The 115,517-nt window shown below is 40.1% G+C and overlaps 1 protein-coding gene across 1 annotated transcript; it reads right to left on the bottom strand.

Annotated features, from left to right (window-relative positions):
* Positions 1-727: 727 nt before the first annotated feature.
* On the bottom strand, positions 728-80,920 carry LOC308347027 (uncharacterized protein C3orf20 homolog; the record flags this gene model as incomplete). The annotated part of the gene is made up of 7 exons (XM_080810203.1): positions 728-1,807; positions 24,983-25,099; positions 31,128-31,425; positions 38,477-38,702; positions 40,849-41,008; positions 66,384-66,504; positions 80,631-80,920. 7 exons carry the CDS (start codon positions 80,918-80,920, stop codon positions 1,661-1,663), a joined length of 1,359 nt encoding a protein of 452 aa, XP_080666329.1. The 3' UTR covers positions 728-1,660.
* Between the last annotated feature and the right edge of the window lie 34,597 nt (positions 80,921-115,517).

The raw sequence follows: 115,517 nt of genomic DNA, 5'->3' as shown, positions 1-115,517 counted from the left end.
GCCTTTAATGTCACATGATTTAAATGCATTTACTGTCCTGTAAATTCACTCTTAATTTATGCTTCATTTCTTTGGATTTGTTTTTTTCTAATGAACTATATTAGAATTAAATAGGTGAGCCTTATATTGGTGTCTTCCAAAATTTATGACATTTTGCATTCAGCCTGAAATGTATGAATCCATCTTATGTTTATGTACAGTAAGTGTTCTCAGTATTGGGGGGGAGGGCGTGTGCATTCTCTTTTAACACTGTATGAACACTGAAAACAGGAATGTGTGAACTGTCTTAACAGGGTTCAGGCTTGTTTACATAGTAAGTTTCTGTAGTCAGTCTTCCTTCTTCATTTAACACTGGAGTGTTAAGCTCTATTTTTTAAAAAATATCATTTAAGAATATTCTTTCAGAGATATTTTAATTTTTACTTTCTGACTACTTATATTTTATGTAGAACTGTACTTTTCCTACCCTACCTGAAGACTTGAGATTATAGCCTTTCTCACTTGATGTATTTTATCATATGAAATCTTTAAAGGATTTTTACAAGAATGAACAGGTTTGTATATGTCTACATTACTGTTGTTCCTTCTAAGCTTAACAAGTCTCTAATAAAATCTGTACTTCTTTGTGTCTTCTGTGTGTGTGTGTGTGCTTTTTTTTATTCTGGTGCTTCCGACATGAATTAGCCCAAAGGTAAAAATTCTTTTTCTTCCTTTTATCTCTATTTTTCCTCTATTACAGTATTTTCCAGAATTTGTAAATATACCGACAAACGACGGCAATTTTCTAGGAAAGCTGTGGGTTCATTAGTCTTAAGTTAGTTTGGTCGTTAAAGTGGCTCACATGATAATTTATGAGAGTGAAAACAGGAGATGAGTTTTAAAAGCTCCATTTTCACCCTTCTCGGTGATTGTCAGCGATTGGATACATTCTAATCATGTTGTATTTGTTGACTTGTATGACCTCCCTGACAGAAAAGACATACTGAATTAAGAAGAACGTTAAAATGATCTAGTGGATCATATTTTGGTCTACATAATTGAATGAATGATTGGTTTGAACCTTATATGCTGGTTAAAGAAAAAGTGGCCTTCCTTGAACTGAACTTTTACTTGTTTGTTTTACTACTACAAAAATGTATTTAACAAAAAAGTTCAATATGAAAATGTCCATGACCTGATTTTTATATAGTAGAAAAACAGGTGCTGTGTAGAGGGAACATGTGGAAGCAGTTGATATCTTCCAGTGAACATGCCCATTGTTTATTTTCCTTTTTATTTATTTCCATTTCCCATTGTTTATTGTTTAATATCATTCTGTTGCCTACTGCTTGCCGTCTCCTTACATTCATCTATCACCAGATTCATAAAGGGACTGAATCCCTGCAGTATTCCTAGGACCTGTCCACCACCATTCAATTTCAGTGATAATTTCTTGTCCATAAATTTTTTCAACCCTTGAAGGTAAGCTTTGCTCATGGTGTCTTATTGGCAAGCTCAGTGATGCCTCCAAATGGACTTGAACAGAAATGGATAAATTACCTCTTCCCAGAAAAGATTTGAAGCAAGGAACAAACATTCATAAAGGCAATTCTTGACATTTGGCCCTTTTCTGGGATTTACTAATGAAAAGTACGAGGTAAAGTAGAGATTGTGTATCACTCTACCGGATCCTGAAGTCATTGGGTAGGAAATATCCCGTATGGTAATCACTCTTTGTCTTCACAATTTGCTTTTGAAGGTCTTTAGCAGATGTGCTATAACCATTGAAAATAAAGTTGGCAAATACTAATCTTCCACGAACATACATCTGTAAAAGTGAATAGAACATTTTCACAATCTGTTCATACAAAAATCAGTACTACTTATTTTTTTTGAACTTTTTTTTTTTTTTTAATTGTAAGTAAGCTCTATGCCCAACATGGGGCTTGAACTCAAGACCCCGGGTCAAGAACCACTCTACTGACAGCCAGCCAGGCACCCTAGTCCTACTTATTTGCAGAAAGATCTTAAATGAGTCCCAATGAGAAAATGTTTGCATTTATATACAAAATAATATTAGACATCAAATATGTTCCTAGAACCTGAATATACTGTTTGAAGGTAAGGAAACAGTCTCGGTAGTTTTCTCAAAGTTACACACATGGAATGTCAGAACCAGTGTCCTCCCCAGCTGTAAAGGACATCTTTATCATCAGCCACCTACAGATGCATTTCATTTTACAGCTCAACTCTAGAACAGAGTACAGAGTCCTTGAATTTGGAAGTCAGTAGACTTGGATTATGGATAAAACTACTCTAAAACTTAGGCAAATCATTAAACCATTTCAAGATACAGTTTCCTCTGTTTAAAAAAAAAAAAAAAAAAAGGCACTAGGGCACCTGGGTAGCTCAGTCATTAAGCGTCTGCCCCTGGCTCAGGTCATGATCCTGGGGTCCTGGGATCAATCCCCGAATGGCTCCCTGCTCGGTGGGGAGTCTGCTTCTCCCTCTTCCACTCCCCCTGCTTGTGTTCCCTCTCTAGCTGTGTTTCTCTCTGTCAAATAAATAAAATCCTTTTTAAAAAAAAGCATTAATTATGAATTGGACTGGACCTCTAAAATTCTCTACCAGGGCTAAAATTTTTAGATTCTCTATTTCTTAATGAAGAAAACAACTGAACTATGTAAAGCCAAGTTTGTCATTCTATTCCAGGGTGAAAAAGTGCTTATATTTATGACACAGGTGAGCAGCCTAAGAAATATTCAACCTTGACATTAAGAGGATAAAAAGAGGTAGTGAGGGGGGCGCCTGGGTGGCTCATTTAGTTAAGTGCCTGCCTTCAGCTCAGGCCATGATCTCTGGATCCTGGAATCAACTCTCGTGTCTCCAATTGTGTGTGTGCTCTCTCAAATAAAACCTTTAAAAAAAAAAAAAAAGTGGTAGGGGTGGATGATGGTAGTTTAAAAAATTGTAGCTGGTTCTGGCTAAGAATTAAGCATATTTTACATCTTAAAGCAAATACTAGTACTTACAAGGGGGGGGGGTGTAAGAATTTAAAAGGAACAACAGTTCCCTATGATTGCATGTTACTCCTTTCCTCTTAGATGGCATAATCTTTTCATTACAAAGGAATGTCCTATTGCAAGGTTTCCTCTATAGGAATAGAATTTTCTGCTTTATCTTCATTTCAGCAACAAAAGAATCTTTTTTGTTGTTGTTACAGATTTTATTTATTTGAGGAAAAGAGAACATGAGTGGATGAGAGGGAGGAAAAGCAGACTGCAGTCCTAAGGCGGACTCCTTCCAGGGACCCTGGAATCATGACCTGAGCAGAAGGCAGATGCTTAATGACTGAGCCACCCAGGCACCCCTCAGCAACAAAAGTATCAATCTTTTGTTTCATATCTTGTTTCTTGATCTAAAATACTCTATTCTTCAACACACTTGCCTGGCTATCAGCCATGAAGCCACTTATCTTATCTTACCTGAACTTAGAAGATGAAGCTGTGATACATTGGTAATGATAGCTAATGACAAGATTATAGTATACAAAATATATGATACACTAAGATCTGAAGAATTTAATAGTGATAATCCCATAAACAGTGACATAGGGTAACGGGTTTTTTTCACCACAATAAATGTGAAATACTGGTATAATAGGGAAAAAATGTAATTTAAGAAATTGGTTGGGTACCTGGGTGGCTCAGTTAGTTAAGTGACTGCCTTCAGCTCAGGTCATGATCCTGGAGTCCCAGGATTGAGTACCTCTTTGGGCTCCCTGCTCGGCAGGGAGTCTGCTGCTCCCTCTGACCCTCCCCTCTCTCGTGCTCTCTCACTCCCTCTCTCTCTCTCTCTCAAATAAATAAAATCTTAAAAAAAAAGAAAGAAAGAAAGAAAAAAATTTGGAGTTGAGGATCTGTAGGATTTCATTGCTATTTTGGGCTTATATTCACATATAAGAAGAAAGCTTATCATTCTGTTTGTGTTCAAGCCGTCACCTCTTAGGCTAACCCTGAGGCGGGGCCTAGAGAAAAGGAGAAAGGCTACAGTGTTCAGTTCTTATAGAAACAACCTGATCAAAATACAGAAAAATACTGGACTAGAAAAAACCTTGTTTGTATATGTCCAGACGACAGTAGGACCAGACCCAGTACCAAAATTCAAAATTTTTTCTTGCTGAAATAGTATGAGTCAAAGTTCAGTTGAAATTCAAAACCTGGAATAACCTAATACAGAGGTGCCCAGCATTTTATCAACTAAGGACCCCTGATACTATTTTCCCCCTGGGTACCAGGTTTTGAAGAATTCTTTTATCTATCACATAGTCTATCTTAATTAAAACTCTATAAGGTACACCCTCTCCCTTAATACTTGAACTAACCAAGGCTATCATGGCCAATCAGTTTGAGGGTGTGCTCCATGCCAGGCGCTGTGCTCAATGCTTAGGACAGAGCAATGAACAAGAAGGTTTCTGCCCTCACTGAATACTAGAGGAAGAGCCAGACAAGATACTGGGAGCTAGGAGGTGGTCAACACTCTACAGAAAACAAAGCCAAGGAAGAGGGATATGGAGGATGGAGAGTACTTTTTTGTACAATGCGATCATATAGGAAGGGGGTGAGGGAAGCCAGTGAGATCTGGGTAGAAATGGAGCTGGTTTGGGATAGGTTAAGTATAAAACACTTACTAACCATTAGGTGGAAATGCTGGGTAGGCGTTTGGATATATGTTGGATATATGAGTCTAAGTTCAAGAGAAAGATCCAGAGTGGGAGATGTCAGCGTTTGGGGTTGTTTTTTTAAAGTCATCAACATAAGTCAGAGGGAGTTGGAACACTCATGACCAATCTCATCTCTTTAGATACTTCCCCGCCAGACCACTGTCCTAGTGTCCATTATTACTCATCAGACTGGTGTGAGAATCTTTTTGCAAAAGCCCTTTATAAACTGAAAAGATATTCTTATTATCTAGTGGGATCCAGTCAGTCCCACTTAGCCTGTTCAGCTGCAGTGAGAGCTTAAACATTTAAACCACACCGGTTATACCATTGTTCCGGCAATTGAACAGAATGGAATGGAAAGACTTGTCCAAACAACTCAAACCAAGCAAACAGTCCCTGACTTGGCTCTCTCAAACTAAACGTGTTAGCCTTGTGGTGACCCAATATTGACTTAATGACTAAACGAAAGCAGAAATCCTAACTACCCTCTAAACACTCACCACTTACTGTTAATGAACCCTCCCACGATGCTTCCAGACGGCAACCCTTTCATTTAAGTAGAGACCAGAAAAGGGATACATGTTAGTAGAATAAGGAGACCTCCAAAACATTCTCTCTCAAGAATCCTAAAAGTCTCATTTACAGAAAAACAAAGAGGAGGCCATTTCCCACTCTACCTGCCCCTGTACTATATCCTGATTCTACCAACAGACTCTTCTGTTCCCCCATTTTGGACCCTGAGTCAGGATATCTGGGTTCAAATCTCAGCTCCACCTCTTAGCTGTGTAAATGCCTTGAGGTCTCAGTTTTCTTATCTATTGAACAGAAACAGCATCATCACCTCATAGGATTATTGCCAGGATTTAGGGAATTAGTTTGTGAAAAGGTAGGATTCACAGCAGATACTCCTTTCCTTTGGGTCTCCAGTACCTGTCTTTTTGCTGGGGAATTCCTGCCTTGTAGTAATGCCTGGGGCCTTGCCAAAAGGTGGGGCAAAGACCTGGTTGATAAATGAAAGGGGTAAAGCAAAGTAAAAATGGGTTTGGCATTCCTGACAGCAGGAACAGTGAGTGTCCATTTGCTCAAAGAGTATTCATTGAAAATCTACTTGGGGCCCCTGGCTGGTTTGGTTGGTAGAGCATGCGAATCTTGATCTCAGGGTTGTAAATTTGAGCCCCATGTTGCATATAGGGATTACTTAAAATAAAACCTTGGGGCACCTGGAAGGCTCAATCAGTTGATTGTCCAACTCCTGACTTCAGCTCAGGTTGTGATCTCAGGGTCCTGCCATCGAGCCCCCACATCAAACTCTGCATTCAGGGCAGAATCTCTTTGTCCCTCTCCCTCTGCTCCTCCCCACCCCCTGCCACCCCACTCACTCTCTCTAAAATAAATAGATAAAATCTTTACAAATAAACACATAAAACCTTTAAAATATCTATTTTTCTGGGCACTTTTCTAGGCACCAAGATGCAGGAATGAACAAAACAGACAAAACCTCTTCCCTCACTGGGGGGATCAGATCATAAACCAGTGGACGGATAAGACGTCAAGTACTGATGAGTGCTATGAACCAAATAGAGTAAGGGATGGAGAGTGAAAGGGGCTCCTTTAAACAGAACAGAGAGGAGAGGCCACTGAGGGCATACCTGCTGCCTCAGACCCGAGGATGTGAGAGACTAGAGCGAGCGTGCATCTCACTGGAAGACAGTCAGCAGAGAGAGCACCACGTGTAAAGGCTCCGAGGAGGAAACAGCAAGGAGGCCAGGGCAGCGGAGCAGGTGGGGGAGTGGAAGAGAGGAAGGGCCTGAGTACATGAAGTCTTGTGGCCCCTAGAAGAGATCTGGGATTTTACTTCAGGGGTGAGGAGTGCCTAGCCGAGGGCTCTGAGCAGAGAAGGGCTGTGATCTGAGCCAGGCTTTGTATCGATTACTGCTGGCGCTACAGAGGACAGACAGTGGCGGTGGCAAGGGCAGACACAGAGACAGATCAGGGGCTCTTAGGAAAGACGATACTGCCTGGAAGTGGCGTGAATTGTCAGACTGGATATATTAGGAAGGTAGAGGCTTCAAGATTGGCACACAGATTATAGGTGGGGTATGAAAAAAGAGGAGTCCAGATTTATCTCAATATTTTTGGTCTGAGTAAACTGGGCAAGGGTCATTTCCTGAAATGAGGAAGAAATGGGGAGGGGCAGGTTTTGGAGAAAGAGGAAAAGAGCTTGATTTGGGAAAGTTAAGTCAAGATGCCTGTGAAATGTTCCAGCAAGATACTGAAATAGAGCGTTGGAATCAGGAGGGACATGGAGTTCCGGGGAGACGCTGTATGTGGGGATGCTAATGTGGGAGTCATCAAGAGATGGAGGGTTTCTAAAGCCACAGGACTGGGGGAGAGGTTCTAGAGCAAGGGTCAACGGAGACATGAGCAGACATGAAGATGAGCTACTGAACCATGAGATGAGCTACTCTCCTCTCTTCCTAGAGGCCAAGTGAAATGCCTGCTCTTAACCCTGGTCACATATAAAAATCACTCTAGGGTCTATTAAGAAAATAGATGCTTGGGCTCCACCCAGATCTACTAAATGAGACTCCCCAAGGGGTGAGGCCTATATTTCTTTCTTTCTTTTTTTTTTTTTTTAAGATTTTATGTATTTATTTGACAGAGAGAGAAAGAGCACAAGTAGGCACAGCAGCAGGCAGAGGGAGAAGCAGACTCCCCCTGAGCAGGGAGCCAGATGTGGGCCTCAATCCCAGGACCATGAGATCAAGACCTGAGCCGAAGGCAGAGACTTAACCCACTGAGCCACCCAGGTGCCTGTGAGGTCTGTATTTCTTTCTTTCTTTCTTTTCTTTCTTTCTTTCTCTCTTCCTTCCTTCCTTCCTTCCTTTTTAAAAATTATTTATTTATTTATTCATTTGACAGACAGAGATCACAAGTAGGCAGAGAGGCAGGCAGAGAGAGAGGAGGAAGCAGGCGCCCCACCAAGCAGAGAGCCCATTCGGGGCCCAATCCCAGGACCGTGAGATCATGATCTGAGCCGAAGGCAGAGGCTTAACCCAGTGAGCCACCCAGGCACCCCAAGGTCTGTATTTCTTAAAGAGCTCCGCAGATAAGAGGACTGTTGCCCTTAGAAAAAGTAAAGAGGGAAGGAGAGGTTATGACTTAGGGAGTACTAAATAACTAGAGCAGGGACTCAACATAGCTAAGGAACATATTAAACCCCTTACTTCTACACACACACACACACACCCCACCACCACTACCACTAATCAAAAGCTTCAAAGACAGCTCCATACCCATGTCTGAGTGTAACTTCCTTTCCTCAAAATAATGTCATATTTTTCATTTTCCAATAGTTTTTAAATAATTTTCTCATTTAAACATACATTATCATTTGAACATAACATCTCCCTCTTGAACAATTAGCCTCGCATCAACCCTGTGAGTGACAGGTGCAGATTGCACATACTTAAATCTAGCCATTAAGTCCAGGCCCTGTTGGTATGCTGTGGTACGGTATGCTAACTCATCCCATCCTCACAACATCCATCGGTGATTTTCTCCCCAATTTACGGACAAGGAAACTGAGGTAAACCACAGGAAGAAGTCACAGACCTAGGACTCAAACTCACGTTTCTGACCCCACAAGCTTATGGTCTCACTTCATCAAAAATTTGATCACTGCTCTTTTTTTTTTTTTTAATGGCTACTAAACTGGGTTAGGTTTTAAAACATGGAATTATTATAGTCTTTCCAGAAAGGATACGGTTTTCCTGATTTTGAAATAACTGTTGTGATATCAGACTGAACCAGAGCTTCACATTTCTTTGGTAGATACTGGTTTTACTCCCATGGTCTTTTATAAGAAAAACTGCTTCTTAGGGTTGTAGATAGAAAATATATAAGCTCCTGATCAAATATGCCCCTAAAATCAGACAATAGGGTGATCGGTTGTCCCTACAACCAATTTGGCTGATAGGATTTGGTGAGAAAAGTTATAAATTAATCCACACTAAGTAGTTTCACTTCCCTTCTGTGGTTAGTCATCCTCTTTACCATTGTGACTTTTCCCTTTTTCCCCTACAACATCCATGTATCTTACCAGGAAGTGTGATCAATAATTCTTAAACTAATTTTGATAACCACATGCCCTTCTGACTTGCCATATACTCATAGGAGAATTTCTGCATGCAACTTTTATAAAATAGTAAACTGTAGGGGCGCCTGGGTGGCTCAGTCGGTTAAGTGTCTGCCTTCAGCTCAGGTCATGATCCCTGGGATCGAGTCCCACAATGGGGGACTCAGGGGGGAGCCTGCCTCTCTCTCTGGCTGCTGCTTCCCCTGCTTGTGCACACTCTCTGACAAATTAAATAAAATCTTTAAAAAAAAAAAAAAAGTGGGGCACCTGGGTGGCTCAGTGGGTTAAAGCCTCTGCCTTCGGCTCGGGTCATGATCCCAGGGTCCTGGGATCGAGCCCCGCATCGGGCTCTCTGCTCTGCAGGGAGCCTGCTCCCTCCCCCCCCCCCTCTCTCTCTCTCTCTCTGCCTGCCGCTCTGACTACTTGTGATCTCTGTCTGTCAAATAAATAAATAAATAAAATCTAAAAAAAAAAAAAAAAAAGTAAACTCTACCTCCAACGTGGGGCTTGAACTCACAAACCGGAGATCAAGAGTTGCCCACTCTAGGGGCACCTGGGTGGTATAGTCCATTAAGTGTCTGACTCCTGGTTTGGGCTCAGTTCATGATCTCAGGTTTGTGAGATGGAGCCCCATGAGCTCCATGTTCAGCAGGGGGTCTGCTTAAGACTCTCGCTCCCCCTGTATCCCACTCTCTCTCTCTCTCAAATAAATCAATCAATCTAAAAAAAAAAAAAAAAAAAAAAGTCCCCAGTTTCACCAACTGGGCCAGCCAGGCGTCCCAAGCATGCAGTGTGATAGGATAAGCCTCCTAGCCAAAAGAACCTGCATTCTAATTCCTCAGAGTCAAACCAGACACACCTAAACCAGCTGTTTCTAGATATTTTTCTTTGTTTTCACACACTTAAAGTTAAGTTCAAAGGTTTCAAAGCCATGTCTTAAGGAGGTGCTAGATTTGTAAAGAAAACAGAATGAAAATTTCAGTTATTTATAACTGCATAATTAGTTGGTTTTCTTCAGGTTAATTCTTTTCTTAAACCTTACACAGTTTGTTTGTTTGTTTTCCTTAGAGGAGAAATAGGAGCCCATAAGAGCCGTAAGTAGTTACATCTCCGCGGCCCACCTTCTATGGCTCCTCCTGGGGTAAATATTAAGATTGAAGCTGTTTGCATCACCTCTCCCTGTGCTAAGCCTCATCTCCTCAATTCTCCTTACCAGTCTCTATGTTACCGGGCAGGGAAATGTGGTGACCATGTAATTTACTTAGAAGCATAAAGAGCAATTTCATTCTCAATACTTTACCCAGTAAGAGCCCTGATGGAAGGGTCACAGGGCTTTCCCAACTGGAAACATGATACACAGGAAGCAATGTTCAAAATCATTGAACTCACAATAGCTATGCTTCTCTGTTCATATCACACTTTGGAATCTGGATATGCACACATGAAGACATTCCCAAAACTAAAGTTCATGGCTACACACATGATCTCGGAGCGTATTTTGCATATGATTGGGCATGTGATTGAAGTTAGGCCAATCAGACCTGATCTCTCCTGGACTGTGTGGGGAGGACAGACTGAGGTGGATGCCACTGAGAGCTGCCTGCCGCTGAGGACTGTTGGGCTGCCCTGGCTAGGGCGACCGGCTGTGGTCTTAGGAAAGGACCTAATAAAGTCTGTCTTTGATTCTGTGGCTTACCCTAAATCCTTCCAAAACCACCCCCCTTATACTTTATATTAGCCAGAATTCGTTTCTGTTGCTTGCGACCAAAGATCCTTAATTAAGAAACAAAATATATGCCTTCATGCCCATAAAATACAGCAGGGGATAAAACCAGAAAACCATCAGTTTCTTTCACTGATCACTACCTTCTGTTATTCAGTGTATTTATGATTAGAAGGTACATTCAGACATTCAGGAAGGAAGGAAGCCTTGGAGAGTTGGTGCAGAATAATTTACGCAGGAATGTGAGCTGGCTGAATCCAAGACTTTTCCAGTTTGTGTGCTTTTAGTATAGCTCTACATGAAACCCAAGTCATTTCTACAGCAGGAATAATTTTTATGACCCTTAACCTTGATCTCTCACTACATTCTATCCTTCTTGGTATTTTTTTCGAGGGTGGCATGGAGAAGAGGTCCTTTAAAAAAAAAAGCTGTATGAACATTATATCTCCATTTTAAATTGTACAATTCAGTGGTTTTTAGTATATTTACAAGGTGGTACAACCCTCACCACCATCTAATTCCAGAACATACTCAGCCCCCTCAAAGAAAGCCCAGGCCCACAAGAAGTCACTGCTCATTTCCTCTCCATCTACCTCTGGAAATAGCTAATCTACTTTCTCTCTCAAGGATCTGCCTATTCTGGACATTTCACACACATGAAACATACAAGATGTGGTCACTTGTGTTTGGCTTCTTTCACTTAGCGTGTCTTCATGGTTCATCCAAGAGGTCTTTTTAAAACACTTAATCAGGACTTCATCAAATGCAAAAATACATCTCAACAAAAATACACTTGCCATATATAGGGACACACTGGGATCCTTTAAGATCTTATGAGGGTTTATAACAACTTTGTACTCTGGTGATTTGTTGGGGGGCAGGGGAGTGGAGAGAGGAGGGAAGGAAGAGGAAAGGTAGGGAAGGAAGGAAGGGAGGGAGGGAAGGAGGGACTGAATGAGTGAATTCTTACAGGAAACAGTCTCCCTAATTAAAACAAAACCCAGAACCTTTTAAGCAGCATGCTGGGGCCATCCCTTGCCCCTGTTCCTCTGTCTTGTCATCACTCTTTTCCTTCACTTACTTTATAGTGTTTGGCGCATAGTAGGCACTCAATATTTTGCATAAGGAAGGAATGAAGGAGGTTTGGTGTGAAATGAGACTCTTTAGGTGGACAGCAGGCAGGTGACCAGGACACAGTGGTTCTCTTCCCTAGAGTTTTCCTAGGACTATAGGCAACCTCACTGGTATCACTTTGATGGCCACTGAGGCACACAATTCCGCTCCAACATTCGGGCCCAAGCAGAGTCCCCACTCTGGATCCACTGCCTCCTTCCTCTCTCGCAAAAGCTCCCTCAAAGTTCTCCCAGCCCAGAGTTTCGTCTCCCTCCAATTCATTATCTAGATTCGACTGATAGTGATCTTTCTAAAGCATGGATATATACTCATGGTCCTCCCTATTTACAATACTTCAGTGTTCCTCATTCCTCTTAGGATCAAGTTCATGCTTCTCCTACTCTGTATCCCTCCTCCTTCCCCTCTACTTTTTTCTCCTCCTTCCCGTCCTTCTCACCCTCTTATCCTCCTTTCTCTCCTCTTCTTCTCCTTCCTCCCTGCCTCCTCTCCCCTTTTCTCTCCCTCCCCTTCCTCCATTTCTTATCTTTCCCATCATAACTCAGGAGACCTAGCATGATCTGGCCTAGTCTCATCTTTTGCAACTGTCCTCATGATTTCTCCACCTTACCCTTTATGATCTAGGTGGATTTCATCTTGGATATGTTAACTCTGAACTCCCTAAAACACCTCTAAGTGGGGCGGTCCAGGAGGCATATCAGTACATGGGTCCAAGGCTCAGGTGAGAAACTGGGACTAGGGTTAGAGATGGGGGTGTCACTAGCATACAGAGATAGTCGCTGAGTCTGTGGAAAAGAATGTTGGGAGTCTGCAAGGTACTCATGGCAGAACATTGAGGGATGCGAGCATTCCCAGAGGTGACCTCAACCAGGAATGCTCTGTGATTTGACTCCTTCATGATCCAGATCGAAAGAGCTGGTTTTCCTGTTTGCAGTTCATCCTTCCCCACTGGTAAGGAGACAAATTCTGAGCCCTGTGTCCTTTAATTCAACAACAACTCCACATTATTATGGAAGCAAGCCCCAACAGTTCAACAACAAACCAGAGTATTTGACGAGACAGACACTCAGAATGACAGTACATCTCAGGTTTGAGTGATAAGATTCGGCACCACAGTTACTCTGACCAAGTGGCAGCACAGATCCTCAAGTGATCCCCATCTGTATCTCCCACCTGAGCCTCATCCCTGACAGATCACAGCTCATCGCCTGCTTGGCCCCTATTTGTTCTAATCACTGCTTGGGGTGCTCTAATATTGTCACTTTCATTCTTCTTTTATTGAAGTAATATGACATAAAATGTTATCTTAGGGGCACCTGGGTGGCTCAGTTAAGTGTCTGCCTTTGGCTCGTGTCATGATCCCAAGTCCTGGGATCAAGTCCCACATCGGGTTCCCTGCTCAGTGGGGAGCCTGCTTCTCCCTCTGCCTGCTGCTCTCCCCTGCTTGTGTGCACCCTCTCTTTCCCTCTCTCTCTCTGACAAATAAATGAATAAAATCTTTTAAAAAATAAAATCTTTTTCTGGAGAAATAAAATAACTAAAATCTAACCAAGCTGAAATCGAAAAAGCTATTAATGGGGGGGCAATAAAAAATGGAGGCTCTTATTGCTAGCATAAATGAGGCAGAAGAGAGAATTAGTGATATAGAAGACCAAATGATGGAGAATAAAGAAGCTGAGAAAAAGAGAGACAAACAACTTTTGGACCACAAGGGGAGAATTTGAGAGATAAGTGATACCATAAGATGAAACAATATTAGAGTAATTGGTATCCCAGAAGAAGAAAGAGAGAGGAGGGCAGAAGGTATATTGGAGGAAATTATAGCAGAGAATTTCCCTAATTTGGCAAAGGGAACAAGCATCAAAATCCAGCAGGCACAGAGAACCCCCCTCAAAATGAACAAAAATAGGTCCACACCCCATCATCTAATAGTAAAATGTACAGGTCTCAGTGACAAAGAGAAAACCTTGAAAGCAGCTCTAGACTAGAGGTCTGTAACATACAATGGTAGAAATATTAGACTGGCAGCAGACCTATCCACAGAGACCTGGAAGGCCAGAAAGAACTGGCATGCTATATTCAGACCACTAAATGAGAAAAATATATAGCCAAGAATACTATATCCAGCTAGGTTGTCACTGAAAATAGAAGGAGAGATAAAAATCTTCCAGGACAGGGACGCCTGGGTGGCTCAGTTGGTTAAGCAGCTGCCTTTGGCTCAGGTCATGATCCCAGGGTCCTGGGACTGAGTCCCATATCGGGCTCCTTGCTCAGCAGGGAGCCTGCTTCTCCCTCTGCCTCTGCCTGCCTCTCTGTCTGCCTATGCTCACTCTCTCCGACAAATAAATAAATAAAATCTTTAAAAAAAAAAAAATCTTCCAGGACAGACAAAAACTAAAAGAATCTGCAAACACCAAACTAGCCCTACAGGAAATGTTTAAAGGGATCTTCTAAGCAAAGAAAGAGCCTAAAAGTAATAGACCAGAAAGTAACAGAGACAATATACAGTAACAGTCACCTGTAGGGGCAATACAATGGCACTAAGTTCATATCTTTCAATAGATACCCTGAATGTATATGGGCTAAATGCTCCAGTCAAAAGACACAGGGTATCAGAATGGATAAAAAAACAAGACCATCAATATGCTGTCTGCAAGAAACTCATTTTAGACCCAAAGACACCTCCAGATTTAAAGTGAGGGGGTGGAAAACTATTTACCATGCTAAAGGATATCAAAAGAAAGCTGGGCTGGCAATCCTTATATCAGGTAAATTAGATTTTAAGCCAAAGACTATAATAAGAGATGAGGACACTCTATCATACTTAAGGACACTATATCATACTTAAAGGGTCTGTCCAACAAGAAGATCTAACAATTTTAAATATCTATGCCCCTAACATGGGAGCAGCCAACTATATAAACCAATTAATAACAAATAAAACAAAACAAATTAATAACAAAATCAAAGAAACACATCAATAATAATACAACAATAGTAGGGGACTTTAACACCCTCCTCACTGAAATAGATCATCTAAGCAAAAGATCAACAAGGAAATAAATGCTTTAAGTGACACACTGGACCAGATGGACATCACAGGTATATTTAAAAATTCCATCCCAAAGCAACAGAATACACATTCTGCTCTAGTGCACATAGAACATTCTCCAGAATAGATCACATCCTGGGTCACAAATCAGGTCTCACCCAGTACCAAAAGATTGGGATCATTCCCTGCATATTTTCAGGCCACAATGTCTTGAAACTAGAACTCAACCACAAGAGGAAAGTTGGAAAGAACTCAAATACATGAGGCTAAATAGCATCATACTAGAGAATGAATGGGTCAACCAGGAAATTAAAGAAGAATTTTTAAAAATCATGGAAACAAATGAAAATGTTCAAAATCTTTGGGATGCATCAAAGGTGGTCCTGAGAGGAAAATGTATAGCGATACAAGCCTTTCTCAAGAAACAAGAAAGGTCTCAAATACACAAGCTAAAGGAGCTGGAGAAAGAACAGCAAAGAAAGCCTAAACCCAGCAGGAGAAGAGAAATAATAAAGATCAGGGCAGAATTCAATGAAATAGAAACTAAAAGAACAGTAGAAGAAATCAATGAAACTTGGAGCTGGTTCTTTGGAAGAATAAATAAGATTGATAAACCCCTGGCCAGACTTATCAAAAAGAAAAGAGAAAGGACCCAAACTAATAAAATCATGAATGAAAGAGGAGATATCACAACCAACACCAAAGAAATACAAACAATTATAAGAACATATTAAGAGCAACTATATGCCAGCAAATTTGACAATCTGGAAGAAATGAGACATATAAACTACCAAAACTGAACCAGAAAGAAATAGAAAACCTGAACAGACCCATAACCAGTAAGGAAATTGAAGCAGTCATCAAAAATCTCCCAACAAACAAGAGCCCAGAGCCAGACGGCTTCCCAGGGGAATTCAACCAAACAGTTAAAGAAGAATTAATACCTGTTCTCCTGAAACTGTTCCAAAAAATAGAAATGGAAGGAAAACTTGCAAACTCATTTTATGAGGCCAGCATTATCTTGATCCCAAAACCAGACAAAGACCCCATCAAAAAGGAGAATTACAGACCAATATCCTTGATGAACACAGATGCAAAAATTCTCACTAAAATACTAACCAGTAGGATGCAACAGTACATTAAAAGGATTATTCACCACAACCAAGTGGGATTTATTCCTAGGCTGCAAGTTTGGTTCAACATCCGCAAATCAATCAATGTGATACAATACATTAATAAAAGAAATAACAAGAACCATATGATACTCTCAGTAGATGCTAAAAAAGCATTTGACAAAGTACAGCATCCTTTCTTGATCAAAACTCTTCACAGAGTAGGCATAGAGCGTACATACCTCAATATCATCAAAGCCATCTATGAAAAACCCACAGCGAATATCATTCTCAATGGGGAAAAACTGAGAGCTTTTCTCCTAAGGTCATCAACACGGCAGGGCTGTCCACTATCACCACTGCTATTCGACATAGTACTAGAGGTCCTAGCCTCAGCAATCAGACAACAAAAAGAAATAAAAGGCATCCGAATCAGCAAAGAAGTCAAACTCTCACTCTTTGCAGATGATATAATACTTTATGTGGAAAACCCAGTTTTCTGATGACTGTTGGAATTAGGAGGATGCCTGGAAATTATCTAATCCCATCCCCCAATACCGAGATTAAGAAATTAAGGACTAGGGGCACCTGGGTGGCTCAGTGGGTTAAAGCCTCTGCCTTCGGCTCGAGTCATGATCCCAGGGTCCTGGGATCGAGCCCTGCATCGGGCTCTCTGCTCAGCAGGGAGCCTGCTTCCTCCTCTCTCTGCCTGTCTCTCTGCCTACTTGTGATCTCTGTCTGTCAAATAAATAAATAAAAGTCTTTACCAAAAAAAAAAAAGAAAAAAGAAAAAAGAAATTGAGGACTAGAGAGGTAAATTACCTGTGGTCACTTAACAAGTCAGGGGCAGAACCAAGGGTATAATCAAAGGTTTGCTATTTTTCCTACACACCACCTCTCTTTTTTTTTTTTTTTCTCTTTATTGTGGGAGAATATATGTAACAAAATTTACTGTGTTAGCTGTTTTTAAGCATACAGTTCAGTGCTATTAAGGACATTCACATCTTTGTGCAACCATTACCACCATCCTCTCCTGAACGTTCCATTATCCCAAACAAACTCTGTACCCATTAAGCAACGACTCCCCTTTCTCCTCTCTGCCAAGCCCCAGGAACCACGGTTCTTTCTGTCTCTCTGTATTTGACTAGTCTAGGGACCTCATACAAGTGGAATCATCAAGTATCTGTCTTTTTGTTTCTGACTTACTTCACTTGGTGTAATGTCTTCAAGGTGCATCCATGTTATGGTCTATATCAGATCATTCCTTTTTAAGGCTGAACAACATTTCACTGTAGTTCTATACCACATTTGGTTTGTCCTTTCATCTGTCAATGGACGTTTGGAATTTTCCATCTTTTGGCCATTGCGTATAATGCTCCCCTAAAACAAATATTTGTTGAAGTCCTTGCTTCCAATTATTTTGGTTAATTATCAAATTATCATATGATAATATCATTGCTTCCAATTATTTTGGCTAATTATCAAATTATCATATGATAATTTTCTGTTTAATTTTCTGAGAAACCACAGTACTGTTTCCCACAGCAGCTGCGTCAATTTACACTTCCTCTCTTTATTCTTTTGTGTATAGTAGACAGAGTATTGGATTGAAAGTTGCTAACCCAACCCCAGGATTGATGAGCTGTGTAATACTGGATAAGCCCCTCTGCCACTCAAGCTTCACTTCCCCGGTCAGGAAGAGAGAAAATGTCCTGTGGCATGCCAGCTTCACAGAATTGTTATAAGAATTGAGCCAAATGAGATATACAGAATGCTTTATAAATGAAAATATTATTTAATAAGAGTTGCCATGAGTCATTTGTACTAAATTTGAGCCCAATCCAATGTCGAAGGAGAAAACCATACGCTATTAGGAAGGAAGGGGCTCGCTAAAGAAATTTAATATTCAGCAAAGACTCCAATTCAAAAGTCTTTTTTCTAAAACCCAGGTGTTCTACCCTAAACAGAGAGCACTGTGGCGGGGGTGCAAGGAAGCAGTCACAGCCAGCTTGGGAAAAGCTGAGGAAAGGACACATCAGCGTGTCACAAAGCAGCCATGGGTCCATCAACTGGTTCAGTTTGAAGTTCTGCCACTCACTGTTTCATTAGAGGCGTTTAGAATTGTGTTTATAACTTTCTATAAACACATCATTCCTAGGACAATGTGGCTTATTCCCTTTGGTAATAAGAGTTGCTGAAATACATCCAACAAATTTTTTTTGTCTGAAGTTAAATCACTGGCTTCATCTTACACAGATTACACAATGGGCTCCCAAGTAGAGAATGAAAACTGCCTACTGGCTTTTGGAAATAGGGATACCCTTTAGATTTTTGGATTCTAAATGTTAAATTTACTCTCTTATTGTAAATTGACTGTACAAACACTGATTTTGTAACCACTATAAAGGATGCAACAAAAATCAGAAGAGTAGACTCCTACCCCAAATGAGATCAAAGCAGAATTGAAGATCTCAAGGGACTGATACAATGTTGCTAGACTTTATAACTAATGACAGAATTATTTTCACTCTTTATGTACACATACTGATGCTACTGTACATAGAGGGCATCTCCTTGAAAGGTTTTTTCTTATTTTAGACACACTTAAAATTTCTTCTGTCAACTCTTTTTCGTGCCCATCTTAAATAGTATCTCATTTGTTTAAAATAGTATCCCGTTTTTAAAGAACATTACAGGCCTGGTATAATTTTATGATGTGATGCTAAGCTATTCGAGTATTAAACAGAAACGCTTATTGGGCCTAGAGCGTACCTGGTCATTTTGGCCAGAAAAGGGACTCTCCTCTTTGGCTCCAAAGCCTATGGTAGGGACAGATATGCAGTCAGTTATTTCTGAATTTGGTACTAAGGAGGAGGAAAGAGACAGTCGGAATCAAGATTAAAATGGGACTGAAGCACAGAGGAGGAGGGTGAAACCTGGGCAGAAAAATAATTGCCAAGAAAAATGGGGCAAGAAAATAGAAAGAAGGCATCCACTCACGGTAGCAATTCCTTCTGAGATATCCCTCCAAAACTTATACTCTAGCCTCTGAAAAGAAGAGCTCATTGCTTTGCAAAGCTCTGCATTCCCACATTAGACAGCTCTAGTTATTTTATTTTAATCATGGTAAGTATGCTCTTTAATCCCCATCACCTCTTTCACCCATTCTCCCACCCACCTCCCCTCTGCTAACCACCAGCTTGTTCTCTCTAGGTTAGAGTCTGTTTCTTGATTTGTTCTCTTTTTTGTCCCCTTTGCTCATTTGTTTTGTTTCTTAAATTCCACATGAGTGGAATTCCATGAGTGAAATCATATGGTATTTTTCTCTCTGACTGACTTATCTTGCTTAGCATTATACTCTCTAGTTCTATCCATGTTGTTGGGAGACAGCTCTATTTTTTAAAATGTTCTTCTTTGAAATAATTTGGTGCCCAGCAACAAAAGAGATAGTAAATAATAAATCATGGTCCAGCCTTATACTGGAACATTATTCAGCCAACATAAATGATGCTGCTATAAAAGAATATAGAAATGATACTTGATGATTTAGGGAAATGCTTATAATATATTGTTATATGTGCCTCAAGCCTCTAGTTTGGGGTGTGTGTGTGTATGTGTAGACATTGGGAAGACAGACAGTGAACAATTAACAGTGTTTATTTCTGGGTAGCAGGAAGCATGGATGCTTTTTATCTTCTCCTTTATGCTTTTTTTTTTTTTTAATTTAAAAAAATCGGATTTTACCATGAGGTCACTCTTCTCAAATTATCTGTGGTGCTGGCTTCTCACAGAGCGGCCACATAAGCCTCCAAAGACCTTCACTAGAGAATGAAGTAGATAAAGAAATTGGAGGAAGAACACATCTTGTGCTCGTGTTTGCAGAGATCAACAGAGAGCATGTTCTGGAGCTCCTGTGGGTGTACATGCCTCTACCCAATTCTCTGTTTGCTTTTGTTGAGCCTCGCTGGGGAAGCAGGCAGACACGTTGGGACATGCTGCCCATTGGCTTTGCTTCCCGAGAGAATCCATTCTGCTCTGGTGAGTCCCAGAAAGTGCTCATCTTCCTCTGCTGTGAGCCACCTCTCCTAAATCCTTTCATTCTGAGGATGAAATGGTAGACCCCTGCTGGGTAGAGAATACTAAAACTCTGCTCAAATGTCCTTAATGTGCACCAAAGAGAATATCATAATGTTTGTGGCGACAGTTTGCCCGAAATAGGCCCATGCTGCCTGGGTGTGGTCGATGAGGCCCAGAGAGGCCTTGAAATGTCCAAAGAGCAGAGACGGGGGTCGCTCACAGCTCACCTTTGTCCTGTGTTGCTCAGTGTCTGTGTGAGCCCTAGAATGAGAGCGCCATCTTCACACAGCCAGACAACCTGTTTGGATTTCTAACCCAGACTTGAAGTTCTCAGAACTCCAGCAGAACTCCCTAAGAAAATACTACTGCAGTTTTACTATATTTTTAAGTATGTGTGTGTGTGTGTGTGTGTGTATATATATATATATATGTATGTATATTATATATATATATTTACTCTCATCATAAATTGACTGTACAAACACTGATTTTGTAAACATTTTTATATATATATATATCTCCCCAAAGTTTTGTTAAGTGTAATAAAATATAAATGTGCTAACGTATCCCACAAATAGATTAGACCAAACAATATCATGTAAAGCAAAGGAGGAAAAAAAAAAACTTTTTAGGTGCTAAAAAGGTTCTGTGGTATAATTTCTCAAACTGCTAATTCTATTTTAATCTTTCAAACTGATTTTAAAAGTTTGGAAGCAGAGTATGACATTAACATTGCTGTACTGCTCACTTAAGAGTTCCATTATTTTAAATCATTGTCCTTTCCATCTTGGGGAGGAGAAGTGGAAGAGAACAGTTGCCCAAACCAACCCTCTTAGCATCTTGAAGCAAACACTCAACTCACTATCTGGCCTTCTCCTTTTAAAGTGGGAATGTGGATGGTTCCATCATTCCCTCTCCTCTCTTACATTAACTCCATCATTTCTACTGATCACATCAAGTCTTACTTGACTTACAGTATTTGCTCTAGCTTATCTATTTCTCTCTCCTCCTGAAGACAGGGATCACGTTGGAATAGGTGGAACAATGCACAAACCGTGCCCCGGCAAATTGGAATCAGTACTCCACAGACAACCTTGCCCCTTGTCAGAGCCCTGGGAAATACTCTTCCCAGACACCAGCCCATTTGTGTAAGAGTGAACACCTTGGGTAAAGAATCGATCCATCCCATGGCATCTAGGTGAACAGCTGAAGTGCATTTTCAGCTGAGTTTTCACAATGCTTTTTGCAGCTTTTTGCCTTCTTACATTATGAAGAAAATACAGGTTTACTTATTAGGGACAATCACATCCGTTCTCTGTACCACTTTGCACAGAAACCCAGCCCAACATGGTAACTGGAACAATTCTACACCTCACATTTTCCCTTGAAAAATAAAGAAAAACAAGGATTCTGCCATACTTGGAGAAGAAAGACAGAGCCATTCCCCAAGGCCCTCAGAAAGCCATCTGGTTGCAATCTTTCCTGGAGTTTTCTGGCCCAGAGACAAAGCACATTTGTGTCAGACGGATCAACACTGTCACCCAGTGGACAGACACTACGCGGGCTGAGGCTGAGCCTTGATCTTGGCTTGGCTTGGCAAGCCAGCATTTAAATAGGAACCTGTTTGTTTTAAGTGATCATGTATTCTCTTACAGGGAGCTGGGAGGATCTCAGCTGACAAGATTTGGGATGAGTGCAGATATAAGGAGGACATATATTTTCATTGTGCCTATGCTGCTTTTTTTTTTTAACCACTAGGAAATTTATAGGAAGCATAGACTATAACCAACCAAGCAAGTCTGCCAAGACACAGGATCAACCAGGCTTGCAGAAGGAGGGAGGTATATGATCACCTGCCAGTATGTGGGAAGATTTCCCTACCACAGAATAAGACTTATTGTTCATTGTTCAGAGAGACAGTGGATGTGTATTTTGAAAACTAAAGTTTTTTTTTTTTTTGGTGATCTGAGGTTATTCACTTTACTAGAATGATATCAGTAGACGAACCATCTATCTCTATTTTGTATATATATCAAATGATATGCATGGTTGCAGCCTCTGACCCATCTCATTCCCCCAAGTCTCTTTAGTCTGTATTATTATTATATATTTGAGAGAGAGAGAATTGGCAGGGGCAGGCGGAAAGGGACAGGGAGAGGGAGACAGAGTCTCAAGCAGACTCCCCACTGAGCATGGAACCCGAGGAAGGAATCCATCTCACGATCCCAAGACCACAACCTGAGCTGAAATAAAGAGTTGGACACTTAACTAACTGTGCTGCCCAGGCGCCCCTAAGTCTCTTTAGTCTTATCTGCCATTTGACACTCTCAACCAACTGGCTTACTTTTCACATTAAGGTGAGAGGTTCTTTGCCTTAAGCCTTTCTTGCTAAATGTACCTTTAAATTAGTTTCTTCTCCCAGCTGGAATGCATCAACAAACTGAAAGCATTCATCTGGTATCACTTTACACTTCTGCAGTCCTGGACGCTGAAACTTTACCTGGTGGGAGATTTTCTAGCGTCTTGATTAAAAGCAGTCTGTTTATTGGAGGGAAATCTGGGTTTGAATCCTAACCGCACCACTCGCTAGCTAGCTCCTTGCCTTGGACAGGTCACTCAGTTTCCTTAAGCTTTAGTTTCCATCTCTGTTATCAGGGATAATACTAGCACCTACCGCCCCGGCGGTTAATCCCTGCTGTGGGGATTTAGGTAGGAAAATACAGATGAACAACAACAGCACAGGGCCTGGACGCATCGTAAAAGCTCTATGAACATTAGGGTTGGCATTGTCATAATTATTACAATGACGGCAGTCACTCTTATTACTCCTAAAATGCAATTCTTATAAAGTACCTCAGGCACGCAGATGAAACTGTGATTTTTTTTAGCTAGAAGGACCCTGAGAGAGCATCAAGTCCTTTGTTCTTCATTAAAATAATCTGGGGAAGTATGTATGTATGTATGTACGTATGTATATTTTTAAAAATTATTTAGTTTAATTGAGAGAGAGAGAGAGAAGGCATGAGTGAGCGAGGGTGGAGAGGGGCAGAGAGAAACTTTTGCAGACTTTCCACTAAGTGTGGATCCCAATGCAGGGCTTAAGCTCATGACTCTGAGATCACCACCTGAGCCAAAACCAAGAGTTGGACACTTGACAGACTGAGCCACCCAGGGGTCCCTCCAAGGAACCTTTTAAGGAACACTGACATTCCCAATAGCCCAATGAAAGAATGCTTATTATATGAATCCTTTTAGATGAATTCTAGAAAAGGCAAACCTAATCTATAGCGACAGAAAGCAGATCAGCAATTGTCTGGGGATGAAGGCAGAAGGAAAGAACTGAAGGAAACTTTCTGGGGTGGTGGCAATGTTTTCTGTCTTGATTATGGAGGCAGAGTATGCACATTTGTCAAAAAGTTTCTGAAACTGTACAGTAAAGTGAGTGCTTTGTATTGTATGTAGAATATATCATAATAAAGTTGATGTAAAAAGCTGATGCTGAGTCTCCTCCCCAGGAATTCTGATTTGACTGTTCCAGGGTGAGGCTCATGCAGCTAAGGCAGGAGCCAGCGGTGAGAGCCACTGATCTAATCTAGTCTCCTCCACCTCCAGACGAGCTCAACCCAAGTATATACCGCTGGTTATAGTGGAAGGTGCAGGACTAAAAACCAGGTCTTCAGGCAAACCTTAGGGGCCAAGTCAGTTAAGCACTGGACTCTTGATTTTGGCTTAGCTCTTGATCTCAGAGTTGTGAGACCAAGCCCTGCATCAGGCTCCATTCCGGGCATAGAGCCTGCTTGAAAATCTCTCTCCCTCTGCTCCCTATCCCCCCGCCACATGCATGCTCACTTGTTCTCTCTCTCTCCAGATTTCTTGTGTTCTCAGCCTTTCCTTTTTACCTGTACTAGTAACACTGCATCTTCCTGGAAATTCCCTCTCCTTTTTACCTCTCTGTATGAAACCGCCTTCAGGGTTCAGCTCACATCTCATGACTCTCAGGAAGCCACAGTCTGCACCGCCCTGCCCTTGACCTAGGAGTTCCTTGGCAGGAGGGACTAAGGCTTTTTTTAAAAATTTGTATCCTCAGAACCAATATTGTGCTTGGCATAGGACAGGCATTCCATACACATTTGTTGAACTGAAAAATTGGTGGAAGGGAATTACCATTTAATAAGTACCCACGATATGCCAGGAATTGAAATGAGCACTTTATGCACATAATCTCATTGAATTTTTACAATTTTATGAGTTGGTTATCATTTTCCCTTTTCGTAAGGGAGGAAACAGGCTCAGAGAGGCTTAGTAATTTGCCCCAGGACACAGAGCAGGCAAATAGTAGAACCAAGGTCTGGACTCAGGTTTGTTGATTTTCCAAGTTCCTGCTTTTTCTACCATACTAGGCTGCCTCAGTCACAGTAGTTATTCTGTTTAGCCATAAGGTATGGATATTATGTATCCTATCTCCTCAGTTAGGCTATAAGCTTCTTAAATGCAAGAATTAAAGTTTAGCATTTATAATCCCATATCAACTCATGAGGTAGAGGATTTGATCACCTCAGTGTTAAGAGAGTATTCAATTTTTAACCACATTAGAGCAATTGCAATGATAATCCAACATTTAGAAGAATATCCACTTGCACTTCTAAGAAAACCTGTAGTCAGGGGGGAAGCACAGAAGGCTGTGATTCGAGCTTATCTATTTCTTCACTCTCTCCTTTTTTTTCCTTCTTCTTTTTTTTTTTTTTTTTTAATTTGACAGAGATCACAAGTACGCAGAGAGGCAGACCAGACAGAGAGAGAGAGAGAGAGAGAGAGGAGGAAGCAAGCTCCCTGCTGAGCAGAGAGCCCGATTTGGGGCTCGATCCCAGGACCCTGGGATCATGACCTGAGCCGAAGGCAGAGGCTTTAACCCACTGAGCCACCCAGGCACCCCCTCCTTTCTTTCTTATGAATAATCTCTAAGTCACACAAGCATCATACACAACATCATTGACATATAACAACATAGTAGGTTGGTTAAAACAGTCATATATCTCAAAGCACGTACCAAAAATATTCCTGGAATGACATTGTGCCTTTGAACCAGAAGTGGACAACTGCCCCCAGTAAATTTACATGCAGAGGTGATGTTGTATTTGAGCAATCGAAAGGGATCTGAACAACTCTAAAAAAAAAAAAAAAAAGATGTAAAGATATTAAATCCCAAGTAACAAATCCTTTGTTCCATTCAGCAGTATTTGCATCTTTGAGCCAACAATTCTAGACTCTCTTCCTATCACTCCATTAGGAATGCCTTCTTCCTAAACTTATCAAAGAACCTCTGTATTGCCAAGGCCAGTGGACATTTTCATGTTTCTTCTATTTCTTGAACTCTTTGAGGGATTTGAAATTACTAAACAGTCCTCCTTCTCAAACTCTCTCCTGGGCCTCTGTGGTCCCACCCTTCTGTTTTCTTTCTATTTCTCTGTGTCTTCCATCCCAGTCTTGATCAAGCACAATTTTTCCTTTACTTGACCTCTAAATACCTAAAATCTAAATATCTGGGGCACCTGGGTGGCTCAGTGGGTTGGAGCCTCTGCCTTAGGCTTGAGTCATGATCCCAGGGTCCTGGGATCAAGCTCTGCAGGAGCCTGCTTCCCCTTCTTCCCTCTGCCTGCCTCTTTGCCTGCTTGTAATCTCTGCCTGTCAAATAAATAAACAAAATCTTAAAAAAAAAATCTAAATATCTAAAATAGATTCCTGCTCCTCACTCTCTCTTCACATACCCCTTGGGTAACCCATAATTTTTGCTACTATTTCTGTGCACCAAATGTTTTCCAAAGCTAGTGCTCTCCTCTGAGTATCAGACTTGTGGGTTGAATTGTCTACTTCCTGATGTATCCATTTTGATGACACTCTAGTACCTCCAACTCCACATGCCCATCTGAATTTTTCATCTCTCTCTCTCTCTTTGTGTGTGTGTGTGTGTGTGTGTGTGTGTGTGTGTGTTTGTTGAGTAAGATCTATGCCCCATGTGGGGCTTAAACTCATGACCCTAGATCAAGAGATCCATGCTCTAGTGACTGAGCCATCCAGGCATCCCTCTTCGAACATTCTTATGTGGATTAAAGATGTCTATAAATTTTTTGCCACTCTACCTATCAGGAGATGGAGGTCTACTTCCACTCCCCTTGAATCTGGGCTGGCCCTGTGATAGGCTATGACCAAGAATATACTGTATAACTTTTGAGACCAGGCCTTAAGAGGTCTCCAGGTTCCATCTTCACCTCTTGGAACATTCCTTCTCAAAACATGGACATCATAGTGTGAGGAAACCTGAATAACTCTTAGAAAGGCGGCTCTCATGAGGAGAACAGAGGTCCCTGGCCAACAGCCATTGCTGAGCTCCTAATACCAGCAGTTCTACCTGCCAGCCATATGAAGCTCTTCTTGAATCCTCCAGCTGTACTCAAACTGGCCCAGCCAATGCTGTGTCAGATCATCCCTGCTAGTTCTGAGCAGGTCATGAGCAAATATGCGGTTGCTGTACTAGGACTGTAAGTTTTGGGGGTGATTTGTTATGTAGTAATAGGTAATAGGTAACAGACATTTCTTATCCTCATCCTTCTGAATTTCCTGCCTCAACAAATGGTACTGTTCTTCTTCTAATTGTGCAAGCAAGAAGCTGGGAGGCATCTTAAATTCTTCCCTCACCCAACATATCAAATCTTACAGAGTCTTGCTTCTAACTACAACTCAGACTTAGCATCCTTTTCCACTCCCATGGCTGCCACTGCCTGACCATTTCTCACCTGAGGTAAATGTGATACTAGGTCTCTCTGTCATTCCAATTTTTTCTGGAACATTCTGTCAAAATTATTCTTCTAAAATACAAAATCTCTTCACGTTACTTCTTTGCTTAAAATCCTTTAATGGCTCCTCTTCCTTTTCAAGGAGAGTTGGGGTTCCTTATTGAACCTCAGAGTTAGACCTCTGCTACCTTCATTAGCTGCTAACTCCCTCAAAGTGCACCCCCCAATACTGATGTCTTTCCCACCTCCCAGGTTCATCCTGCAACTTGCTATCTTCTTGCGTTCCAATGTGTAGTTTTCCAACATGCCTTCAAAAATGTAGTTTGTGGGAAATATTCACTCCGTTAATTCTTTCTAGTCTTACAAGTCTTACTAGTCCTACAAGCCACTTCTTGCCTAAATGTTCTGTTGATACTTCTGACCCAGCACTCATGTCACCATGTCACCTGTTGTGACTGTTCTCTGGATTGTCTTTTCCTTGAGGACACAATCAGGCTCTAATTCATTTTTCTGTATCAAGTTGCTATCCCACTCCCAGCATATTGTAGGAGCTCAGTGAATGTTTATCACCTGAATGAATAAATATACAGAATTGTGCTATCAAAAAAGCTTCATCCTCAAGTAGATATTACTTGTATCTACTTAGTTCCTCATTGTTGAAAGGGGTCAGCCAGGCATGGCTCCTTTTATCAGCTGTACTGGCCCTCACAATTCCTGCTGAGCACACACACGAGGCCCCTGCCATGCCTTCTGCCTCCGCATGCCCAAGCTCACACTTCTGAGGTGCGGGATATGCACCATTCCTCCCAATCCATTCATCTCATTTGATTCCACTCTTGCCCCCCTTAGCCACTGCTCTTCCTGCTCCACAAGGCTACATGGCAGAGCATGGTGCTAAAGAGCATGGGTCCTGGAGTAAGACTGCCTGGTGTAACTCTCACCCCCACCCCTACCTGACTGAGGAACCTTGGACAAGTGATCTATCTGTCCTGTCTCAGGTATCGACCTGCACTCAATGGACACAAATGCAGAGAGCCAGCCATTTATGGCTCTTTTGAGAATTAAATGGTATTTCAGGTAAATAGTGGTTGCAACACAGTAAGTGCTCAATAAATTTCGGCTCTCTTGATCTTATTCTGACTTTGCTATCTCAGATCAGTTCAGCGAACATTTACTGAATGTCCATTGGATGCCAGGTATGGGGTTGGGGGGATGGCAGGTACTGTCTGCACCAAGTATATCAGAGCCCTTGGGATTTAATGGACATTATTGTCCTCCTGAGGACTTGAACTCTTCCTGACTATGGTCCTGCTCTCTCATCCATTCAGCTTGTCTGCCTCTTCAGGGGAGACCTAGTTCCTTTCACAAGCCATGGTCCCAGAGGTACTTCCTATGAAACCAAGAAAGAATTAGCAGTGACCAGATACCCTCATATTTGGCCTTCAGACTAAAGAAACATTCAATCATTTGTTGGTTCATTTATTCACTTGACAAATACATTGTAGATGTTAACCATGTATTCGGCCCAGGACAGGCACTAGGGCTACGATGGTGAGCAAAACAGGGCCCTGCTATCAAGAAGCTTCCAGCTCGGGATGCCTGGGTGGCTCAGTTGGTTAAGCGGCTGCCTTCGGCTCAGGTCATGATCCCAGCGTCCTGGGATCGAGTCCCACATCGGGCTCCTTGCTCCGCAGGGAGCCTGCTTCTCCCTCTGCCACTCTGTCTGCCTGTGCTCGCTCTCTCTCTGACAAATAAATAAATAAAATCTTTAAAAAAAAAAAAAAAAAAGAAGCTTCCAGCTCTGGGCAGGAGAATCTGGTTTCAGGGCAGGCTGGAACGGTGAGGGTGCCACTCCCAGAACCAGTGCTCCCTGTGCTCCCAGAACCCATCCCATATCCCCTGTGGCTCAGGCTACCCTTCTAGGAGCTTTGTCTACAGCCTTGATGCTTCCACCAGAGTATCCCGTGAATTCTTATTGCTGGCCAGCTTCCAAGTGCAGCTTAACAATTTCAGCATCACACAGGCCTCCCAGTTCCCTGGTTAGGTGGAATGAAAGAAAAGGAAGTGGGAGCCAAGACCCTGGTCTGACCAGGCCACCCTTTTGATGAAGACTGGAGTTCTCAGGTGAATGTTAACATGTTGTACGATCTTCCCCATTCTTATTTGTATTCCCTTTAGGGTCTCTGGTATGGGAACATTCCCTTCATTTTTATGATCTAAAAAAGAATCTAGGGTACCCTGTGGTACCCAGCCAATTAAGTCTGTATTCTCTTTCTTCACCATTCAGAGTTACAAAATGACATGTCACTTTCCTACAAGGTTGCTATCAATTCTGCTGGATGAAATAATATTTCCCTCATCAAAACTTACATTTTAGATTTGTTTATATTCTGCTTTTTTAAAAAAATATTTTATTTATTTATTTGACAGACAGAGATCACAAGTAGGCAGAGTGCAGGCAGAGAGAGAGGAGGAAGCAGGCTCCCTGTTGAGCAGAGAGCCCGATGCGGGACTCGATCCCAGGACCCCGGGATCATGACCTGAGCCGAAAGCAGAGGCTTTAACCCACTGAGCCACCCAGGTTCCCTATATTCTGCTTTTTTAGCAAAAGACTGGAGGTGGTTTATAGGAAGTAAGAATAGAATCAGAGAAACAATGAATCTTGGAACAACACTGCATTAAAAAAAGAAAGAAAGAAAAAGAAAAGAAAAGAGAAAAAATAGTATCAGAGAAAATTATAAATTAAAAAAATTTTTTTTGATGGGAAAATTTCAGTATAAACAGAAGCTCTGGATCCAAAAGAGGAAATGGATTTCAGATAAGTGGTCCACAAGTTCTTACTCTATTTTTATAATTCAGTTTAAAACTTTGCTCTGTACTTCCAGGTAAAGTGAAAAGAGAAACCCAGTTGGGCACCAAAAATCTCATCACTGGGGAAGGGGAAACATACCAGATTCTTTATTTTTTTAATTTTTTAAAAGATTTTATTTATTTATTTGACAGAGAGAGATCACAAGTAGGCAGAGAGGCAGACAGAGAGAAAGGGGGAAGTAGTCTCCCCGCTGAGCTGAGAGCCCGATGCGGGGCTCGATCCCAGGATCCTGAGATCATGACCTGAGCCGAAGGCAGAGGCTTTAACCCACTGAACCACCCAGGCTTCCCAATATACCAGATTCTTATGGGAAGTAAAGCTTCTCATTCAGAAAGACAATTTTCACTTTGGGCTTCAAATAGGGGACACTAGGCTGGAAAATATATTGTAACATCCCTCAAAAGAAGCTCAGGGCTACTTAGGGCAACATCTTAAAAGGCCACTCAGTGGCAGCATGTCTGCAAGGGGCGACGTGGCCTAAGCCCTTAGCTCCCACCAGCTTCAGACCTGGATTCTGCAAAGGTTCTTTAATATATCCCCCGGGGCTATCACTAGGGTTGGGACAGGGAACTGAGCAGTCAGGGTGGGAAGAGCCCCACTAGGAGGGGGACCTCAATGTAATCCTAAATTGGATTTGGCCTGAAGGGAAGTCCTTAGAAGACTGTCAGCAGGAGAATGATGCCCTTGTGTCCGTATATTAAAAAGAACACCCAGCAACATATAACAAATACCAGGGGCGCCAAGACCAAAGGCAGGAAAACTTGTCAGAGAGGCCACTGGAGAGAATCAGATGGGAGGTGACGAAAGCCTGAAATAGGCAGATACAGTGGAATTGGAAAAAAAGGCTCAAATGTGAAAAAATGTCACAGTGATAGAATCAACTAGGCTTAGAGGATACTCATTAAATGTGTTGAGAGTAAAGGCTCTCGTGGGGAAAAGGCTTCACGAGTTACTACTCGGGTCAGCTGGTAGAGGCTGCTTGCAGTGCAGTCAGGGAAAGGAGTTTAGGGCCCGGTCTAGGCTCGGCTGAAAAGGATGCTGGGTTAGTAGTGTCCATCATGGGGGCAAGATGGGAAGATGCTGGCATGCCTGGTATTGACCTTCCGAGCCTCTGGCAAAAGAAGCACAACAACGTACTGTGTGTTTCAAAATGTGTACACTGTGATTCCATGAATATGAAGATCTAAAACAGACAAAACTGATTTATGGTGATGGAAGTCAGAAAAGTGGTTCCCAGGGGCAGGGGTAGGTGGGTTACTGACTGAAAAGGGCAAAAGGGAGCTTTTTTGGGCCTGGGAGTACTCTGTATCTTGATCTGGGTGGTTATTATACAGGCGTACACATACAAAAACATTAATTAAGCTATATGCCCTTAAGATGTTTGACCTCTATTATATGAAGGTCATACCTCAATTGAAAAAGTGGGGAGAAATTCCTCCATAGCCCTTTGTGTGGCTGAGGAAATGTCTTAAGATGTAACACGCAAGTAAACATTAGTCACAATATGTCTTAATAAACATGACACTCACCTGAAGGCAAGGCATGCTTTTACATCTGTTCAGTTTCCTATACACTTTGGCCATTTCTTTTGTAGTCTTGTCCGTGTTGCTAGCTGAGAACACGTGGACTATAATGAGCTGATCTGTGGAGGACAGCTGGTGGCTTATAAGGTGATCATACTCCAGGTCTGTCACTTCAGGGACGCTGTAAGTGCTACACTGGCATGTGCCCCCTTCCTGCCCACACAATGTCCTCCTGAGGACCACAGGACAGAGCAGCTGAGGATCAAACCATGCATCCTTGTTCTTAATGGGAGGAGGAGGAAGCCTAGAAATGTAATGGTAAGAAATCATGTTCAAAGAAGTAAAAGGACAGAGGCACCTGGGTGGCTCAGTCAGTTAAGCAACGACCCTTGATTTCAGCTCAGGTCAGGATCTTGGGGTCCTGGGTATTCAGCCCCATGTTGCACTCTGCTCAGCCAGGAATCTGCTTGTCTCCCTCTCCCTGTCTCTCTCCCTGCTTGTGCTCCTGCTCTCTCTCTCTCTCTCAAATAAATAAATCTAAAAAAAAAGAACTGAGAGGACAGAAAGAATATCACTTTAGAAGAAACCAAAGTGGCTACTTTGGTAAAGCATTTAAGTTTAATTCTGGATAGAACTTTATGTGCCAATGTGCTAAAACACTTTTCAATACACTGAAAGAATTGAATGTAAACCTTTTCAGTTACATATGCACCTGTGGCTCTGAAACAAATATAAGCCTTATGTTCAGAGGACTTAATTAATTTAAATGATTGCAAGTAATTGACCAGTAAGAATGAGACTTAGAGTCTTAATTGCAGTTTGACAAATGCAAGAAGAATGCATCAAGGTTGGTCTGTAAGATACTCACTTTATTCCAGTCTCATAAATGGGGAAAACTAATGCTCAGAAAATTCAATAATTTGACTAAAGCACCCAAGTAGTAACTGACAAAGCCGGAATTTGAACGCGCGTGTATTTTTTTTTTCTATTACAATGGCCCACTGACTGGAGATGAAACACCGACAGCATACTTTTGAGCTGATTGGTGCCTATTAATAGACCAGATAAACCATGTAACCCAATAGCAAGAAGGCAAATCAGAAAGCTAAATTTGGATCTGTCTTCTATCCACTAACTCTCAACATGACTATAAATCTTCTGATTTCTTTATACCTCAGTATTAACATCTGTAATGTAGGGATAAGTTTATGTTTCCACAAAACTTCTAGGGAGGTTATGAGGCTTATAAAACCAAATCTTATGAGTTTTAATTATGCTTAAAGAATTTTTATGTGATACTGAAATTTGTTAAATATAATATTTTAATTAAGTTATTTAAAACTGGCATTCCTGGGGATGCCTGGGTGGCTCAGTTGGTTGAGCCACTGCCTTCGGCTCAGGTCATGATCCCAGGATCCTGGGACTGAGTCCCGCATCTGGCTCCTTGCTCGGCGGGGAGCCTGCTTCTCTCTCTGCCTCTGCCTGCTTGTGCTCTCTCTGACAAATAAATAAATAAATAAAATCTAAAAAACAAAAACAAAAAAAAAAAAAACCCAAATCTGGCTTTCCTGGGTAACTAGAAGAGTCTTTCTTAAAAATTATCATTAGAATATTCAATATTGGCTTCATTTACTTTATGCTGAACCCAAGGAACTTAGTAAATGGGATAAATGCCCAGTTATGTTTGTTGAAGTTGTGCTTTTCGAAAAGTCTTGATGCCTCCCCTTGGTAGAAGCACATTTCTGAGAAAAGATAATTATATATTTCCTTGTGATAAGAAAATCCACACATGTAAATATAATGTTATTTCAGTTCTCACCTTCATGCCCTACTAGATCTATTTTCAAAATATTTTTTTCCCCTTTCTTGTCATAATGTGTATAAGTGAATTTAAATACAGACCCACTCAGAAATGGATCTTCTTTTTTGGAAAGAGAGGCAAATTTCAATAGAATACTGTTGCTCTGAAACCTTCATATTCTTAGTAGTTCTGCATTCATAATAATAAAAGTTTATACATGTGTGTATCAGTGTGTTCATGTGCTAGCTTACATACGAAAAAGTGAAAAAGAAAAAATAGCTTTGTACATACCACTCTGCTTTATCAAATCTTAGTATTTTACTACACTTGCTATATATATTTTTTTTCATTTTTTAAATTTCAGATGCAACTTACAGCCCCAAGGACTTCTGATTTCACCCAATTTTTGCCCTGATTTTGATGTATGCATTCTCATGTATGTTACACAATATGTCATAATCCATAATCTATCAGGGTTAAGGTTTTTAGCTGACAGCAACAGAAACAAACTGGTTAACTGAAGCAAACAAACAAAAACAAAGGAATGTATTAAAAAACTCAGAAAATCTTTGGAAAGGTGGAAGAATCAGGCTTGCAGGGTCCACTGACCCACGGGAAATGTCCCAAATTGTGCTGTAAAACTTGCCCACTAGGGGCACCACAGCCATAGCTGATGGTCCTGCTGACCCAGAACATGGTGGTGAGAACCACTGCCACCACAGCCTCTGGGAGCCCTGTGCCCCTGACACCCCTCCCTGCCTAGAGGGTTGGGCAGCCCTTACAGCTGCATGAAAATCTGGGGCAGGCTTATCGTACTAGCGGTACCTGGGTCATGTGCCTGGGCCCTAGCTTCAGAGGGGACCGAGAAAGCAACAATCTGGCGTTTTTGTCATCTATAGTGAAAGTACACTCTGCCTTGGCAAGCAGGGAGTCCCTAGGCATAAAGTAGGTTCAGATGCTGGATGGTCAAAACAAATGGCAGATGTCCACAATAAAAAAATTCATACATCCTCTTGGTTATGGAAATATGGGTAGTTTCTTTCCTTTATTTCTTCCTTTTTTTTTTTTTCAGATTATTTACTTTAGAGAGAAAGAAAGGGAGTAAGGAATGAGTGGGGAGTGGCAAAGGGAGAAGGAAAGAGAAAGAATCCCAAGCAGACTCCTTGCTGAGTATGGACCCCCCCCCCGCCCCCGCCAACACCAATGCAGGGCTCAATCCCACCACCTATGAGACCATGATCTGAGCTGAAATCACAAGTCAGATGCTCGACCAACTGTTTTTAACTATTGCAAACTGCTGCAATGAAATTTTTGTACTTTCCTTCTTTTGTATATGGGGCTTTTATTTTAATGTAGTTAAACTTAATCAACACTCTCCCTTATGTTTCTGTTTTTTGGTGTGTGTTTGGTTTAAGAATTTATTTTCTACCACAAGGAGATGAAAATATTCTCCTTCTTTTTCTTCTAAATATTTTATTATTTGGCTTTTTATATTTAGCTCTTTAGTCTTCCTGCAGTTTATGATGGGAAGTAGGAATCTTCCTACTTAGAAGGAAGATAGATAGGTAGGTAGATAGTAACCAGTTGTCCCACCACCACTGACTGAATAATCCATTCTTTCCTAACTGGTTTGTATTGCTATTTAATTTCCATATTGTCTGGGTCTGATTGGGGCTCTCTAATCTGTTCAATTGATCTAAATAGCCTGGTACCAATATCACACTATCTTAGTTACTATTACTTCCTAAAAAGTCTTTTTTTTTTTTTTCTCAAAGATTTTATTTATTTGACAGAGAGAGATCACAAGTAAGGCAGAGAGGCAGGTGGGAGGCGGGGAAGAAGGCTCTCTGCTGAGCAGAGAGCCTGATGCGGGGCTCGATCCCAGGACCCTGAGATCATGACCTGAGCCAAAGGAGGCTTAACCCACTGAGCCACCCAGGCACCCCCATCTCCCCACAAAAGGTCTTGAAATCTGGTAGGGCAAATCCTCCCACTTTGTTTTTCCTCTTCAAATATATTAATGTTATTTCTAGAGTTAGTTATCTTATACCCCAAAGAACACATGATTTTTAAAAAAACACAACTTTTAGCATGCATGATTTGGTACACAATATGAGTGATAAGGGGACAAGAGACCTAAGAATACCACCTTTGCCAGTGCCTGCACAGTAGCAGAGAGCTCTGAGAGCAGGATGAAATTACCATCAAATAAACCAGGAGTGTTTGGAATGAAGGTTCTGATCTCCATACTGTAAAGAATAGGCTACTAGAGGTCCCAACCCCAGTAACACCTTCTTGTTTTCCCATGACCACTTACTCTTCATCCCCACCTTTGTCTACGAAGCCTCTCACAGGTAAATATGGAGCACACCAACATCGGGGCCTCTGAAGAGGCATTCTGAGCATCCCTGAGTAATTCCAATGGATCAGCTAGTGTACCTATCAACCAGGACTAAAGCAAGCTGCTTGCTGGCCTGGAGACTTGGTCTATAATATTCCTAATATTCATGGGGCAGGATGCCACCCCACCATAATTGGACCTGATTTTGAAAGTGAAGCCTTGGGGTTCTGGGTAGGGGCAACTGAAAACCCACGAGGCAGGAGGGGCAGACACACACACACAATGCACTCACTCAAAGTACACTCAATATATAGACATGCACATACACCACAGAAAGAGGAAAAACTTTCCACTCAAGATGCGCCTAGAGTCAAAAATCTGAAAACATATCAAGAAAGCTAATTCTAACAAAGATAACCTACAAAATCAATAGTCAGAAGATGGATTTGATCTAGACAGAATTAAAATAGTAGAGCAAATCTAAAAAGCACTTACAAACAGGGATGTTTAGAATTCTCAGGATGAATAATGGTGGAAAAAATAATTGAAAAAAAATCAGGGGCGCCTGGGTGGCTCAGTTTTTTAGCATCTGCCTTCAGCCCAGGTCATGATCCTGGGGTCCTGGGATCGAGCCCAGCATTGGGCTCCCTGCTCAGCGGGAAGCCTGCTTCTCCCTCTCCCACTCCCGCTGCTTGAATTCCCTCTCTTGCTGTCTGTATCAAATAAATAAATAAAATCTTAAAAAAAAAAAAAGAATTCAAAGACTCCCAACATATTGACAGGTATAGAAAGTCAATCTGAATTTCTTAAGCACACAATAAAATAGTTTATTTTCTCACTAACAGGCTGGTTTATATTAACTGTCTTACATTGGGACATTATGGGATGGTAGACAGTGCTAAAAACTTGACATGCTTCATGCTATTTAATTCTTTCGCAGTCTTGTGAAGTAGGTTTATTATCCCCATTCTATGGATAAAGAAACAGGCTTAGAGAGGTATGCAATTGCTGAAGTCTCATAGCTAATATTCTCTGCTAGCGTGTTATCAGGGTGTTACGCTGTTTTCCCTCTGCCTGGTGTCAGCCTGTCCTCCATGCACAGGATTTGTCTGGAAATTGAACTAGAGCATGAAACCCATATAGAGAAGTGATGCATGGAAGATGGATTTTCTCATTCATGGTGCTTAAGCCTTTATGCTTATTTCAAGATTTAGAGTCCAATTGCAGATTTAAAAGTTTCCATTAAGTTTTTACAGAAATAAATGGAGCCCTTATTATGCTTATTTCAAGATTTAGAGTCCAATTGCAAATTTAAAAGTTTCCATTAAGTTTTTACAGAAATAAATGGAGCCCTTATTGAATTAATATTAATCTCTTCAGATATCATTGCAACACATAACTGAGTCATAAAAGTAATTCTACATTTAAATGTGAAGTGACCGGGTTTTGACTTTTCACAGGAAATTTAAAAGTCTGAATAAACATCTTAGGCCTGCCTCACTCAGTGTCTGTTTGCTGCATCACTGCGGATTTTAAAGGATTTGGTTAATTTTGCTACTTGTACCCATTTCTGGCCTGGGGTCAAGGCCCTCCATGATCTGGCCTCAATCCTGGTTATCCTATCTTCCATACCCTAAGCACCAGGAAAACCAAACTGCTCAGCATTCCTCCAACTTGCCTGCACTGGCCCCTCTATATGCCTTTGCTCAAATCCCTGCTCTGCTCACCAGCTGTGTCTTTGCAGGGTGACGAGGGCACCATAGGCTTAATTATAATTGCACCCCTTAGGTGTGTCATGAGAATTCAATTAAATCCTGTAGGTACAGTGTTTTGCACGGTACCTAGTGTCTAGTGAGTATTCAGTAAATGTTAGCCATCCCTGACATTATTAGTACCATCACTGTCCTTATTATACATCTCCCCCTGGAGTACCAGCGCTCCCTACTTGCATATCCCAATTCTCCTAATCACTACAAACTTTATTCAAAGGTTCCTGCGGAAAAAAAATCCTTTCTAAAAAAAAAAATCTCTCTCTCCACAAAATTTCTTCAGTCTTCTCTCTCTTCTGCTCTGATAGCACTTACTTCCTTAGTTTCCACTGATTAATGGTATTCATTAATACTTTGGAGTCTTTGGAGGACAGGGACCAAGTCTTTGTGTTGTTGACTGCCACATGCCTGGAAGGCGGCAGATGACAGTTTTTGGTTGAATGAATTCCCACGTGCAGGTGTCAGGTAGGACTGCTTGTTGAGTGGCATTTATGAAGTCTGCTGCCAATGCTTTGTTTATTGTTTTTTTAAGATTTTGTTTATTTATTTGAGAGAGAGAGCAAGAGAGAGCATGAGCAGGGGGAGGGGCAGAGGGAGAGGGAGAAGCAGATTTCCCACTGAGCTGAGCTCATTGTGAGGCTGGACCCCAGGACCATGACCTGAGCCAAAGGCAGACATTTAACCAACTGAGCCACCCAGGTGGCTCTGTCTATGCTTTAAATACAAGAAACATGTACCTCATGGCATTTGCCACTTTAAATTTATTGTTTTCAATAATGTTACTGAAGCAGTAACAGGACAGGAAATCCTAGGGATTTTCACACTGCTACTCAGTGTGAATTCCAGTGTAGAGACAACCTACTCCCACACCCAACACCCCTCGCCTCCCCCCACCACCTGGACCTGGAGGGAGGTGACACCCGAGGTGGGAAGCATCCCTGTTTGGTAGCGAGACTCAGAGATACAAATGCATAGAGAACCTGGCTTTTGATGGTGATGAAGAAAACAAGGACACATTTCTCTCAGAAGAACTGTGCAAGAAGGCAAGGGGAGCAACAACTCCTGGTCCTCATTTACCATCACCAAACACAGAGTCAAGAGTTTTCAGCCCAAATATATGGTCAGGTTTCAAATATGTGCTCCCCAAAGAGATGAAAACAAACTGAGTCTTGATTCCTGATTGATTTGAATTCCTCTTGGGAAGCAGGGTGGAGAGAACTCAGATGCTTGAATCTAGGCATATAAATTTGTCCCACTTTTAGGAAAAGTATTTCTTTGATGTAAGTGGTGAGACCTTAACCCACCCTGCTTAGAAAGCACTCCTGTGTGAAGCAACATAACAGGTCTTGCTTGGCATTTGTAGGTGGACTGAATGAGACATCCATCTGAAACTCTTTCGAATATAAACTGCACTATGAATTATTAAGACAAATGAGGCTGGTACCTGAAGGACAGATTGCTACCTGGGGTCTTCTGGGTGCGAAAGAGAGGCACAGGCTTAAAGACACCTTTCAGTTTTAGGAAGGTATTCCGGTATCGAAGATACTCCTTACTCTCATCTTTTTCCTCTGCACTTTGTTTCAGAGGAAATCTTGCTGATGAGACTTTTTGTTTCCTGATCCCTTTTTCTGGAAGCTTGGGCATTTTGCCAATGTGCATGGAGTCTATTCCTGAAATGTAAACAGAATATACATCACTGAAAACCTTTAGTGGACCAAGGTGCCAGTAGGCTAAGCTGTCTGGTTATGTTGGTTGCAATAATCTGAACACTCCTTCACCCACTTACAGAAGTGCCTTCTATTGGTTCTCTTATTTTAAATGCACTTCCTGGTTGCCCAGGGCATACACAGCATGTGTGTAATACAGAAAATGTCTAGGTTATCAACAAATCTAATCCACGGGAGTTTGATTGTTTGTGCTTACCTTTGCCAGGTGATGTGCCAGACACTTTAAATGCCTTATCCAACTGAAATAAGTACTCTCCTTAGGTGAGTACTGTTATTTTAATGATATCACAAAAAAGTCCACATCCACCCAGCTAGAAAGAGGCAGAACTAGGATTTGAACAGGTCTGTTTAATTCTGAAGGCTGTGTTTTGACCATGCAATAGACCAATGTTTCCTAGCCTTTTCTTTTTAATCATCTAGAAAACTGTAAACTGTCAACCCTTATACATATAGATACTTATCATAGAAAATCTGATATAAACAAAAGAAAATATGATATGTTGGTATGGTACATTGTGGTAAACTTACTGGAATCAACCATCCCAGATTGAACCTATCAACTGATGGTAGAATCAACTATCCCAGGAGCTCAATCACCCCCACCCAGCCACTGTCCTGAGGGCTAAGGATTTCCATTTCTTAGTCCTGTGTAAAACATTTGTGGCAAATCCTTTGCGATACTCTACTGTATGCCATCATGAGTAGCAAATTACTTCCTCAATTGGCGAAGCTTGTTCTTTGGGATTTAGCTTACAGTCAATCCTCCTTATTTGCAGATTCTGTACTTGTGAATTTGCCTATTAGCTACAGTTTATTTGTAACCCTAAATCAGTATCTGCAGCACTTTCATATCATTTGTAGATGCGTGGAGCTATGAAAAACTTAAGTTTCATCTTGCATTTTCCCAGTTGTGGTTGAACAAGGCGATGCTCTGCCTTCTTGCTTCCAATCTCATATTATAAGCAAGTATCCTTTCTATGGCCTCTTCAGTGCCAAAGTTTTTTGCATTTTTTGTGCCTTTTGTTGGTGATTTTGCTGTTCAAAATGGACTGCAAGTATAGTACTGAAGTGCTGTCTAGCATTCCAAAGTGCAAGATGGCTGTGATGGTCCTTATAGAGAAAACACAGGTGTTAAATAAGCTTTGTTCAGTCATGAGTTACAGCGCTACTGGCCATGAATTCACTGTTAATGTTTCAATAATATATATTAAATAAGGTATCTTCAGACAGAAACACATAAAATATGGTTATGTATTGACAGGTTGACAAAAATGCTATGACCAGAGGCGCACGAGAACCTCACCCTGTATTTCTCCTAGGAGCAGTGGTTCAATATTGGCTAATTCAGTGTTTGTTGAGACCTTATAGAACCTAATTATAGTGAATAATGAGGGATAAGAGTATTTTCTGGGCACCGGGGTGGCTCAGTGGGTTAAGCCTCTGCCTTCAGCTCAGGTCATGATCCCAGAGTCCTGGGATCGAGTCCCGCTTCAGGCTCTCTGCTCAGCAGGGGGTCTGCCTCTGCCTACTTGTGATCTCCCTCTCTGTCAAATAAATAAATTTTAAAAAAGAGTATTTTTCTGATCCAAAATATGAATATGAAAGCACCTTCCCTTATGAAACACAATTAATCAAATGGATTATCTTCTCCAAAGAGGGAAAGGAAATGAAATTAAGGTAATCTTCTTTGATTTTTTTGCTACGGCTAATCACCTGGATCCATGATAAGACTCTCTATGTAGGGGCGCCTGGGTGGCTCAGTGGGTTAAAGCCTCTGCCCCCGGCTCAGGTCATGAACCCAGGGTCCTGGGATCAAGCCCCGCCTCGGGCTCTCTGCTCAGCAGGGAGCCTGCTTCCTCCTCTCTCTCTCTCTCTGCCTGCCTCTCTGCCTACTTGTAATCTCTGTCTGTCAAATAAATAAATAAAAAATCTTAAAAAAAAAAAGACTCTCTATGTATACTGATTTACAGTTTACAAACTCACTACCTTGGGAACCTTGGAAGGAAGAGGCATTCAAATATTGATCTTCTGGAAGTCTGAATGATGGGAACAGGTTATGTGGAACAATACAATGGATTCCATAACTGACCCAATGCAAATCTGTAGTAATCCAGCCAGTGAAATAGGATGTGCTTGACCTTCTTCTGTAGTCTTCTTAATTTAATAACTGTTGGGATGTCAGAGAAAGGGCTTATGTCCATTACAGGATCAAATGTAGCTATTTTCATTTTGTCTGTTAAACTTGAAGGCTTCAAAACAGGAAATTATATATAAATATTATAATTCATATAGATTACTTACTATACAGTTATAAAACATCAATTCATTCATTTGTTTATTTGCTTATTCATTCAATCAACAAATATTTATAAGTGATATTTATGGGCCAGGCACTGTGCCAGAAACTAAGACTACGATTATGTATAAAAGTCATGTTCCCTTGTGAATATACTTAATGCCATGGGTTATGCATTTAAAAATGGTGAAAATGGTAAAATTTGTGTGATGTATATTTTACAACAAAAAATGGGGAAGAAAAAGCCATGCTCCTTATTCTCAAGGAGCTCACAGTATGGAAAAACTAGGTTGGTAAATCATTACAATTAAAATTAGAAATACTGGGGCACCTGGGTGGTTCAGATAGTTAAGTGTCTGCCTTTGGCTCAGCTCACGATCCCAGGTCTGGGATAAGCCCTGTATCGGGCTTCCTGCTCAGTGGGGAGACTCCTTCTCCCTCTGCCTCTGCCTGCTGCTCCCCCTGCTTGTGCTCTCTCACTCATGCTCTCTCTCTCAAATAAATAAAACCTTTAAAAATAAAATAAAATAAAATTAGAAATACCATATGATCCAAAAATTTCTCTACTGGGTATTTGCCCAAAGAAATGAAAACACTAATTCAAAAAGATATATGCAACCCTATGTTTATTGCAGCATTATTTACAATAGCCAAGATAGGGATGCAACCTAAACATCCATCATTAGATGGATGGATAAGAAAGATATGATAATATTCATAATGAGATGTTAGGAAGCCATAAAAAGGAATGAGATCTTGCCATCTGCAACAATGTAAATAGTCCTAGAGGGTACTATGTTAAATGAAATAAGTCAGACTGAGAAAGACAAATAGCATATGATTTCACTTATATATGAAATCTAAAAACAAAACAAATGAATAAAAAAACAAAAAGTAGAATCAAACCTATAGATACAGAGAAAAAATGATGGTTGCCAGAGAGATGGGCATGGGGAATGGGGTAAAATCAGCGAAGAGAAATGGGAGATATAGGCTTCCAGTTATGGAATAAATAAGTCATGGGAAAAAAAGGCACAGAATAAGAAATATAGACAATGATATTGTCATAGTGTTGGATGGTAACAGATGGTAGCTACACTTGTGGTGAACATAGCATAAGGTATAGAGAAGTTGAACCATGATGTATCCCAAAAACAGTGTAACATTGTACGTCAGCTATATTAAAACAAAATCAAAATAATTAAAACATAGCAGAAGGGCCATTTAGATATAAGCACAGACTGTTGCAAAAGATTAAGTAGGAAATTAAACATTCATAATGTTGATTTTCTAGTTAGCAAAGGAAAGTTTCAAAGAGAAGTACATCATGAATATGGGTGGTGGGTATTAAGGAGAGCACATATTGCATGGAGCATTGGGTGTATTGCATAAACAATGAATCTTGGAACACTGAAAAAAATAAAATAAAGATATTAAAAGAAAAATAAATAAAATATATAGTTACAGTGCGCAGTATGTGTGATCTTCTCATAATAATTGGGCATAAAGAGTGGTTACTCAGGTTTGGATGAGCTTATGTGACTAAATGTGACTAAAACTGATAATTCAGTTTTATATACAATCATTAAGTATGCATAATTATATGGACAATTTTTTTTAAGATTTAAAAAAATTTATTTATTTTGCAGAGAGAGAGAGAGAGAGTGAGAGAGGGAACACAAGCAAGGGAAGTGGGAGAGGGAGAAGCAGGCTTCCCAATGAGCAGGGAGCCTGATGTGGGGCTTGATCACAAGACCCTGGGATCATGACATAAGCTGAAGGCAGATGCTTAACAACTGAGCCACCCAGGCATCCCATGGACATTTTTATATTTACATATAAAATTGTACATAACTGTATACTTAACTCATTATCCAGTTGGATGCTATGACTGAGCCTGTTGAAGATACGAGAGATGAGCAGAACCCAGGAAGAATTTGAAGAAAGTACAGAATTGAATGACCCAGGAAGAGATTAATGAAGTGGATTATCAAGAATTTTAAGAAATTTGGTCTACAAAAATCAGACGCAAAGTTAAGATTTTAATTTGAATCTGGGAAAAATCAACCCTATCAGAAGGACTCAGATTTGGACTCTTCTGTTATAATGACTATGAAAAGGATTGAGAACCCATCTGAGATGTTGATAAAAACTACCCAAAAACATGTATCTTAGGTTCTGAGTCTCAACCTCAAAAATCTGGCAAATAAATAATCCCTTATAAAATTTAGAATTCAAATAGAGAGATAAAGTAATCTGACAATGTTAAAACTTTAAAGTGTATGAGTGAATTTTGAATCATTGGGATAATCTTATATAATTGTTATGTTTGAAATATTAAAAAGATTTTGAGGAATTAGAGAATCTGAGAGATTACACTTGGGCTTTCAATTTAAATTGAGTCAACTGATTTTAGAATTTGTGATTATTAAGTTTTAAGGCTTAAGATAATTTGACTAAGTTCAAAAAAAATTGGAATATTTAAGAGAACTTGAGCTACGCCTCAATTTATTTTTATTTGCTTTACAAAAATTAATAACTTGAGAATATTTTGCTTAGGATTATAAATATACATTTGAAGTACTTAAAGGGAAGCAAAATATATTAAAAATATAAATACACTTTAAAATATATGAGATTGTTATTCATTAAGTTGTATGTGAGTCTAATTGTTTATGAAGATATAGTCAGTTAAATTTCAGTTAATTAGGGGGGGGGGATGGGAGAGGGTGGTGGGGAAATGGACATTGGGGAGGGTATGTGCTATGATGAGTGCTGTGAAATGTGTAAACCTGGTGATTCACAGACCTGTACCCCTGGGGATAAAAATACATTATATGTTTATTAAAATAAAAAAAAAATAAATAAATAAAAAATTTCAGTTAATCAAACATTAATCAAGGAAAGGTAAAGACAATTGTTATCTTAGTAGAATATATAGATAAAATAGATTTTGGTGGCCTTAAAACAATGCAAACTGAGTTTTTAACTCAGTCACTTCAATTAAAATGAATACTAATTTCAAAACCAAAGTGAATGCATTTTTCTACTCAAAAAATCCCTTAGATACCAGAATTCTCTGCACTGGTTCCCTGCTTTTGAAAGTCTCTCCCCATCACATGTTTACTGAATTGGTTAATCACAACCAAAGCAAATTTCTCTAGATGTTTTCTTTTAATAGAATGAAATTGACAAAATTCTCCAAGAGTGGCTAAAACCCAGAATTTGCTAACAGGGAAAGACTCTATATGGAATTGATGAAATTAGATAGTTCACAGGCATGACCAACATTTGTGAGAAGTAAGTTTTTGAAAATGTAAAAGCAGAAGTGTTTTTTCAAATGACTAGATATGTATTACCAAAGAGGTAATATATGAACCTAAAAATTTTGAACCATCCTGCCTCTCCTATAGGAATATATACTCCATAGGAATTATTTCTTTGAGTTTGTATAATTAACAGACTGAGCCAGAAGAACAAATGGGTGAAAAAAAAAAAAAAGAATAAAATAACATGAAAAAGCCCTTTGCTTTCTCCTTTCTGTACCACTTCAAAGAATAAGGGCTCATAATCAGATGATTTGGCAACATATCACAGTCCTTTCAAATTCATGTCCCTTGCCATATCCATTTGATGCTCAAAGTGTGGCTCTTCTACAGATCTCTTCTTCTACTTGACCCAATGCTGAACCTGCCTCTTTTTTGAAGTCTTTCTTTTTTTTTATGGTTTATCAACCTTTTTGGTATAATTTACATGTAATAAACAGTACTCACTAAAGTATGTTTTTGATGAGTTTTGACAAATGTATACCCCTGTGAACACCACAATCAAAATCCAGAGCAATTCCAACATCTTCCAAATTTCTCTCCTTCCCCTTTGCAAGCAATCCCCCCTGGAGTCCAAAAGATCTTTGAGTTTCACATAACTGGAATAATATAGTGGGTGCTCTTTCATGTCTGGCTTCTTTTGCTCAGCATGATTTTAAGACTCATCTGTTTTTGTGTAGCAGTGGCTCATTTCTTTCTATTAGTGATTTTCCATTGTATATATGTACCAGTAACCAGCTGATGCATGTTTGGATGGTTTCCAGTTTTTTTAAATTATGAATAAAGATGCTATGAACATTCATGTAGAAGTCATTGTGTGAAAATAGGTGACTCTCCTTGAGTAAATAAAACCTAGGAATGGAATTGCTGGGTCACGTGGTAGGTATAACTTTAATTTTATAAAGTGCTAAAATTTTCCATATTGGTTGTACCATTTTATATTTCTTCCAGCAGTGTATGAAAGTTCTGACTGGGAGTCCTAGATAGTCCAAGATGGCAGAGGGTAGGAGACCTCAGTATTGTCTGGTCCAAGGAATTCAGCTAGATAGCTATCAAATCATTCTGAACACCTGTGAACTCAACTGGAGATCTAAGAGAATAGATGCAATTGTATAAATAGAAAAGTGACCACTTTCTGTAAGGTAGGAGGTATGGAGAAGTGAATCTGAGGTGTTATATTGGAAGATAAACTGTGGGGGAGGGAACCTCCATAAGCTGGCATCAGAAAATGACATAGTAATGGAGCATAAAATCAGAACTTTTAGATGTCTGCTCACTGGTGAGGGGTATCTCTACCTGAAAGGTGCTCAGGTGGCACAGTGGGACAGAATCCTAGGTGGGACAGTGTAGTCTCAGGATTCCTGGGATCACAGGAAGACTGCGGATGCCTGAGTGGGGCAGAGTTCCCAGGCATTGGAGCGAGGAAGCTGGCTGCAATCAGCAAGCCCAGGATTGGGCTCTCAGCTCAGAGTTGCCATATACCACAAACCCTGGCATGGTCAGGTGACTGGTCACAGAGCAGGGGCCCAGAGAGTGGCGGAACTGCAGGGAGACCCCTTCCTCCCCTGGGGGGAGTGGCACAGGTACATGCCACAGGAGTCCGCAGGGTTTGGAGACTCAAAATGAGGTCGTGTGCTTGAGATAGACAGGCTCTGTCACAGGATGGGTGAACATGGGGTGTGGACAGAGACCAGGGAGACAGGAGTGATCGACTGCTTTTCCCTGAGGGTGCACTGAGGAATGGGGCCTTGAACTTTCTGCTCTGGGGCTGGAGATTGGGAGGCCACCATTTTCATTCTCATCCTCTAAAGCTTCAAGGAAAGCCTTCAGGCAACAAAAGCCACACAGAGCAATCCAGAGCTACTTATTTGGCTACCCATGGCAAGGGTGGTATAATTCTGCCCCAGGCAAAACACTTGAGCATCAATGTAACAGGACCCTCCCTCAGAAGATCAGCAAGAACATCCAGCTAAGACCAATATACCCATCACAGAGAACTGTAAAACTCCAGCACTAGGGAAAAATGTATCTAGAATTCACGGGTTTTGCCCCATGATTCTTTAGTCTTTCAGTTTTAATTTTTTTCTCTTTCCTTCTTCAACCAATTTCTTATTTTATCTCTTTTTTTAAAATCTTTTTTAATTTTCCCTTTGACAGTTACATTCTATCCTTTCATTGTATTTAATTTTATTTTTGTATGTATATAACTATATATAACTTTTTCTTTCATTACAATTTTGGGATGCAGTTTCTTCTAACAGACCAAAATACACCTGTATGGCTCTCTTCTCTTCACCTGTCAGTTTATGTTTCTTTTTTTTTCTTTTGTCTTTTAATTTTCATTTTTATAGTTACATTCTATCCTTTCATTGTATTTAATTTTGTTTTTGTACTTATATAAGTTTTTCTTTCTTTACAGTTTTGGGATCTAGCTTTCTAACAAACAGACCAAAATACACACAGGATCCAGTGTACCGCTCTGTTCTGTTCACCTATCTCATTATATTCTCTCTCTCTCTTTTTAATTTTTTTTGAGGGGGGTCTCTTTTGATTTGCTTAGTGTATATTTCTCTGGAATCATTGGTGCCCTTTTAGTGTTTTACTCTCTCATTCATCTATTCTTCTCTGGACAGAATGACAAGATGGAAAAACTCACTTCAAAAAAGAGAACAAGAGGCAATACTGACTGCCAGGGACCTAGTCAGTATGGATGTAAGTAAGATGTTGGAACTAGAGTTTAGAAAAACAATTATAAAGATACTAGCTGGGCTTGAAAAAAAGCAGAGGAGACACTAGAGAATCCCTTTCTGGAGAAATAAAATAACTAAAATCTAATGAAGTCAAAATTAAAAAGGCTATTAATGAGATGCAATAAAAAATGGAGGCTCTAACTGCTAGGATAAATGAGGCAGAAGAGAGAATTAGAGATCCAGAAGACAAAATGATGGAGACTAAAGAATCTGAGAAAAAGAGAAATAAACAACTACTGGATCATGAGGGGGAGAATTTAAGAGATAAGTGATACCATAAAGCAAAACAATATTAGAATAATTGGGATCCCAGAAGAAGAGTAAAGAGAGAGAGGGGTAGAAGGTATATTTATAATTAGAGCAGAGAACTTCCCTATTCTGGGGAAGGAAATAGACAGAGAGTCCCCCTCAAAATCAATAAAAATAGGTCAACACCCTGTCATCTAATAGTAAAATTTGCAAATCTCAGAGACAAAGAGAAAATCGTGAACGCAGCTCAGGACAAGAGGTCCATAACCTACAAGGACAGAAACATTAGATTGGCAGCAGACCTATCTACAGAGACCTGGCAGGCCAGAAAGGACTGGCATGATATATTCAGTGTGCTAAATGAGAAAACTATGCAGCCAAGAACACTTTATCCTGCTAGGATGTCACTCATAAAAGAAGGAGAAATAAAAAGCTTCCAGGATAAACAGAAAAAGAATTTGTGATCACTAAACTAGCCCTGCAAGAAATATTAAAAGGGATCCTTTAAGTGAAGAGAGAGCCCCAAAGTAACATAGACCAGAAAGGAACAGAGACAGTATACAGAAATTGACTTTATATAGTTCATACAATGGCAGTAAAGTTGTATCTTTCAATAATTACTATAAATTGGACTAAATGCCCCAATCAAAAGACACAGGGTATCAGATTGGATAAAAAACAAAGACCCATTGATATTCTGTCTACAAGAGACTCATTTTAGCCCCAAATTTAGCTCCAGATTTAAAGTGAGGGGGTGGAAAACAATTTACCATGCTAATGGACATCAAAAGAAAACTTGAATGGCAATCCTTATTTCAGACAATTTAGATTTTAAACTAAAGACTATAATAAGAGATGAGAAAGGACACTATATCATAATTAAAGTGTCCTCCAACAAGACTAACAATTGTAAATATTTATGCCCCTAACATGGAAGCAGCCAAATACATATAAGCCAACTGATAACAAAATCAAAGAAACATATCACTAATAATATAGTAATAGTAGGGGGTTTTAATACCCCCTCACTGCAATGGACAGATCATCTAAGCAGAAGAGCAACAAGGAAATAAGACCTTTGAACAATACACTGGACCAGATGGACTTCACAGATATATTCAGAGCATTCTATCCTAAAGCAACAGAATACACATTCTCCTTGAGTGTACATGGACTATTCTCCAGAATAGATCACATTCTGGGTCATAAATCAGATCTCAACTGCTACCTTCCCAAAAGATTGGGATCGTTCCCTGCTTATTTTCGGACCACAATGCTTTGAAACTGGACCTTTGTCACAAGAGGAAAATTGGAAATAACTCAAATGCATGGAGGCTAAAGAGCATCCTACTTAAGAATGAATGGATCAACCAGGAAATTAAAGAAGAATTTAAAAAATTCATGGAAGCAAGTGAAAATGAAAACACAACTGTTCAAAATCTTTGGGATGCAGCAAAGTTGGTCCTGAGAGGAAAATGTATAGCGATACAAGCCTTTCTCAAGAAACAAGAAAGGTCTCAAATATACAAGCTAACCTTACATGTAATGGAGTTGGAGAAAGAACAGCAAATAAAGCCTAAACCCAGCAGGAGAAGAGAATTAGTAAAGTTTAGAGCAGAAATCAATGAAATAGAATCCAAAAGAATAACAGAACAGATCAACAAACTAGGAGTTGGTTCTTTTTGAAAAATTAATAAGATCGATAAACCCCTGGCCAGACTTACCAAAAAGAAAAGAGAAAGGATCCAAATAAATAAAATCATGAAAAAAAGAGGAGAGATCCCAACTAATATTGAAGAAATACAAATGACTATAAGAACATATTATGAGCAACTATACGCCAACAAATGAGGCAATCTGGAAGAAATGAATGCATTCACAGAGATGTAAAAACTACTAAAACTTAAACAAGAAGAAATAGAAAACCTGAACAGACCTATAACCACCAAGGAAATTAGAGCAGTAATAAAAAATCTCCCAACAAACTAGAGCCCAGGGCTGGAAAGCTCCCAGAGGAATTCTACCAAACATTTAAAGAAGAGCTAATACCTATCCTTCTGAAGCTGTTTCAAAAAATATAAATGGAAGGAAAACTTCCAAACTCATTCTATGAGGCCAGCATAACCTTGATCCCAAAACCAGACAAATACCTCACCAAAAAGGGGAATTACAGACCAATAACCTGGTGAACATGGATGCAAAAATTCTCACCAAGATATTACCCAATAGGATTCAACAGTACATTAAAAGGGTTATTCACCACAACCAAGTGGGATTTATTTCTGGGCTGTAAGGGTCTTTCAACATCCACAAATCAATCAATGTGATATACTACATTAATAAAAGAAAGGACAAGAACCATATGATCTTCTCAATAGATGCATGAAAAGCATTTGACAAAGTACAGCATCCTTTCTTGATTAAAACATTTCACAGTGCAGAGATAAGAGGGTACATACTTCAATATCATAAAAGCCATCTATGAAAAGCCCTTAGCAAATATCATACTTAATGAGGGAAAACTGAGAACTTTTCCCCTAAGGTCAGGGACATGGCAGGGATGTCCACTGTCACCACTGTTGTTAAACATAGTACTAGAAGTCCTAGCCTCAGCAATCAGACAACAAAAAGAAATAAGAGGCATCTAAATCAGCAAAGAAGCCAAACTCCCACTCTTTACAGATGACATGATATTCTATGTAGAAAACCCAAAGGACTCCACCCCAAAATTGCTAGAACTGATACAGCAATTCAGTAAAATAACAGGATATGAGATCAATGCACAGAAATCAGTTGCATTCTTATACACCAACAATGAGACAGAAGAAAGAGAAATTAAGGAGTTGATCCCATTTACAGTTGCATCCAAAACCATAAGATACCTAGGAATAAACCTAACCAAAGAGGCAAAAGATCTGTACTCAGAAAACTATAGAACACTCATGAAAGAAATTGAGGAAGACACAAAGAAATGGAAAAACGTTCCATGCCCATGGATTAGAAGAGCAAACATTGTTTAAAAATATCATGCTACCTAGAGTAATCTACACATTCAAGGCAATTCCTATTAAAATACTATCAACATTTTTCACAGAGCTGGAATAAATAATCCTAAAATTTGTATGGAATCAGAAAATACCCCAATAGCCAAAGGAATATTGAAAAAGAAAACCAAATTCTCACCAATTTGGTGGCACCACAGTTATGGACTTCAAGCTCTATTACAAAGCTGTCATCAAGGGTGCCTGGGTGGCTCAGTTGGTTAAGCGACTGCCTTCGGTTCAGGTCATGATCCTGGAGTCCTGGGATCAAGTCCTGCATCGGGCTCTCTGCTCTGCAGGGAGTCTGCTTCTCCTGCTAACCTCTCTCCTCTCATGGTCTCTCTCTCTCAAATAAATAAAATCTTAAAAAAAAAAAAACAAAAAACCAGCGCTGTTATCTAGACAGTATGGTACTAGCAGAAAAACAGACACATAGATCAATGGAACAGAACAGAGAACTCAGAAATGGACACTCAACTCTATGGTCAACTAATCTTCAACAAAGCAGGAAAGAATGCCCAATGGGAAAAAGATAGTCTTTTCAACAAATGGTGTTAGGAAAATTATAGCCACATGCAGAAGAATGAAACTGGACCACTTCCTTACACATACACAAAAATAGACTCAAATGGATAAAAGACCTAAATGTGAGACAGAATTCCATCCAAATCCTAGAGGAGAACACAGGAATTAACTTCTTTTTTTTGTAGATTTTATTTATTTATTTGACAGAGAGAGACAGTGAGAGAGGAAAGACAAGAAGGGGGGAGCTGGAGAAGGAGAAGCAGGCTCCCCTCTGAGCAGGGAGCCCAACACGGGGCTCACCACCAGGATGCTGGGATCTTGACCTGAGTGGAAGGCAGACACCTAATGACTGAGCCACCCAGGCACCCCACAGGCAGTAACTTCTTGCTAGAAATGTCTCCAAAGGCAAGGGAAAGAAAGGCAAAAATGAACTATTGGGACTACATCAAAATAAAACCTTTTTGCACAGCAAAGCAAACAGTCAACAAAACCAAAAGACAACTGAGAGAATGGGAGAAGATATTTGCAAATGACATATCAGATAGAGGGCTAGTATTCCAAATCTATAAAGAACTTATCAAACTCAACATCCAAAGAACAGATAATCCAATCAAGAAATGGGCAAAAGACAGGATGCCTGGGTGGCTCAGTTAGTTAAGAATCTGCCTTCAGCTCAGGCCACGATTCCGGGGTCCTGGCATCCAGCCCCGCATCAGGCTCCCTGCTCAGTGGGGAGTATGCTTCTCCCTCTCCCTCTGCCTGCCACTCTGCCTACTTGTGTGCTCTCTCTCTCCCTCTGCAAAGAAATAAATAAATGGGCAAAAGACATGAACAGACATTTCTGCAAAGAAGACAACCAAATGGCCAACAGACACATGAAAAAATGCTCAACATCACTGGGCATCAGGGAAATACAAATCAAAACCACAATGAGATACCACCTCACACCAGTTAGAATGGTTAAAATTAACAAGTCAGGAAATGACAGATGTTGGTGAGGATGCAGAGGAAGGGGGATCCTCCTACACTGTTCATGGGAATGCAAGCTGATGCAGCAACCTGGAAAACAGTATGGAGGTTCCTTAAAAAGTTGAAAATAGAGCTACCCTATGACCCAGCAATTGCCACTACTGGGTTTTTACACCAAAGATACAAATGTAGTGATCTGAAGGGACACCTGTTCCCCAATGTTTATAGCAGCAATGTCCACAATGGCCAAACTATGGAAAGGGCCCAGATGTCCATTGACAGATGAACTGGTAAAGAAGATGTGGTATTTACATATATATATATATATATATATATATATATATATATACACACACACACACACACACACACACACACACACACACACACACACGTGCAATGGAATACTACTCAGTCATCAAAAATGAAATCTTGCCATTTGGAAAGATGTGGATGGAACTAGCGGGTACTATGCTAAGCAAAATAAGTCAATCAGAGAAAGACAATTATCATACGATCTTACTTATATGTGGAATTTAAGAAACAAAACAGAGGATCATAGAGGAAGAGAGGCAAAAATAAAACAAGATGAAATCAGAGAGGGAGAAAAACCATGAGAGACTCTTAACTACAGGAAACAAACTGAGGGTTGCTGGAGGGGAGGGAGGTGGCAGGACAGAGTAACTGGGTAATGGACATTAAGGAGGGCATTTGATGTAATGAGCACTGGGCATTATATAAGACTGATGAATCACTGACCTCTACCTCTGAAACTAATAATACATTATATGTTAATTAATTGAATTTAAATAAAAATTTATAAAAAAGAATTTTAGGACAAAATCATCAATTACAATGCAAAAGAAAAAAGAAAGAAAGAAAGATAGTTCTCATTATTTTATGGCCTTGCCAACATGTGCTATTATTATCCTTTCATTTATTGCCATTCTAAGAAGCATTTGGTGTTAACTCATTATAGTTATAATTTGTATTTCCCTGATAACTAGAGATGTTGAACATCTTTCTGTGTGCTTTTTGGTCACCCATACCTTATTTTGCCAAATGTCTGTTCAAATCGGTTGCGCATTTTTAATTGGGTTTTTTTATTGAGTTGTAGTTCTTTTTATGCTCTGGATACAAATTCTTTGTCAGATATGTATATTATAAATATTTTTTGCCTTTCTGTGGCTTGCCTTTTCATCTTCTTTCTGGTATCTCTCAAAAATTTTAATTCTGACATAGTTAAATTGATCATATTCCCTGAAGTTTTTTTGGAAATGAAGTATAGCTGCTGCTTTGGGTCAAGTATTGATGAATTTCATAGTTCTATGACGCGATTTAAATTAATGGAAGCCTGATCTGGGTATTTTCTTAGAGACAGCTGGGTGGCTCAGTTGGTTGAGTGTCTGCCTTCAGCTCAGGTCATGATCTCAGGGTTCTGGGACTGAAGTCTGTGTAAGGCTCTCTGATCAGTGGGGAGTCTCTTTCTCCTTCTCCTTCTATGCTCTCTCTCTCTCTCCCTCTCTCTCTCTCGCTCAAGTAAATAAATAAAATCTTAAAAAAATAAAATTTAGGGTGCACCTGGGTGGCTCAGTTGGTTGAATGACTGCCTTCAGCTCAGGTCATGATCCCGGAGTTCTGGGATTGAGTCCCACATCGGGCTCCCTGCTCCGCGGGGAGTCTGCTTCTCCCTCTGACCTTTTCCCCTTTTGTGCTTTCTCTCACTCTCTCTCTCTCAAATAAATAAATAAAATCTTTAAAAAATAGGGGCGCCTGGGTGGCTCAGTGGGTTAAGCCGCTGCCTTCGGCTCAGGTCATGATCTCAGGGTCCTGGGATCGAGTCCCGCATCGGGCTCTCTGCTCAGCTGGGAGCCTGCTTCCCTCTCTCTCTCTCTCTGTCTGCCTCTCTGCCTACTTGTGCTCTCTGTCAAATAAATAAAATTTTAAAAAAAATCTTTAAAAAATAAATAAAAAATAAAATAAAATTTAGGGAAAAAAGTATTAAGAATAATAAAAGGAACATTCATGTACCCACTACCCATAAACAGAACAGTATCAATACAATTAAACTTTAGCTCTCTTACACCCCTCTCCACTTGTATTCTTTTCCTCCCACAAGGGAAATTGTTTTCCCTATTTTTATTTTGATGTTTTTATTATCTTGCATTCACTATAATTTTATTTCACATGTATGGATTATTAAATAATAAGACAATATCCCTTACTTTCTTGTGAACTTGGTAACACCTTAAAATTTGTATTAGTTATAATGTATTCAGTTCTAGGTGTTTTTCAGTAAAAAAGTTTCTCAGAAAGCTTCTTCTGCTATATAGATGGAAGTAAAGGTGTCCAGCAAGATTTAAAAAAAAAAAAAAAAAAAAACAGTTTTATTGAGCTAGAATTCACATATCAGACAATGAATCTGAGTATAGAATTCAGTGGTTTTTAGTATATTCACAGAGTGGCATAGACTTGTCTAATCACTTCCACAATCTAATTTTAGAATACTTCTTGTTCTCCTCCCAGCCCCCCAATACCTGTCCCAATAGCAGTCACCTCTATTCCTCCCTGGCCCTCCAGCCTTAGGCAACCTCTAACCTACCCTCTGCCTTTAAAGATTTGCCCGTTTTGGGCATTTCCTATAGATAGAATCATACAATCTGTCATCTTTTGTGACCTGCCTTTTCATTTAGCATAGTGTTTTCAAGATTCATCCATTTTGCAGCATATATCAGAACTTCAATCCTTTTTATGGATGAATACCATTCCACTATATGGATAGAACACATTTTCTTTATCCATTCATAAGTTGATGAAATATGCTGTTATATACAAGTTTTTACATGGACATGTTTTCATTTCTTTGTGGAGGAGTGGAATTGGTGAGTCATATGGTAACTCCATGTTTAACTTTTTTTAAAAAAAAGATTTTATTTATTTATTTGTTTGTTAGAGAGAGAGAGGGAGGGAGAGGCAGGCAAAGGGAGAACCAGGCTCCCCAGGGAGCAAGGACTCCAATGTGGGACTTGATTCCAGGATTCTGGGGTCATGACCTGAGCTGAAGGCAGACACTTAACCAACTGAGCCATCCAGGCATCCCTATGTTTAACTTTTTGAATAACCGCCAGGCTCTTTTCCAAAGTGGCTGCACCATTTTACATTCCCATAAGCAGTGAAGAATGAGAATTCAAATTTCTCCATATGCTCACCAACAATTGTTACTTTTTGTCTTTTTAATTTTAGCCATTCTAATGGGTGTGAAGGGGTATTTCATTGTGATTTTAATGTGAGTTTTCCTGCTGGCTAATTTTGTTCAGTATCTTTTTGTAGGTTAATTGGTCATTTATATACCTTCTTTGGACACACGTCTATTCAGATCTTTTCCCCATTAAAAAAATGGGTTCTTTATCTTTTTATTACTGAGTTGTAAGAGTTCTTTATATATTCTGGATACGAGTTTCTTAACAGACATATGATTTGCAAACATTTTCTTCCTTTTGTGAGTTATTTTTTTCACTTGCTTGATGGTATTGTTTGTAGCATAAGTGTTTTAAATTTTGATCAAGTCCAATTTATTTATTAATTTATTTTTTACTTGTGCTTTTGGTGTGGTATCTAAGAAACCATGTCTAATCCAAGATCAGGAAGATTTAAAGTTATGTTTTTTCCTAAGAGTTTTATAGTTTTAGCTCCAACATTTAGGTCTGCAGTTTAAGGACAAGATCCAATTCCATTCTTTTCCATGTGGATATCCAGTTTGCCCAGAATCATTTGTTGAAAAGACTATCTCTTCTTTAATTGTCTTGGAAGCTCAGCCAGTTTTTTTTTTTTTTTTTAATTAAGGAAAAATCTTATCTCTATCTCCTCAGATTTCCATGAAAGAAGGGTCCTTCCTTACTTTTCTTCAAGATATCTTATGAGGGTGGGCATGTCTGGCTTCTTCTTCCATCCCTTCATTTCTCTTTACAAAGAAATACACAATTCAGCTTATGGAAGAGTGGATGATAATCACTTAACCTGACCAAATTTTCCAAAGTGGCACCTTTTCAGCACTTTTTAAGATAATATGCTGTTCAGGCAGTTGTTATGACTAAAATGAAAAAGATTTTGTGGAAGCAGTCTGACAGAAAGACTCTGAAACAAATAGGGAAGACATCAGAAAGTGGTGCCTTTTTTCTATGTGCCTCTCCCCAGCCAGGGAGGGGCAGGTGGATTTCTGCCACGTTGGACCATGTTTCCTCATTGGGCCCCACCAACTGCCCTCTCTGACCACTTCATATGTAGTCTGCCTTGTATATCCCATCCCTGTATGACAAGACTACCAACAGTCATGTCTCCCCCTGTTCAAGTTTCCCAGCTTGCACTCTGATGGGTAAAGTAACTGGTTTTCTTCAATTTAGAGGAAGGGTTTAGGGAGTTTCAGGTCCAAACTATCTACAGTCCAGCTTTTCCAATACAACTCTCCTGGTGAGGCCTATCGTTTCAGTAATTAATCTCTTGATTTAGGTCACAGTGATCAAGAGATAGAAGCTTCCAGTTATAAATAAATAAGTCACAGGGATGGAAAATACAGCATAGGAAATACAGTCAGTAACACTCTAATACTTTTGTATGGTGACAAATGGTAACTACACTTATGATGAGCATTTAGTAATGTATACAATTGTCAAATCACTATGTTGTACACCTGAAACTAACATAATATTGTATGTCAACTATACTTCAATTGAAATTTTTTTAAATAAAAAATTTCTACTTGGCTCCTTATCTCTATTTTTTTTCTTTCTTTCTTTTTTTTTAGATTTTATTTATTTATTTGGCAGAGAGAGATCACAAGTAGGCAGAGAGGCAGGCAGAGAGAGAGAGAGGAGGAAGGAGGCTCCCTGCCAAGCAGAGAGCCTGATGCAGGACTCGATCCCAGGGCCCTGAGATCATGACCTGAGCGGAAGGCAGAGGCTTAACCCACTGAACCACCCACATGCCCCTCCTTATCTCTATTTATAATCAGACTCAAAAAGGAAGAAGAGGAAGCAATAGGTACTTCCAGATTACTACTATTTTTGTTTCATTCAGTTATACATGCTTTGGATAGATTATGTATAACACAAGGTAGCATTTCTATTTCATTTGAGCTTTTTCATCTGAGCTTTTTTGGTTGAACTGGATTCATATCACTCATTTCATCTTAAAGACATTTTCCCAACTCATTTTTTTAAATCTTCAAGATTAGCCCAATTTGCAAACATATTAGGTAGGCTGAGGAGCCTATGAAGGGCAAAGGACTGGAAGGCTGCATGCTTTTCATGTCAGGGCACAAAGAAACCAGATCGCAAGAAATGTTTGACAGAGAAAATAATTCCCCAAAGTGTCAGACATCGGCCGACGAACTCTGAGTACAGCTTCAAAAGTAGAAAACTCAAGAGTATACTTGTTAACAATTGTTGGTGTTTTGGAATGCTAGAGTTAGCTCATCAACTATTCATGTGAAATTAAACAACAAAGAAATTAAGACAACAAATTAAACAAATTAATAGAAATTAAACAACAAAAAAATCTCCTTTGAAAGGTCATGCCCTAACATTCTTCTTTGGAAATACTGCTCAAAGAACATACAAAACATCTAAAAAACAAAAGAACATCTTTCAGGAAGATTTGAAAAAGGAATAATTTGTCACAGTTGAGAAAATTATCCTTGCTTGCACAACCTTGAACATTTATTTTGGAGGGAGGGCATGTCTGGGAAAATCGCTGATTGTAGGAATTATTTAGAGAAGTTACAAAAAGGGACTCTGTTGAATTTTCTGCTATTTGTGAATGTGAGAGATAAATATATCAATCTCTACTAAAAAATGTAACACAAGAAGTCTTACATGCCCTTTGGAGAAGGTGGCCTCATTCTAAGTCTTTGGAAGGTATAGGTTTCATTACAGAAATGATCACATTATACTGTCAAACTTTCAGAACTGTAATAATTTTTTTCTGATTGATTTTCTTTGCTAATATTACTCATACTGTTTCATCTTTGTGGGGATTTTACACATTTCAAAAATATTTTTTATTTCAAAAGCAATGTATTCAATATCAAAAAATTAGGCATACATCCTTCCGGTCTTTTAAAATACATATATAAGAATAGATTTTCCTTTGATCAAAATTGGAGTCAAACAGCATAGGCTGTTTCATCATGTACTTTTTGCCTCATACTTAACAAATTCTATGAACATCAAAGGAATTTTGTTACACCACTTTCTCTAGAAACTAAAGACCATGCATATGAAAAAGAAGCAATTTTTTTAATATTAGAAAACAATGACTATAAGCATACTTTGATCAATTTACATATACTATGAAGAGCACCATTTCTTTTTAAAAGTTTTTTAAAATTATTTTTTGAAGATTTTATTTATTTTTATATCTAGAGGGAGCATGAGCAGGTGGAGCAGCAGGCAGAGGGAGAGACAGAGAAGCAGGCTTCCCGCTGAGCAGGCAGCCTGATGCTGGGCTCCATCTCAGGACCCCAAGACCATGACCTGAGCCAAAGGCAGACACTTAACCAACTGAGCCACCCAGGCACCCCGAAGAGCATGATTTCTAAATAGTTTTATATTAAATAACTTAAAAATGATCACCAGTTTAACAGTACCAAGTATCCTTGACAAGTTCAGGGCTGAAGATTATCCAACTCCAGGCGAGAGAAGCTATAGAGGCTGGGGTCAGGGGGTGTAGATTTACCCTCCTCATCTAAGACAGAAACCAGCCAGGGCCCTCTCACATGCACTGAGTAGGGGAGGCAAGGGAATTATGGGAAGGAGTGGCACTCCAGAAGGATCTAGCAGAATAAATAGAGGGAGATAAGACTTAGGCTCCACCTACAAGAAATCCTGTCACCTTGATGCAAGCTTGCCAAATTGCTCCCTTCTAAAACCACCATAAAACAAACCACAGGGATGTTGCAAAATCTGCCACAATGAGGAAGAAGAAGAATCTGGACTATTGTCACCACCATCCGGGCTTCAGAAAGCTGCCCCAGTGCAGGCTGAGAAGTTAAGTGGTTTGACACATAAGAAGTTAACTGGTCTAGGAAAGGCTGAGAGCGGGGGCCTAAAGCACAGGTTTGGGGCACCCATTCCTCTTCTCTCATACTCTACAAATTTGAAGCGTGGGCAAATGCCAACAACTGCACAAGAATTTCTACATTTCATGTATCTGTTCCTCAGCTCACTATGAGCAGGTTTCCACTTCAACCTGTACCCTGAAATGATTCTTGCTGAAGTCACTGTTGATCCTCATAAGACAAATCCAGTGGATGCTTTTTATTTCTCATTTGCTTGACTTCTCTGAAAGGCTCATCCTGTTACCATTCCCTCATTTTGAACACATTTTCTTTGAATGTTGTTCTCAATTGTAAGAAACAGAAAACTCCCTAGCCCTTTTCTAAGTATGAAATTACAAAATCACCAAAAGAGGAGAAGTGGCCGTCTCCAGTTGTTCCCAAAACACCAACCAACCACCCAGGGGAGGTGCTGTCTCTCCATATCAGGAAGGTGTGGCCTAGGAACCCCCACTGGTGTTGTGGGGCTCAGGAACAGTGTACTAAACTGTGAGGTTAGAAGCAGGGAGCTGCCACAATTCTGTCTTGGGATCTGTGATGCTAGCAGCTATATAATGCAGTGTTGCTATAGGAAAACCCACCTTCTCCATGATCTTGCTTGCCAAAGCAAGGCAATCGTTTCCCCATATTACCATCTTCCAAATCGCACATGAATACATCTAACGAATGGGGCTTAATACACATCTAGAAATCCATCTGCAAGAGAGTGTGGAAATACAATTTTTAGCTTGTATAGAGGCATGCAAGAAGAAGGGGAAAGGACATGGGTCTCACCATGTCCACCACAGTGACATGGTTCTCCTCCTACCTCTCAACCTGTCCCTTAAGTGTTGGTTCACTTGGCCCTTTTCCTTTTTCATCCTATCTACTTTTATTTGGTGATTGATTTTCCACCTTAACACATAAGCCAAAAAACTGTCCTATGAATTCTGCCTCTTAATTAACTTGAAGCTCTCATCTATGTTCCATTCTTGCCAGCTTAGTTCAGTTCATAGTATCTTGGCTAGACCACAGCAGTAATCTTATGACTTATCTCCCCATTCCATATACCCAAATATTCCTCCAGGAATAACCAATATAGAACAGTTCTCAACACAAGTGAGTACATCCTTCCTTGGGGGTACTCACAAATGTGCATGGGCCTTTTGAATGATGACACAATAGGCATATAGTTTATGGGGCCATGGATGTATTCTGCAATGGTCCCGAACAACTAAGAATTATCTTGCCCCAAATGCCATTAATGCCTCCTTGAGAAACAAGGATTCCTGGAATCAGGATGTCATGGGCCACTAAATAGAGTTGTTAAAACTCATTAAAGTATACACTTAAAATGGATGTATTTTATAAAATGGTAAATAAATCATACTTCAATAATGTTGATTTTTAAAAAGTCAAATACATCACCTCACACCCAATAGGATGGCTACTATTTAAACACACACACACACACATACACACACACACACACACACACACACACAGAAAATGACAACTGTTGGGAAGGCTATCAAGAATTGAGGGACACCTAGGTGGCTCAGTTGGTTAAGTGACTGTCTTCGACTCAGGTCATGATCCTCAAGTCCCCAGGATCGAGTCCTGCATCAAGCTCCCTGCTCAGCAGGGAGTCTGCTTCTCCCTTTGACCCTCCTCCCTCTTGTGCTCTCTTTCTCAAATTAATAAATAAAATCTTTTTTTAAAAAAAGCTTATAAATATTAAAAATGAAGTTACTACATGATTCAGCAATTCCACTCTGGAAATATATCCAAAAGAACTGAAGGTAGCACCTCAAAGAGATAGTTATATACCCATGTTCATAGCAGCATTATTCACAATAGCTAAAATAGGGAAGGAATCCAAGTGTCCATCAACAGTTGAATAGGCAAATGAAATGTGGTACACATGTAATGAAATATTCACCTTTAAAAATGAAGAAAATTCTGACACCTTATACAATGTGGATGGACTTTGAGGACCCCATGCTAAGTGAAATCAGCCAGTTACAACAGGACATACTGTATGATTCTACTTATATGAGGTACCTAAACCAGTCAAATTCATAGAAAGTAGAAAGGGGGTTCCCAGAAGGTAGGAGGGGGAAGTATGAAAGGTGTTGTTTCCCAGGCACAGAGTTTCAGTTACACAAAATGAAAAAGTTCTAGAGATGGATGGTGGTGATAGTTGCACCACAGTGTGAACTGTGAGCTTATGGCACTGAACTGTACACTTTAAAAGGGGTAAGATGTTAAGAAAAGTGAAACGTGGGACACCTGGTGGCTCAGTTGGTTAAGCCACTGCCTTCGGCTCAGGTTATGATCCCAGGGTCCTGGGATTGAATCCCATATCAGGTTCCTTGCTCAGCGGGGAGCCTGCTTCTCTCTCTGCCTCTGCCTACCAATCTGCCTGATTGTGCTCTCTCTCTCTCTCTCTCTGACAAATAAATAAATAAAATCTTAAAAAAAAAAAAAAAGAAAAGTGAAACGCAAACAATATAAGTCATCCTAGGCTCTTTCCAGTAATTATATGATGGGCTCATCTGTCTGTAATAGCTGTACTGGAATCCAGCCCGTGCTGGAAGAGAACATTAACTCTAGAATAACGTGAAAACTAAAAGTTACCTTTGCCTGCAATCTCAAAATAGTGACTATTGCACACTTACATCTTTGTCCTGTGTTGTGGGTTTCAGACGCTTGCACTTCACTTTATAGGCCTTGAATAACTCCCTGGCTTCTGTGGAGATGGGACTGACATCAGGGAATGGCTGAGAGAGAGTATTAAACTTTTTTCACATGACATGGTAATAAAAATCCAGGCAGGCAAGATAATTTGCCATAAAGGCACTATTTATGGCAAAAATTATACAACTTCAGCATATGTGAAATAGGCATGGTATTTCTATGGTATAACCAGGAGTAACACAGTTTTGATGCCCATCCCTAAAACTAAGGGTTTTTCATTAAAGGTTCATACATGTTCTGTAATATGTGTATCATTCACATAAATGCACTCAAAATTTTAGAACCTTCAAAAGTTTGATCAGAGTCAGTAAACTCATTACTTAACTGCATGAAATTAGAGACACTAACATTTGCGTCTCTCACCTCTTGACAAACAAAAGTTTTAGCCTAAGATTCCTCAACAGAGATTTAGCGCAAGTGTGAAATGATTATTAAGAGACATTATTCTGAGCCATAATTTTTACAATGGTCATCTCCAATGTCTTTACAATGTGACTTATGCTTAAAAATAGTGATTTTAGGGGCGCCTGGGTGGCTCAGTGGGTTAAAGCCTCTGCCTTCGGCTCAGGTCATGATCCCAGGGTCCTGGGATCGAGCCCCACGTCGGGCTCTCTGCTCAGCAGGGAGCCTGCTTCCTCCTCTCTCTCTCTGCCTGCCTCTGCCTACTTGTGGTCTCTGTCAAATAAATAAATAAAATCTTCAAAAAAAAAAATAATGATTTTAGAGGCACCTGGGTCATTCAGTTGGTTAAGTATCCTTCTCTTGATTTTGGCTCAGGTCATGATCTTGGGGTCCTGGATTGAGGACTTCCACCCCATCTGGGCTCCCTACTTAGTAGAGAGTCTGCTTCTCTCTCTCTATCCCTCTCCCTATGCCCTTGCCTCCCAATAAATAAATGAATCTTAAAAAAAAACAAACAGTGACTTTAAACTGATTTATTTTCACTTTAGTTAAAAATATATGAACCCCACACCATTTTCAAGAACTTATAGATTATATAAATGCAAGCAATTCATCCAAATCAGAGACAGGAAACTAATTCTCCAAAGCTTTAGCATCATGACCTCAGAAGAAACTAGGTGTTCATTTTTCTCCCAAATCCACCTTCCTCTTCTAACCTCCCCTTATTCCTGTTACTTCACAGGTAATGTCCAGAAACCGCTCTGGAAGGATTTATAATTAGCCAGATTCCAGTGTCCTTACTATAGCAATTACCAGGAAATGCTGAAAGATAAGAATCTAAAATCAGTCAGCATTGCTCTTGCTCTGGTCTGCACTGAGGTAGTGGCATGAAGATAATTAACAAAAAACAAAAAACCCTCTGGACCTACCACCTTAGGTAAGCACGAAGGAAAAAACTTGCATTTTACAGGTGCCAGAGATAGTTTAAGGCTTTGGGGATGCCATCTGTAGACCAAGGTGATTGCAAAGCGCCCAGAAATCTCCACTGTAATGAACTTGTTCACCTGGGGGCAACAGAAATGATTGTCATTTCCTATACAGAATTTTCATGCCCATAATTCAAATGGAAATCTTAAAACATTGCAGGATGCATGGAAGGAAATTTGAGACAGACATTCACAGCTTCAGTCTGGTTCCATTAAGTAAGGGATGGCTTTTAGGTTTTTTGCTGTAAATTTGTGGGTTGTTATGACTTCTTGAGGGAAGGAAAGGGAACGAGGAGAAACTGTTGGCAGTTAATGTAGTCACGTCTTATAGAGAAAGTCAGATTCACTTTAGATTGAAAATTCTGGGTCAGTACTTCTGAGTTGTATTTCTAACTCTTGAGATAGTCTCTCTCATAAAATACAGTTGACAACATCTAATTCCCATGATGATGAAGAAAGTCATTAATGGCTGCCAAGTGCTTAGAAGTTTTATAAGTCTAGTAACTATTACTGTGAAACTTATTAAAGCTGGAGAGATTTTATAAATGACAAGGATAGAAAAGTAATGATGAACAACTTCTAAAGCTCAAGGGAACATCTGCAGATTTGTAAAGCATATTTTTAAAAGGCTTGCTAAAGAAAAAGCGCCCTCATTAAGTCAACTGTTCTAAGCATGCAAGGACTCTTGGTTGGTTACAAGTTCACTCTCTTGCTTCCTGAAGGCTGCCCACTGAGGTGATCCAAACTGAATAACCTATCCCATTAGCAATCCTGATATTATTAGATGAGGAAGCTGGCTCTTGAGTGTCAGGACACTTGCACGTACAGGCTTGCTGGGACAGTTTCTCTGCACACTCTTTTCTTTCCTCACCTTTCAGAGCTAAGCAGTGCTTCTTTAAAAATGACAATCCAGGGGGGCCTGGGTGGCTCAGATGGTTAAGTATCTGCCTTCGGCTCAGGTCATGGTCTTGGGGTCCTGAGATCGAGCCCCACATCGGGCTCTCTGCTCAGCGGGTAGCCTGCTTTTCCCTCTCTCTCTGCCTGCCTCTGCCTACGTGTGATCCTCCTCTCTCTGTGTCAAATAAATGAATTTTTAAAAAAAAGACAAATAGTATATGTAGGATACACAGCCACCAAGGACGATCTTGTGAATAGAATAGAACAGAGACCTGGAGGTACTTTCCACATGATAGTGTGTCCAGTATAAATATAACGTGATCCATAAATGCTTGGCACATGAACAATTCTAAATTTTCTAGGAGCCACATTAAAAGGTAAAATGAACTTAAATAACATTTTATAACTAAATATATCCAAATATTAACATTTCAACGTGTAACTAATATAAAAATGATCAATAAGATATTTTATATTCTTGTTTTTTATACTAAGTCTTTGAAATCTGGTGTGTAGTTTATTACAGTGAAGTTCAAGAGTCCATAACCACAGGTGTTTGGTGGCTGCTGTGCTGGACAGCACAGCTCTTTATAATTGGTACCTCTAAGGTTGGTGGTACAAACACCTTCGCAACCATATGCAGTGGTCCTGGACACAAAATGCAGCCCATATACATGCACACACATAAAGTAACTATATATATGAACCAATAAAATCTAGCACAGAGGTTACAGACTGGCAGCTCGGAATTGTTTGGTTTAGTCCTGCCAGAGTCTGAATTAATTGCCAACTTTGAAATACCAGGGTATTTCATCAACAAAATCTGGCTTTTTAGAAAATCATAACACATAGCAGGCATAGACCCACATTCCCATGTGGCAACAATGTTCTGGCCCTCAGTAAAGCCTGTCTCCTTTGGGGGAGGTCACACTTTCCAGTTCACCAAAGTTCCCGCTGGTAGTCTCACTCTTACATTTTCTGAATTTCTGATATTTGATCTGACAGAAATACACATTAACCTATTAACAAAGGTAATTCTACAGAGTGAGACTGAGGAGGAGACTTTCACTTTGAACACTGTATATCTTCCTATTTAAAAAATATTTTTATATTAAACACAAGATGCTTTCTAATAGTAATTTTTAACAATTACTGTTTAAAGTAACTGCTTGGGGCGCCTGGGTGGCTCAGTCAGTTAAGCATCTGACTCTTGATCTCAGCTCAGGTTGTGATCTCAGGGTCATGAGTTCAAGCCCCACGTTGGGCTCCATGCTGGGTGTGAAGCCTATTTAAAAAAAAAAAATAGGGTGTCTGGGTGGCTTAGTTGGTTGGGCATATGATTTTGGCTCAGGTCATGATCCCAGAGTCCTGGTATCAAGCCCTGTATGGGGCTCCCTGCTTGGTGGGGAGTCTGCTTCTCCTTCTGCCTGCAGTGCCCCCTGCTGGTGCTCTCTCGCTCGCTCTTTCATTCTCTCAAATACATAAAGTATTTTTAAAAAAATAATAAAGAAAGAAAGAGAAAAAAAGAAAGAAAGAAAGTAACTGCAACTTAGCAAAGACAAATATATTAAGAAAGAACTAAGTGAAGTAGGGGTACCTGGGTGGCTCAGTCAGTTAAGTGTCTGACTCTTGGTTTTGGCTCAGGTAGTGATCTCATGGGTTGTGGGATTGAACCGTGGGGTTGAACCCTGAGTCGAGACCCATGTGGAGCCCTGTATAGAGCCCCAAGTCAGGCCCTGAGTGGAGTACCACACTCAGCACGGAGTCTGGTTCTCTCCTTCTCCCTCTCCCTCTACTCCTCCCCTCTGCTCCCGCACACACACACCCTCTCTCTCTCTCAAATAAATAAATAAATAAATAAATAAAATCTTTTAAAAAAAGAAAGAACCAAATAAAGTAAAAAACTGAAATAAAGATTTATCAGATGAATTGGTTAGTGTAGACAGCCAAACTGAATAGTTCAGTCCTCTCAGGGATGCCTGGGTGACTTGGTTAAGTGTCTGCCTTGGGCTCAGGTCATGATCCTGGGGTTCTGGGATTAAGTCCCACATCAGGCTCCTTGCTCAGCGGGGAGTCCCTTCTCCCTCTGCCTGTTACTCTCCCTGTTTCTGTTCTCTCTTCTCTTCCCCTCTCTGACAAATAAATAAATAAAATCTTATATAATAATAATAACAATGATGATGATGATGATGATAATGATAATAATAATAATAATAATAATAATTCAGTCCTCTCAATCCTCTCTTCCCCAACAGTATATTTTAGAAGCTCAAAGTAAATTATTGGTATGGCATAAGAAATAGACATAAGAATGATGAATTGTAAAGTAATACCCAAACGTCAACTGGATCATCAAGTTTTCCCTTCGAAGGCCACATCCATTCCCTTATGATGTCTCCCTTTTTGCTGATCACCATGCCACCATCTCGATTAAGCATCATTGATATTATTCGGCTACAAAAAAGACAGAAACATGACTTATTTAGAACAAGAAAAATTCATGGACTCATTGATTTGACTGAGGCAATGGAAGTTACTAGGTCATAGCCTTTCAGGACTCCTTCCCATCATATGCTTGGAGGATGGTCACCTTGCCTCTGGCTGAATATTTTCCTTGAAGGGAAGTTTGGTATATATCTGTTTAACTGATCAAGATTCCTCTTTCTGAGACACACCCCCTCCTATTTTAGCACGTCCCCATCCATACAGTCATAGGAATGGGCTCTGTCGGCCATGATTATTGTATCATGTTGGCTAGAGTCCAGAGTGGTGTGAATGAGACTAGAATGACAGGCAGGCAGGGGCCAGATGTGCAGGGCTTTCGACGCTGTACCAAGCTTTTTATCTTAAGAGCAAAGAGTCATAGAATGGGTTTCATAACAGAGCAAAGAGGGGACATGATCAAACAGATTAGTAAGGAACCAAAGTACTAGAAACCAGTTCAGAGGTCAGAGAGACAATGGCAACTTGGACTGGGGAAGGGATGAGAGGGATGAAAGATACATATGTGGATTCAAGAACCATACAGATTTGGAAAGATGGGATTTGGATGATGAAGAACAGGAGGTGTCAATTTTATCTTTCCTATACTTTATATGTCTATCAGTGCAGCCTAGCATTTTATTAGCTTTTCTAGATCAGTAGCATCTCACTATGTGTTCATATCTAAATTATATTTGTATATTCTCTCTTCCTAGCACAGTACCTGGCAGAGAAGGGGCTTAAAGTCTGAACTGCCCTGATGAAATGGACTCAATTTAACAAATACATATTGGGTAATTATTGGATGCAAGATACTACTTAGGCAATGTTAGGCACTGAAAGATGCCCTGAGTGAGGTGCTCTCTCTATTCTCAGGGCATTTTCAGTCTTGTGACTTTAATTATTTGATAGATAATATTTACTGGGAACCTACTATGTGTCAAGCCTTAAATATCTGCTTTTAATAGGCAGGATTGTTTAATGGTTACAAACATAGAGCCAGATGGTTAATGGTGTTGGACCTGGCTCTTCCATGTCTTAACTGTGTAAACTTGGATATATTTCTTAACCTTTTTGTGGCTTGGTATCTTTGTCTTAAAATTGGCTATATCAACAGCATCTACTTCACAGAGCTGTTGTAAGAACTAAATGAATTACTTAATGTGAAGTGCTTTCAACTTTGTTCTCTAAAACAGAGTTGGGCACCTTGTAATGCAGACACCTTGTAAGTTCTTTAGAAGTGTTGGCTTGTATTATTAAGTCCTCACAATTCCATCTATAGGTACTGAGTCCCATTTTCCAGATGAGGAAACAGAGGCTGGGGGAAGGTGGTGAATAGAACACCTGCAGCCTAATGTAAAGTTCAATAGGGGAGTTCACCATCTAATAAAAGAATAAGAGTAGTTCACAGTATAAAAAGGGTGCTTTTGACTTAATTGGGAATCCTGCAGTCTAACAGATGGGCAAGAGGAGCAAAGTGACCAACCCAGTGAAAAAATGAGAGACAGAAGTTCCACTCCTTGGACATGCGGATTGTGTTCCTTTCCCAAACAGCCTACCTTTTCCCTCACCCCGGGCAGTCCAGCTGTCAGCTATTCGCACTCCTGGGAGGAGCCTCAGGGAGGACCCGAATGGTCCACCCCTGCACAGCAGTGGGAGCTGTTTCCCTGCAGGCACTGTGGTGCCCTACACACTGGATCCTGGCAACAAGAGTCCCAGGCCACACCCTCCTTTAATTCATCTTCCTGCTTTTTTGGTTTGCTGAGTCTTCTCAACAAAACACCCTTTCGGTGGGACAACAGATGCGCAAGAGGAGGATTAATTTAAAAGATCCTTAACAATTAAATAATGAAGTCCCTTGGAAGACAGCTTTTATTGTTTTTGTTTTTGGCCTTTGTCTTTCAGAAGCTTTAGTTCTGAAGCAGGCAGCAGCCTCTTCCGAGGGGGAAGAGGTCTATGGGGCCCAGGATGAAATTGCACAGGGGCAGGACTCAGCCCTAAGGCTTAGTGTTTTGGGCTCCTGGGAAGCTCCCAAAATATCATCAGCAGATGGTGTTGTATTCATTTGCTTAGTTACTGCCAGCAATGAAGACAGGAAGAAGATGAGGAAGGCAACCACTCCAGAGCAGCAAGTAGGGGGAAATCACCACCTGTTTATGAATGTAATTCTCTTCTTGGATATTAAATTTTATGTAACAAATAATCAAGGGCACGATTTCCCAGTATAACTTTAAATTTAATTTATATTAAACTTAATATTATTTAAATGACAAGGGGAATTTAAAAATATTTCATAATTTTTGCAAACAAAGAATACCACATTTAGGTTCAATTTTGTTGTAGGCAAAAGGGAAATAATGACATCTACTTTAATGATGCAATATAGGACAGCAAATTAAATATTAATATTTTGAGTTATTTCTTTTATATATAATAGCTTTATCAAGATATAAATCACATGTCATACTATTCACTATTTAAAATGTAAAATTCAGTGATTTCTAGTATATTTGCAGAATTGTATAGTTATTATCACCATCAATTTTAGAATATTTTCACCACCCTCAAAAGAAAAACCACATGCCCATTAGTAATAACTCTCCATTCTTCCCTCCCCTAGCCCCCCTGGCAGCCACTAATCTACTTTCTGTCTATACAGATTTGTCTATTCGGGACATTTCATACAAATGGAATCATTCAATATGTGGTCTTTGAGACTGGTTTCTTTCACTTAGCATAATGCATTCAAGGTTAGCCCATGTTGTACCTATATCAGTACTTCATTTTGTTTTATGGCTGAACAGTACTCCATTGTATGGATAGACCACATTTATTTATCAGTTATTTGTAAACTGAGCTGTCTTTTTGGGGATGTGTTAAGGGTGTTGAAATGGAATGATTACAGGACCTCACAAATGGAGACTCTAACTTTAGCTCAGACTTCAGGACAAGAAATACTGTTTTTTCACTAAGAATTTAAAATGCCTGTCATAAAAAGAAAAAGAGAAAACTAAACAAATGTGTGTACGGATGCATGTGTCAATGTATTTTGAAGAATAGACAAAAATGTCCTTTGCTGTGCCTACACTGACAGAAGGGGTATGAGGTTGAAAGGAAGAGAATTTTAATTTCCATGCAATACAATTTTAATTTCACCTGGAAAAAAAATTTTTGTCATGTGCACGAGTTACTTTTATATACAAACAGCAATATACCCTCACTCCTACATCACAGTGGGCTTTCTCATTGAGAAGCTGTAATTAGTCATTTTCTGGTTAGAGTTGCAGAAAGCTTCAGCAACCCTTAGCCAGAACCAGTATTTGCTGTTTGTTGGAGGAAAGTAAAGGCTCACACAGGAGTCAGTTGATTAATAAGGATTTAATATTAATAAATAATATTTAAGTAAAGACTTCAATTCAATTATAAGAACATTGTTGCAAAAAATGAGCATCTCAGGAGAGTTTGATGCTAGAGTCTGGTGCAATAGGGTCCAGCATGCAACTCAGTCCAAGTCCTGCCAGTTAGGTGTTTAGATGTTTTCACCTTCTTAGTTATGTAAAACCAAACACTGATCTTATATGCCTCTGAATGTCCTTTGGGTTTTCTTTATATCAGTATATCATAGAGGATTATTTGGAATTTATCACCATAGGCTATAGGCTTAGACCTTCTCAACCAATTTGTTTTTATCTCCAAAATTTCTCAAGTGTCATTATATATTGATACCTAAATTAGGCTGACCCTATCAGACTATTAAGAATCAGATTCAGATCCAATACTGGGGAAAACTAGCTTCCATAAGGGCATTAGGCCTTAAAGAGGATTATTTTTCTCTGGGTGAGTTACATATTATATCACGTAATAGGGTTATTTGTGAGAGACAAAATTAGACAAGATATACTTCTGGAATGGGAAAGGGATCAGAATCCACAGTTGTTATATTATTTAGAATATCTAGTTTCAGTAAAAAATTATAAGACATGCAAAGAGACAAGAAAATGTGACCTATATATAGGAAAAAAGGCAGGAAATAGAAGCTCTCTCTTTTTCTTTTTTTTTTAAAGATTTTATTTATTTATTTGACAGACAGAAATCACAAGTAGTCAGAGAGAGAGGGGGAAGCAGGCTCCCCGTCGAGCAGAGAACCCGATGTAGGGCTCGATCCCAGGACCCTGGGATCATGACCCGAGCCGAAAGCAGAGGCTTTAACCCACTGAGCCACCCAGGCACCCCAGTAGAAGCTATCTTTAAGGGGCACAGATATTGCACTTACCAGACAAAGACTTTAAAGCAGCTAGTATAAATATGTTAAAAAAAAAACACACACAAAAAAAAAACTAAAGGGAATCGCTTTTTAATTAAAGAAAAATATGATTATAGTGACTCCTCAGGGAATATCAACAACAGCACAAAAAAGAAATTTTAAAAAATTAAGTGGATATGCTGGAATTAAAAATTATAATAATGGGAATGAAAACTTGACTAGAGTGGCTCAACAGCCTATTTGAGTTGGCAAAAGGATCAGTGAACTTGAAGATAGCTTGGTAGGGATTATCCAGTTTACAGAACAGAAATGAAAAAGAGGGGCACCTGGGTGGCTCAGCGGGTTAAGTCTCTGCCTTCGGCTCAGGTCATGATCCCGGGGTCCTCGGATTGAGCCCCTCATCTGGCTCTCTGCTCAGTGGGGAGCCTGCTTCCTCCTCTCTCTCTGCCTGCCTCTCTGCTTACTCGTGATCTCTGTCTCTCAAATAAATAAATAAATTCTTAAAAAAAAAAAGAAAAGAAACGAAAAAGATTGAAGAGAAACAGAAGTTCAGAGTCCTGTGGTGCCTGGGTGGCTCAGTCAATTAAGTATCTGACTCTTAATTTGGGCTCAGGTTATGATCTCAGGATTATGAGATGGAGTCCCATGTCTGGCTCCACACTGGGCATGGAGCCTGCTTAGGATTCCCTCTCTCCCTCTGCCTCTGCCACTCCCCTGGTCTCTCTCTCCCTCAAAAAAAGAAAAAAAAAAAAAAAAAAGAACTTCAGAGTCCTAGGGGACCCCGTTAAAAATACCAATATACATGAAACAGGAGTGCCAGGAATAGAGAAATGGGCAGAAAAAAGAAAAACAATCAAAGAAATAATGGCCTAAAGCTTCCCAAGTTTGATAAAGAACGTTAATTTACATTATCTAGGAAACTAACAATTAAAAGCTCTAGAGATCATAACTACACACATTATAGTAAAACTGTTAAAAGCCAATGACAAACAGAAAATCTTGAAAGTATCAAGAGACAAATTAGATAAAGACTGAAATGCTAGGCACCTGGGTGACTCAGTTGGTTAAGCACCTGCCTTCAGCTCAGGTCATGACCCTGGAGTCCCAGGGTCCAGTCCCTCATAGGGCTCCCTGCTGAGCGCGAGTCTGCTTCTCTCTGTCTCCCCTCTCATGCTCTCTCTCTGTCTTTATTTAAATAAATAAATAAATAAAATCTTTTTAAAAAAAGAATGAATTGCAAATGGGCCTGACACATAGTAAGTGCTCAATAAATATTAGCTATTCATGAATTAAATCCAAGTTTAGAGGAGAATCAATCGGTATCCTTGCATAAGAGTATATGCAAGAATGAAAATGCTGATCCAACTTTAAGAAAACATGGGTTCTAAGCTGTTTTTTCAATAGCGAGGATAATTATGTAATATTATCCATGGTCTAGGTCAGGAATAGGCAAACTTCAAACTACAGGCCAAATTTGGCTTCGCCTTTTTTTGTAAAAATGTTATCAGAACACAGCCATGCCCACATGTTTATGTGTTGGCTCTGGCTGCTTTCATGCTACAATGGCAGAGTTGAATAGTTGCCATAGAGACTGTATGGCCTGTAAAACTGTTAAGATTTACTATCCAGCCCTTTATAGAAAAGCTTTGCCAGTCCCTGGTCTAGATATTCTCTCTCCTTCCCTCCACTAAATATCACATCTTTGGAAATCCTGCTGCTGCCATGTCCCTTCCCACTGGATCAGACCCTTAGAGTTGCTGACCCAAATCAAGTTCTATGTGCTCCACTGTTGGTTGCCTACCCAGCATCCATTCCCTTCCCCTTCTTTCCTTCCTTCCTTTCCTCCTTTTTTTTTTTTTTTAAATTGTCCTCTTGTGCCTTTAAGAGCCCTTCCTCCTTTCAAAGAAATTGCTGTTCATTTGTCTCTTCACCCTTCACTGGTCCCCATTTACAGGGGTAGATGCTGAGTATCTAAGCTCATAGGCACATGGTGTTCCCTTGACAGCTGTTTTTAATTCTGGGATAGGCCTATGACCAAATTGATCTAAAGAGATGAAAGGAAGGACATATAGTTTATTCTGGTACAAACAAACAAACAAACAAAAAAGTTTTTAACTTTTTCCTGCTAGACATATAAAAGAGCATATAATTAGTGTCACTGGTAGCCACCAGGGGAACCACCTTGGAAGAAAGGATGCCAAGGATAACTGAGTGGAGAAATGAAAAGAATCTAGATCCTTCATGACATCACTACATCACAAATTATACTGCATCTAGAACCTCTCCTCTCCAAAATTGGAATTTTCTGTTATTTGCTATAGTAAAGCATCCTAACTCTACTTTCAGAAAGAAAAAAGAAAAACAACAACAACAAAAAAAAACACCTCTAACTGCTACAACCTTTTTATTACAATTTCTATGGCTGGTTCTTATAGAACTCCATCTGTCTAGCCTCCCCACTACCTCTTTCCAACAACTTGACACAAATATTTCCCAGAACCCTTTTCACTCACTATTCAATCATTCAACAAACATTTATTAAGCACTCACTATATACTAGGCACATACTAAGTGTTTGGCGGCAAGGCAGTGAACAGGTATAAATGGTCTCTCCCATCATGGAGCTCACATTCTAGTTACACAGACCCAGTAAGTGAACATTTAATTTCAGATCGTGATTAGTGCTAAGAAGCAATAAAGTCATCACTAGAATAAAGGAAAAGAAAGACAGGCTTTCTTAAAATGGATAGCCATTAGAAGCCTCTTTTGGAAAAATTCCTTAAAAAGTTAAAAATCTAGTTACCATTCTTAAGTATCTACTGACGAGCAGTGAAAACATGTTCACACAAAAACTTGTATGTGAATGTTCATGGTAGCATTATTCATCACAGCCCCCAAAATGTAAACAACACAAATATTTGCCAGCTGATGAATAGAGAAATGGAAGGTGGTATATCCATACAACAGAATATAATTTTCTCTCTAAGAAGGAATGAAGTACTGATTCATGCTATACCATGGATGAACCTTGAAAGCCTAATGCTGAATTTAAAAAGCCAGTCACAAAAGACCACATGTTGTATGATTTCATTTATATGAAATGTTCAGAATAGATAAATCTATAGAGGCAGAAGGTAGATTAATGGCTGCTTAGGGTTAGAGGTGAGAGTATTGAACAGTGACTGGATGCTAATTGGTATAAGGTTTCTTCTCAGGGTGATGAAAATGTTCTAACATTAGATAATGGTGATGGTTGCAAAACTCTGTAGATATATTAAAAACCACTGAGTTGTACATATTAAATGGATGGGGTTTATGAAATGCAATTTTTTCTCAATAAAACTATCTAAAACAAAAACGAAAAAGATTTCTCCTAGGAGGTGACATTTAAATTGAGACCTGAAAGATTAGAAGCCCATCTTGCAAGAGTTGGGACAAGAGCTTTCAGTTAAAGGGAACAAAGACTATGAAAGCCATGAAAAGAGACAGAAGTTTAGTAAACAAAGGGGGTGAGTGATAGGAGATGAGGCTGGAAAGGGGCCAGAGTGGGAAAGGTCTTCTGAAATTTTCAAAGTCACCAAGTTCCACTTTGATACAAATTCTCTTTGGACAATAAAATCCACATGGAAGTCTGCATGAAATATTTAATAGTGAAACCCATGGATAAGGCAGCAAGTGGAGAGCTGTTAATTCCCAATGCTAGTGCTGCAAAACACCTTATGAAGAAAAGAAGCATCAAGTTTCAAAAGGGAAAAGCGTTTAAGCAACACTTAGCCTATAACTGGGAAATTCCATTAAATTACTTCCACCATTGTCATAAATATCAATTTCTAAGAGATATTCACAGACATTCTGGAGAGCACAAGAAGAATTCACATCTCCAGGGGCCCTGGGTGGCTCAGTGGGTTAAGCCTCTGCCTTCGGCTCAGGTCATGATCTCAGGGTCCTGGGATCGAGCCCCACATCGGGCTCTCTGCTCAGCGGGGAGCTTGCTTCTCCCTCTCTCTCTGCCTGCTGCTCTGCCTACTTGTGATTCTATCTCTCTCTCTGTCAAATAAATAAAATAAAATCTTAAAAAAAAAAAAAAAAAGAATTCACATCTCCAGAGAGTTCAGAATGTGGGGACCCAAAAGAATACCAAACAGGAAAAGAAATCACCAATGCAATATAAATACAGATTTCACAGTTTCTGAACTTTGTGAGCAGTTACAGGTGGCATACTTGAACCCAGAAACAAAAGGACATGACCAATCCAGGTTGGACCAACACAGAATGTAGGAAGGAATCAGAGGATGACACAGAATTCCAAGTGAGACTATAAGAACGTCTGGACCAAAACCAGGAGAAAGAAGATAACTAAGCCTTGCAAATTTTCATGAACACTCTTGAGAGGAGGGATTGGTGGCTAACAGATGAATACAGTTAAGTGATCATCTTATGTACTCATAGTTCTCAAATTCTACTACACAAAATTGATCAAAATAGAATCAGGGGTGGAGAGAGGCAGAGAGAGACAAGAGAGAAGTCACAAATTAGATTCAGGTGTTGTCCTTGTGATCAATTACAACAATGGCCACAATATTTTGCACTTTCTTCCAAGAAAATTAGAAGTCTCTTTCTTCACTTCTTAAATCTAGGTTTGTTCTCGAGTCATTAGCAAACATGATAGTAGAGAAAGCTTGAAAAGTGTGTATGCACTGAGATTTGTCTTAACTCTTGATGTTTTGGAACCCAGGCATCCTGTAAAGAAGCCTGAGCTTAGTTAGCCTGCTAGATACTGGAGACACACAACCCAGTTTTGGTGTTGGTCCAACCTATTACTAGATACATCAAGCCTCAAAGCCCATGCTCTTTACCACATGATTATGTTTATGATTATTACTACTCTTTTTTTTTTTAAAGAGAGAGGGGGGTGGAGGGGCAGAGGGAGAGAGAATCTTAAGCAGGCTCTATGCCCAGGGCACAGCCCAATGTGGGGCTCAATCTCACTGAGCCACCGAGGCACCCCTGATTATTACTACTCTTTTTTTTTTAAAGATTTTATTTATTTATCTGACAGAGATCACAAGTAGGCAGAGTAGCAGGGAGAGAGAGGGGGTGGGGGAAGCAGGCTCCCCACTGAGCAGAGACCCCGATGCAGGGCTTGATCCCAGGACCCTGGGACCATGACCCGAGCCTATTACTACTCTTATCAGTGTTCATAGGGTGTGTTCTCAGCCCTAAACCTCTCTCTCAGTGTGTTAAGGGCCGGAAAGGGGAAAAAAAGCATTGGGATCATAGTCTGAAAACTGACTCCAGTTTCCCATGGTAGCCTGGGAAAAGGTATCTGGTTTCTCTGAGCTTCAGTTTGCCTTAGCTGGGAATTACACCTAATCAAGAGGGTTCCTGGGAAAATTAAATAACATGAAAAAGTAATATACACTACTTCTCACATAACGTGATATATATTAGCAGTCAATGAGGGTGAGATGTTTTAACTGAGATCTCCAGAAACAGTTTCCAAATAATCTAACTTTAACAAGCCCGGGACAACTTGAGTGAAAATATATTTGTTCTTCATGAAAGCAATTGTTACTTTTCCACTTTGTGGTGTCACAGAACAAAATGTGCAATTAAAACGCCATAATACTATGTAGGGTTTCTTAATCTTTCTTTTGAAACTGTTGAGCAGCTAGGGTTAGGAGGGGGAAGATTTTTTGAAAGTATGTGCTTTCTCAGCCTTTGAAATGCTTCCAGATTCTGTCATCATCTTTTCATCTCAACATCAAAGTTGGGAAAGGCTCTCCACTCGGAGGGCAGGTATTTACATGCCACTCACCAAGGCACTTGGCTGCCCCATTAATCTGTCTCTTTCTACTTGCATCTTGAGAATAAAGCATTAGTTTAAAAAAAAATTTTTTTTTAGCTTTTTGCTGAACTGTATTCTTTTTGCTGGTAAACTTCTGACATATTCGACAGGTGATTTGGCTCATAACCGCCAGGTAAGGGGCTTCCCCAGGAGCACAGCCATCATATATGAAATGCTTAACATGGCAGAAACATATAAAAAGCGTATTTATGAACTTGCTTTCTGGATGACCTAACTTTCAATTTCCATCATCTTGAAATCAAGAGAAGTCAAAATACAAAGGGTGGGATTTATGCAATTGGGGCTCATTCAAAAAATTCAAATTCAGCAAATCTGGAGGGTGAGTTTACTGACATGGTGACTTAGTTCACTGAAAGCTGTCTTATGAATAGTCTATAATGTCAATCTCTTCCTAAAGCTTCAAAGGCCAGAAAATGTTGGGGTTTTTTAACCCCACATCTTATGCTCTTCTTTTATGTGCGGAATTTATGTATTTAAGGTGACTTTGGTCCAAATTTTCCATCTGTGCTACTGTAAATATGAATCACCAACTAAACTGAAATTAAGTACATGGAAGAGGAGCAGGCAGAGGTATAAGAGTAAGTAATATTTCAAATAAAGGTAAATATAGAGGAACAGTAATTATGGTGAGTTGCCATAGTGTCCCCCCAAAATTCATGTTCACCTCGAACCTCAGAATGTCACTTTATTTGGAAATAGGGCACCTGCAGATGCACTTAAGATTTCAAAATGATTTAGAATGGGTCCTAAATCCAATGGCTTGTGTCCTTATAAGAAGAGGAGAGGTCATAGCGAAAAAGGCAATATGAAGATGGAGGGAGAGATTGGAGTGGTATGTCTATAAGCCAAGGAGCACCAAGCATTGCCGGCAACCACCAGAAACCAGAGAGCTGCATGGTACGGATTCAGAAGGAATCAACCCTGCCAATACCTTGATGTCTGACTTTTGGCCTCCTAAACTCCAGAGAATAATTTTTTGTTATTTTAAATTTCCCAGTTTATGGCAATTTGTAATGGCAGCCCCAGGCAAGCAACAAGAAATTAATACCCGCTGTAGGTGGTCTTGAAGAGACCTGCAACTTCTGCTACCTGCACTTGGTTGGCTGTGGCATTTTGACCTTGTCACCTGACTCCTTTAGCCCACCTTTGAGCTTATCCTGATCTGTCCTGACACCTAATGCCATACCTTATCCTCCTTCTCCTGAGCTTCTGAAATATGAGATGGAGAGGGATTAGAGTTGGGGAGAGCTGCAGGGTATAGTGGAAAGCAGGAAGAGCTGTGGCTCAGGCACCAGGTTCAGGGATACTACTGGGATAAGAAGTTGAGATCAAGATCCTCATGGGCAATTTCCAAGAACAAAGAGAAACCCCAGTATTACAGAGAACAATATAGATCTTCCTGGTCAGACCCCATTCTTAGGCATGTTGTATCTCTACACTTAACTGTCTCTGGCTTTACAAAGAAACATTAGCTATGGTACATTTCCTAAAGCAGTATAGAGCCATAACACTTTAAAACAACAACTTTCATGATCCCTAAGATGGCATCTCTCAATGTTGTTCTTGTCTATGCACTGTTGCATGCACAAACATTCTCAGTCTTGGTATTCTCAAAACTCCCCACTCCACACACCCTTTGCTCCCTCTTCCTGCCACTCATCATCACTGTTTCATGAACTTTTCAGATCTTTCGTTACCTACCTATTTCCATATCCATCCATCCATCCATCCATCCATCCATTCATCTCTATCTTTTTTTAAAAAAACTTTGAGGGGTGCCTGTGTGGGTCAGTTGGTTAGGTGTCTGCCTTCAGCTCAGGTTGTGATTCCAGGGTTCTAGGATCCAGTCCTGCATTGGGCTCACTGCTCCTTGGGGAGCCTGCTTATCCTTCTGCCTCTGCCTCTCCTTCTGTTCCTCATGAATAAATAAATATTTTTTAAAAAAATAAAAATAAATTTAAAAACACTTTGAGGTGTGAATGACATACAAAAAGCTGAACATATTTAATATATACATAAATATATACATATTAATATATACAACTTAATGATTTGGGAGATAACTATACATCCATGAAACCATCACCACATTCTATGCCATAAACATATCCATCCACCACATGGAGTCAGTTTCAATGAGCTGATGAAATGAGAAGGCTCAATGTGGGGATCAATCCTGGGACCTGAGATCATGACTTGAGCTAAAGGCAGATGCTCAACCAACTAAGCCACCCAAGAACCCCTATTTCCCTTTCCAAATGCAGCCTTTCAGTTTTCCTGTAACACATCTCCTGACAAACAGGAACTTTATGTTACTCTCTATTCTGAGTGTCTGACATGTGATAGATGCTCAACAAACATTTAGTAAAGGAATGAAGCAAGGAAAAATACATAAATGAATGAATGAGACATACGGTAGCAATGGTGTGGCTTACCGGAATATGAGGCAGTAAAGTAACCTCACCCCATCTTCCTTGTTCCCTCTCCCATCTCCTCACCCTACTCCCAGGACAACTTGTCCAGATTGTTAGCTAAGTGCTTGAAAATACAAATGTTAGCTGGTTGGGCATATAGCTATAAAGAGCTGGACTTCTCTTTCATAAGAAAACGGAAAGATTTAAAGGTGGGGGATGAAAAGGGAAAAGAAACTCCTAAAATAGAAAGGAAAAGAGAAACAAGAGGATCTTGGAGAGGAAAATGAAAAATTGGACAACATGTAGGATGGATGAAACACTTCTAAGAACATATTTCTACAATTTTCCCTACGTTGTTTCATTAAATCCTTAAAATCCTTAAGGTGGGATTAATATTCCCATTTTGTAGATAAGGAAACCAAAGTTTCAAGAGGTTGAATAATATATTTCAGGATCACAAAGCAAGTAAAGAAAAAATTTAAATCCAGATATCTGGGTTTAAATTCTAGACCTTTCCTTGTTATTATATGTTTGCTTTATCTCGTTACCCTTTTATTTATTTTTTTAAAGATTTTATTTATTTATTTGACAGACAGAGATCACAAGTAGGTAGAGAGGCAGGCAGAGAGGGGGGGGGGAAGCAGGCTCCCTGCTGAGCAGAGAGCCCGATGTGGGGCTTGATTCCAGGGCCCTGGGACCATGACCCGAGCTGAAGGCAGAGGTTTTAATCCACTGAGCCACCCAGGCACCCCTCTTGTCACCCCCTTTTTTTTTTAAGATTTTTTTAAGATTTCATTTATTTATTTGACAGAGATCACAAGTACGCAGAGAGGCAGGCAGAGAGAGAGGAGGAAGCAGGCTCCCTGCTGAGCAGAGAGCACCTTGCGGGGCTTGATCCCAGGACCCTGGGATCATGACCTGAGCCGAAGGCAGAGGCTTTAACCCACTGAGCCACCCAGGGATGGCCTCTTGTCACCCTTTTAAATGGAAACAATAAACATAACATTGTCTGGTTGGAAAAAAAAAAAAGAAAGAAAAAAAGAACACATTCCTACAGGGGTGCCTGGGTGACTCAGTCAAACACCTGACTCGTGATTTCAGCTCAGATCATGATTTCAAGGCTGTGAGATAGAGCCCCATATCAGGCTCTGTGCTCTGTTCAGTGCAGTCTGCTTGTCCCTCTCTCTCTGCTCTTCCCTCACTCTTGTGCTCTCTCTCTCTCAAATAAACAAATAAAATCTTTATTTAAGAAAAAACACATTCCTATATTTTATACTTCATTTGAGATGTTTGATATACTACGCAGTAAGCTTCCTGTGACCCAAATCATTAACAAATTCAGCCGTCCTCACAGAGGCCTTCAGTGAGTGGGTTTTATGTGCAAAAAACAAAAAACAAAAAAAAAGGAGGAAATTTTCTAATCAGTTTAAACAAAAGAGCCAAAATAAACCCAAGGTTACAAGACAGAGTGGAGAACAAGATTCAGAGGAGACAGGGTACGAAAGTCAGAGAAGACCACGAGATCATAACCCCTAAGAATTTGGCAGCAAACCTGAAGAGGATGTGAGGCTTTCCAAGGGCATGGGATGGCATGCTGCCAGTGTGATCTCGTTCTTCAGGGGGCAGGGAGGCCAGCTGACACAAGCTCACCAAACAACAGTCTTCCTGTGTTACTTTCCAGCAATTTGTATTCTTAGGGCCTTGCCTTCCTATAGGGCCACGTACTCTTGAGAGCCACGGCGTCACCGAGTGGATGGCACAGCAGGATGCTGGGAGACCTGTAGTCCTCCGACCTGTTGCAACCAGCCAGTCTGTGCCTGGAGCTGCCGTGACCACATGCATGTGTTTCATTTTCCTTACCTGCTTTCCCAGTTAGACTGATCATTTAAAAGATTACTTCCCTGTTCTTCCCTCTGTTGGGATTTAGCTCTAGCTCCACTCCTTAGCTTACCCACAAGTTCTAGTTTGCCTGGCATCTCACATACCTATTAGGAAAAGAAATGCTACCATGTCCAGAAGGTGTGAAGGTTCCAAGGATAACTTGATTTGGCAAGTCACTGAATATGTTGGTGTACATGCCACCCCCAGGGAGGGCAGAATAGTTTTGGCAGACAGCTAGACGGCCAGATGGATAGATAAAATCCAGGTTAAGGAACGGATACTGATGAGAAAAACCAACGATGGTAATAATTATTCCTATAATTATTCTTATTTGGAATGATGTTAACTCCCATACAATTTAATTTTTTTAATTAGCTCTTTACAAATAAGCTAACAGAAGTCCAGAGAGGGTGACTCACTTTCCTGTGGTCACTGAGGATAATAATGGTAGTGCCAGACCAGCAACTGGGTTCCCTGATTCTCACTTGCATGCTCTTCCCATATGTCCACAGTACGTGCACCCTCATTTTATTTATTTATTAGTTTCAGGTATAGAATTTAGTAATTCAACACTTACATACAACATCCAGTGCTCATCACAAGTGCCCTCCTTAATCCCCATCACCTATTTAATACCCCCACCCTCCCAGTCACACCCACCTCCCCTCTGATAACCATCAGCTCTTTGCAACCTCATTTTAGCCCCAAATTCTTTGAAACCAATCTTGTGAATAATAACAGAGAAGTCTGGTTAGACTGGTCCTATTAGTAGAAGAGTGACTGGATACCAAAGTTGCCCATTGCTACCCAGTATGGCCCTACAGCATGCAGCAGGAGGACTGTGTCTCCCTGCCAACATCTACAGACAGATGAGGGCAGAGGAGGGCTGAGGGATAACTAAGAATATGTGAAGAAGTTCACAAAATCTAGCTGTACCAACCTCCTGAGGTCTTCTTCATTTGGGGTTTGTAGGAAGTCTCTTTTCTTTCCAAGGTAGGTCCTCTTGATGCTAAATCCCCATGTGGTTCTCTCTACTAATCAGGAAAATGAAGGCGAACTCATTTTCTTAGAACCATGTGAGCCCTTAGGTGCTTAACAGAAATATCAGCTACAACCAGAGGTTCTCTTAAATAGAAGTAAGGCTTGCAACTTGGAGAACTTCCCCAACCTCTTTCTTGTTTTGACTTGTCTTGTCCCCAGCACAAGGGGACATGGACCCTGGGAGAAAAAGAATGAATAAGGCGCCAGACTTCCTTTTCCAATGCAATTTTCTGATCAAACAGAAATGTCCTACCTATCAGTCCCTTCCATCATGCCTGGCTTCCTCCATCCTCCTTTCCTTTTGGGATTTCAAAAGGATATTAGGTCAGAGAAGAACCATCTACCAGTGCGTAATGGAACTTCTTCAACTCTGGGTCAGCCTCTTGGACCACTGGCATCTCAGTCTTCCTCTTGAGCAGCTCCAGCCAGAAACATTGAGAAACTTGGGGACTCACCTTCACCATGCATTTAGGATCATTATAGTAGAGCAAGGTAAGTTGTTTGTTGAATCCCTCTTTTTTAAGCTTTGCTTCTTCTGCTTTTCTGTTCAAAAGAAAAAAATTAAATGGGGTGCCTGGGTGGCTAAGTTGGCTGAGTGTCCAACTGATTTCAGATCAGATCAGGATCTCAGGGTCCTGAGATCCAGCCCTGTGGGGGCTCTATACTCAGTAGGAAGTCTGCTTCTCTCTCTCTCTCTTTCTCTCCCCCTCTGCCCCTCCCCCAGCTCATGCTCTTGCTTTCTCTCTAAAATAAATAAATGAATCTTAAAAAAAAAAAAGAAAAAAAATTCAAGAACTAGCTATTTCTTGATCTTATCAATGGCTAGAGGGTGGGTAATGGCTCTGTGATTTTACCGCTAATCTAGTAGGCTTCCTTAGATCTGGACAGACAGATTTGGACATTCTTAGCAAGTGTTCATTGAGCATCTACCGTTTTTATGAGACTGAGCGCTACCTACTGCGCTAACGAGGCACCTCCCGTTTTTTAACAGTTATTGAGCACCTGCTGTGTGTGAAGCACTGTACTACAGGCTGCAGCAAATGCAGGACCAGTACACAACACCTGTCCCCACAGGAGTGGCACGATGCAGCACAGGCTTGGGCAAGAATTGAGGGGAACACTGGCGCTACCTCATTGAAAATAGAGCTACCTTACGACCCAGCAATCGTGCTACTGGGTATTTACCCTGAAGATACAAAGTAGTGATCCAAAGGCGCATGTGCACCCGAATGTTTATAGCAGTAATGTCCACAATAGCCAAACTATGGAAAGAACCTAGATGTCCATCAACAGATGAAGGGATAAAGAAGATGCGGTACATATATATACAATGGAATACTATGCAGCCATCAAAAGAAATGAAATCTTGCCATTTGCAACAACATGGATGGAAGTAGAGGGTATTATGCTGAGCAAAATAAGTTAATCAGAGAAAGACAATTATCATATGATCTCCCTGATATGAAGAATCTGAGAGGCAATGTCTGGGGTTTGGGGGATAGGGAAGGAAAAAATGAAACAAGATGGGATCAGGAGGGAGACAAACCATAAGAGACTTTTTTTTAATATAATTTTTTTACTTTTTTATAAACATATAATGTATTATTAGCCCCAGGGGTACAGGTCTGTGAATCGTCAGATCTGGTCTGTACCTAGAGGTCTGTGTGCATTAATTAACCAGAGATTCCCTATATTTCTGTGAGGTATTGTTATCCCCATTTTACAAATGGGGGGAAAAAAACAAGACTCAGAGGAGTTTAGTATTTTGTGTACTTTTTTTTAAAAAATTTATTTTTTATTAATATATAATGTACTATTAGCCCCAGGGGTACAGGTCTGTGAATCACCAGGTTTACACACTTCACAGCACTCACCATAGCACATACCCTTCCCAATATCCATAACCCCACCACCCTCTCCGTACCCCTCTCCCCCCAGCAACCCTCAGTCTGTTTTGTGAGATTAACCTTAAGAGACTCTTAATCTCACAAAACAAACCGAGGGTTGCTGGGGACAGGGGGGTAGGGAGAGGGTGGTTGGATTATGGACATTGGGGAAGGTATGTGCTATGGTGAGTGCCGTGGAGTGTGTAAACCTGGCGATTCACAGACCTGTACCCCTGGGGCTAATAGTACATTATATATTAATAAAGAATAAAATTTTTTTTAAAAAGTACACAAAATACTAAACTCCTCTGAGTCTTGTTTTTTTTTTTCCCATTTGTAAAATGGGGATAACAATACCTCACAGAAATATAGGGAATCTCTGGTTAATTAATGCACACAGACCTCTAGGTACAGATCTCAGTATTTAGCATGCCTTCTAAATATACCAGGTATCGGGGTGCCTGGGTGTCTCAGTGGGTTAGGGCCTCTGCCTTCGGCTCAGGTCATGATCCCAGGGTCCTGGGATCGAGCTCCGCATCAGGCTCTCTGCTCAGTGGGGAGCCTGCTTCCTCCACTCTCTCTCTGCCTGCCTCTCTGCCTGTTTGTGATCTCTGTCTGTCAAATAAATAAATAAATTTTTTTTAAAAAAATATACTGGGTATCTTTGCTACAATTCAGTGAAGAACATACACATACATGTTCATTAATAATAAGGTGGTAGAGGGAAAGGGTAAGTGAATATGAAACTCCCTATATGCCACAGTTTAGACAGACAAGACCCTGAAATTAAGGTAGTCCCCTTGGAACATTCATTGACCCATTCATAAATATTCACTAAGTATCTTCCATAGGCAAAATTCATACACTCCTATGAGATAGGTACTATTCACCCCCATTCTAAAGAGAGCCCGAGTTTTGTATTTACATGGTAAAACCAGGATGCAATGCCATGCATATCAACTCCAAACTCTCTACTCTCTTCACTTCAGGAGATTTTTTCCCATATTCCTAATGTTGGGTCCTAGAGGAGCTGTGGGCATAGGATAAAATGAGATCCACCAGGGCTCTGTATCTGAGGGTCAGTGCATGAAGCAGACCTTCCTACTTCTCGCCCAGCTTCCTGCCCCCAACACACACACACACAGACACAGGTATGCAAACACATATACACTCACATGCTCATACAAACACACACAGGGAGACATACATGTGCACATACACTTGTGCACCCAAGCATGCCAAGTAGGAGCTGTTGGCAACATGGCATTAGAACAAGGCTCCAGGGGCGCCTGGGTGGCTCAGAGGGTTAAAGCCTCTGCCTTCGGCTCAGGTCATGATCCTAGGGTCCTGGGATCAAGCCCCACGTCGGGCTCTCTGCTCCCCAGGGAGCCTGCTTCCTCCTCTCTCTCTGCCTGACTCTCTGTCTACTTGTGATCTTTGTCTGTCAAATAAAAAAATAAAAAAATAAAAAATCTTAAAAAAAAAAAAAAAAAAGAACAAGGCTCCAGAATCAGGCTGGAAAAGCAAAGGTCATATACTAGAGATATTCTTGACTGTCTTGGAGTCCAACACCACCTGTTTAACATCCATACGGACTAGCTGGCTTTGCCTCTACTGCATGGTCCTGGCTAGCAGAAGTGGGCTGCATGACTTCTGGGTTCTTAAGACAGAATGTGGGGATGGAATTGGGCACATTCATGACCAACACTTGAGTATAATCAGAAACGTCAGGACTCTAACTAGGGGAAGTGGGAGCTACCTTCTCAGAGAAGAGTTAGCAGTTAGGGCATTTTCAAATGGATATAGAGTGGAACACAAAACCAATAAACGAACCTCAGAAACAATGTAAAAAGAACATCTAAGGCTGCCCTCAGCAAGTCCCTTCAGATTCAGAGCATATTCAAACAGGAATCCTCAATGGTTTTCATTTTAAGGTGCACTTGACAATTTCTAAAATTGGGGCACCTCGGTGGCTCAGTTGGTTAAGTGTTTGCCATGATCCCAGGGTCCTGGGATGGAGCCCCATGTCAGGCTCCTCGCTCAGCCAGGGAGTCTGCTTCTCCCTCTTCCTCTGCCCCTTCCCCTGCTTGTGCTCTTTCTCCCTCTCTCTGAAAATAAATAAAATCTTAAAAAAAAAAAGGAAAGAAAGAAAATTTCTAAAATTGAGCTGGCATATCTCAATAAGGGTCTCAGAGTGTTTGGAAGAATTGGTTTGTGTGTGCGTGTGTGTATACACATGTATGCATTTATTGGTTGAGAGTGGGATTTGGGGTTTGAGAAGAGCTATGCTGAAAGGAAAATTTTTAAAGAATTAAAAATAAGTAACTGGATAGGGTGCCTGGCTGGCTCAGTCAGTAGAGCATGCAACTCTTGATCTCAAGGGTCATGAGTTCAAGCCCCATAATGGTCATAGAGTTTACTTTAAAAAAATAAGTAATTGGACAAAACTGGAGGTATTGCAATTCCAGATTACAAATTATATTACAAAATAACATTGACCTTTTTCACAGAGCTAGAACAAATAATCTTAAAAATTGTATAGAACCACAAAAGACCCTGAACAGCCAGAAGAGTGCTGAGAAAGAAAACCAAAGCTGGTAGCATCACAATGCTGGACCTCAAGCTATATTACAAAGCTGTAGTCATCAAGACATTATGGTACTGTCAAGAACAGACACATAATCAATGAAACAGAATAGAGAACTCAGAAACGGACCCTCGACTCTATGGTCAACTAATCTTCAACAAAGCCAGAAAGAATATCCGATGTAAAAAGGACAGTCTCTTCAACAAATGGTGCTGGGAAAACTGGACAGCCACATGCAGAAGAATGAAACTGGACCATTTCCTTATACCATACACAAAAATAAACTCAAAATGGATAAAAGAACGAACTATGAGACAGGAATCCATTAAAATCCTAGAGAACACAAGCAGCAACCTCTTTGACCACAACTATAACAACTTCTTGCTAGACATGTCTCGAAAGGCAAGAGAAACAGAAGCAAAAACGAACTACTGGGACTACATCAAAATAAAAAGCTTCTGCACAGCAAAGAAAACAGTAAACAAAACTAAAAGGCAACCTACGGAATTGGAGATGTTTGCAAATGTCTTATCAGATAAAGAGCTGTTACCTAAGATCTATAAAGAACTTATCAAAGTCAACAGCCAAAGAACAAATAATCCAGTCAAGAAATGGACAGAAGAGGGGTGCCTGGGTGGCTCAGTGGTTAAGCCTATGCCTTCGGCTCATGCTCATCAGGGAGCCTGCTTTCCCCTCTCTCTGCCTGCCTCTCTGCCTACTTGTGATCTCTCTTTCTCTGTCAAATAAATAAATAAAATCTTTTTAAAAATAACTAACAGCTACAACAAAGTATTTTTAAAAAAAGAGAGAAATGGACAGAAGATATGAACAGACGTTTGTCCAAAGAAGACATCTAATTGGCCAACAGACACATGAAAAAATGCTCAACATCCCTTGGCATCAGGGAAATACAAATCAAAACCACAGTGAGATACCACCTCATACCAGTCAGAATGGCTAAAATTAGGCCCCTGGGTGGCTCAGTCAGTTAAGTGATTGCCTTTGGCTCAGGTCATGATCCCCAGGTCCTGGGATCAAGTCCCGCATCGGCTCCTTGCTCAGCAGGGATCCTGCTTCTCCTGCCTCTGTCTCTCTCTGTCTCATGAATAAAGTATTAAAAAAAAAAAAGAATGGCTAAAATTGACAAGTTGGAAATGACAGATGTGGGGAAAGGGGAATCCTTTTACACTGTTGGTAGGAATACAAGATGGTACAGCCACTCTGGAAAACAGTATGGGGGTTCCTTAAGTTAAAAATAGGCTATCCTATGACCCAGCAATTGCACTACTAGGCATTTATCCCAAAGATACAAGTGTAATGATCCAAAGGAACACGTGCACCCAAAGTTTATAGCAGCAATCCACAACAGCCAAACTGTGGAAAGAGCTAAGATGCCCATCAACAGATGAATGGACAAAAAAGAAGTGTTATATATATACAATGGAATATTACTCAGCCATCAGAATGGATGAATACTTACTATTTACATAGACGTGAATGGAACTGGAGGGTATTATGTTGAGCAAAATAAGTCAATGAGAGAAAGACAATTATCATATGGTTTCACTCATATGTAGAATATGAGACACAGTGCAGAGGATCATAGTGGAAGGGAGGGAAAACTAAATGGGAAGTAATCGGAGAGGGAGATAAACCATGAGAGAATCTTAACTATAGGAAACAAACTGAGGGTTGCTGGAGGGGAGATGGGGGGGATGGAGTAATTGGGTGATGGGCAATAAAGAGGGCATGTGGTATGATGAACACAGGGTATTACATGCAACTGATGAATTAGTGAACTCTACATCTGAAACTAATGATGATCTGTTGGCTAATTGAATTTAAGTAAAGAAAAACAAAGCAGTACTGATTAAAACAGCATGGTACTGGCATAAAAATACTCACATAGATCAATGAAATCGAACAGAAAAGCCAGAAATAAACCCACAATTATATGGTCAATTAATCTTTGACACAGGAGGAGTTAATATACAAAGAGAAAAATTCTCTTCAACAAATGGTGTTGGCAAAACTGGCCAGCAACATGCAAAAGAATGAAACTGGATCACTTTCATATATCATACACCAAAATAAACCCAAAATGGATTAAAGGCCTAAATGTGATACCTGAAACCATAAAAATCCTTGAAGAGAGCATAAGCAGTAATGTCACTAACATTGGCTGTAGCAACATTTTTCTAGCTATGCCTCCTGACACAAGAGAAATAAAAGCAAAAATAAACTATTGGGACTACCTCAAAATAAAAAGCTTCTGCCCAGCAAAGGAAACAATAAATAAAACTAAAAGACAGGGTGCCTGGGTGGCTCAGTGGGTTAAAGCCTCTGCCTTCGGCTCAGGTCATGATCCCAGGGTCCTGGGATCGAGTCCCGCATCAGGCTCTCTGCTCCGCAGGGAGCCTGCTTCCTTCACTCTCTCTCTCTGCCTGCCTCTCTGCCGACTTGTGATCTCTGTCTGTCAAATAAATAAATAAAATCTTTTTAAAAAAAAACAAAAACTAAAAGACAATCTATGGAATGAGAGGAGATATTTCCAAATGACATATCTGATAAAGGGTTAGTATCCAAAATATATAAGGAACTGATACAATCAATACCCAAAAAAAAACAAATAATTTAATTTAAAAATGGGCAGAAGACATGAACAGACATTTCTCCAAAGAAGTCACTGCAGATGGCAAACAGACACAGAAAAGATGCTCAATATCATTCATCAGCAGCAAAATGCAAATCAAAACTACCATGAGGTATCACCTTGTACCTGTCTGAATGTCTAAAATCAAAAACACAAGTGGGGCACCTGGGTGCCTGGGTGGCTTAGTGGGTTAAGCCTCTGCCTTCGGCTCAGGTCATGATATCAGGGTCCTGGGATCGAGCCCCACATCGGGCTCTCCGCTCAGCAGGGAGCCTGCTTCCTCCTCTCTCTCTGCCTGCCTCTCTGCCTACTTGTGATCTCTGTCAAATAAATAAATAAAATCTAAATAAATAAATAAAATAAAAAACACAAGAAACAGCATGTGTTGACAAGGATATGGAGGAAAAGGAACCCTCAGCTCTGTAGGTGGGAATTGGAACTGCTGCAGTTACTGTGGAAAACAGTATGGAGGGTCCTCAAAAAATTAAAACTAAAATCACCCTATGATCCAGGAACTGCACTACTGGGCATTTAACCCCCCTCCCAATATAAAAATACTAATTCAAAGAAATACATGCACCTCTATGTTTATTGCAGCATTATCTACAATAGCCAAATTATGTAAGCACCCCATGTCCATTGATAGATGAATGGGTAAGGAATATGTGGTATATCCACAAAGGAATATTATTCATTCATAAAAAAGAATGAAATCTGTCTTGCAACAACATGGATAGAGATAGAGAGTATAATGCTAACTAAAATAAATCAGAGAGACAAATGCCATATGATTTCATTCATATGTGGAACTTAAGAAACAAAACAAATGATCAAAGGGAAAAAAGAAAGATAGAGACAAACCAAAAAACAGACTCTTAACTATAAAGAACAAACTGACAGTTACCAGAGGGGAGGTAGGTGGGGGGATGGGTGAAGTAGGGGATAGGAGGATTAAGAGTATACTTAGGATGATGGGGAAAAAAAGTAATTGGAAATAATATAGATGATTAATGAAGAGGGAGAGGTATAATAGCCACACTGCTGTTAGCAGGGGAGTACTGGGGATGGGAGTCCCTAGCAATCAGCAAGGGTGACTGGCCCCTCTCAGAGAAGCAGGAGGGGGAACTTCTCAGCAAGTCCTATGGGAAAGGAACCAGACCCAGCAGGGTGGGCAAGGGCCAGATCTGCCACTCAAAAATGGAAATGCTTGATTAAAACAGCTAGTTTCTCTTGCTGTTTACTTCTTTTGTTTTCCTTCTCCTTCCTTTCTTTGTCACATTCTCATGAAAATGTATCCCACTGTCAGAAGTGGGCTAAATTTTTTAATAATGTGACAAAAAAGTAAACACTTATAAATTGCTACTCTTCCCTACACCAGAACACACATATGCCACTCCATTTATAAGCATCAAAGCCTAACAACACACATTTACAGACCAATTGGAAACCTCAGTCTAATGACCATTCACCAAGCCCACATCTTGGCCCTTTCATTCAATGTCTAGACATGATTCTACTTTTCTGTGACTCTCTACAAATGGACCTTTTGGATTATTCTTAAGAAAGGTAAGTGTGCCCCTAAGGTGTACATACCTATAATCATTGAGAGAGAGAGAGAGAGAGAGAGAGAGAGAAGGGATATCCCCCTCCCTTACCTGCAAGGCAAAAAATCAAGATACAAAAGCTGTAATGCAAAAAACCCCAATGCAAAATCTCCCACCTTATATGAATGCCACAAATACTCAAGAGTAGACGACTATAATTCAGGGAAGTTCCTCATAACTCCTTTAAAAGTGGTGAGAGCTTCCTTTTCTAACCCTTTAATAAGTCCCTAGGAATTGTATCATGGTATCACGTAAAGACTAATCAGCCTCTCTGCCAATGAAAGGCTGCCATTCTCTGCCTTTTCTCAAGGAACTGGCAGTGGCAGTGGTTTTGCTCTCTTCCTGCCTGAGGACCAGAAGTTGACCTCTGGATTCTCCAGTAGGTGATAATTACCACCAAACTGATAGTTCAACAAAGGAGCCCTAATACTTGCATAAAAGGTTTCTTGGGAGTCATTCCTAGGAGAAGTCATTGCTAGGGCTTACAAAAGAATCCTTCGCTAAGTCAGAAGTTACCCAATTATCCCAGCTCTCTGGCATCTGGACCACTTTGAGAGACAGGCTGGAATAGAAAGGGAACGTCATCTCAAGTCAAAACGGCCTAAGAATTTAAGCTAAATTCAATATAGTGGGGGCTTTCAATAAACATAAGAAGTGAAGGATGCTTGGATATTGGACAATATCCAATTCCATTTTACAGATGAGGAAGCCAAAGAACAGAAAAGGAAACTGATAAATGCTAAACAACAGTTACTGTTTATCAAGCATTCACTATTGTCTACAGATTGTGCTAAATTATTTAACTGAATGATTTCATGTAATGCTTTCAATAACCCTATGAGGTGCGTTCTAGTAGTACCTCCATTTTTTATAAGGAAAGTAAGGCTGTGAGAAGCAGAATGAGTACCCCAAATTACACGGCTGGAAAATGGGAGCATGAGACTTGTGTGAACTCCAAAGCTTGAGCTCTACACCTTTACGGACATTGCCTCTTGTACCCCAGGTCACACAACAGAAATGGCAGGGACAGTGTTGGGAGCAAGCCTGGGATTCCCAGTCTAACACTTTTGTACCACCATGTCCTAATAGTAAACACGAATAAAATCAGAAGACTAGACCTTCACCAGTTACAGCCCAGAGACCTGATTTAGGCCCAGTCAAAAGGTCTGGGTAAACACTGTCTGGAGGATGTGCTCTGCCCTAAGGGGTGCCGTGGGATCTGCTCTGGGATGGGAGGGTTCCCTGTGTCTGTGAGACTAGACTTCCTGTGATAAGAAAAGAGAGTATGTTTCAGTTTGCACCTGCCAATGGAGTAAGAGAAGATTCTGTTCTAATTTCCCTTGGTCTGACTTGATATTAAACTTCTATAATTTTCTGTGTGGAGCAAATGTGATAGAAATGTGTTAGGGTGCAAAGGACAATAGTTCTGATTTATCTAAAATTGCATTTCAGGGGCACCTGGGTGGCTCAGTGGGTTAAGCCTCTGCCTTCGGCTCAGGTCATGATCTCAGGGTCCCGGGATCAAGCCCCACATCAGGCTCTCTGCTCAGCAGGGAACCTCCTCCCCTGCCCCCGCCTGTCCCTCTGCCTACTTGTGATCTCTCTGTCAAATAAATAAATAAATAAATAATCTTTATAAAATTGCATTTCATCCAGCAAGCATTTTTTTTTTTTTCAATCTACATGCTATCTCTCACCCTGGAACCAAGGGATGTTAAGGTTTGGCTGATTTTCTTGCAGAGATGCTTTGTGATGCACACATTGTAAAATTTTACATGTGTTCTTTTTAAGCTTGGATTCTGTATATGATAAATCCCTTGGGAATGAATTCTAGAAATTCTCATTGTTAAAAAACCACTCCCTTGACAAAGTTTATTACTATGGGTCACGTATAACAGCATCATACTCATCCCTGGTGCTGTGTGTCAGCTAAACTCACCTCCTCCATCTATTCTGCCAAGCCATCCCTTCTTGGTTCTAACCCTACTTGTTTTAAGAAACCACTTCTGACAGTACCGGTTTATTATTAAAAAATGCTTTGTGCTTGCTTGGTGCTTTAGTCTCTGCAAAGTACATTTATATACACTGAGTCACAAGAACCTGCTATGGTAAGCAGAAGACATGTTATTATCCCTAAATGAATAAAGGAGCAGAGGTTCAGGAAGTTCAAGTGACTTACACAAGATCCCACGCCATTGACTAATGAACCTAGATGTTCTGACTCCATTTTTTATTTCAGCTTTTGCTTTAGTCTTTATTTTTTTTAGAGCAGTATTAGGTTCACAGCAAAACTGAGTGGAAAGTACAGAGAGTTCTCATATACTCCCTGCAAGTTTTTTTTCCCCATTAAAATACACCGCCTGCTCCACATCACTTGAAGTCTTTTTAAACTTGAAAAACTAATTCTAAGTTTACCTGGAAGAATAAATTGGTGAAATTGTTTAAGCTGCTTTTGATGTAGAAAGAATCTACACAAAACAAACACTCAATAAATGTTAGCTATTATTATTAGCACTTAATAAATACTAGCTATTATTATTATTGGCATGGGAGAAATCAAGCTAGAAACTTCATACCACACACACAAAAATTTCCAACTAAATGGAGAAAAAAAAATTAAAAATAGAGTAGGTTTATCTAATATTAGCATGAGGAAAGATTTTTCCAGTAATAAAAACAAGGGCGAGAAATCTTAAAACAAAACATTGATCATTGTACAATAATAAAAGTTAGTTTAAATACTAAGCATAGGTGGGATTTTTTTGGTTTTTTTTTTGTTTGCTTGTTTTTTGAGGGAGAGAGAGAGAGCGCACAGGAGTGGGGATAGGCAGAAGGCGAGAGACGATCTTAATTAAGCAAGCTCCACACCCAGTGAGGAGCTCGATGCGGGGCTCAACCTCACAAATGTGAGATCATGACCTGAGCCGAAATCAAGAGACACACGTTCAACCAACTGAGCCAGCCAGGTGCCCTTAAGCATAGGTGTTTTACAATAATAATTATAGTATGATGTTTAAATTTAAATACTGAATTTACCAATATACTAAATTTACTAATTTGAATTTTAAAATTCCTGGTGATTCCACCAATAAAGAGTGATTTCTAGTGAAACTATGCTTAAAATTTTAAATAATTATTTCAATTTTTTAAAAAATTTCAGAAAAATAAAAAATAAAAAATTTCACTAGAGGGGCACCTGGGTGGCTGGGTTGGTTAAGCATCTGCCTTTGGCTTGGGTCATGATCCCCAGGGTCCTGGGATCAAGACCCCACACCGGGCTCCCTGCTCAGTGGAGAGCCTGCTTCTCCCTCTCCCTATGCTATTCCCCTTATTTGTCCTCTCTCTCACTTCCTTTCTCTCTCTCTCAAATAAATTAATAAAATCTTTTTAAAAATTTCACTAGAAATTATTCTTCATTGATTAAATCACCAGGAATTTTCAGCACAAGATCTAATATCTTTTTTTTTTTTTTTTTTTTTTTTTAAAGATTTTATTTATTTATTTGACGGAGATCACAAGTAGGCAGAGAGGCAGGCAGAGAGAGAGGAGGAAGCAGGCTCCCTGCTGAGCAGAGAGCCCGATGTGGGACTCGATCCCAGGACCCTGGGATCATGACCTGAGCCGAAAGCAGAGGCCCCAACCCACTGAGCCACCCAGGTTCCCAAGATCTAATATCTTAACCAAGCCTGGGCTCTGGGCCTGCTCTGCCTTTTCCAGTCCTTAAAGGGCCTTAAAGAGAGAGACACCATTAAAGAGACAGAGTCAGATGATTGTAGACCCTTCTTTCCCAGTTCTTGCACATGCTGCTCAATTCTTGTCCAGAGCAGTAAAGGCCAGGATTTTAGAAAAATCTGATAAAGAATTTCATATTACATTATAAGATCTCTCTTAACAATTTAGATTTATCAACAGTATTAAAATTTGTTTGCTTCTGATCTAAAAATTTCTCATTTTCCAATTTACTTTTTTTGTGTGTATGTAATTTTATTTTGTTTTATTTTATGTATGTTTTAAAGTTTATCATTATTATCATTTTAAATAATCTCTCTATCCAACATGGGGCTCGAACCAATGACCCTGAGATCAAGAGTCACACACTCTTCTGACTGAGCTAGCAGGTATCTCTGTGTTTATGTAATTTTAAATACTTTTTTAAAAGATTTTATTTATTTATAAGAGAGAGAGAGCACGAGCAAGGGAAGGAGAAGAGGGAGAGAGAGAAGCAGATTCCCCACTAAGCAGGGAGCCTGACACGGGGCTCCATCCCAGGACCCTGGGATCATGACCTGAGCTGAAAGCAGACACTTAACCACTTAACCGACTGAGCCACTCAGGTGCCCCTTAAATAAGTATTTTAAATACTAAGCATCTATCACATTTGAAAGGCACTCCACAGAGCATTAAGCGGTTATTTTCACACCGAAGGCCAGGTGGAAAACGAGTGAAAACAAAGCATGAGTGAAAGTGGGTGCACTTTGAAGTCAGATGGAGCTGGGTTTTACTCCTGGGTCTGCCTTTTTTCTAGCTGTGTAACTTGCAACAAATTGTCACACTTCATGGCACATTAATTCCCTTATCTGTAAAATGGAGATGATAATTGCCTTTCTCTCATGGGGTTGTTCTGAGCAGTATAGATAAACATAGAGCATCAGCTCCACTGTCTGGCCACAGAGCAGGAATTTTGTTAATGCTTGCTCTGGTTCTTATCACTTCCTAATTGTTTGATTTGTCCTCTGTTGATTAACTTGCCAAGTTAACTTGCCAAGATGGTTAGTTTCCCATTTAAGGTGACAAGTTTCTTGGACACAGGGACCAGTCTCCTATTTCCTTAGAAAGTGCTTTCCCTACAGCTAGTACTCCTTTCCTTGAGTTTTCTCCTCTCTCTCTTCTGCACTGTTTTCACACAGGATCCTGTACTGGTCACCTGACAAGGCTGAGTGACTGATAAAGTTGTGTACTGCAGAGTGACTTATTTCTATGAGTTACTAGGAAAAGAAGGGTTTGTGGGTGCATGTGCGTATGTATTTTTTTTTTCATATTACAGATACAAGGCAAAGTGATAGAGTGACTTGCCCAGGGTCCCACAGGCTCTGCATTTCTTCTTGCCTATCTACCCATTATGTGCCTCATAAAAGTATGATTCTAAAGACTGCAGGGGTACCTGGGTGGCTCAGTTGGTTAAGCATCCAACTCTTGGTTTCTGTTCAGGTTGTGAGATCCAGCCCTGCGTGGGCTCTGGGCTCATCAGGGAGTCTGCTTAGGATTCTCTCCCTCTACCCCAACCCCTGGGTGTGTGTGTGCGCTCTCTTTTGTTCTAGCTCTAAAATAAACATACAAATACTTAAAAAATAAAGATTGCATAAGGCACCTTACATTTGAATGGTGGCTTCTTGTAGTCTCTTTACAGCAGTACTGAGGATTGTCTTCCATTTCAGAATTTCCAATTTTGAGTCAGGATGTTGAAAGATCCAACCTTAAAACAACAATGCACACATTAACTCAAAGGGATATTTAAAAATTTACCCAAACTCAGTACTCACTATATAAATCCTGCTCAGCCATCAGTCTCCCTAGGCCTACTTGAAAAAGGAACCAAAATCCGGGGGTACCTGGATGGCTCAGTCGGGTGAGCGACCAGCTCTTGGTTTCAGCTCAGGTCAAGATCTCGGGGTCGTGGGGTCAAGCTCCAGGGTCCAGCTCCACACTCAGCAGGGAGTCTGCTTGAGAGTCTCCCTCTCCCCCCAATCCCCACTCTTGTGCTCTTGAGTGCAGGCACTCTCTCTCTCAAATAAAACCTTAAAAAAAAAAAGAACTCAAATCCATTCATATTAAAGTATAAGTAATTAGCTTAAGAATTACCTCTCCTCAGGAGATTTACACTAAAACGGCTTCAAAACTATAACCCAGAGGAATTAAATCCCTATGATTACTTCTGAAGTGTTCAAATCCCTACACACCCTGTGGACCTACAGATCAGATTCTTCAGCATCCCCCAGACTCGAGATCCCATCTCTCAAGAGAGAGCATTTTTTTTTTTTTTTTTTTTTAAAGAGAGAGCATTTTATTGGTAGTCAGCACACTTGGGATCTATTCCAGAGTCTCCTTTATGGACACTGGAGGAAAAGAAGCACTTTCTTTCTAGGCATGAGGCATGTGAATTTAGGGCTGGCAGTGACTATCTCCTTCACTGTGTGAACCAAGCCTAACTGCAGAATTCAGCCAAGCAGAGATGGACAGGAAAGCGCCTCTGCAAGCGTTGAGTCCCACATCCTGCCTTGGACCTTTGCTCCTGCAGTTCTTCCTTTAATCTTTTGAGCTGCCCCCAGTATACTAGCAAAGAATTTTCCTGTTGCTTAAGCCAGTGTGAGTTGGGCTCTTACCATCTACAGCTTAAAGATTCCTGACTAACATAATCACATTCAGGTTCATCATCACTGGATCATGAGAATCATGCTAACTCTCGATTAGAAGGATTGAACAAACTCCATCCCAGGTTCCTTAGGGTTAAATAACATAATTCCAGCTTCTTGCTTCGGGATTCCAATCCTGCCCCTTAATGCTTAAGGCCTTGCTTCTTACAGACTCTCTGCTTGCCATTCAATTGCCTCCCGAGGGATTTCCTGTTACTGACTTTACCCACCTATTTGGATTCCTTGACATTTTCATGCTGAACCCTCAGGACAGCTTATGATTTATTTCATTCCTATTTGTAAGTATTTCCATACTTACTGGGCTTGTTCTTAGCATATGCATATATCCTCAATATCTATCCCACTCCAGTTAGTCCCAGTCATAAATTTTGATTGCTTAATACATCAGATTCAGAAACATATGTAGGGTATCGGGAGGTGTGGGAAGGACACCTGACTCCTAAAGCAAAAACTTTCAAAGTTCTTAGGTTATGATGAAAGTTCTTAGGTTATGATGAAAAGGTTATGAAAAGCAAATCTATGAGACCCAGGGAAGCCAGCCCCAACACCTACTCACTCCCTGAGCCACACGAAGTTGGCTATATTATGTCTGTATTTCAAGGGATGACAAGGTTCCCTTTTCCCAATAATGTATATCCAATCCCTTTTACAAGGGATAGTCATTCAGGGATAGACTGTATTCTTTCTAGATTTGTGTACCCATAATCTTCCTTGAGAAATCTCCCTTATAACACTTAAACAATTTAAAAACCAAAGAAGCTTTGCGGCAGCTGGGTGGCTCCGTCCTTAAATGTCTGCCTTCAGCTCAGGTCATGATCTCAGGGTCCTGGGACCAAGTCCTGCATTGGGCTCCCTGCTCAGTGGGGAGCCTGATTCTCTCTCTCCCACTCCCCCTGCTTGTGTTCCCTCTCACACTGTGTCTCTCTCTGTCAAATAAATAAATAAAATCTTTAGGGGCGCCTAGGTGGCTCAGTGGGTTAAAGCCTCTGCCTTCGGCTTGGGTCGTGATTCCAGGGTCCTAGGGCTCAGCGGGGCGCCTGCTTCCCTTCCTCTCTCTCTCTGCCTCTCTGCCTACTTGTGATCTCTGTCTGTCAGATAAATAAATAAATAATCTTTAAAAAAATAAAATAAAATCTTTACAAAAAGAAAGAAACAACACAGAAGCTTTGGTTTCTAGTCCAGGTGGGTATGTTTTTGTGATGGAAGGCCCTGGGTGAACAGGCAAGTCATTATTACCGAAGTTGGTTTCTCAGAACCAAGAAGAAAAAAACTCCCAGGGCACCAGAGTGGAGAAATCATGGAACACTGGTTTAGAGGGGATGCATTTGGAAACTTTGACTAGGAATCCATGAACTTAAAAGCCTGGCTTTGATTGAGGTTATACTAAGAGGATGACTAAGAGAAAGTTTCCAAATTCAGGGAAGGTAAGTGATTCTCGCTCTGGCTGCTCATCAGAGTTGACCCTAATTTGGATGGGTAAAGGAATCTTACCATTTTCTAGACAGATCTTGGATAACAGCGAGAAGTGGATGACAACAGGTAAATTGTTATCCTGGGGTATGTGGGCATTTTGGTTTTGGTCAACAAGAGCTAGGAAAAAAGGAAGGAGAAGGAAGATGAGGGGGAAGAGGGGAAAGAGAAGAGAAAGTGAGTATTTTGCTAGATCATCATCAACACAATAATCAGTTGTCAACATTTTAATATTCTTACCAGGGCACTGGCAAAATTTTTCATAAGAACCCATAATGACCCATGAAATATTTCCATTTGCTCTGGAAATGAAACTTTTTTTTTTAATTTTTAAATTTTTTTATGAAACAGCTTTTTAACTTGAAAATTCCTCTACATAATTTCTTGATTTACTAAAAGATTGTATTATTGCTTTTGTTCTAAGAATAACCATGACTAATATTTATTGAGTACTTACCATATGCCAGTCACTATGCTAAGCACATTAAATGCATTATATAATTTATTTCTCTCAACAAATTTCCTCCATTAATCTTCTCATTTTACAGATGAGGATTTCAAGTAAGTCTAGAATGAGACCTAGAAAATTTTCTAGGACTTGTTCTATCAAGTTCCTAGTGATGTTGATGCACTGGTTCAGGGACCACACTTTGAGAACCACTACCACAGAGCCTTTCAATCTCTTGATCAACAGCAATCACTTGTCCTTAAAAAGTAAAAATTGTATTGCTAGAATTGTCTTGTTAAAGCAAATGTACTGGGCTTCATGAACCATCAGGAGCCAATAATAATACTTACATACTGAAGGGTTACTCAGGGTCATATGAAAGAATGGAGATGATGATGATGATAATAATAATAATAATAATAACAACAACAACAAACACATAAGTAGTGTCTACCACTGGGTGATGAATGGAAGTGTTGAACCACTCACTATACTGTATGCCTGAAACTAACACGACACTGTCCCTTAATTGGAATTTAAATAAAAACTTTAAACAATAAGTAGTGTCTACTATACTTTGATACTTTTCCAAGTGCTTTAGTGTTAACTTATTTAATATTCAGAACCACCCTGGAAGGAGGTACAATTTGCAGTACCATGTCACAGATAATGAAACTGAGGCAAAGAGGGGTTATGAAATATGCTCAAAATTATATAAGTAGTAAGTGCAATAGCCAGGATTTTGACCCAGGAATCCTAAGAGCAAAGGCTTAGTCACTACAGTAGGTTACTTCTCTATCTCAGAGAGGCATTGTAGAGATAGCTGCCACTACTGTTTATTCTCATTGTCAAAATCTTTATCACTATTATAACAGCAGAATGAGAGTTAGGGATAAAGTAGCAGAAAGGACACATACTGGGTGTTAGAAGACCAGGATTGGGGTCATAGCTCTATCACAAACTGTAACTTTAGGTAAGTTACTTGATGTTTTGACATCTCAGTTTTCTCCATAGTGAAACAGAATCCTATTAGATACCCCACAGGGATATCTGGACAACTAAATTAGCTAATGGCTAGAAAGATCCCTATGATCTGCAAAATATTATAAATGAATATGAATTTAATATTTAAAATATCATTCTTTTGCTACATTGAATTCTGCTTGTATATATCCAACACAATAGGAGTGAAAGTGAGAAATCGTAAAGTCCTGAATATAAAGCTACATTCTGGGGATAAAAGTGGGATCTACCAGTACTCTCCACAATGTAGTGCTAAGCTCTGCTGTGGTTCCTCATCCTTTTTAAATCATGTGTCTGTGCCAGTCACCCATATTTCCCTATCAAGTTTTCTGAAATTATTATCAGCAAAAATTTCAGATCCTTAAGGCTTTATTATTCTTAACAGTCTCATGTTTGGTACTTGCAAATGTCCCTCCCCACCACTGCTTTTTTGTTTGTTTGTTTTTTTGGTATTGTGGATATGTAACACAAAATTTACCATTTAACCACTAAAATATTTTTATTTTGGTTAAATTTGCAAAACATAAAATTTACCATTTTAACCATTTTTAAGTGTATGGTTTTGTAGCATTAGGTTCCTCAATGAAACTCTGTACCCATTTAGCAATAACTCCCTATCCTTCCTTCCCCCCAGCCCCATACAGACATTCTACTTTCTGTCTCTATGTATTTGATTACTTTAGGTACCTCATGTAAGTAGAGTCATACTTTATTTGTCCTTTTGTTTCTGGCTTATTTCACTTAGCATGATGTCTTCAAGTTTCATCCACATTACTACCTGTATCAGAATGTCATTCCTTTTTAAGGCTGAATAATATTCCATTGTATGTATATACCATAATTTGTTTATACATACACCTGTCAACGGACATTTGGGTTGTTTGCACCTTTTGGCTATTTTGAATAATGTTGCTATGAGTATTAGTATACAAACATCTGTTTGAGTGCCTGCTTCCAATTGCCTCTAGTTGAAGATAATTTCACCCAGCCCTCAAATAAGTTTTAAGAAGTTTTTCAAATACAATGTCTGACACAAAATTAAAAATAATCATATTCACAGGAATTCAAGAGAACATGAATGAGAACAAGCAAACACAAAAGGAAAACCTAGAAATAAATTCACATAAATATGCCCATCTGATTTTTGAGAAAAATGTAAACAGGATAGTGTCTTTGGAAAAGAGTTTGAACGTTTCATATAAAGGTAATCATGGGGGCACCCAGGTAGCTCAGTCGGTTAACTGTCTGCCTTCAGCTCAGGTCATGATCCCAGGGACCTGGGATCAAGCCCCACTCTGGGCTCTCTGCTCAGTGGGGAGCCTTCTTCTCCCTCTCCCTTTGCCACTCCCCCTGAGTGTGCTCTCTGTCTGTGTCTCTCTGTGTCAAATGGATAAATAAAATCTTTAAAAAAAAATAAAAACAGGGGTGCCTCAGTGGCTCAGTCATTAAGAGTCTGCCTTCAGCTCAGGTCATGATCTCAGGGTCCTGGGATCAAGTCCTGCATTGGGCTCCCTGCTCAGTGGGGAGCCTGCTACTCTCTCTACCATTCCCCCTGCTTATGTTCCCTCTCTTGCTATCTCTCTCTCTGTCAAATAAATAAATAAAATCTTTAAAAAATAAAAATAAAATAATAAAAATAAAAGAGAACATGCAATTGCCATGTAGCCCAGTAATTGAACTTTAGGCAATTTATCAAAGAAAAATCAAAACTTAACATTTACACAATTCCTATACATGAGTGTTTCAGCAGCTTTCATAATAGCCCCAAACTGGGAAAAAACCAAACTACCCACATGTCTATCAAGGACTGATTAAACAAACTGGTACATTCATACCATGGAATACTGCAGAGCAATAAAAAGGAACAAACTACTGATATATATGACCTGGTTGTATCTCCAGAGCATTAAGCTGACTGAAAAAAGGCAATCACCAAATTTATACATCGTATGATTCCACTTGTATAATATTCTTGAAATGACAAAAATATAGAAATGCAAAACACATAGGTTAAAGAGGGGGTGGAGAAAGAGGGAAGTGGGTATGGCTTCAGGACATGAATGGTCCCTACCTTGACAGAAAAGTTTTGAATCTTAACTGTATCAATGTCAATATCCTGGTTGTGATACTGAACTAGAGTTTTACAAGATGTTGCCATATGGAGAAAATGGATAAAGGGGATATGGGATCTCTCTTTATGTGGTTCTATAATCATCTTAAAATAAAATGTTAATTTAATGGGGTGCCTGGGTGGCACAGTCCGTTAGGCATCCGATCCTTGGTTTTGGCTCAGGTTGTGATCTCAGGGTTGTGATTTCGGGGTTGTAAGATGTAAGAGTTTTGCGTTGGGCTCCGTGCCGAGCACCGACTCTTCTTGGGTTTCTCTCTCCCTCTCCCTTTGCCCCTCCCCAACCCTCTCTCTCTCTCTCTCTCTCTCAAAAAAAAAGGGGAGGAGTCAAGATGGCGGAGAAGTAGCAGGCTGAGACGACATCGGGTAGCAGGAGATCAGCTAGATAGCTTATCTAACCATTGTGAACACCTACAAATCCAACGGGAAATCGAAGAGAAGAAGAGCAACAATCCCAGAAACAGAAAATCGATCACTTTCTGAAAGGTAGGACCTGCGGAGAAGTGAATCCAAAGCGACGGGAAGATAGACCCCGGGGGGAGGGGCCGGCACCCGGCAAGCGGCGGAGCGACGGAGCACAAAATCGGGACTTTTGACTTTTAAAAGTCGGCTCCACTGGGAGACATCGCTCCAGAGGCTAAACTGGGGGGAAACCCAGGCGGGGTCAGCATAACCCCAGGACCCGCGGGGTTACAGAAGGACTGGGGGTGTCTGAGTGCCGCAGAGCTCGCAGGTATTGGAGCGGGAAAGCCGGCTATAGCGACAAAGCCGAGGAGTGAGCTCTAAGCCCAGGGTTACCTTGTGCCGGTCGCAGGCTGGGTGGGCTCGGAGCGCGGCCGGAGGCCACAGAGACAAAAGCGACCCGGCGCTTTTCTCCAGCTCCAACAATTGACTGCTTTCCTCGAGGCGCGACCGCAAGCCAGGGAGGCGGGACTGTTGGGCGCTTTGCTCTGAGAGTGCACTGAGGAGCGGAACCCCAAGCTCTCGGCTCCTCCGGGCCGAGAGATTGGGAGGCCGCCATCTTCATTCCCGTCCTCCGGAACTCTACGGAAAGCGCTCAGGGAACAAAAGCTCCCGAAAGCGAACCCGAGCGGATTCCTTAGCCTGGCCCCTGGCAAGGGCGGTGCAATTCCGCCTGCGGCAAAGACACTTGAGAATCACTACAACAGGCCCCTCCCCCAGAAGATCAACAAGAAACCCAGCCAAAACCAACTTCAGTCACCAAGAACAGCGGAATTCCACAGCAGGAGAAAGCAAATCCTACCTGGACAAAATGACAAGGCGGAAAAACTCACCTCAAAAAAAAGAACAAGAGGCTGTACCGAAGGCTGGAGACCTAATCAATACAGACATAGGTAGCATGACAGATCTAGAGTTCAGAATGACAATTCTCAAGGTTCTAGCCGGGCTCGAAAAAGGCATAGAAGATATTAGAGAAACCCTCTCCGGAGAGATAAAAGCCCTTTCTGGAGAAATAAAAGAACTAAAATCTAACCAAGTTGAAGTCAAAAAAGCTATTCATGAAGTGCAATCAAAAATGGAAGCTCTCACTGCCAGGATAAATGAGGCAGAAGAAAGAATTAGTGACATAGAAGACCAAATGACAGAGAATAAAGAAGCTGAGCAAAAGAGAGACAAACAACTACTGGAACACGAGGAGAGGATTCGAGAGATAAGTGACACCATAAGACGACACAACATTAGAATAATTGGGATTCCAGAAGAAGAAGAAAGAGAGAGGGGAGCAGAAGGTATATTGGAGACAATTATTGGAGAGAATTTCCCTAATATGGCAAAGGGAACAAACATCTCTCAAAAAAAAAAAACAACAAAATAAAACAAAAAAAAAAACAAAAAAAACCCTTAAAAAAAGTTAATTAAAAAAATCATGTATGTGGCTAGTATCATATTTCTGTTAGACCCTGTACAGTAAAAGAATTTGTAGGATCCCTTGAGGCAGAGAGTTCATGTCACATGAAGTATAATAGATGCTTTCAATGAAAGCACTATAAATTTTTATATCTTTCTCCTGACACTAATACTTACTAAATTTACTTCACTAATACTTCACTAATACTTACTAAAATTGTTAACACAAAACAAATATCACTAATACAATGTTTTGTCAATTTCTCACTCACGTGCTATTTTTATTCTTTTTCTTTTAAACTTGGAGGATTAATTTATAAAACTAACTAATAACTTCTACTTACCAGATGAAACATCATGGTCTTTTTTTGCTTTCACAAGATGTTTTTCCTTATGATATTCCTCTCTTGAAAAGCTGCTGATTTGGGTCACGGCATTGGGATCTCTTTGCAAGGCAGTGTTTTTCTTCAACCCTGAACTTTTGGATGCACACTTTGAAGCACCTTCAATAAGATCATGCCAACTGTAATTCATAAGATTTACAATTCCCTCAGGGTAAATAATGTGATACTCAGCATACTTCTGCAGTATCTCCCCAAGTTCATGCAGTATTTCAGAAGCAATGAGTTTATATTCCTCAAATAGATCCTTTTGTTGGTGTATTTTGGATAACGGAGGAGAAAACTTGGCAACAGTAGGAGTTGTTGAGATGTCAAATGAGTAGAACGCATCTTGCTCCTCAGCTTCAGCTACTGTAGGGAGTCTTGCTTCCTTTCTTTAGAAAGTATATTCTTTGTATGGCTGTAAAAAACATGTATGAGCCGTAAAGGTATTTTATCTTCTTATTTTTTTTTTAAGATTTTATTTATTTGACAGAGTAGGCAGAGAAGCAGGCAGAGGGGGGGGGAAGCAGGCTCCCTGCTGAGCAGAGAGCCCGATGTGGGGCTCAATCCCAGGACCCTGGGATCAGGACCTGAGCCGAAGGCAGAGGCTTAACCCACTGAGCCACTCAGGCGCCCCGGTATTTTATCTTCTTAAACCTGGTAGTTCAACTTCTAGAAATCCATCTTAAAATGTATATACGTTAAAAGGTGTACAACAACTGTGAATAAAATTGCTAACTGTAATACTTTTTGAAATTAGAAAAAATTGAAAGAAATCTAATGACTCATAAGGATATAGCTAAATAAATAATGTCATACTCATCCAATGAGCAGCATGAAAAATTGCTTGGAAAATTGCTCTTAATAATTTGGGAAAATGCTTATGTTATATAAAGACTATACACAATTGTATATGTGGGGTGTCTTCAAATGTATAATATACATATATCATATATCTGGTAGTACAGAGACTAAGCAAATATCCTCCAAAAGTAAATTATCAGATTGTGAATATTGTCTTTATTGACTTTTTTTAGTACTTTTTTATTGTCTTTTTTAGTACTTTTCTTTCTTTCTTCCGTTCTTTCCCCTTTCTTTCTTTTTTTCTCTTTCTCTCTCTTTCTTTCTTTTGTCGGTTCCACGCCTACTTGAACTCACGACCCCAAGAGACTCACATGCAAGAGGCAGCATGCACTACCTCTGAGCCAGTGAGGCACTGTTCTAACTTTTCTTCAAAGAATATTTATTATGTTTATACACAGAAGATAAAAACATACGTGTGTGTTGCTTATTCGTTACTATTATAAGACAAGACAGAGGCCATTTCTTCCAGAAATCCTTCCCTGAATTTCTCAGGTTAGTCTACAAACATGTGTTGTGTTCCCTTAGCCTATCTTACATATTCCATCAGATGTAACTATATTATACTGAAACTCCAAAGCAGCAACAGAAATGGATCCACAAAGGGACTAGGTATGTTAGATAATGGAATTTTCAGCCATAGTTTATGAAATAACTATGTATAACATTTTTAAAACTTAAAAGTGTTCTTCCCCTTTTGGTAGTAGCATTTAGGTAATTTAAGGTAACCTTCTTTTGGAGACAACTAGAAAAGCTGGATAAAATTTAAAAAAAAAACTTAAAGGCTACAGACAGCTAACAAGAGAGTGATAGTCATCACTCAGATATTACTATCAATATCTGGAAGATGGAATACAAAGAGATAAAGCCCATATTTTCCCTCCTTGTGGAAGGTCAGGGGTGGGGAAGGAGAACTTACTAATTCTAGAGGAGGCATCTGAGAGACTTAAAGAGTGGTCAGGGCTTTTGATACCTTTGTAGTAGCTAAGAGTTCAAAATTTGGAGTCTAGGGCCCTCTATGGCAGGGTTACTGGTTGAGACCCAAAAGGCTGTGTACTAGGAGTAAGGGTTATCCAGAAGTACACCTAGACCAGCTCCATTATAATACAGTTTCAAATGATCTCACTTCTTGACATTGAATTAAGGCGACCTCAAAGTGTTCTAACCACAAGCCTCCAACAGAAACAAATGTAAATCTCCTCCAGTGGAAACTAACTTCATCTTAGCCCTCAAATTATTTTTAAAAATAATTTTCAAATACAATATGTGACACAAAGGGTTTTAAAAAAAACAAGATTGACAAGGAGTCAGGAGAACATGAATGAGAGCCAGCAGAAACAGCAATTAATAAAATAGAACCATAGGGAGATACAGAGTTTAAAATAACTCTGCTTACTATGACCAAGGAAATTGAGAACTTCTGCAAAAAACTGAAAACTACATGCACACACCCACATACATGCACACATATAAATAGTGCATATCTGAAAAAGAATCATATAGAAATTATAAACCTGAAAAATACAATAACCCAAATTAAGAACTCCGTAGATGGGTTTAACAGCATATTAGACACAAAGCTGAAGGGAAAATTAGTTACAAGAAAGACAAGTCAGAAGAAAATCTTCACAATGAAGTATGGAAAGATAAAATTGAGCAGAACTAAGATTATAAAATACCTATTTATTTAGAGTCATCAAAATTTACTATTAATTTAAAAAAATAAAAGGAGATGGGGTGCTTGGGTGGCTCAGCTGGTTGAGTGCTGACTCTTGATTTCAGCTCAGGTCATGATCTCGGTGTCATGTCATGGAACTGAGCCCCACATCGGGCTCTGTGCTCAGCAGGGAGTCTGCTTGGGGTTCCCTCTCTCCCTCACTCTCTGCTCCTCCCACTACTTGGGCTCTCTCTCGAATCAATATATCTTAAAAAAAAAAAAAAAAAGATAACATGGAGGAGAATCCTTTTGGTGAATTAAAACATGTATTATTTGACCTACACCATGAATTTACACACATACACACACACGTACATACACACACATAGATGTTGAATATATATGTACGTATATATATAATTTTACACACTTATAGGTTTATAAAAGACAGAAATCTTATTTTAATAATCTTCATTAACGATTATAATAACAACACTGTAAATGTGTTTATCCCTTTATAGTTAAAGTAGTTTCACATATACAATTTTATTCAACTCTCAAAATAACTCTATTAGATAGGTATTACATTATTTCTGTTGCATAGTATTCTATGTATACAAATGTAAAATTATGAACTATTTATTAAATACTTATTGATCTAAAAATTTCAATTATAGGTGGTTAATATTGGACTAGGTATTTCAACAACAGGGAGGTAAATATATATATATATTTTTAAGATTTTATTTATTTATTTGACAGAGAGATAGAAAGCACAAGTAGGCAGAGCAGCAGGCAGAGGAAGAGGGAAAAGCATACTTCACAACAAGTAGGGAGCCCAATGTGGGACTCAATCCCAGGACACTGAGATCATGACTTGAGCCGAAGGCAGATGCTTAACCAACTGAGCCACCCAGGCACCCTGGGAGGTAAATCTTTAATCTCTCTTATTACTGAAGAGGAAATGTATTCTAGGATAAGGACTTTTCAACAAAACTAAATTTAAAAAAATATTTAATATCCTAGTGAGGAGCACTTATCTGGGCCTCTTCAATTTCCTTTGTATTTTCTGGAGTATTAAATATAAAAAATGGACTGGGGTTGTCAAATGAATCCAAGAAAATGCCAACCTAAGCAATATTTCTTGCGACAGTGAACAACTTTCTGAAAATCCTGTGAACTAGGTAGCTCTAGGCCAGAATTCAGCAGCGAATAGCCATGGGGCAGGATGGGGCAGGATTCAGAGATATATTTTCTTTGGCTTGTCTGGTGAAGTGTGCATGTCATTTTAAAAATTAGATTAGTTGCCAGTATCTGAGGACCAGAAGTACTCTGTGAAAATCCACATTCCAAATTTCTCTTAAAAATGGAAAGAACAGGGGCACCTGGGTGGCTCAGTGGGTTGAAACCTCTGCCTTCAGCTCAGGTCATGGCCTCAGGGTCCTGGGATCGAGCCCCGTGTCGGGCTCTCTGCTCAGTGGGAAGCCTGCTTCCCCCTCTCTCTCTGCCTGCCTCTCTGCCTACTTGTGATCTCTCTCTCTGTCAAATAAATAAATAAAATCTTTTTTTAAAAAAAAGGAAAGAACAAGAGTTTCGGTAGGGGCAGGAGTCAAGATGGCAGAGAAGTAGTAGGCTGAGATGACATCAGGTAGCAGGAGATCAGCTAGATAGCTTATCAAACCATTCTGAACACCTACAAATCCAACAGGAGATAGAAGAGAAGAAGAGCAGCAATTCTAGAAACAGAAAATTGACCACTTTCTGAAAGGTAGGACCGGCGGAGAAGTGAATCTAAAGCGACGGGAAGACAGACCCTGGGGGGAGGGGCTGGCTCCTGGCAAGCAGCAGAGCGACGGAGCACAAAATCAGAACTTTAAAAGTCTGCTCCACTGAGGGACATCGTTCCAGACGTTAAGCCGGGATGAAGCCCACATGGGGACAACATGGCCTCAGGTCCCATGGGGTCACAGAAGGATCGGGGCTGTCTGAGTGTTGCAGAGCTCACAAGTATTACAGCAGAGAAGCCGGCTACAGAGATGGAGCTGAGGAGTGAGCTCTCAACTCGGGGTTACCTTAAATTGTGGTCTGTGGCACAGGCCCCTGCTCTGTGAGGAAAGACCCCACAAGATCCGGGGAGACCCTACTGGAAGAGCTCAGGGATCTGCAGGGTTTGGATACTCCAGGTGGAGCTGTGTGCCAGGACAGAGAAGCGTGGTCACAGGCTGGGTGAGCTTGGAGCGCATCCAGAGGCCAGGGAGACGGGAGTGATTGAGCGCTTTTCTCCAAGGGCGCACTGAGGAGTGGGGCCCCGAGTTCTTGGCTCCTCCAGGCCAGAGATTGGGAGGCCACCATATTCATTCCCATCCTCCGGAACTCTATGGAAAGCGTTCAGGGAACAAAAGCTCCTGAAAGCAAACCCACACAGATTACTTAGCCTGGCTCCTGGTAAGGGCAGTGCAATTCCGCCTCAGGCAAAGACACCCGAGAATCACTACAACAGTCCCTTCCCACAGAAGATCAATAAGAAATCCAGCGAAGACCAAGTTCACTTACTGAGAACAGCGGAATTACAGAGGAGGAGAAAGCAAAGCATGGAATTCATGGCCTTCTCCCCATGATCCTTTGGTCTTGCAAAGTTAATTAATTATTTTTAATTTTCTTTTTTTCTTCTGCTAAATTTTTTTTTAACTTTTACCCTTTCCTCTTTTAAGGTTTTTTAACTAGTTTATCTTAACAATGCCTTTCATAAAAAAAAAAATCTTTTTTGAACCTTCATTATTATAGTCATATTTTATCCTTCACTGTATCTAACTTTATTTTTTGTTTACACATAGGGTTTTTTCTTCTAAAAAAATTTGGGGTACAACTTCTTTGAACAGATCAAAATACACCCTAAACCTAGCACAGGGCTTTGTTCTAGTCTCCAACCTGAGCAAATTATCTCCTTTCATTTTCTTTATTCTCCCAACCAACTTACCAACAACTTCTTTAGAAATAAAAAATTTTTTTTTTCATCTTTACAGTCATATTCCATCCCTTCATATTTTTCATTCTTTAAAATTTTGGGAGGTAGTTTCTTCTAAGAGACCAAAATACTCACAAAATTAAGTGGGTGACCCTGTTCTATTCACCAGTCTAATATATATATATATTTTTTCTTTTAAAAATTTTTTTTTTCTGAACTTCTTTTTACCCCCTTTCTTCCCCCCATGATTTGGGGTCTCTTCTGATTTGGTTAAGCACATTTTCCTGAGGTCTTTGCCACCCTTTCAGTATTTTATACTCTCCTTCATATATTCTTATCTGGATAAAATGACAAGGTGGAAAAAAGAGAAAAAAAGAACAAGAGGCAGTACCAAAGGCTAGAGACCTAATCAATATGGACATTGGTAATATGTCAGATCTAGAGTTTAGAATGATGATTCTCAAGGTACTAGCCAGGCTCAAAAAAGGCATGGAAGATATTAGAGAAACCCTGTCTGGAAAAATAAAAGCCCTTTCAGGAGAAATAAAAGAACTAAAATCTAACCAAGTTGAAATCAAAAAAGCTATTAATGAGGTGCACTCAAAAATGGAGGCTCTTACTGCTAGGATGAATGAGGCAGAAGAGAGAATTAGTGATATAGAAGACCAAGTGACAGAGAATAAAGAAGCTGAGCAAAAGAGAGACAAACAACTACTGCACCACGAGGGGAGAATTCAAGAGATAAGTGATACCATGAGATGTAACATTAGAATAACTGGGATACCAGAAGAAGAAAGAGAGAGGGGAGCAGAAGGTATATTGGAGAGAATTATTGGAGAGAATTTCCATAATATGGCAAAGGGAACAAGCATCAAAATCCAGGAGGCACAGAGAACCCCCCTCAAAATCAATAAGAATAGGTGCACACCCCCTCATCTAATAGTAAAATTTACAAGTCTTTGCAACAAAGAGAAAATCCTGAAAGCAGCCCGGGACAAGAAGTCTGTAACATACAATGGCAAAAATATTAGATGGGCAGCAGACTTATGCACAGAGACCTGGCAGGCCAGAAAGAACTGCCATAATATATTCAGAGCACTAAATGAGAAAAACACGCAGCCAAGAATACTATAGCCAGCTAGGCTACCACTGAAAATAGAAGGAGAGATAAAAAGCTTCTAGGACAATCAAAAACTAAAAGAATTTGTAAACACCAAACCAGCTCTACAGGAAATATTTAAAGGGGTCCTTTAAGCAAAGAGAGAGCCTAAAAGTAGTAGTTCAGAAAGGAACAGAGACAATATATAGTAATAGTTACCTTACAGGAAATACAATTGCACTAAATTCATATCTCTCAATAGTTACCCTGAATGTAAATGGGCTAAATGCCCCAATCAAAAGACAAGGGGTATCAGAATGGATTAAAAAAAACCCATCAATATGCTGTCTACCGGGGCGCCTGGGTGGCTCAGTGGTTAAAGCCTCTGCCTTCGGCTCAGGTCATGATCCCAGGGTCCTGGGATCGAGCCCCACATCGGGGCTGTCTGCTCAGCAGGGAAACTGCTTCCCCCTCTCTCTCTGCCTGCCTCTCTGCCTACTTGTGATCTCTCTCTGTCAAATAAATATATTAAAAAAATACATGCTGTCTGTAAGAAACTCATTTTAGACCCAAAGGCACCTCCAGATTTAAAGTGAGGGTCTGGAAGACAATTTACCATGCTAATGGACATCAAAAGAAAGCTGGGGTGGCAATCCTTATATCAGATCAATTAGATTTTAAGCCAAAAACTATAATAAGAGATGAGGAAGGACACTATATCATACTCAAAGGGTGTGTCCAACAAGAAGATCTAACAATTTTAAATATCTATGCCCCTAACATGGGAACAGCCAACTATATAAACCAATTAATAACAAAATCAAAGAAATACATCAACCATAATACAGTACTAGTAAGGGACTTTAAGACTCCCCTCACTGAAATGGACAGATCATCCAAGCAAAAATCAACAAGGAAATAAAGGCCTTAAATGACACACTGGACCAGATGGACATCACAGATATATTCAGAACATTCCATCCCAAAGCAACAGAATACACATTTTTCTCTAGTGCACACGGAACATTCTCCAGAGTAGATCACGCCCTGGGTCATAAATCAGGTCTCAACCGGTATCAAAAGATTGGGATCATTCCCTGCATATTTTCAGACCACAATGCTCTGAAGCTAGAACTCAATCGCAAGAGGAAATTTGGAAAGAACCCAAATACATGGAGACTAAAGAGCATCCTTCTAAAGAATGAATGGGTCAACCAGGAAATTAAAGAAGAATTGAAAAAATTCATGGAAACAAATGATAATGAAAACACAATGGTTCAAAATCTGTGGCACACAGCAAAGGCAGTCCTGAGAGGAAAATATATAGTGATACAAGCCTTTCTCAAGAAACAAGAAAGGTCTCAAATACACAAGCTAACCCTACACCTAAAGGAGCTGGAGAAAGAACAACAAAGAAAGCCTAAACCCAGCAGGAGAAGAGAAATAATAAAGATCAGAGGAGAAATCAATGAAATAGAAACCAAAAAACAAAAGAATAAGTCAATGAAACTAGGAGCTGGTTCTTTGAAAGAATTAATAAGATTGACAAACCCCTGGCCAGACTTATCAAAAAGAAAAGAGAAAGGACCCAAACTAATAAAATCATGAATGAAAGAGGAGAGCTCACAACCAACACCAAAGAAATACAAACAATTATAAGAACATATTATGAGCAACTCTACACCAGCAAATTTGATGATCTGGAAAAAATGGATGCATTCCTAGAGACATATAAACTACCACAACTGAACCAGGAAGAAATAGAAAACCTGAACAGACCCATAACCAGTAAGGAGATTGAAGCAGTCATCAAAATATCTCCCAACAAACAAGAGCCCAGGGCCAGACGGCTTTTCTGGGGAATTCTACCAAACATTTAAAGAAGAATTAATTCCTATTCTCCTGAAACTGTTCCAAAAATAGAAATGGGAGGAAAACTTCCCAACTCATTTTATGAGGCCAGCATCACCTTGATCCCAAAACCAGACAAGGATCCCATCAAAAAAGAGAATTACAGACCAATATCCTTGATGAATACAGATGTGAAAATTCTCACCAAAATACTAGCCAATTGGGGCGCCTGGATGGCTCAGTGGGTTAAAGCCTCTGCCTTCCGCTCAGGTCATGATCCCAGAGTCCTGGGATCGAGCCCCGCATCGGGCTCTCTGCTCCATGGGGAGCCTGCTTCCCCCTCTCTCTCTCTGCCTGCCTCTCTGCCTACTTGTGATCTCTGTCTGTCAAATAAATAAATAAAATCTTAAAAAAAAAATACTAGCCAATAGGATCCAACAGTACATTAAAAGGATTATTCACCACAACCAAGTGGGATTTATTCCAGGGCTGCAAGTTTGGTTCAACATCTGCAAATCAATCAATATGATACAATACATTAATAAAAGAAAGAACAAGAACCATATGATACTCTCAATAGATGCTGAAAAAGCATTTGACAAAGTACAGCATCCCTTCCTGATCAAAACTCTTAGAAGTGTAGGGATAGAAGGTACATACCTCAATATCATCAAAGCCATCTATAAAAAACCCACCACAAATATCATTCTCAATGGAGAAAAACTGAGAGCTTTTCTGCTAAGGTCAGGAACACGGCAGGGATGTCCATTACCAACCCTGCTATTCAACATACTACTATAAGTCCTAGCCTCGGGGTGCCTGGGTGACTCAGTGTGTTAAAGCCTCTGCCTTCAGCTCAGGTCATGATCCCAGGGTCCTGGGATCGAGCCAAGCATCGGGCTTTCTGGTCAGCAGGAAGCCTGCTTCCCCTTCTGTTTCTCTCTGCCTGCCTCTCTGCCTACTTGTGATCTCTGTCTGTCAAATAAACAAATAAAATCTTTAAAAGAAGAAGAAGAAGAAGTCCCAGCCTCAGCAATCAGACAACAAAAAGAAATTAAAGGCATCCAAATTGGCAAAGAACAAGTCAAACTATCACTCTTTGCAGATGATATGATACTATATGTGGAAAACCCAAAAGACTCCACTCCAAAACTGCTAGAACTTGTACAGGAATTCAGAAAAGTGTCAGGATATAAAATCAATGCACAGAAATCAGTTGCATTTCTCTACACCAACAACAAGACAGAAGAAAGAGAAATTAAGCAGTCAATCCCATTTATAATTGCACCCAAAACCATAAGATACCTAGGAATAAACCTAACCAAAGAGGCAAAGAATCTATACTCAGAAAACTATAAAGTACTCATGAAAGAAATTGAGGAAGACACAAAGAAATGATCCGTGATTATGGATTGGAAGAACAAATATTGTGAAAATATCTATGCTACCGAAAGCAATCTACACATTTAATGCAATCCCTTTCAAAATCCCATCCTTTTTTTTTTTTTTTTCAAAGAAATGGAACAAATAATCCTAAAATTTATATGGAACCAGAAAAGACCTTGAATAGCCAGAGGAATATTGAAAAAGAAAGCCAAAGTTGGTGGCATCACAATTCCAGACTTCAAGCTCTATGACAAAGCTGTCATCATTAAGACAGTATGGTACTGGCACAAAACAGACACATAGGTCAAAGGAACAGAATAGAGAACCCTCAACTCTATGGTCAACTAATCTTCAACAAAGCAGGAAAGAATATCCAATGGAAAAGAGACAGTCTCTTCAACAAATGGTGTTGGGAAAATTGGACAATGGCATGCAGAAAAAGGAAGATGAACCATTTCCTTACACCATACATGAAAATAGACTCAAAATGGATGAAGGACCTCAATGTGAGAAAGGAATCCATCAAAATCCTTGAGGAGAACACAGGCAGCAACCTCTTTGACCTCAGGCGCAGCAACTTCTTCCCAAGAATATCACCAAAGGCAAGGGAAGCAAGGGCAAAAATGAACTATTGGGACTTCATCAAGATCAAAAGCTTTTGCACAGCAAAGGAAATAGTTCACAAAACCAAAAGACAACTGACAGATGGGAGAAGATATTTGCAAATGACATATCAGATAAAGGGCTAGTATCCAAAATCTATAAAGAGCTTATCAAACTCAACACCCAAAGAACAAATAATCCAATCAAGAAATGGGCAGAGGACATGAACAGTCATTTCTGCAAAGAAGACATCCAGAAGGCCAAGAGACACATGAAAAAGTGCTCCACATCATTCGGCATCAGGGAAATACAAATCAAAACCACAATGAGATACCACCTCACACCAGTCAGAATGGCTAAAATTAACAAGTCAGGAAATGACAGATGTTGGCAAGGATGTGGAGAAAGGAGAACCCTCCTACACTGTTGGTGGGAATGCAAGCTGGTGCAACCACTCTGGAAAACAGCATGGAGGTTCCTCAAAAAGTTGAAAATAGAGCTATCCTACAACCCAGCAATTGCACTACTGGGTGTTTACCCTAAAGATACAAACGTAGTGATCCGAAGGGGCATGTGTACCTGAATGTTTATAGCAGCAATGTCCACAATAGCC

The sequence above is a fragment of the Martes martes genome (genome assembly GCF_963455335.1).
Source record: "Martes martes genome assembly, chromosome: 8".
NCBI lineage: Eukaryota > Metazoa > Chordata > Mammalia > Carnivora > Mustelidae > Martes > Martes martes.
This window is presented reverse-complemented; position numbering and strand designations above follow the sequence as displayed.